The following is a 125,196-nucleotide window of genomic DNA, read 5'->3' on the forward strand; positions in this document are numbered from 1 at the left end:
GATCACGTGGAACTCATCCCGTGATTGCGGCAGTAATAACCAATGCCCTCTATAGTAAGAAATGAATAGACACTGCGTTCCAAGCGGTGGAACGCAATGCAGTAAACGAAGGGGAAAGAGCGCACCACATGATGCGCTCCATGTGTTGGACCGCGTCACGTGCGGTAAAGTGGAATGTGGCGCTTCCAGGTCCTGAACAGCGATGACATGATATAGTGAGCGCTTCAGGATCAGGAGATACAGAGACAGCGCCGTATGATTATAAGTAAATGTATTTCATTTGGATTCAATGAAAAAGCTCCGCCCAGTTTGCTATATATATTAGGTCACATCACTCTGTTACCATATACCTTGATAAAGACCTCCAGAGAGGTGGCAGCGCATTGGTTTTGTGTTGACTATACTTGAAGTACCCAGACTGGGAAGGTAAAGCTCTGTAGGGGGAGCAGATTAATACCCCTATATGCAGAACAGTTTGCCTTGCTTTAAAGGTCTACTGTGGTACGCATTCATTTTTATAATTTCACACTATTGCTGCACCCTCTTTTTGTTTTGCATATTTGCACATCTGGAATACTGACACAGAGGAGTGTGAGTGCTGAAGAAGGACATATATCAGATTAAGAAGTGATGACCTAATATTTCGGGAGCTATGGTGAACTATTGAAAAACGATTTTCATTCTATTCTTGGACGGATTCATATATATAGAAGTATCGGACTATGTGCATCTAGTGGTGCTATAACACCACGAATTGACTATATATTTCATCCACAGAGAACTGTTTATAGTTACTTCCCATTAGGTGCGCTAGAGAGAGTTCTTTATCTTTTCACATTTTTCAAACACAGCCTGTGACATGGCAATTAGGAGCTGATTGGCTGGTACCTTATCACCGTTCACTTTATCTCCTAACATAGCTTAGTAAATAGACCCCTTATTCTTTAAATTATCTACTTTTCAGTAAATGAAGATAGGTTTATCAGGAAGGACATCTTTGAGCACAGCGTCTTTTTTCGATACATGCCAGTGATAGTTAAAGACCCATTCTACTTTTTGGTGATGACTGCCACACCTTGTAATAAAAGACCATTCATTGTTCTTAATGGAATCTTTGTTTTTTGGCATCAGCAATATGTATCTATCCATACTGTTCACTTCAGTTAATCTGCTTCTATTATAACCATGTGCTAGAAAATTTTCTGCCATAGAATAAATTTGTTCTGTGCAAATAATTGGCTCACTAGAGTTCCTTTTGACATGCAATAATTGACCTTTAGGGACTCCATTGAGCCATTTATCAAGATGCTCACTATCTTAAATAATATAACTGTTTGTATCTGTAGGCTTACGACAACATTTAGTTTGTAAGTTATTATCCTTGATGTACAAATTGAGGTCTAAGAAATTGCATGTGGTCTTACTAATATGAAACGTAAATGTTAAATTCAACAAATTTGCATTAAGTGAGGAGCAGAAACTTCTAAGAATCTCCTCTGGGGCTTTCCGAAAAAAGAGGACATCGTCTATGTAGAGGTATCATTGCACCAAGTTCGTTCCCCAGTATATATCATGGCAAATATTGTTCTCCTCCCATTTGGAAAGAAACAAATTGGCATAACTGGGAGTGAACCTGGTGCTCATAGCTGTACCAGTCCGCTAAACATAGTACTCCCCATTAAAGAAAAAATGGTTATTATCCAAGATGAATTTGATGCTGTTCTCTAAAAAGGATATGTTTTGGTCAATTTCTGCTTCCTGTAAATGCCAGACTTTAGTCTCAATCCCTTTCTTATGTTCAATGATCATATATAGCAAGGTTATATCTGCTGATATCATGAACATTTCCTCGTCCCATTTAATATATCTTTAATTCTTACTATAGTGTTCATAGTATCTCTTAGATAGGACCTATGTTTCTTAACCAACAGCAGTAGTTGATAATTGATATATTCAGAGATTGCTGGTGAGGCTTCCTGTCCCAGCAATAATGGAATGTCCAGGTGGGTACATCTTGTTCTTATGAACGTTGGTTAAGACATATATGGTGGGATTATTGACACAGAGAAACTTCTTTTAATCACAAGTTTTTCAAAACTCTCGATGAATTTGGTGAAAAGATTTTGATGTTCAAGTCATGAGATCTGTCTTTAGTTTAGAGCAAGTGGGAGTATTAAGTTGGCTGTAGATCTCATAATCACTCCTATTCAATGATTACAAAACTTGCACCGTTATCAGATGGTTTAATGATGATATTTTTATCATTCTACAGATCTTTAATCACCATCCTTTCTTTCCTAGTCAGAAACATTTATTTTTATTAATATCATCAATATCATCCAGGACTAGCATGGTAAAGCTATCAATAAAATTTCCGTGGGAGGGATAAAATTATGATTTCTTCTTAAATAGAGCTGATGTTTGCTGAGGGGCAGGATCTTGGTTTAAAAATAATTTATTCAAGGTCACTTTCCTTATGAACATCTGCACATCGATAAAGGATTTGAAAGAGTCCATTCTGCAAGTTGGAGCAAACTTCATGCCCTTCTGTAGCACTTTTTCTTCATCAATAGTAAGGGACTGTTAACTTAACTTGAAAATTCTACATTGTTGTTTTTTCACACCTGTATGGTCTTTATTATTCAAAACTTATAGCGCACTGGTAGATGCGTTAGGTCTATTTCTTTTCCTCTTACATATCTTTCTCTTTTCTGGTGCCCTTTTCTGGTTCCTCTCTTTGTTTTACTCAACTTCTCCAAGGTCACCTTCCTCTCCCTAAAACTAAGCATTGTTTGGTTCTCCAAAGGGGCATATCGACTGCTGGTTTAAAATCTTGGAAGAATCTGAAAAACTGTCCTTATGTTAAATCTACTTAGTCGTCCATTCTTCTTGAAAATTCCTCTGATCAATTTTAAGTGGATGGAATTGGTTGGGTCACTGGAAAGATCTGTAATCTCTGATCTCTCAGTTCATCTCTTTAACATTATTCTTAGAATAAAAAATGGTGGGAGATAGCCGCTTTAGAAAAGTATCAAGCTGAACAAGTCATTCTGATAGGGCTACACATTACTAAATCACAGTCTTTTAATTAATCTTCTGACAATTCCTGAAAAAAATGGGAGATCATTCTCAATCAATGCTCCTTTTCACTAATGGTTTTGATCTTAACAGAAAGCAGGAGTTAAAAATCCTTAATGAGAGGATAGAAATTTTACAAGCTCTCATCCACCCACTCGAGGATTTAGAGGAATTTATTGAAATAGAAAATGAAATTGAGGAGAAAATAGAAAGAATACACATAAGCTTATCAATAAGGGAAGAAATTCCAAAGATTTAAAAAATTTTAAGCAAGAGAAAAAATATAAAAAGAAATAGAAGAATTTGTTCATTATCGTTAATGACTCTATACCAGCTAAGAAAAAATTCACTAATTATATAGAATATCATTAAAGAGATGAACTGAGAGGAGATCAGAGAGATTATAAGTCCTTCCAGGGACCCAACCAATTCCGTCCACTTAAAATTGATCAGAGGAGTTGTCAAGAAGAATGGATGACTCCAAGAAGATTTAATAGGAGGACAGATTTTCAGGTCCATCCAAGAATTGAAACCAGCAATCAATATACAATTTATCATTGCTCCTGTACACATTAGAACAACCACCGTTAAGATCACTGGCTGGGAGTGGCAAGAGGTGATGTCTTCAGAAGCCAAATCGGAACAATATAATACCTGGTCGTCCGGTTGGCCGTACAAACTAGGCGATATGCACCATTTTGCTAGTGTTATCACTATGTTTATTGTGCAGTACAGACAGCAAATCGGCCCAACACCTCTCCAGTGTGTACCCAGCTTTAGGATGATGGGCCAAATATAATAGCCTGCAAGTAGCCACAAGTGCATTGATTTAAGCAATTTAGATGTGAGATTTAAAGTGCCACTTTTTTCTAAGATAAACCAGGTTTAAAAATTTAAAACATAAATTGCTACTTTAAATCTCACAACAAAATTGCCAAAATCTCTGCACTTGCTGCAACTTGCAGGCTATTGCAGTTGGCCCAGTAAGAGGTAGGAGAATGAGGGTCCTGCCAATATTTAGGAAGGACTTTAAGTCCTCCTGGTGGGCTAACAGTCTGATTCACGGGATGTACTAAGAATGGGAGGTTGGAAGATATGCGATATAACCTGGCAATATACATTGGAGACAAAGGCATACTTTGGGCTATATATTGAACCCTTTAAAACAAGGACACAAATCGACTTCTCCTAATTGGGTCTACAGTATGTAATGTGGACTTTTTTCTCCTATTTTTGCACTATTACGTACTGAGATTGAAAACAGATTGAAATGCATCTGTGGTGTTATATATATATATATATATATATATAAAAATGTGAAATGTTTTTAATGTATTTCGTGTGTATGTATGTACATTTTTAATTAAATACTGGACTATATGAATATCTGTGCTCCTTGTTGTTAAAAACCCCCAGTAATTTTAGACATTCTGTAATAAATACCAGTCTACTGTATCTTTTTCCTCCGATAACAAATAATATTGTGAAATAGAAGATTCCTCCATTTAACTAAAAACCTAAGAGACATCTCATTTTATTATGATGGCTGTGTCAAAAAAGATTATAGTAAGTATAGACTATCTCACCTTCACACAAAGTGGACGTTTAAAGGTTTCAATACTAATCCCAGATGACATTTTTTGCACTAACTGGGCTGGGTGAGCATGACATGGACACATTTCCTCTCTTCTCATATTACCAGCACCTATGTGAAAAATACAAACTTCATATTTTTTCTTTCTTTTGGGTTCTGACAACCAATAACATGTTTGAAGGATTAATGCAGTGACATATCTGTAATGGGTACATGGTGTGGGGTGCACACTGCACACTCTGCACCAGGGGCGCCAAGAGGTGGGTGGGGGGTGGGTACTTATTACCAGGGCCCAAGCATACCAGGAGGCCTGGGCTGGAGCTCCCCAGTAGCTGTTTTTTTTTTCTTTTCAAACATTTTTTCCAAAGTCACCTTCATTATTCCTCTGTGGACGGGCAGCCGAGTGGGCCAGGTGTGGGGGGAGGGGGAGAGGGGTAGGAAGCGGGTCATAGTACTGTATAACTTGCTGAATCTTAGTTTGCTGCTGCCTCCCTTGCTGTGCAGCGGCTGCAGCCATCTCGCAGCTGTGGAGCTACTGCTGGTCTCGCGAGATGATGACGTCATCATCACACGAGTCCCTCTTTATTCACCAGGCTATGGGTGGCCGGCGGGGACCAGGAGGGATGCAGACAGACTGGGTGGGTGGGTTGTGGTGCAGTGAGTTGGGATCACGGGCAGGACTCATCGGAGCAGTGCATGCAAGGGAAGAGCGCACTGACTGTGAGTAACTGACTTTAACACTGTGGTGCTGCTGCCTGCTGAAAACTGATAATTTATAAATTATATATATATATAAATATAATACTTGCACCCATCCACATTACTATTAGTGTATTAGATATATCATGTTAGTTAAATATATATATAGTATATTAGACTATATAGCTATATATCTGTGTAGCCATATAGATATGTGTGTGTGTGTGTGTGTGTGTATATATATATATATATATATATATATATATATATTATACTTTCTCAAAATGATTGGGTCCTGGTGGATGTGCTCTGCAACCAATGACAGCTGAGATGCACTGCAGGCAATAGGATCCTGCCCTGCCTCCCCCTCCAATAGCTGGTGGAAATGTCATCCACTGCGTATGGCTGTCAGAGACCTGGCTCACAGGCAGGAGTAGCCACTGTAAAGCAGGAGCCAAAGGACTATGGACCCGAGAAAGAGGGGGAACAAAGAGCAAGCCCCCCCAATTCCAAACTGCATGCTCCCAGCCTCCTCCTATTTCTCCCTGTGTCTGGATCAGTAGCTGCCTCTATGTGTAGTGTGCAGCAGCTTCCATCTGTGTACATGTGTCTGTATGACCAGACATGGATGACTACAGCTGCCCAGCCCAGTTCTCACAGCACACACAGTAAAAGGGGGCTTGGGATCCTCCAGCAGAGCACAGATCATGAGATGTAACTGAGCGCAGTCACGCTTCCAACATGCTGTGGCCATACCCCTCCAGAGGGGGCCCCAGAAAATTGCTGTACCGGGCCCAAGATTTCTCTTGGCAGCCCTTCCCTGCACCAATGTTCTGTAACTTCTTTAATATCTACCTATCCATAGTCCCACATTGGTAGGTGTTTCCAGTGGAAACGGAAGGTTCAGGAAGACAGCAACAGAGTGATATAAATGACACAATACATACACAGTTTAAGTTAAATAATTAATTAAAATGATGTGTTGGTACTTAGCTTAGATTTCTAATTAATTCCGATAATGGTCCAATACAGCACAATTCACACCCGGGGGCTTCGCCCTATCACAATAGGCCGGATGGGTACTCAGCACTTTTTGCAGTCAGCCTGCGAGACAGGATTTAAGGCTACAGACTTCCGCATTTCACATCTAATTATAGGGCTCCTAACATAGACCGGATGCTATATACCTTATATGGTCATAATATTAAAACAAATATTAACAATAGGGGGCAGCATTGCCTCAAATATAATTAATAGTGCAATATTATTATAACAAATGACATTGACATTTATAGGTTCAAGGCTCATTGCCATAAGCAGATCCACTAGACTTAACATAACTAGAAGATATTGCTTTGAGAATCATATCAAAAAGCACCTTCAAATAAAACAATAATTGAATATTAGTATCAAACTGCATAGCTATATTAGTAGAAAAATATTCAATATACATTAATACAATCACATATATATATACACATTAAAAGTACTCTAAACAGTTTAACAACAAAATAGCGCAACAGACATTTTGTTTGTATCACCTGTCACAGTAGGGCTGCACAAATCATTTGAAAAATGGCACTATGGACATTTTCCCGGTGATCTGCGCATGCACAGTAGGAAAATGTCTGCTGCACCATTTTCCGTAGACCTGCACATGCACAGTAGACTCTGGCACAGCACCAGAGTCTACTACTAGCTTGTGCTGCTAACTACTAGCGCTAGAGAGGAGGAGACCCGGACGGAGACTGAATATGGGTCCACTCCTCATTTAATAACCCCTAGATGAAAGCACAAAAAGTTGAGTGTTATTGAAATGATAAAGTTATCCCGTTTCCAACTTACAGCAAAATGAAGCTCTGGAGAGTTACAGACATATGAAGAAAACTTTTTATATTACATAGGATTTATTACACCCCAACCAACATAGCTAACCTATATACAGTGGCGTTTTAAGAGAGGAGGGGGTCCGTGTGCATTCTCCATCCGGGGCTCCCTCCTCTCTCTCCGGCGGCCGCCAGTGCACTGACAGCAGCAGTAGATTCTGGGCACTACTCTGTGCCAGGAGTCTACTGCGCATGCGCAGGTCACGGGAAAATGGCACGCATTTTCCCAGCGATTTCCCTACTGCGCATGCGCAAAACACAGGGAAAATGGCCTCAGTGGCCATTTTCCAGGCATTTTGTGTAGCGCTGCTCCAGCCGACGTGGGACTTCGGAGAGGTAAGTATTAAACAGTATGGGTGCAGCGTGTGCCTAACCCAAACTCCTAACCCCACTACTTACCGTTGCGATGCCAGCGGTCGGGATGCCGGCGCCGGGATTGTGACTACATCCCATCCACACAAACCAGCATTACATCTATTCCACCATTATGGTATTGTTCTCCTGCAGACTATAGCATTACCACTCTCCCATGCCCTCTTCTCACACCCCACTCCTCTCCCATGCCCCCTTCCCACACCCCACTCCTCTCGAATGCCCTCTTCCCACACCCCACTCCTCTCAAATGCCCTCTTCCCACACCCCACTCCTCTCAAAAGCCCTATTCCCACACCCCACTCCTCTCCCATGCCCTCTTCCCACACCCCACTCCTCTCCCATGCCCCCTTCCCACACCCCACTCCTCTCCCATGCCCCCTTCCCACACCCCACTCCTCTCCCATGCCCTCTTCCCACACCCCACTCCTCTCCCATGCCCCCTTCCCACACCCCACTCCTCTCGAATGCCCTCTTCCCACACCCCACTCCTCTCAAATGCCCTCTTCCCACACCCCACTCCTCTCAAAAGCCTTATTCCCACACCCCACTCCTCTCCCATGCCCTCTTCCCACACCCCACTCCTCTCCCATGCCCCCTTCCCACACCCCACTCCTCTCCCATGCCCCCTTCCCACACCCCACTCCTCTCCCATGCCCTCTTCCCACACCCCACTCCTCTCCCATGCCCCCTTCCCACACCCCACTCCTCTCGAATGCCCTCTTCCCACACCCCACTCCTCTCAAATGCCCTATTCCCACACCCCACTCCTCTCGAATGCCCTCTTCCCACACCCCACTCCTCTCAAATGCCCTATTCCCACACCCCACTCCTCTCACATGCCCTCTTCCCACACCCCACTCCTCTCCCATGCCCTCTTCCCACACCCCACTCCTGTCCCATGCCCTCTTCCCACACCCCACTCCTCTTGAATGCCCTATTCCCACACCCCACTCCTCTCGAATGCCGTCTTCCAACACCCCACTCCTCTCGAATGTCCTCTTCCCACACCCCACTCCTCTCGAATGCCCTCTTCCCACAACCCACTCCTCTCAAATGCCCTCTTCCCACACCCCACTCCTCTCACATGCCCTCTTCCCACACCCCACTCCTCTCCCATGCCCTCTTCCCACACCCCACTTCTTTCACATACCCCCTTCCCACACCCCACTCCTCTCCCATGCCCCCTTTCCACACCCCACTCCTCTCACATGCCTTCTTCCCACACCCCACTCCTCTCACATGCCTTCTTCCCACACCCCACTCCTCTCCCATGCCCTCTTCCCACACCCCTCTGCATCCCTACTCCTCTCCAATGCCCGTTTCACTGACCGAGCTCCTCTCCGGTACTTTTTTCCATCAACATTCTTCTTTTGATTTCACAAAAAAGCATTAATAATTATGTATTTTCCGTTCATGGCACAAGGCTTGTTTAAATTAAGCTGACACCTACAATACATACACAAATGTGATTAAACACAGACATCTACAACATCATAACCAAATACAACAGATGTTTACACCCCAATAAAACTTTCCTAAAAATAAAATACATATCAACGTTCAATGCAAAGGGCAGCCTGTTATAGTGATAATTAGTTGTTTATACTTGAATGAGACAGCTGTGCCACTGCAGACTCTTGTTGCCATGAGGATAATGCCTAATGTACTGACATCAAAGCAAACAGAAATGTTTTGTTGATTGTATTTTTATTAAACTTAAATTTACCATAAAAAAGTTGTTAAATGCATAAATCACTGCTTGAATATGTCAAAATAAATACATTACATAATTTATGTAATGTATTTATTGTGACATATTCAGTGATTTAAAATTAAAAAACAACAAAGGAAAAAGAAATGTATATTTATATGTAGAATAATATATGTGTGATATTAAAGCAGGTAATGAAGATAATATGACTCATCTGCTGCTAGCCGTGCAGATAATTGTCTCCGGTGGCACTTTTGAATGGTTGGCTGTCACTATTTCCTCTATCTCTATTTGCTGTGTGCCAGCATTATGAAAAGATGGAGCCCTGCTGTAACTGATTGCTGTGCCCTGCTTCTGTCAGGATATACCAGGCCCCAGGTATGGATAGCATTTCACCCTGGGTTTCAAAATAGCTGCAGTCTGCATTGGAGGTGAAGATTAGCTTCAGGATGCTGTTTCAGGTGGCACATTTGTAAGAATACTTATTATGATTACATGGCTACTATGAGACATTCACAGAAAAACATTTCTGTTACCTTATTATTTTCTCTGCTCTTGGTACATGCAGCATAATTGGCAGATCTGACCACTGTGGAAACCAGAGGTGAAAGCTTGCAGAGAATACCCAGTTGCCTTTCCCACTGAGGCCCACATTACTCCCTGTGGCCCCCACTCTGCTTCAAAAGAGATAGACAGAGGCAATGGCGGAACTAGCCAGTGATGGGCTCAGGTGCAAAAATATGCTTCCCCCCTGTCCCCACAAAAGAAAAAACAAAATGCAGGTAGTAACCACACCCACTGTAATTCCCCTCACCACAAATCCCTGAGCCCATAACTGACCAACTGAAATACTCCTCACTCATCATCACTGTCTGACCCCATACCTCACCCAGTGAAATAACGCTCACTCACCATCACTACCTGACCCCAGACCTCACCCACTGAAATACCCTTCACTCACCATCACTGCATGACCCCATACCTCACCCACTGAAATACCCCTAACTCACCATCACTGCCTCACCCACTGAAATACCCCTCACTCACCATCATACCTCACCCACTGAAATACCCCTCACTCACCATCACTGCCTGACCCCATACCTCACCCACTCACCATCACTGCCTCACCCATACCTCACCCACTGAAATACCCCTCACTCACCATCATGCCATGACCCTATAACTGACACAAATACCCTTACCAAAATCTGAGAAAAGAAAATACTGAAAGAAAATAGTAAAGTTAAATTGTCCTTCCTCTCTTTGGACCCATTATGATTCATTCCTTCTCCCACCGGCTGTATTACTCAGAAGCTTTTTATCAGTCTGAGGGGCCTATTCATCAACACTAAAATAAAGTTTTTAAGGACATTTTCCTTAATTACCGTTATTTTAGTATTCATGAAGAGACTTAACACAGGAGATATCACTGATATCTCCTGGTTAAGTCCCCCTGCGTTAATTTCCACACTCCCCATGCGTTAGTACATTAGTATGGGGATATGGAAATTATGCTATTCCTCAAATTCTGAAAATTATGTATTTTTGTAATTTGATGGCGTTACTATCCGCCAATGTGAGGTGACGAATAGCAGGTGACACTTACCTGCTGTCAGCATTGGCAGGTCCCCCGGCGTCTCCCTCCGGCGCTCTGGTCCCTCCTCTGGCTTCGGTGGCTGCTCTGACACGTGTTCTTCCAGCAGAACATATTAAAGTTTAGAAAAAAAATAATAGTTTTTTAATTTTTTTTCTAAACTGTACTGTGGTCAGCTGGGAGAACACATGTCAGACCAGCCACCGAAGCCAGGGGGGGGCACACAGAATTACCGCAGCTGTAGGCAGTGCTGCGCATGCGCTGATTTTACAGATGTAACAGCACATGCGCAGCACTGATTACAGCTGCGGTAAGTTAGTGTAGAGAGGGAAAAGTATCTATTTCCCAAAAAGCTATCATCCCAAAAATGACAACTTTTCAAAATAGATAATCATGGAGAGGAGGAATGATGAATTCTTCCAGTAATTAGGTAGAACTCCATGCGAGTTCTAAACCTAATTACCTCCATCGATTTTTTTAGGTATGATGAATAGCCCCCTGAGGCTATTCCAACACTGGCCTGGCATACTGGGGTGGAAAATTCTAGTGGGGTTCACAAAAAGGTGTGTGTATTTACCCTATTTCTCAGTTGTTTTGAGGTTTAGATACTGTATATAGCCTTTATACTAACATTCTGGGCCGCCATCAGGGGGGTACAGCCGGTACTAATGCATACTTGCCAACTCTCCCTGATTGTCACAGAGACTCCCTGAAATAGTAGCAATCTCCCTGTCTCCCTGATTGTACCTTACCCCCATTATGTTGCTACTATATAAAGAACCCAGAGAGATACTGTATATACATTCAAATGGGATAATTAGTATAATTTCTCTACATTGGTTATATAAAGCACAATGATTCCTATGGCTACAAGCATTTTCTGAAAAGTATCAGTGTTTTTTCAGCAAAATGTAGATCTTACTGACCTAATTGGGGCTAATTTACATTTGGATGTAAGTCAATTTTATGACACGCCTAGCAGTACACTTTTACTTTATCGTACGCTCATAGGTGCTGCTTTCACAATCACCCTGAAATGCTTTTTCAAAAGTAGGCAAGTATGTACTTATCAGTTGCGGAACTGTGGGAGACAATGGAGAAATTTGCCGCCGGGCACCAGACCCAACATGTCCTCCTGCTGCAGTGCTATAACAGAGTTGAGTGACGATCATGAATCTGCCAGGACAGTGGACACTGCCCAGGGAGATTCATATGTCTGCAGTACAAGGGCCGCCTGCTGTGCTTCCAGAATTTGCATTCCACTGGGGAACGCAAGCTGGAAACTACCTGCTCCTGTCTCCCCTCCCACAGCCTCCGCTGCCTGCCCATGTCACCACACCCCTTGCCTCTATGGATGTTATAGTGGGCGCCCCCTAGGGGCAGAGCAACAGGGCACATCTCCTCTCCTTCCCGATATGTCCGCCGCCTGTGCACCAGCGGCAGCATGAAAACGTGACGCCAGCCCCTTACAGAGCAGCACTAGGTGTTGTCAGTGGCCAGTCCCCCACATGGGCGCAGTCTCCCTGCTGCTGCCCTGGACTCCATACATTACATTAACCCCTCACCTACTTCCATTCTGCCCCTGCTTCCCACTATTACTCCCAACCTGTCCCTTGCTTCCCACTACAACTCCTATCCTTCCCCCTGCTTCCCATTACTCCTATCCTGCCCCCTGCTTCCCACTACTCCTCCCATCCTGCCCCCTGCTTCCCACTACTCCTCTATCCTGCCCCCTGCTTCCCACTACTACTCCCATCCTGCCCCTTGCTTTCCACTACTCCTCCTATCCTGACCCCCTGCTTTCCACTACTTCTCCTATCCTGACCCCTGCTTCCCACTACTTCTCCTATCCTGCCCCCCTGCTTTTCACTATTACTCCCATCCTGCCCCCTTTTCCCCATGTCTATTACTCCCATCCTGCCCCCTGCTTCCCACTACTTCTCCCATTCTCCCCCCTGCTTCACTACTTATCCTATCCTGACCCCTGCTTCCCACTACTTCTCCTATACTCTCCCCTGCTTCCCACTACTTCTCCTATCCTGACCCCTGCTTCTCACTACTACTTCCATCCTGCCCCCTTTTCCCATGTCTATTACTCCCATCCTACACCCTGCTTCCCACTACTACTCCCATTCTCCCCCCTGCTTCCCACTACTCCTACTATCCTGACCCTTGTTTCCCACGGCTATTACTCCTATCCTGTCCCGTTTCCCGATTCTACTACTCCCATTCTGCCCCCTTTTTCCCATGTCTATTACTCCCATCCTACACCCTGCTTCCCCTACTACTCCCATTCTCCCCCCTGCTTCCCACTACTACTCCCATCCTGCCCCTTGTTTCCCACATCTATTACTCCCATCCTGTCCCGTTTCCCGATTCTACTACCCCCATTCTGCCCACAGTGGCCTCGGAGTGAATGGAGATTGTGCTCCAAGTGCTAGCCATGTTGGGGTAATAGGTTAATGGATCCTACCCCCTGGCCCACCCTAACCACTACCCCTGCCTACAAAACATACATGTAACCCATCCTACCACCCCCCGGCCCCCTATATATACAGTACCCCCCAGCTCAGTGACATACACTACCCGGCCCCCCTTGCCCCAGAGACGTACACTGACCACCAAACACCCCAGCCCCGGTTTCATACACTATCCATCCTACGACACCCCCACCCCCATAGCTAGAGACATACACTTTCTACCCTACCTCCCCGACCCCCTAGACACAGCGCCCCCAACCCAGGGACATACATTATTCACACTATCCAGGCCAATTTGCTTGTTTTATTTTTTCTCCTGTGGGGACCAATGTTTTTTATATTTTCCTGTGGGCGCCAAAGTATTTAATATTTTCTGTGGGGGCTAAAGTGCTTTTTTATTTCCTGTTGGGGTCAATGTGTTTTATTTGTTTTTTTCTTTTCTGTTTGGAGCCAATGTGTTTTTTTTTGTCCTGTGGAGGCCAACATGTTTTATTTTCTCTTGTGGGGGCTAGTGTGTTTGTTTTCTGTGGGGGACAATGTGTTTGTTTCTTTTCCTATGGAGGGCAATGTGTTTATTTTTTCTGTGGGGGCTAATGTATGTGTTTTTTTCCTATGGAGGCCAATGTGTTTCATTGTTTTATGTGGGGGCTAAGGTGTACTTTTGTCTGAGTGGGCCCATGTATTTATGTTTTCTCGTGGGGACCATTGTGTTTATTTTGCAACATAGTATGGGTGTGTTGATGACGTTGCTTGTGTACAGTATAGAGACGCTAAATTGCTCACATTAGAGGCCATACTCAGACGGGTGATAATGCACCTAGCATAGGGCTGGTGAGTTTTAATGGTCCGAGCAATGGATGCGTCTAAAGACTACACAGCATGATTGCAGCGTCTCTAGACACTGGAAGTAGGCATCGCAGTCTATGCATATTTGGATGTACTGCACACCAGGGAAGAGCATTATAGTGGCATTGGCCTAAAGTCGCAGATGCAACTGCAGGATGCAGGGAAAGCCGAAACTGCTTCTAACTCAAAATCAGGCCCTATGAGGACAGACCCCACCACTTCTACAGTCCCTGCACCCATTAGGGCTGCTTCCATAAAATTCCTGGGCTATTTTTATACCCCAATCCGCCCCTGTTGATCAGCATCAGTGGTGCTCCTGTTCCATGACCTAGATTCTGTGCTCTGGTCGCAGACGTCACATAACATATGACCGCGACCCTGAGCTTGCTCAGCTGGGTGTACACACAGAGTACTGCGCAGCGGCTGTCACTGTGGGCAGTGGACGGGAGTCGGGAGAGCACTCAGTCATGATAAAGTCATGGTAAATTTAAAGAGCAAGATAGTGTAGAAATAGTGTAATAATAAGATAGATCAGATACACCTCCAGTGCTATACACACATATATGTATATAAAAAAAATTTCCGGTAGCACTTTTTAATTTTGGGGAAGGCTGGGGGCACTAACATTTATCTTGCCTCCAGGTAGCTGGGATGAAGTTAAGCCACTGGTACTTAAGGATACTGGATTTCAACCTCTATACGCACCTACCTATACCTTCTAAACCCTGCCTATAAACCTCTAAAATTTACGCTATTTGCGTACGCAGTCATACAGTAAAATAAAGACTTTAGACCATGAACATGTGTTTCCAAAGCACAAAGTATTATTCAAGTAAAGTACAGTCAGTTACACGCTGTGATCCAAGTACAATTTAGCGCAAAGAATTATACAGACCCAAGATACAGTTATACATTACGCACGTGCTCTGGGCCACATACCGGCATCAGCAAGAAACCTCCGTCAATCAGCAATCAGCAAGAAGACTCCAGACTGGGGTCACAACACACACATTTATACCCTCACTGAAACAGACAACACAAAATAGGGGTTTGTTGCTAATCCCATTGGTTCCCAGTGCGGGTGCATCTGTTACAGGGCATTTAACAGGTTGGTTCAAATGGGCACAGAACAGCCTCTAACAGCTTGTTGCCTCCTCTATTTCCCCTGCATGCAAATCTTGGCTGTTGGTTTTACAAGGTACATTCTGGTGCTTAGAATCCATAAGTTGCGAATGCATGTTGCGATCTTCTCACCGATGGCACCGGAAAGCTGTTGAGGAAATGCAGATCAGTACAATACCAAACACGGCTTACTTATCACATATTAAACCTTAGATACCAAAATAGTCTTTATTTCACAGCATTTGTAATAAATGTATAAAACTTGGACCTTATACTTTAAAGCTATGGAACCTTTTATGTGAGTGTGCATTATGTAAGTATTAGGGGTTTGGGAAAAGACGCTAGTTAGGTTTATCTGATTTGGGGCAGATGTGCACGCATGCAGCTAATAAACAGCGTTCGCATGCAGGATATTGTGCATTCGCTAATGTGCATCATGTTAGCAGTGCAACTGTGCGTAATGTGCGGTGTTTATGTATGAGATTCTATTTATGATGGATTTTATATATATATATATATATATATATATATATATATATAAAATCTCATTTCTTACTAACATATTTTTAAATCTATAATGCAAGGTGTTACAAACAGCTAGGTTCACTTTCAAGCAGGGTGGGAACCCCCAGCTGATTGTCGTTGCCACTGTGTCTGGTAAGCAAAACCTCTGACCATTGTTGACTCAGACAAATTCAATTGTGCATATCAATGTCTGGGTTATATTTCAATTGCCACAGCCATACTTGTCTATATACAGGGATTCCCAATTTATATGTAAAACACTCACAGTATTCTGGTGTATTGTTAGTTGTTTTCCTAGTATACTGTGTTTGTTTTGGTATCAAGGTTGTCCCCAGAATGGGCTTTGTGTACATCAGGGCATGATTTCTGGAAGGATTACTAAAAAGCGTTCTAATGCTAAACAAGTAATTTTTTATGTATGTTAAACACTGTCGGTATGTGTCTGGGGAAGATTGTTACTTTGTGGTTTTGACAAAATGGCGTTGTATGATCTATTTCTAAGATGGAGTCTTGTTGCCATTCGTGAGATGGCGTCGCGCAGATTTCAATTGTAAACAGATTCTGTCTCAGCTGATTATCCGGCTTTGACATACTAATGTACAGGGCTCTGGATCACAGGGGGCCGGCAGAGTGCACATGATCCTGCCTGTGTACTGCTTCTTAGTCACTGGCAAAAGTAGCAGCTTGCAGCAGTAATCACCGGCGCGCTGCGGGCCCCCGATACTGACTGACAGAGGCCCTCATTCAGAGCCGTACGCTCTGAGCAGAGCGCACGCTCTGAATGAGGGGCGGGCTCCATTTTCATGGAGCGTCCTCCTGGACGCTCGTATAGCTGTGGGTCACCACCCACAGGCTATACGAGCGTGCATTGTGATGGCCGCGATGGTCGAGACCATCGCGACCATCGAAATTGCGAGCCGGAGCCTGTGGTTGAGGTTTTCAACCGCAAGCTCCGGAGTGATTTTGGCTCTATCAGAGCCAAAATCACTCCCACTGACATCACTAGTGATGTCAGTGGGCCGGCTTCTGATGGGAGGCGTTCCCGTGGGAACGCCCCCGTCAGGGAGGCACGCCCCCGGCACGCCCACCAAAGGGGGCGTGCTGTCAATCAACATTGACAGCACGCCCCCTTTGATCGGACACAACGAGCTAAGGACTTTCCTTCGCTCGTCGCGTCTGGCGCATGCGCACGACGGAGCTCCCTCCGTCGTGCGCATGCTCAGTCCATAGCATCGACTCACTTGCGAGCGGACAGCCGCTCGCGAGTGGGTCTGAATCAGGCCCAGTGTCAGAGATGATCAGATCAGCTGCAGATTGCACCGGCAGAATAAGATTTAATGGGGGCAAGGAATGGGAGTTTTATGCCCATTTCTTATTGGAGGACAGAGGATTCACTCTGCAGCCCTCCTGCATCTCCTTACTGTTAGCTTTTTCTATTCCCCGATTCCAAATCTCCATATCCTCTTTTCTCCTCCTCTCCGTTTCTGCTCGTACGTGTCTGCCTGTCATACACACAGTAAATAGAGGCACACAGAAGTTTCTTATGTGTGCCTCTGCCCCCACCCATACAAGTGTGACTCTGCACCAAACCCTGTGTCTAACTGTGCCATCTGACCCCCATGCCTCCTCATGTTTGCCTCTGCTACCTCCTCCCAATTGTACCTCTGACCCCCATCCCTCATGTGTGCCTCTGCTACCTCCTCCAAAGTGTACCTCTGACCCCATCCCTCCTCATGTGTGCCTCTGTACCAACCCTATGTCCAACTGTGCCATCTGATCCTCATCCCTCCTCATGTGTGCCTCTGCTACCTCCCAAGTGTGCCTCTGACTCCCATTCCTGCCTCTGCTACACCCTCCCAAGTTTGCCTCTGCACCAAACCCTGTGTCCAAGTGTGCCATCTGACCCCCCATCCCTCTTCATGTGTGCCTCTGCTACCTCCTCCCAAGTGTGCGTCTGCCCCCCATTCCTCATGTGTGCCTCTGCTGCCTCCTCCCAAGTGTGCGTCTGCCCCCCATTCCTCATGTGTGCCTCTGCTGCCTCCTCCCAAGTGTGCGTCTGCCCCTCATTCCTCCTCATGTGTGCCTCTGCTACCTCCTCCCAAGTGTGCGTCTGCGGGCCCCCCATTCCTCCTTATGTGTGCCTCTGCTACTTCCTTCCAAGTGTGCCTCTGCCCCCCATTCCTCATGTGTGCCTCTGCTACCTCCTCTCAAGTGTGCGTCTGCCCCATTCCTCCTCATGTGTGCCTCTGCTACCTCCTCCCAAGTGTGCCTCTGCCCGCCATTCCCCCTCATGTGTGCCTCAGCTACCTCCTCCCAAGTGTGCATCTGCAGGCCATCCCATTCCTCCTCATGTGTGCCTCTGCTACCTCCTCCCAAGTGTGAGTCTTCCCCATTCCTCCTCATGTGTGCCTCTGCTACCTCCTCCTAAGTTTCCCTCTGCCCACCCCCCCACACTTTTGGCCTGATTCTGAGTCGGATGTAATGGTGCAGTCAGCCAATGGCCATGGCAGTGCATAAATATACTGCCAGATGAGGTCGATCAGTGATCGGATCAGTTTTGCATGTTGGTGATTTCCTCACTGCGCATGCGCAAAACACCGGAAAAATGGCCGCGACGGCCATTTTCCTGCATTTTGTGCAGGGCTGAGACACCCAACGCGGAACGTTGGAGAGGTAAGCATCAGAGGATATGGTTGCAGGGTGTGCGGTGCGGACTCCCCCTGGACCCAGGGGCCCATGTGCACACCCTGCATCCATTATAGATATGCCCCTGCTATCCTATTCATGTGAAAGTGGCACCAAAGCACCTCTCCCGCCACGCATAGTGCCACACCTATCTCTTGCATTAATGATGTCAAAACATTTTGTTTTTGTTATTGCTTAGCTTCAGATCGAGATGAAACAAAGTGCAGGTTATTTCAAGGAGTTTCCACTACAAATTGATGTAGTTTTCTTGAAAATCAATTCAGTAGTTTTTTGCCAACTTGGAACAAACAGTCAAACACAACATTCTTGTTATATAAGTCTATAAATAATGTGCCCCTCCCTCTGTATTCCCAGTAATGTGCCCCCTCTGTATTCCCAGTAATGTGCCCCCCTCTGTATTCCCAGTAATGTGCCCCCCTCTGTATTCCCAGTAATGTGCCCCCCTCTGTATTCCCAGTAATGTGCCCCCCTCTGTATTCCCAGTAATGTGCCCCCTCTGTATTTTCAGTAATGTGCCCCCCCTCTGTATTCCCAGTAATGTGCCCCCTCTGTATTCCCAGTGATGTCCCCCCCTATATTCGCTGTAATGTCCCCACCACTATATTCCCAGTAATGTGCCCCCTCTGTATTCCCAGTAATGTGCCCCCTCTGTATTCCCAGTAATGTGCCCCCTCTGTATTCCCAGTAATGTGCCCCCCCTATATTCCCAATAATGTACCCCCCCCTATATTCCCAGTAATGTGCCCCCCTCTGTATTCCCAGTAATGTGCCCCCCTATATTCCCAGTAATGTGCCCCCCTCTGTATTCCCAGTAATGTGCCCCCCTCTGTATTCCCAGTAATGTGTCCCCCCCCTCTGTATTCCCATTAATGTGCCCTCTGTATTCCCAGTAATGTCCCCCCCTGTTTTCCCAGTAATGTCCCCCCCTCTATTCCCAATAATGTGCCCCCCTCTGTATTCCCAGTAATGTGCCCCCCGTATTTTCAGTAATGTGCCCCCCTCTGTATTCCCAGTAATGTGCCCTCCTGTATTTTCAGTAATGTGCCCTCTCTGTATTCCCAGTAATGTGCCCCCCTCTGTATTCCCAGTAATGTGCCCCCTCTGTATTCCCATTAATGTGCCCCCCTCTATATTCCCAGTAATGTGCCCCCTCTATATTCCCAGTAATGTGCCCCCTCTGTATTCCCAGTAATGTGCCCCCTCTGTATTCCCAGTAATGTGCCCCCCCCTATATTCCCAGTAATGTGCCCCCCTCTGTATTCCCAGTAATGTGCCCCCCCCTATATTCCCAGTAATGTGCCCCCCTCTGTATTCCCAGTAATGTGCCCCCTCTGTATTTCCAGTAATGTGCCCCCTCTGTATTCCCAGTAATGTGCCCCCCTCTGTATTCCCAGTAATGTGCCCCCCTCTGTATTCCCAGTAATGTGCCCCCCCCTATATTCCCAGTAATGTGCTCCCCTCTGTATTCCCAGTAATATGCCCCCCTCTGTATTCCCAGTAATGTGCCCCCTCTGTATTCCCAGTAATGTGCCCCCACCCCCGTGTTCCCACCCAGTAGTGTGCTCCCCCCACAGTCCAAAATGTCCTCTATTTATCTATCATTATTCTTCTCCCACCACCCCTCTGTATTGCAAGTGATGTGCCCCCCTCTATATTCCCAGTAATGTGCCCCCTCTGTATTCCCAGTAATGTGCCCCCCCTGTATTCCCAGTAATGTGCCCCCTCTGTATTTCCAGTAATGTGCCCCCCCTATATTCCCAGTAATGTGCCCCCCTATATTCCCAGTAATATGCCCCCCTTCGTATTCCCAGTAATGTGCCCCCCCCTATATTCCCAGTAATGTGCCCCCCCTATATTCCCAGTAATGTGCCCCCCTCTGTATTCCCAGTAATGTGCCCCCTCTGTATTCCCAGTAATGTGCCCCCCTATATTCACAGTAATGTGCCCCCTCTGTATTCCCAGTAATGTGCCCCCCTCTGTATTCCCAGTAATGTGCCCCCCTCTGTATTCCCAGTAATGTGTCCCCCTCTGTATTCCCAGTAATGTGCCCCCTATATTCCCAGTAATGTGCCCCCCTCTGTATTCCCAGTAATGTGCCCCCCTCTGTATTCCCAGTAATGTGCCCCCTCTGTATTCCCAGTAATGTGCCCCCTCTGTATTCCCAGTAATGTGCCCCCACCCCTGTATTCCCACCCAGTAGTGTGCTCCCCCCACAGTCCAAAATGTCCTCTATTTATCTATCATTATTCTTCTCCCACCAGCCCTCTGTATTGCAAGTGATGTGCCCCCCTCTATATTCCCAGTAATGTGCCCCCTCTGTATTCCCAGTAATGTGCCCCCCTTCGTATTCCCAGTAATGTGCCCCCCCCTATATTCCCAGTAATGTGCCCCCCCTATATTCCCAGTAATGTGCCCCCCTCTGTATTCCCAGTAATGTGCCCCCCCTATATTCCCAGTAATGTGCCCCCTCTGTATTCCCAGTAATGTGCCCCCTCTGTATTCCCAGTAATGTGTCCCCCCTGTATTCCCAGTAATGTGCCCCCCTCTGTATTCCCAGTAATGTGCCCCCTCTGTATTCCCAGTAATGTGCCCCCCTCTGTATTCCCAGTAATGTGCCCCCTCTGTATTCCCAGTAATGTGCCCCCCCTATATTCCCAGTAATGTGCCCCCCTCTGTATTCCCAGTAATGTGCCCCCTCTGTATTCCCAGTAATGTGCCCCCTCTGTATTCCCAGTAATGTGTCCCCCCTGTATTCCCAGTAATGTGCCCCCTCTGTATTCCCAGTAATGTACCCCCTCTGTATTCCCAGTAATGTGCCCCCTCTGTATTCCCAGTAATGTGCCCCCTCTGTATTCCCAGTAACGTGCCCCCTCTGTATTCCCAGTAATGTGCCTCCCTCTGTATTCCCAGTAATGTGCCCCCCCCTATATTCCCAGTAATGTGCCCCCCTCTGTATTCCCAGTAATGTGCCCCCTCTGTATTCCCAGTAATGTGCCCCCCTATATTCACAGTAATGTGCCCCCTCTGTATTCCCAGTAATGTGCCCCCCTCTGTATTCCCAGTAATGTGCCCCCTCTGTATTCCCAGTAATGTGCCCCCCCTATATTCCCAGTAATGTGCCCCCCTCTGTATTCCCAGTAATGTGCCCCCCTCTGTATTCCCAGTAATGTGCCCCCTCTGTATTCCCAGTAATGTGCCCCCCTCTGTATTCCCAGTAATGTGCCCCCTCTGTATTCCCAGTAATGTGCCCCCCTATATTCACAGTAATGTGCCCCCTCTGTATTCCCAGTAATGTGCCCCCCTCTGTATTCCCAGTAATGTGCCCCCTCTGTATTCCCAGTAATGTGCCCCCCTATATTCACAGTAATGTGCCCCCTCTGTATTCCCAGTAATGTGCCCCCCCTATATTCCCAGTAATGTGCCCCCCTCTGTATTCCCAGTAATGTGCCCCCCTCTGTATTCCCAGTAATGTGCCCCCTCTGTATTCCCAGTAATGTGCCCCCGTCTGTATTCCCAGTAATGTGCCCCCACCCCCGTATTCCCACCCAGTAGTGTGCTCCCCCCACAGTCCAAAATGTCCTCTATTTATCTATCATTATTCTTCTCCCACCACCCCTCTGTATTGCAAGTGATGTGCCCCCCTCTATATTCCCAGTAATGTGCCCCCTCTGTATTCCCAGTAATGTGCCCCCCCCCTGTATTCCCAGTAATGTGCCCCCTCTGTATTTCCAGTAATGTGCCCCCCCTATATTCCCAGTAATGTGCCCCCCTATATTCCCAGTAATGTGCCCCCCTTCGTATTCCCAGTAATGTGCCCCCCCCTATATTCCCAGTAATGTGCCCCCCCTATATTCCCAGTAATGTGCCCCCCTCTGTATTCCCAGTAATGTGCCCCCCCTATATTCCCAGTAATGTGCCCCCTCTGTATTCCCAGTAATGTGTCCCCCATGTATTCCCAGTAATGTGCCCCCCTCTGTATTCCCAGTAATGTGCCCCCTCTGTATTCCCAGTAATATGCCCCCCTCTGTATTCCCAGTAATGTGCCCCCTCTGTATTCCCAGTAATGTGCCTCCCTCTGTATTCCCAGTAATGTGCCCCCTCTGTATTCCCAGTAATGTGCCCCCCTTCGTATTCCCAGTAATGTGCCCCCCCTATATTCCCAGTAATGTGCCCCCTCTGTATTCCCAGTAATGTGCCCCCCCTATATTCCCAGTAATGTGCCCCCCTCTGTATTCCCAGTAATGTGCCCCCTCTGTATTCCCAGTAATGTGTCCCCCTTGTATTCCCAGTAATGTGCCCCCCTCTGTATTCCCAGTAATGTGCCCCCTCTGTATTCCCAGTAATGTGCCCCCTCTGTATTCCCAGTAATGGGCCCCCTCTGTATTCCCAGTAATGTGCCTCCCTCTGTATTCCCAGTAATGTGCCCCCCCCTATATTCCCAGTAATGTGCCCCCCTCTGTATTCCCAGTAATGTGCCCCCTCTGTATTCCCAGTAATGTGCCCCCCTATATTCACAGTAATGTGCCCCCCTCTGTATTCCCAGTAATGTGCCCCCTCTGTATTCCCAGTAATGTGCCCCCCTCTGTATTCCCAGTAATGTGCCCCCCTCTGTATTCCCAGTAATGTGCCCCCCTCTGTATTTCCAGTAATGTGCCCCCCCCTATATTCCCAGTAATGTGCCCCCCTCTGTATTCCCAGTAATGTGCCCCCCTCTGTATTCCCAGTAATGTGCCCCCTCTGTATTCCCAGTAATGTGCCCCCACTGTATTCCCAGTAATGTGCCCCCCTCTGTATTCCCAGTAATGTGCCCCCTCTGTATTCCCAGTAATGTGCCCCCCTATATTCACAGTAATGTGCCCCCTCTGTATTCCCAGTAATGTGCCCCCCTCTGTATTCCCAGTAATGTGCCCCCTCTGTATTCCCAGTAATGTGCCCCCCTCTGTATTCCCAGTAATGTGCCCCCCCCTATATTCCCAGTAATTTTCCCCCCCTCTGTATTCCCAGTAATGTGCCCCCTCTGTATTCCCAGTAATGTGCCCCCGTCTGTATTCCCAGTAATGTGCCCCCACCCCCGTATTCCTACCCAGTAGTGTGCTCCCCCCACAGTCCAAAATGTCCTCTATTTATCTAACATTATTCTTCTCCCACCACCCCTCTGTATTGCAGGTGATGTGCTCTTACAATACAGAGCAGGTGCGGGGAGAAGCACAATAATAGACAAATTAAATGATAGACAAATTAAACTTATCTCTCATGTTCCTTCCTCTCTGTCTTGGTAGTTTGGCTCCTCTCTCCACTGACAGTCAAACCTGACAGGGCAGCATTAGGCTGCATCCCGAGTCGACGTGATGACATCACGTCAGCGACATTGCTAGGATCCTGTAACTGAGTGACAGGTAGGAATGGCGATCGGTGCGGTTGCCAACGATGGTGATGGTGGCATGAACCATCGATGGTAACAAACTATTTTGTTCTGTACCATTGATGGTTTAGACCATAGAAGATTTGAGCATGAGCAGAAGAGATGTTCTTGCAGCTGAGCTGTTTCCTTTGCGCATGCACGGCGGCCGGGCAACTTCTGACATGGGGCGGGGCCTGAGGGAGGAGCCTCGATTGGCATCATGATTCAGCTCACTGTATGTAAGTGCCGGAGCTTGGGGCGGTGCATGGCTGACAGCTGAGCCTATCATGTCATCTATAGAATATTTTGAATATTTGCAACAGGATGCAGTAAATTGTTTCACCAAACTCCCCTCATTCTATTACTTAGAGTATTTTGAGCTATTCACTAGCAAAACCCGTTACATGTGAGGGAGGGTTGGGTACGCGATCTCGGCGGTCAGAATCCCGGCAGCATAATACCAAAGGTGGAAATCCCGCAGTTAAGTATTCTAACCCTTCCCCTAACCATATCATTAACCCACCTTTCCCGCAGCCTAACCCTAACCCCCCCCAGCCTAAACCTAACCCTCCCCCTAGTGCCTATCCCTAACCCCTAACCTTAACCCATACTTGCCAACCCTCCCTGATTGTCAGCAATCTCCCTGATTGCCCCTTATCCCCATTATGAAGCTGTTATATACAAAAAACAACAACAGATATATACATTCAAATGGGATCATTAGTATAATTTCCCTTCATTGGTTATAAGGCACAATGAGCCCTATGGCTACATGTATTTCCTGAAAAGTATCAGTGTGTTTTCATCAACAAGTAATTCTTACTAACTGCTTTGGGGCTCACTTACATTTGGATGTAAGTCAGTTTTATGACACTTCTCTCAGATGTAGCAGTACACGTCCACTTTACCGCTATGCTCATAGGTGCTGCTTTCACAATCTCCCTGAAATGCTTTTTCAAAAGTAGGCAAGTATGTATTAACACTAACCCTAATACTCACCGTCAGGATAGCAGCTGTCGAGATTCTGGAGCTGGGATTCTGTCCGCCGGCATTGTCTGCGCAGAGATGGTGACTACATCCTGTGAGGGAGAATGTACTTAGGAGAAGACACAAAGACTATTAGCAATTTATGCAATGAAGTGCTACTGAATATCTCATATATGGGTGGGAAAATAAATATAACACCCCTTCCGAGGGGATCGGTATGAATGACCGCCGGGCATAGGTTCATATCCCGACGCTGTAACACCGACATGAGTGAAAATCCCGATCGATAAATTTTGTAACTAAACCTAACCCTCCCCCCCCTAACCCTTCCTTAGGGGTGACTAACCCTAACCTCCCACCCTAGTGCCTAACCCTAACCCCCCCTGTAAGCGCCTAAACCTAACTCCTCCTTCCCCACAACCTAAGTCTGCCAGGGGGGTGCCTATCCCTAACCTCCCCCCGGGGGTGCCTAACCTTAACCCCCCTTTCCCTAGCCTAACCCTCCCAGGGGGATGCCTAACCCTAAGTCCCCCCCAGGAGCCCTGAAACCTAACCCTCCCCCTCGCAGCTGTCCGCACCCGCAGCCCGGCTTACCTTCATTCAGTATCCTTGGCGTCGGGCTCCCGGCGTAGGGATAATGATAGGCATCGGGATTTTGACGCCTATCATTAGACCCCTGCCGAGATTAGACAGTTGGAAAGCCGGTGGTCGACATTTAGACCTGACTGCATCCCCTTCCGAGGGAAAACTATAAATCTTTTGCTTTCAGTGAGATCTACAGGACTGTGATTCCAGTTACAATCTGTAAAGCAAACTTTTATTAACATGAGCCCTGACCATGTGTTTCCAAGGAACCTGTAAAGTGCTGATCTTAAATAAACTGCAATATAAAACTTCAAAAGTAAGAACCAGCAACACCACATGAATAATGCAAATTATGCAATTGTAGATTTGCACCAGAAGATGCACTAAACACACTTTATTTAATAAGTCTGACTTGGAAATGTACTAAGGGCTCTATTTACTGCAATCCGCATTGGTAATGCAGATTTTAGTGTGATATTACTGACTGAGGGCCTGATTCAGAGCCGAACGCTCTGACCAGAGCGCTCGCTCTGAATCAGGGCCCTCCTCCATGAAAATGGAGCGTCCTCCTGGACGCTCGCATAGCTGTGGGCGACCACCCACAGCTTATGCGAGCGTCCATGATGATGGTCGCGATGGTCTTGACCATCGCGACCATCGGGCTTGCGACGGAGACCCTGCGGTAGGGTCTCGCTGCCGCAAGCCCTGGAGTGATTTTGGCTCTATCAGAGCCAAAATCACTCCCACTGACATCACTAGTGATGTCAGTGGGGCCGGCTTCAGACGGTAGGCGTTCCCATGGGAACGCCTCCGTCTGGCAGCCACGCCCCAGCACGCCCACCAAAGGGGGCATGCTGTCAATCAATATCGACAGCACGCCCCCTTTGGTGCGAGACCCAGAGCGACGGAGAGCTATCCGGGTCTCGCGCATGCGCACGACAGAGCTCCCTCCGTCGTGCGCATGCGCAGTGGGGCAACATCGACTCGCTTGCAAGTGTCCTGCGCTCGCGAGTGGGTCTGAATGACCCCCTGAATTCGCATTGCAAATTCAGGCAATATCACAGGGATTTACTACAAATCCCTTGCAGGGACAGAGCTTGCGATAAAGCTCTGTCCCTGCGAATCCCCTCCACACTCTAGTCACGGTATTTTCGCAAAAAATACCGTGACGAAGTGCCCGCGCATGCGCCGACCGGCCGCCGCTGCTACCCCCCAGTGCTAAGCTTGCGATAAAGCTCTGTCCCTGCGAATCCCCTCCGCACACTTATCACAGTATTTTCTGAAAAAATACCGTGACAAAGAGCCCGCACATGCGCCGACCGACCGCATGCGCTGCTACCTCCCCGGCGCTAAGCCTCGCCCCCGGTGCTAAACCCTGCCCCCCGTGATCGCGGATCCCCCCGTGACCCCCCCTCTCCTAGTTACACTTACCTGCATGATCCGGGCTTCCGGTGATGTCTTCCATGTTTTAAGGTGCGTACACACTACACGATATGCTCCCTGAGCGATATCGTTCAGCGCCGGGCTCTCTCCCCCATTCCCCAACATGCAGCAACCTGACAAAGTCGTCAGATTGTGCTGCATGTTCAGGTGATGGACAACGACCGTTTCCGACATAAAAGTGCACGATTTGTGCACGATTACGATGTCGTAATCGTGCAGTCGCTCAGTAATATCGCCCAGTGTGTACCCACCATTATGGTCAGGTGATATCCCATACTGCACTGGGATCCGATCACCTGATGACCGGGCCGCAGTGCAGCATGGGAGACCAGCTGACCATAGGGGAGACATCACCGGAGCCCCGACCACCAGTCCATGGAGTCAGGTAAGTTAAAAAAAAAATTTTACTATTTTTTTTTTTGCAGTGATCACCTTGTGGTCTGCTTAGACCACACAGCTGATCACTGGGGCCGGCTCTCAGCTCTGCCTTTTAGAGCAGAGCAGGTGTCCGGTAACCGGGGGAGACCCTGGATAACGCCACCTCCAGGTGGCTATTATCACAGGGCCTCCCTAGGTATTTTTTCACAATTTAGTTTTAGTAACTACCAGGCAGATCATATTTCCCATTACAATTATGGGAAATGTGATCTGCTTACTAAAAATAAGTGATACTTAAGGGTAGGAGTAGAATTTTGTGAATTCTACTCCAATTGCCATATAGTAACTGTAGGTGAAACTAAAATAATGTGAAAAGGGAGTGAAAACACCCATTTTCACTTTATTTTAGTAAAAATAATGTTAATAAATAGAGCCCTAAGTCTTGGAGAGTGATAAGTGGTGAGAGATAAAGTACTAGCCAATCAGCTCCTAACTGTCATTTTAGGCAGTGGCAGTACTGGTACTATTTAAATAGGTTGCTGGTATGGGTTCCTGAAGTGAGGGGGGTCCAATATGCACAGTGAAGCCCCATACATGGTTCTTCTATAAACAGTTTGAGGCAGAGGAGACTGGAGGGCTATTGTCAGGCCCTCCCCCAAGTAATGTTTTGGGGCCCAATGAGCGGTGATACACGGTTCTGCTCTGTTTACTTACATGTTTAACAGGAACTTCATATATTTTACTAACTATACTACATAACAAAGCACATCCAGTTTAGCTGTGATATTTATTATGGAAATCTGACTGTATTACTTATGACATGCTGCCCTCTGCTGGGCTATTTAGAAATATAATAGTGCTCCCAAAACACTGAACATGGCAATTAAAACGTTAGTACAGTGGACCTCATTTATTAAACACACTGTTTTGCACAGGTGTCGCTAGATTTTGTTTTGCAATTACGCTTGTACAGAGGATCCATTCGCAACGTAACAGGTAGTCAGCGGTTGTGTGCAGGTAACGTGCGGTGGCTAGGAAAATGCATGCGAGTCCAACCCTATAAACGCCATTTCTCTGCATGTCATCAGAGCGGCAGTGTTTGCGGCTGGTCAGACTTGCTGCATGGCTGCCTGATATGCATCGAAGTTACCAAAGTTTATGCTGTTGCACGTTGGTAGACCGATATGAGAAGGCAATATGAGAAGGCAGCAGTGGACGTCCCTATGCTCGGCTGTGCTTTGAAAGGCATTAGCTTATTTTAGCAACTGCAATTCGTGAGAGAATGCAGTTGCGATTGCATTAGCGTACATCTCTGAATCAGGCCCTCAGTGTGATTATTGCACCTATATTCTGCATAGAACACCATGCTTGCAATTGTGTGTGGATTTAATGTACGTGACTGTCTCTCTTGCATAGATTTTTTTTTATTTTTTTTTTCCTGTATAGTCTGTATTGGTCAGTGAAGCATAGTTTATGGTATATAGCTGGCCTGGTTTATGCTCCAACTCAGAGCAAGTTATCTCCTTTGATCAGCAAACCAATTGAGTCAGCTGTAGCCTGTCCTAATCAAGGGATACCACTCCTTATATTCAGTCTAGGGGCAGCTGGGGTTAAAAGCACCAAGTGTTAAATGCACAGTGCACTAACAGTTAATCCAACAGTTGAACAAACATTGACCAACATCTAAGGTAATTTCAGATTAAGAAACTGATTGCTTTAAAATTTGTCTAAAAATAACAAACCTAAAACTCACCATGTACTACACATTTCTTTTTATCAACTCCCTCCTTTGTATTTTCGCTAAGGATATAACATCCCTAACTCTCCCTGCTTCTCCCCTCTCTGGGCACACTGCCGCCCTATTGAGTCACTCACCTCCTCTAAAAACTAATGAGCTTTCTTTTCATCAAAAATTGACAATTACAGCCTCATTGTGTCACTATAAAAAACTTTTACATACCTACAACTATATCTACTTCTCCATCCTCCTGCTTTTATTATCTGGTGACATGTCACCAAATCCAGGCCCCACACACGGACAGCGGATATACTATGGAATAAATATCCTGCAAACCTCACATCTCTCCCATCACCCTCCAAATCAATAAATGTGCCTTATAGAATTCACAATTGATCACAACTTATTATTTTACATCTGAACATCTCTTTACAGTAACTACTTTCACCAAGTTCTACATTTACTTGAGACTGCTGGTTCACACATTAACCAAACTCTCTAAATAGCCCTTCATGAAGTCGCTTCAGCCACCCGTCAGACTTCACGTAACCTGATATAACAGCCATGGCTTTCCACAGACACCTACAAATACTGCCTCTTAAAGTAGAATGTCAGTGGCATAAATCTTAATTCAAATGACTTCCTCACATACTGTAAAATAGGAATCCAGCCATCTGTCATCCTAACCCTCTGTCCCATGCTCACTGTCTACCCCATCCGTGTCACCCCTGTCTGTTTGCCCATCCCTTTAGAATGTAAGCTCTCACGAGCAGGGCCCTCTATCCTCTTGTGCTTATCCTTTCTTTACTTATACTATCTGCTCTATACTCAAAAGCACCTAACCCGTGACTTTTGCCATCCTGCTACTGTTGCAGCAGTGTTTATATACCATGTACTTGTCTTGTAGTGTCTTAAACTGTATGACACTGTTTTTCTTGTTCTGCTCAACTGTTTATGTACTATGTTTATGCACTATGTAAGGCGCTGCAGAACCCTTGTGGCGCCATATAAAAGCATAATAATAATAATAATAATTAAGGAGATCTTGTTATGAAGTCCTGTTCTGGTCTGCTGCTTCTAAGGACCTAGCCCATCAGACTGACATCAGTAATGCAAACAGGTATTTATTTATATTGGGCTATTTGATTAATGATATTTGTGCTGTGTGTATGCATGTATTTGCACTGCATGGGACAGGAAACGGATTGGAGTGTCTAGAACTAAACACACTCTCTGCGTGACTTAGCCGTGCACTTCTCGCGGCACACACTGGGTCACTTAGGATACAAAAAAAAAAATACTAGCATTTAGAAACACATATAATACAACAGCGGACATGTGGCTTTAAAGACATATTTTAAATGTCCAAATAGGGAAGCCTACTTCTGCCACATTCATTTACAGTATGCAAGCTAAGCAGCTACATGCATATAATTAGGCTGTGACCAAAGTAGACCATAGGCTGCTGAATGGACAAGCGACTGACAAGCACCTCCATGCACTGCAGATGTATGGAGGCAATCTTCTTTCACAGTGTAAAATCGTCTCAACAACAGTCAGGAGAATCAGACAGGTTTGATAATCAAAACAAATGATGTAGTCCATTTTTTAAATCTGTTTTCAGACAGTAAACAATTATTATTAATTTCCATACACTGAATAATAATCGTTCAGTACGGTCATTTCATAGGCTGATCTGAACAATTATGGTAAGCAGAGACATCGGGACAGGATTTTGGGCATAATTTTTTTGACTAGTACTTAAAAAAAAAAAAAAATCAAAAATTGTTTGTTAGTAAATATATGATTTAGCTCCAAAAACTCAACATCAATGTTGATCGATCTTGATAAATCGCTTAAAATCAGCCTTTAGTAAATATACAGACAGTATCGACAAAACATGTTAAATATCGATAGAACCAGCCCGACCCCCCCGTTTAATTAACTCCTCAAAAATTTGATATCGATAAAACATTAATTGTTTTGGAGTTATCCCTTTGCTGGAGAAGTCTCTATTTCACTATGGACACAAAGTCCTACCATACAAGGGCTCGTTACACTTATATACTTATATCCTTTAGGACGAATATTAGAACCATACTTACTGACTTTTAGGCTGCCAGGTCAGCTCTCTCCTCACAGAAGGTGGGTGGTGCGGGGAGCGTGGTGGCTCAATCACAGAGACATAACCAGACATTTTGGTGCTCTGTGCCAGAAAGAGAATTGCCCCCCCCCTATTTTTCAGATAGTGTACCTAAAAAAGGGCCAAAGCCTCATGGGGAAGGGCCAAGGAAGAGATAGGGGAGGTCAGGTGATGCTGGGGATAAAAGAAGAGGAATCTACAATTTAGAATTGTAATAAATAGAAAATTGACAGGCCCAAACAGCGCGGTGGCACAGATCGCACTATCCTAGTTACGGCGCTGCTCAATCGCATCATTGTGGCCCCACGCTGTGCATGGCCATAATACAGGCACTGTAAAGCAGGGGGCGGGGCTACGATGATGCGATTCAGTGCTAATCATGTCATCGGTCCCTGGACTGCCCACTTTTGCACAGTAAGTGGGTGGTCACAGGTGGAGAGCGAACGGCAATGGGGGGGATGCGGGTCAGTTCCTGGAGACTTGCCTAGACTGGCGGGATTTTTGTTAGGATCCCGACCATTTTATGAGAGTAGGTAAAGTATGATTTGATCACTACGGGGAAAATTTATGAACAATCGTGTTGGTCCGAGATTGACAACACAGGAATTTCCCAAAAACCGTGATTAGAATCATGGGTGTAATAAAACCAAACACAGTGTAGAAATAGAAATGACAAATAGACCCCCTCCTGAGCAGCGTGTCTACTAGAAACACACAGATCAGTGTGATCCGTGTATGTTTCTTCCTTTTATTGTTAAATAAAATGGTTAATAAAAAAAAAAAATTAAGTTATCCCCCCCAAAGCATAATCAGCCCCCTGACCCAGTCCTGGTTTTATAAATATATGAGATAAAAAATTGTATAGAATTCCCCCGTATTTTAGGAACCAGCAGTCCTGGTTTTAAAAATAGGAGAAAAATATGGTGTGGGGTTACCCCTATTTTTAAAACCAGCACCAGACTCAAATCTAGCCGGGGTGTAATGCCACAGAGAGGGGACCCTTTAACCGGGTCTCCCCAGCCAAATAATTAACACACAGAGCTAGTCAGCACAAGCTGGGGATATCAGGGGAGTTGGGCACCCCCTAATAAAGGAACCAGCCCTCTCCCGAGCACCCCAGACTTACGCTGAAGCTCTGGGCTCTTCACTGCACCCCTGACCAGGGGGGTGCAGAGGTAATAGTAACAAAAATAGAATTACTGTATACTATTGTTTTTTACATTGGAACTACAGGAGCCAGCGTGCCTGCCCTTTGGCATTTGTGGAAGTACAAGTGCCAACAGGTGGCCATACCCCCATTGTAAAAAAAACTGTGAGAAAAAGACAGTACACACACCATAGAAATTAAAAGTTTATTACATACGGAACACTCACACATACTTACCTTCTGCCAGATGTTCCCGTCCCCTTCTCCAGTAGGATTCCAATGATTTACCTGTGAAAAAAAAATCCACGGGACTTGGCAAAACAAAAAATCGAGGTACCCAATCCATTTCGGACTGTAGAGATGTATGTGATAACACATACTGTACATCTCTCCCGCGGTGAATGACAGAGACCAGCAAGCTTTTGTTATTTACTGGGTCCGCCAGCCAATCGTAGGCCGCTCTACAGTTAGCTTTGACCCATGTGCTGTTGACTGTCAGCCACGTGGGTCACAGCCACTCAGCAGCCACTAACTGTAGAGCGGGCTCTGATAGACTGGTGGGCCCGGAGAATGACAAACCACGCGGGTACCTCGTTTTTTGTTTTGCCAAGTCCAGTGGAGCCTACAGGAGAAGGCAACCAAAGTTATGCCAGCAGGTAGGTGAGTATTGAATTTTTTTTTTTCACAAGAAAATCGTTGGATTCTACTGGAGAAGGGGATGTCAACATTTGGTAGAGGGTAAGTATGTGTGAGTGTGTTAGGTATGCAATAAACTATTAATTTCTACGGTGTGTGTACTTTCTTTTTTTTTTACTATTTTTTTACAGTGGGGGTACGGGTGCCGGCAGCCTGCTGGCACTTGTAGTTCCACAAGTTCCAAAGGGCAGGCACGCTAGCACCTGTAGTTTCACTGTAAAAACTATAGTATAATTCTATTTATCACACTATTAACCCTGCACCCACCGGCCAGGGGAGCAGGGAACAGACCTGGGCGTCAGCGTAAGCCTGGGGTGCTCGGGAGAGGGAGATCCCTTTATTAGGGAGTTCTCCACCTCCCCTGAGATCTCCGGCTTGTGCTGAATAGCTTTGGGTGTTAATGCTTTGACCAGGGAGACCCGGTTAAAGGGTCCCCTGGCTGTGGCGTTACACCCCGGCTAGATTTGAGTCTGGTGCTGCTATTAAAAATAGGGGAACCCCACGCCATTTTTTTCCCCTATTTTTAAAACCAGGACTGGCAATGGGAGCCCAGTTCTGGTTCCTAAAATACAGGGGAACCCTACACGTTTTTTTCCCCTGTATTTTTTAGAACCAGGACTGGGTCAGGAGCTCGGGGCTGGTTATGCTTTTGGGGGGGGGGGGGTCTTGTCAATTTTTTATTTTATTAACTATTTATTTACTTACACACACACACATACACACAAGCAACTTGCAAACCTCTTGATTCTGATCGTTCCTACCAGTGTTTAAAAACGGACAGATACAGGCAGGACACGAATCAGTAAATTTACCCCTACTAGTGAACCTGTACCCTGAATTTTCTACATGCCCTAAGGGGATCCTGGTTTTCCCTTCATCTCTGAGAGGCAGCAAAACTCACTAGGAAACCTCTAAGGGAGTGGCGCGGACATCGCACTCAACTACGTGTTCTGTTGTATGTAGAGTGGTGGGCGGAACACGAATTGCTTGTTAGGGAGGTAAAAATGTCATGCATAGCATACTTATCTACTTTTTGCTTGCTACTTCAAGGGGCAGGGCCAGGTTCTGATGTTGTTAGGTCCCACCCCCGCTGTGACAAAATGCTGCAATTCACGTGTCCGTGGAGAGCGGGCGGGGCTAAATGACGCGTCTTGTTAGCCCCATGCATACAGAGCGGCAATTCCCATTCTGACAACTTTACTAGGAAATTGGCCGGGATGTGGGAGGTCCGGCCACTCTTGCAAGGGTGCGGGGGGGCTAACCGAAAAATAGGGAGCCTCCCCCAACTTCCAGGAGAATAGGCAAGTATGGTGCACAGTGATGATGCTGTGACAAACTCATTTTTCAGTGAGGAGCTTCAGTGATCCTTTCACACATGGGTGGATGGTCTCTTGATTTGGTTATGTGCTCTGGACCACCTAGGAACGCTATGCTGTTAATGTTTATTCTATATGCTTTTAAATGAGGGCTATTGCATTATAATTAATTATCCAACATACACACACACGCATGCACACAAACACAAACAAACTGAACTAGATGACCATATTACCGGCACCAACCTGTATAGGCGCAATATGCACAAGTCACTAAAGTGATTCTGATATTTTGATCTTTTATTTATGATTGTGGGCTCAGTAATTCATTTTACAAACTCCATATGGTGGTGTAATTGTAATAGTACTTACTGTACATAGGGCCAGGGCCGGCAACAGAAATCTTGGGGCCTGGTACACTCATGTTTTTGGGGCACCCTATCCCCTCCCGGTAGGTACATGCAGGTCAGCATTTGGCTCATCCTGTGTCTCTCAGCCTCATCCTCACCTGTGCTGCTCCAGACTCAACCCTCATCTCTCCAGCCTCTTCCTGTGTCACTCTAGTACCCTCCCTGTCACCAGCCTCATCCCCTGTGCCTCTCCATCTGCAGCCATTCACTCATATTTCCTGTATCTCTTATCATCATTATCCCCCCACCCATGTATCTCAGCTTCATCTGCGTCTCTCAGATTCATTTCCAAGCCCCCGTGTCTCTCATCTTTATTCCCGGGACCCGGAACGGGATGTACTAAACGGAAAACGCGGTAAAAATCCAGTTTCCGGGGTTTTACCGTATTTTTCGTATGTATCATCAGCTGGCCGCTGGGTGTCTGATCGGATCCCTCCCAGCATGCCCCGCGGCCGCCGCGTCACTCTGCACATGAACAGATGGACTTCAGGGGCATAAACCCAGAAGTCCACGGCACAGAGCACATCGGAAAGGACAGGTCTTATCAGAAGAGCTGTCTTTTGCGCTACTGATCGCATATATTAGTAAATATGCGATCAGTAGGAATGCGAAGCATGGCAGGATGTACTTCGCAAGGTTAGTACATCCCGCCCCGTGTCTCTCAGCTTCATTTTCCTCAGCTCCGTGTCCATCAGCTTCCCAGCTCCTGTGTCTCTCAGCTTCATTTTCTGCAGCTGTATCTCTCATATTTTCCCTAGCCCCTGTGTCTCTAAGCTTGATATTCTGCAGCCCGTGTCTCTCAGCTACATTTCCCCCAGTCCTTTGTGTCCCCCCTCTTCCTCAGCCCCTGTGTCTGTCACACCATCCCTTTTCCCCAGCCCGTGTCTCTGACACATACCCCTCTTTCCCTGCCCGTGTCTGTCACATACCCCTTTCCCAGTACCTGTGTCTGTCACACCGTCTCTTCCCCAGCCCGTGTCTGTCACTTTCCCCCTCTTCCCCAGTCCCTGTCACATCCCCCTCTTCCCCAGCCCGTGTCTGTCACATCCCCCCCTCTTCCCCTGCCCCTGTGTCGGTCACTTCCCCCCCTCTTCCCCAGTCCCTGTCACATCCCCCTCTTCCACAGCCCCTGTGTCTGTCACATCCTCCCCTCTTTCCCAGCCCATGAATGTCACATCCCCCCTTCCCCTATGTCTGTCATATTTCACCCTCTTCCCCTGCCCCTGTCTGTCACATCCCCCTCTTCTCCTGCCCATGTTAGTCACATCGCCCCCCCCTCACCTGCCCCTGTGTCTGTCACATCCCCCCTCTTCCCCAGCCCGTGTCTGTCACATCTCCCCCCTCTTCCACAGCCCGTGTCTGTCACGTCCCCCTTCCCCTGTGTCTGTCACATCCCCCTCTTCCCCTGCCCATGTTAGTCACATCGCCCCCTCTTCGAAGCCCGTCTGTCACATCCCCCTCCTCTTCGCCTGCCCGTGTCTGACACATCCCCCCCTCTTCCCCAGTTCCTGCCTATGTCACATCCCCCCTCTTCCCCAGCCCATGTCTGTCACATCTCCCCCCTCTTCCACAGCCCCTGTGTCTGTCACATGCTCCCCTCCTCCCAAGCCCCTGTGTCTGTCACTTCCCCCCTTCCACTGCATCTGTCACATCCCCCTTCTTCCCCTGCCCCTGTGTTAGTCACATCACCCCCTACCTCTTCCCCAGCCCGTCTGTCACATCCCCCTCTTCCCCTGCTCATGTTAGTAACATCGCCCCCTCTTCCCTAACCCGTCTGTCACATCCCCCTTCCCGACTGTCATATCTAGATGTAGACGCCTGACATTTCCCCGACGCTGGGAGACCGGCGCCCGGCATCACGATCGAAGGGATGCCGGGTGCCGCGAGCGGACAGCCGCGGGGGGGGAGGGTTAGGTTTAGGGCACCCGGGGGGACTTAGGGTTAGGCACCCCCCGGAAGGGTTAGGCTAGGGGGTGGGAGGGTTAAGCACCCCCCCGGAGGACTTAGGTTTAGGCAGCGGGGTGGGGGGGTTAGGGTTAGGCATTTATAGGGGGTTAGGGTTAGGCACTTGGGGGGGAGGTTAGGGTTAGGCACCCCTAAGGAGGGTTAGGGTTAGGGGGATAGGTTAGTCAATACTTACCTATCGACGATCGGGATTTCCAGCGCTGTGAGGCTTTCATACCGATTCCGTCACATCCCCCCTTCCACTGCATCTGTCACATCCCCCTTCTTCCCCTGCCCCTGTGTCTATCACATCCCCCCTTCCACTGCATCTGTCACATCCCCCTCTTCCCCAGCCCGTCTGTCACATCACCCCTTCTTCACCTGCCCATGTCTGTCACCCCCCCCTCTTCCCCAGCCCCTGTGACTATCACTCCCTCCCCTCTCCCCCAGCATCTGACATAAAAAAAAACCCTGTGCCTGTCACCCCCCCCGCCCCCCCTTCCTTCATCTGCAGCTCCTCACTTCCTGCCCCGTGATTCTCTAGCCCAGCCCGGCCCGGATAACACTTACCTGCTGTGCTGCCTGTTGTACTGCTCAGTCTGCTCTTCCCTGGCGGCTCAGAGAGACGGGTGCCCTGCTTACTGCTGTTGCCTCTGCCAACTGCTGTGTAAGCAGCTTATACAGCAGGTGGCAGAGCCAAGGGGGACACATGAACTGGACTCCTGAAATTCCTGAGGGGCCGGGGCCCCTCGGAATCTCTGGGCCCAGTACAAGTGTATAGTTTGCACCCCCCTGTCGCCGGACCTGGAGCTGACCTGATAGCTAGAAAATAGAAATGATTAACCAGAGCTAAAATAAAATAACAGTGGCTGGCAACACTTGGCTTTGTTTATTTGAACATGGATGTCACTAGTACAACAGAAATATATATATATGCAGTATATACACATTTAATAGTGAAGAACTCACAAGAAAGCTAGAAGGGTTCCTTTTATAGAAAAGGGGAACCCTGCTATTTGACCAATATGTGGAGTCTGGATTTTGCATAAGAATAGGAGGGAGACTGGAGTTTCTTAATTTTATACATTTATTGATGGTATAGATCCGCAGTACCAAACTTTTTTAGGGAGCTACCCTGTCATGTCCAGTACTCCCGCAGTGATGAAAATACAAACACAAATCAGCAATGATCAATTTAATATTATTCAAAATCCAATCAGTCCCCTCCTAAGTAAACCCACTCAGTACCATCCCCTTTTGGAAACCGTTGGTCTAGATGATAGTGTCCTTTTAAATGATGCGGATTTTAGGTTCTTCACAAATGATGGACAAGTACTCTGTAGCTCACTGGAGTATGACACTATAATAGGCCGCCGTACAATGGAACATAATAAAGAATTGTGTTCCTTTTGTTTGCAGACATAAATATTACATCCTTCAATAGATCATGTTTATTGCAATATACAGACATATTATGAAACAGCTAATCAATGTGCATATTATAAGATGGAGGGTACCAAACCTATAAATTCAAAGGATAAACATTTGATATTCAGTGATAGAAAAAAAAGTTAGTTTACATGCATGCACTAAAAGAGCAGTCAGTTACTCCATCATTCTGACAGGTCCTGATACTTCATTGCTCTTATTCCTATTGAATCACAGTGCTGATAAGCATAAGATAGTATACAGGAACCCTCTGCATCTGAAAGATAAACGTAGCAATGCTCATTTTGTGCCAGCACTGTAATGTCACTCTTTATATAAAAATAAAAGTCCAGTGTTACAAAACTTTCACAGCTCATCCTGTTTGAAAAATTAAGACATTAGCTAAGACATTGTACAGCAAGAGATACATGACAAAATGGTCTCAGATCACGCAGAGTTACTATTGCTGGTGCACAACAAAATGACAGATGCAACATGTAACGGGTACTGTAGGACAATAGTTCCCCTCTCATCTCACACTGCAGAGGTTACATAAAACATCTGGAAAGTGGAAGCTTTGCATGTTCTGATAATCTGTTTGAGACAAACATGAGAGGTTCTTATAGTTAGATTGGAACAACGCTCTACTCCTGAAATGCCATTTAAATAGTAAAAGTAGTACAAACACCAAAGAAAATAAATATATAAAGGTAATGTGCCTTTAATCATTCCGTAACGTTAGACAATATCTTTATAAATTCTGTCGCCCTAAATAAAGTCAAAAAGTCGCTCTTCCTGCTTTGTGTAATCAGCCAAACATATGAACAACACACATTTGTACAAATAGTGTCAAAATGAATTTACTAAAAAGAACAAACAAACAAAAACAGTTTCAGATATCACATTTGCAATATTAGTTGCATGCCTGCAAAATCAAACAATTGCCCAATGGACATGCAAGTCTAGTTATGCATTCACAAAAAGAACAAGTTAACTATAATATGAAAGGTTATATGTTATGAGGGCAAAGGGACATTTTAAGAGCACATGACTCGCATTAAGATTTTACTCTTTTAAGGTAGAGATAGGCAACTTGTGGCTATACCCCTATTGATGAATGACAGTTTCTAGTGCACTTGGACCACCAGCCCAGTAAATTAGTGGTTCTTTAAAAAGAAAGTGCTCAGTAACCCTCCATATGTAGATTAACTTTTAAAACAAACCAACCGATCAATTCCCCTTGAACTCATGCCATTACTGGAGGTATGAGGCACAGCATTCTTCAGTGATGTCACAATTCCTTATTAAACTGAGAAGCAGCATTTTCATGAACATTGGTCCAGGATACAAAATGGCTGCCTCCATTCTGAATAAGTGATGATGGATAGAACTTAACAGACAGTTAATTTGGCAAATTATTATGGCATGTTTTATGTGGGGATAAGTGGTTCACTTTAAGAACTGAATTATTTAACATTACTGGTTGTTTTACTAAATAAGGGGGAGTTTATCAACGCTTGGAGAGAGACAACATTGAAAGAGATAAAACCCCAACCAATTTGCTCCTAACTAGCATTTCTCACACACAGCATGTATCTGACAGAAACTGATTGGTTGGTACTTTATCTCTCTCCAAGCTTTGATAAATCTTCCCCCATATTGTGGTCATGTACAGATTATCTTGAAATAAATTGGTTATTTGTACTGTTCTAGTAAAAATTGACTGTGGGAGTAAAGTAGCAGATAAACATAGTGACAGCACCATATAAGTAGGAAGTGATTTTCTGTAGCTTTTCACAGAATGTCACAGTTGCACAGAGAGCACACAAGAGGAAATCTCCACTGCATGCACTCTGTCCATGTTAATAAGGAACACTTTGATTGTGCATCTCCTTCCTGTTGTGTACACTTTTTGGCATGTGGAACAAGACTGGAGCTCAGATCCACAGGATCTTTTGGGGATGGGAAATTAGGCTGTGCTAGGAATCTACTTTAGGAAAAATACAAACTTTATTGTTCCTGCTTATTTTGCGTTCAGCTTTACATTTAGGCTGCGTGGTCTGGATAAGCTCTTCAGGTGTATTTCCAAGAGGAGGTAAAAGTCGTTTCTTGCTGTTCCGTTTATCAGACAACCACTGTGGTGGCAATTCAAAGGGCCCAAATCCAAACTGCATAGAGTACTTGTCATTGAGCATTTCGGCTTCACCAGGCGTCGCAGGGGCAACTTGTGCTGCAGATTCAGCACTATGTGAAATTAACTTATGTACCAAAGTGTTTTCTACCTCTAGGCTTGTACTTGGCATGGTTTCCTTCAGTTTATAGCTCCGGGAAGCCACTGACTTCATCTCGTTCTCTTCCTCATCCTCAACAGACTTGAAGATCTGTTGTTGTCCTATATGGAACATCTCCAGAAGCTGGCTTCCTGAGCGAACACTGGGTTCCAAATTCACCTCTGCCACTGATCCCAGGTTGACAACGTTCCTTCGGCTATACCGCCGATGGAGTTGCACTATGGTGCCCACCACACACTTGCGTACAGACTTGTTGACAGTCAAGAATAGTAAGGGATTGGTGACGAGGGAAACCTTGGGCAACCAGATGGCTGTGAGCATTAGAAAGTCTGAGATGTGAGAAACATTGAGCACAGTGCGATAAACCACCAGTGTTACATAGGGAACACTGCAGAGAATAAATATCAGGACCATGGACAGCAGCATGGCATGTAGTTCAGCCTCCTTTTGGGAAACATATGGGATAGATATAGAGTTCTGTGGTGTCCTCAAAGCTGCTATGATCACCTTCTTTTTCTGGCTGGCACTCAGTGCTCTGCGGATGAGTAGCATGAATAGGAAAACCACAGCTACTGGCACTAAAACGGTGGTGATATTGTACACCAAGACATACACTAAGTGACCCAGAGAGTAGCCCCAAGACTCAGAGCAGGTTGACATGGCATAAATGTCAGTCACATTAGTCACAGCAAAAACAGGAACACTGGCAACTACTGCATGAGTCCAGATGTAGATCAGCAAGTCCCTGGCCTTGGAATCTGATATCTTCCTTTCAAGCGGGTACAAGACAGAGTAATACCTGCAGTGAAACAACACAGGCTTATGTTAGCAAAAAAACAAATTTATGCTATTTTCTTATATGCTGTGCGCATATAATGTCATATGCAATTGTATCATTTTCTAAAACTGAAAGCAGCACATTTTACTAAGACCATGAAAGACCCAGGTACATAAATTGCAACTTGTGTTACATTGTGGCACATTGCCAGCTCATACTTTTATACTAAAACTCTCATCTTTATTTCAGTTTAATTAAAATCCAATTATATTACACTACAAAGTCAAAATAAACCAACAACATATAGTTACCAATATGGGATGCAACGTTATAAGCAGAATAAGCAGTGTTAGGAGAAAAGAAGACAAAAAAAGGCGCAAATTTGCACTTTGGTAAAACCATGTGACACCGGAGGGGGTACATGTAAAACAAGAAGTCATATTTACAGTTGGGAAGAGGCGTGTCCTAGGTCAATTCTAGGTTACACCATAAAATCATAACTGGCCGGAATTTGTGTGCTACATGCAGAAGTAGTCAGTATGTTCCCTGCAAGTTAACAAAAAAACAAACAATGCAATTACAGCCTTTGGTTTTATTTTATTTTGTTCCTAACTCTGCATTAGCCTCACAGTGCATAGTAAAGACAAGTATAATATATATACATATATACAGTACTGTGCAAAAGTTGCAGGCAGGTATGGAAACCCTGCAAGGTAAAAATGCTTTAAGAAAAAATCGAAGTGTTACTGATTTATTTTTATCAATTACCAAAATGTGAAGTGAATGAACAGAAGAGAAATCTAAATCAAATCAATATTTGGTGTGACAACCCTTTGCCTTCAAAACAGCAATCATGCCACCACACCCCCTCCAATTGAAGGAATTGGGAGTAATTTTTCATGAAAACTACTCCAATTGCCCTTTAATAAAATTAATTTGATACTAAAATAATGTTTATATACATTAGCTGTATGACAGTCATACATTTTGATATTATTTATTGCTTAACATACTTACATTAATAGTGTTGTAAACATCAAACAGTGTGTAACTATTCTGTTTCCATATATCTTTATCATTAGATTATTGTATTTAGTTTTCATATTCTGTGCACAATATTGTCTGTAAAATGCTATCTGCATCTACATGCGAAATTCTACGTTACAGTGTCAGAGGCTGTGACACTGTAACGTAGCGATTCGGATGCAGATAAACCAGCAGTTGCACAGAGAATATTGGTATGCCGCATATAATTTTAATCAGCATAAGCTGCTTGTGCGTCCTATTCACTTCCATGTGCGAATAAGTAGTTGCATTTAAAGGGGAAAGTCATACGAAAAGACGCTCTGAGCTTTAGAGTCACACCATGTACAGGAAGATAAAGGGGAAAATCGGCATGGGGTTCCCCCTAACTATTTTCCTATAACTAGGACTGGGCTGAACCAGCTGGGGTGGTAATGCCATAGTAAGGGGACACACAGCGTTGTGTTCCCTTCCAAAAGCATTATCCAGCCCCAAACTGGTCAGTCCAGGGCTGAAAATCCTTGGAAAGTCGGGGGTCCCCCATCCCAAGGATCTACCAGTCCTGGGCTGATAGCCCAGAGCTCCTCCCTGGAGGTGGTGGGTGCGGGGGAAGAGCATACATATGTCCAGCAGCAACTTGTACATGGAAATGAATACAAATGAATGTAGTGCTGTTCAAAATCAAGAGCACTATTCTAGCCACCAGGTGGTGCTGTAGCAACTCTTTCATTGTGATTTCTTTGTGGTTCTAAGTTATTGCAAGGCGGGTGAAGTGAATGCTGTATGCATCTCTGTACATTTGTTTGAACAAACATTATGCTAGTATTCAAATTTTTTTCTTGTTTAATTAAGGATGAAGTTAGTTAATGCTACCTAGTGTTTGGTAATGTTTAGACAGACATGTCCTTTTAGTGTGGACAATATGAAATTTGCCACATTAGTTTTACTGGCAGAGAGGTAGATTGTCTATTTATTGTGCATGTTAGTAAATGACAGCGGCTATCAGCCTGTGCATACAGCCATCTCCCATGTGCACTAACAGGCTGCAGCCATGCTGCTAGACACCCAGCTATGCCAAACCGTTTGGATCTCCTCCAATCTGGCCAAGTTAGGGGATGGCAATGGCATTTTGTGGAGACCACTGCCTGGTATGGTGGGCGATACAGGTAAAGTTTCCTTGTACAGGTGCTCAGGAGGTGCCGGTAATCATGCGTTGTTCTATACTTTTAATGGGAAAGCTTATGTGTCTACCAGGAACAATTGGTGTAGGTAAGTGTAATGTAGGTAAGTGTGATCATATACACACAAATGTCCACTCAATTAAATATTCAAACATACATATGTGAGAGATATAATACTTTTGCAAGGCAGGATACAGGGCCACATGGGCCTGGGGATGAAATTATTCAAAGGCCTATACTGAGGAAAAAGGAGCTGTGTCCAGAGCTGTGTGGGTGTAACCAGAGCTGCTATGTGGGTGTGGCCAGCGCTGTGTGGGTATGACCAGTGCTGTGTGGGTTTGGTCAATGCTGTGTGGGTGTGACCAGTGATGTGAGTGTGGCCAGCGCTGTATGGGTGTGACCAGAGCTGTGTTAGTATGACCAGTGCAGTGTGGGTGTGGCCAGTGATGTGTGGGTGTGACCATTGATGTGTGGGTTTGGTCAATGCTGTGTGCATGTAGCCAGTGCTATGTGGGGGTGGCCAGAGCCACATGGGTGTGTACACCCCCCGGTGTATCACAGCACGGCACATTTTGATACAGTGTATGAGCCAGAAGCAACGTGCAGAAGACCTTGCAAATTATGGACATCTGTATTTACCTGTCCAAGGCGATGGCAGCAAAGCTGAGGATGGTCACAGAGCAGAAGACTTTGTGTAAGAATTTGATGGTCTTACAGAAGAGGAGAGTGTAAATCCACCAACAACAGTGTGGGCTGGCACTGAGCACAATGTCAAAAGGCACGCACACTAGGCTGGCACAGATACCAGAGCAAGCCAGGTTCTTCATGAATCTGTTGGTCACAGATTTGAGGACAGTTGTTCTGCAGGTTGACCAAAGGACAATGATGTTTCCTGGAAAAAGAAAATAAGTGATTTATAGAAAATAGAACTACATGAAGAAACTTCTGGAGCTTTACCATTTATGTTTCAGAAATTGAAGAATGAACAGGTTTTAAAGTTGTAATATCTGCTGTTTATCCATACTTCCTAATTTGCTCTTTTCTGGGACTCTACTTAAGTTATGAAGGGAGAACAGCCCTAGCCTGGAGAAGATGGTGTGTTTTTGCCAGAAATAGGGCTTCTCCCTATTAAGGTTCTCGCAGGTGAAAGCTTCTCCATTGGAAGCTTGGGCAAGCCTATTTAACAAGGATGGTGATAGCCCAACAAATTAAATAAATAAATATTATTTAAATAAAGCATTCTTTACTACAGAATTCTTTTCAATAAAATGTTTTATAACTTGTTTTTATTAAACAAATGTATTATAGGGATCAGTGGCGGGCTGGGCCGGGGGACAGGGTGCCTGGGGGCACTACTGGAGGCCTGCATGAGGGGGTACTCTCCTGGGGAACAGGGGGCACTGCATACGGGCACCTCTACAGGGGGCTGCCCCATATCTTTATTTTTACTTTACATTAATTCCATATGGACCTGCCTCCTCCCTGGAACACTGGGGGGGGGGGGGGGCACCGTAGCACGCACTTGCTCCGGGCACCCTGGCTACACGCTACTCCTCTGCCAGGGCCACCTGCATGCATTTGCCCACCCCCGGTTGAAAGTTGCCAGCCAGCCCCTGATAGGGATACAATACTAGACATAATGTGAAAAAGTCAGTATGTAAAGACAAGTTAACCAAGTATACATGTAGGGCCTTATTCAGATCCACACGTAAATGCTGATGTTTATGCAGATTGAGCGATTATTAGCCATTGCGCATGCATGAAAGCCGTACTGCGCAAGCACAACAATTTATCACGCTCACACAGAGTGACAGGTAGTCAACTTTTGGGGGAGGTAACGGGGGTGGATAGGCAAATACATTAGTGTCGGGACTGTTTATACTCTGTTTCATGGGCGTGCATAAATTAGAGCTGTCAGCGTGTCAGGAGAGACGCAGTATTTGAGTCAAGTCAGACTTACTCAGAAGCTGCGTGGCTGCCCGATCTGCGTCCATGTCCCAGATGTTCACGCTGTTTACATATTAATATATTTTTCACTTATTCAAGTCAATAGCAGCATTCCATCACCTGTACTATAATCATATAGAACACACATAATGAGATGCAACAAGGGAGGGATAAAAAGGGTGGGGTAGAGTGAGGGGTGGGGGCAGGGGCAGAACTATGGGAGACAATGGAGGCGCATGCCGCCGGGCTCCAGCTCTGAAGGGGCACCTCCTCCATTGTCCACAACATATTCACCCCACTTAGGGCTGTAACTATGTACCCGGATACATGGCACCCCTTCCCGGCACCTAGGAGGGGCCATACACTAGTGGAGATCTCCATGTCAGACTATCAGCTGACGCCTTGTCTATCTATAGCCTATCTGCATGCGGCTTGCTACATTATAGTGCCAGCTGCTGTGATGCACCAAATTACAACTTGCCTCCAGGCGTCTGGGATGAAGTCACACCACTGGGTGGAGGGTTGGTACTCTAGGAGAGTAACCAGGTAAGAGTGTGAACCGGAAGGCTGCATCACCATTAGAAGGTTTATAACGCACCTTATAATGCAATTAAAAAAATCAAAGTGCTGTGGTTTTGTCCCTGCCTGTATGTTCAGATTAGTAACTTGGAGGAATAGGTCAAAGTGTTAATTAAACTTCCCGATATTTCAAAGAAAGATTACACCCTTGTCACCTTATGAAGAGAATTTTTTTTTATGCCAATCATCATTAAATATATTAAATAGATTTTCTATTGGTGTTGTTATCATGATTAGTAGTTTGTACTTGTGAAACTAGTAGTTGAGGTTGGACAAAGGGGCTGATTCAGCAATGCCCGTAAGATCAATGCTGAGCGCAGATTCCAGATTATCGGGAATCTGCGCATGCACAGGACCCGTTCTACACACTTGCGTGCAGCTTTGCAATTCCGTTCTCTGATTAATTAGCCCCATAGTTCAGAAAATATTAAGTATTTTTTTTAATTGGCAAACAATCCCACAAACAATGATAAACAGATTATTTATGGAACATTTTTAGCAAGAAGGTGTGGTATTGCCTTTTGTGAAACCTGTGGGCCTGATTCAGATATTTTATGGAGAAGTTCAGACGCCGCAAAAGCCGCAGGAGGCGACTTAAGTGACCAGGTGACCAGCAAAATAGCCCATATGAAGCCAGGTGTCTCAGGGCTGGTGCCCTGTGGACCCTATGGACATAGGCAAACGCAAGCCCACACCATTACCACAATAGAAATAGTAATATAATAGAATTTTACTAGTGCTGCATGTTCTTGGAATGGTGCCCACATTTAAAATAAAAACATTCAGCTCAGGCAGGATGGAACTACTGCTGCACCTAATGGCTTACTGTGATTGCTGGTCCTGTATATGTTGGAATTATGACACACAATACACTTTGTATGACGCATATTAAAGCTGGTTAACTGCTAATTATGCCCTCCATACTCACTCTAAAATCGAGCATTTGGAAACCCCCCTCTAAAAATCCTGCATTTGCCACTGATGGACTTCGAAGAAGGAGAGTTAACAAAAGGTAAGTTCTTACCATAACTTTAATTTTCTGCTTCAGGGTCCATAGGCTCCAAAGGGAGACCATGGGGATGTCCCAAAGCAGTCCTTTTAAGGGTGGAGATGCTCCTGTCCTGAGAGGAGAATCCGGCGCCCACAGGAAGCATCCTGAGAGGTGAAGGTATCAAATGCATAGAACCTTAGAAAGGTCTGGACAGAAGACTACATGGCCGCCTTACAGAGCTGAATAGCCGAAGCGCCACGGCACTATGCCCACGAGGGACACACAGACTGAGTAGAATGAGCTTTAACGGAAGACGGAACAGGCAGGCCTGCCTGCGTGTAAACTTCTAAGATAGTCATATGAAGCCATCTAGCCAATGTTTGCTTATTGACTGGCCATCCCTTCTTGTGGAATCCATAGAGCACAAACAAGGAGTCTGATTTCCGAAGAGAACTGGTACAGTCCACATAGATCCTGAGGGCGCAGACCACATCCAATGAGGCCTCTCCTGCCGAGAGGTCTGGAGACAGAAAGGCCGGTACTATAATTTCCTGATTAATATGGAAACTAGAAACAATCTCAGGAGGAAAATCAGGGCGAGTACGAAGCACCGCCCTATCCTGGTGAAATTTCAGAAAAGGAGGACGACAGGAGAGCACTCCCAATTCTGACACCCTTCTGGCAAATGCAATAGCCAGAAGAAAAAGAGTCTTAGCTGTTAACCACTTAAGATCCACTGAATCTAGTGGTTCAAATGGAGGACCATGGAGAGCCCGAAGAACTACTTCCAAATCCCAAGGAGCCACTGGTGGGACAAAGGGAGGTTGAATTTGGAGGACACCCTGGAGGAAGGTGTGGATATCCGGAAGCGGAGCAATTCTACGTTGGAGCCACACTGACCGTGCAGAGACATGCACTTTCAATGAGGCCAGGCGTAGGCCGAGATCCAATCCAGTTTGAAGGAATGCCAGTATTCTGGAAATCCAAAACACCTGAGAGTCGTAATGTCTCGTATGACACCACTGGAAATAAGTATGCCATACTCTGTGGTAGATCCTGGCGGAGGCAGGCTTGAGCGGTCTAAGCATCATTTTGATGACTGAGCTAGAGAATCCCTTGGACCTTAAGAGGGATGTCTCAAGAGCCACACTGTCAAAAACAGACGATCCAGGTCCGGTAGAGGCAAGGACCCTGAGACAACAGGTCCAGACGTTGAGGCAGCAGAAACGGAGTGTCGATGGGGAGACTCCGAAGATCTGAGTACCAATGACGTCTGGGCCAAGCTGGAGCCACCATCTGGATAGTGCCACCATCTTGCTTGAACTTCTGGAAGCAGGGAGACTGGAGGAAATAGGTACGCAAACCGGAAGGTCCATTTTACTGACAGAGCATCGGCATCTCTTGTTCTGGACCTGTACACTGGTAACTTGTGATTGTGTCAGGAGGCCATGAGGTCTACCTCTGGGAGACCCCATTTATCCACTAGGAATTGAAACACCTCTTGGTGAAGAGACCATTCCCCTGGATGCACGTCTTGACGGCTGATGAAGCCCGCTTCCCAATTGAGAATTCCCAGAATGAAAACTACCGAAATGGTTGGGAGATGAGATTCTGCCCATGTCAGAATGTGTGACACTTCTGTCATTGCTGCCGGACTTCAAGTGCCTCCCTGATGGTTGATGTAAGCCACTGTGGAGGAGTTATCGGACTGAACTTGCACGGGCTTTCCGTGAAGAATGTGCTTTGCCATCCTGAGGGCCCTGTACACAGCCCGAAGTTCCAATATGTTGATGGGCAGGGATGCCTCCACCGTTGTCCACCGGCCCTGAAAGGAGCGTGGACCAGTCACTGCGCCCCATCCACGAAGACTGGCATCCTTTGTTAGGAGTATCCACTCCGGAATCCAAAGGGATGACCCTTGGTTAGATGAGATGTCTGTAGCCACCAAGAGAGGGACAGACGCACCTCCGGAAAGAGTACCATCGTCTAAGCTCTGATCCGGAGGGGTAATCCGTTCCACCTGGAGAGGATCAGCCTGGAATGGAAGTGAGCATATTCCACCATGTTGAATGTGGACACCATTGATCCCAAAACCTGCATCGCCAAGTGGACTGACACCCGGCGACGGCGGAGACATCTGCATACACGCAGCTGCAGCGTGGAGATCTTTTTCTGGAGTTAGAAAAATTCTCTGCTGGTGAGAGTCCAAAAGGGTTCCCAAATGAACCATCCTCTGTGACAGAATTAGGTGAATTTTTTCAATTGATTAACCACCCGTGTGTTTGTAGACAAGCAGCTGTCAGTTGCAGGTGGAGAACTCGCCAACAAGAGGAGGTCATCCAGATATGCCAGGAGCTGGATACCCTGACTCTGCAGGTGGGCTGCCATGACAGCCATAATTTTGGTAAATACCCTTGGAGCCGTGGATAGGCCAAAGGGCAGCTCCTGAAACTGGAAGTGTTGTTGCAGTATAGCAAACCGCAGATAACACTGGTGAGAAGGTGTTATGGGAACATGAAGGTATGCATCCTAAATGTCCAGCGATACCATGTAATCCCCAGGTTCCATAGCCAGTATGATGGATCGTAAGGTTTCCATCCTGAACCTGGGCACCCTAAGGAACTTGTTCAGAGCTTTGAGTTTGAGGAGGATAGGCCGATGAGACCAATTCGGTTTCTGGACCAGAAAGAGAGTAGAATAGTAAACAGTCGCTCGTTGAGCTAGTGGAACTGTACAATTAGCCCTGCATGCAGCAAGGACTGTGTGGCTTTCTGGATCTGCAAGGGCTTGGTTTTGTCCGAAGGAGGGCCTGTGCAGAAAAACTGGTGGGGAGGCCTTCAGAGAAATGAGAGGACGTACCCCTGAGAGACCACTTCTCTTACCCAAGCATCCTTGGTGGTTTGACACCAGCACTGGGTGAACTGAAGAAGTCGGCCTCCCACTCTGGAGTCCCCCAGAGAGAGGCCCACCCCGTCAGGCTGCGGGTTTCTCCTCCTGCTTGGAGGCCGGGCGTCTTGTGCTCCAGGCCTGCTTCTTAGGCTTGGCAGTTTTTTTGGCACCTGACTGCCTAGGAAAGGACTGCCCTTTGAATTTCCCAACAATCTTGTCCACGTTTGGACCAAACAAAATATCCCCATTATAGGGTAAGGCCTCCAGGCCTTTCTTAGAATTGGCATCTGCACTCCAATAGAATAACCACAGGGAACGGTGAGCAGACATGGTTGCGGCCGAGACCCTGGATGTCAGTAGCCTAGCATCCAGAGCGGCCTCACCAATATATGCAGCCGCATCCCTAATATGGCCGATCAGTGACACCTGATCCTCTGGAACTTCCGAGGAGTCCTCAAGTGTATCAGCCCAACTCTCTATAACCTTAGCTACCCAGGAGATAGCCATGGACGGGCAGGCAACAGCTCCTGAAAGAGAGTAAATAGACTTCAGGCAAGTCTCCACCTTCCTATCCATGGGATCCTTTAAGGAAGAGATGGAAGGCATATGTAACATTGCACTCTTTATTAGCCATGTAACGTTTGAATCCACCGCGGGGGGGGGAATCCCACTATTTACAATGAGCCTCCGGAAACGGGTAACAGGAGGAAAAACATTTCTGAGGTTGATACCTCTTACCAGGCAATTGCCAGGCATCTGCCATGTGATCCACCAGCTAATCTGACAGAGGGAATACAGCCGAAGTCACCTTCACCTGTTTAAACAGTGCGTGTTTGGATTTAGGGACTGGCTCGTCATCCTCAATAACCAATGCGGATCTGACCGCACGCACCAAGGCAGGAATATTAATCCTTGACTTAGGCTCCGCCTCTTGCAGATGGGAGTCAGGGTATTGAGGCATCAGCCACCTCTCCGTCATCAGAAGACATCTCAGACTCTGATAGCTGTGTGGATAAGACAACAACATAGGGCGCTTAGCTGGTCTAACGGGCTTCTCACTCTGTAACATGGTCTGAAGCGCAGTAGAGGTTGCTGCTAGACTCTGTACTGAGTTAGAGAAGACATCCACCCATGGTGGAGGGCCCTGTAGCAATCCCACTGTGGGAATGACCGCCTGCTGAGGTACAGGAGGGGTCTGCATATTCAGTGGTAGCAGTGGCGGGCTGGGCCGGGGGGCAGGGTGCCATGTGCCCCCCAGGCCGCAGTGTCATGCGGGCCGCGGGCAGTCTGTGTCACTGTGACACAGACTGCACCGCGTGTGTAGCGCTGACCGGACGGAGTTCGGTCAGCGCTACACAGCACAAACACACAGCCGCCGGCTCCGGCAGCTGTGTGTTGGCTTTAGCAGCTGATGAGAGTCAGACAGACTCTCATCGGCTGCTGCTCCCACTGCCAGAGCCGGACATCTTCCGGCTCCCGCAGTGGGTAATGGGAGTGACGCGTCACTCCCATGACGCGTCACTCCCATAATGCAAAGCGGCGGACAGAGGAGCTGGACCAGGAGCAGGAGTGGGTGTCAGGTAAGTGTTTTAAAAAAATTTTTTTTTTTATTATGTCTCTACTGCGGGGGGGGGGGGACTACTGGGAGCACTACAAGGGGGGGACTACTACTGGGGGCACTACAAGGGGGGACTCCTGGGAGCACTACAAGGGGGGGACTACTGGGAGCACTACAGGGGGGGAATACTACTGGGGGCACTACAAAGGGGGACTCCTGGGAGCACTACAAGGGGGGGACTACTGGGAGCACTACAGGGGGGGAATACTACTGGGGGCGCTACAAGGGGGGGACTCCTGGGAGCACTACAGGGGGGAATACTACTGGGGGCACTACAAGGGGGAGAATACTACTGGGGGCACTACAAGGGGGGGGATTACTACTACTGGGGGCACTACAAGGGGGGGGAATACTACTACTGGGGGCACTACAAGGGGGGGACTACTACTACTGGGCGCACTATAAAAGGGGGAGTACTACTACTGGGGGCACTACAAGGGGGGTACTACTACTACTGAGGGGCACTACAAGGGCAGGACTACTACTACTGGGGGCACTACAAGGGGGGGACTACTACTGGGGGCACTACAAGGGGGGTACTACTACTGGGGGAGACTACTACTAGGGGCACTACAAGAGGACGGGACTACTACTAGGGGCATTGCATAGGGGGGAGGGGACTACTACTTGGGGCACTACATAGGGGGGAGGGGACTACCACTGGGGGCACTGCATTGAGGGACCACTGCTGGGGGCTCTATATAAAGGGCAATAGTGGGGGTACTACATAGGGGGAAGACTACAACTGGGGCCACTATTTAAGGGGCACTGCATAAGGGTTACCACTACTGGGGGCACTATATAAGGGGCTTACTACTGGGGGCACAAGGGGCACTGCATAGGGGGGATCACTACATGGGGGACTACTCGAGGCCTGCATAAGGGTGTCCTCCTGTGGCACAGGGTGGCACTGCATATGGGCACTACAACAGGGAGCTGCCCCATATCTTTATTTTTACCTTAATCCCGTATGGACCTGCCTCCTCCCTAGAACACTTGAGGGGGGGGCACCGTAGCACGCACGTTCTTTCGGGCACCCTGGCTACACGCTACTCCTCTGCCAGGGCTGCCTGCATGCATTTGCCCCGCAGTCTAAAAGTTGCCAGCCAGCCCATGAGTGGTAGTCCCTGCGAGCGAGGGACGTGCTGGTGTAGTACCCCCGTAGGAGGAACAACAGCCGGGACCGCCAGGCGGTCTACAATGGAGGCCAGCATCTGAGAGAATATTGCCCAAGGGGGCTCCTGTGCTGATGTCATGTGGTTCGAGGAACCTGGCGGGTTATAACACCTCATACATAGCCCATCCTGAACCACATCCTCCTCACTGAAAACTGCAGTACATAATCTGCAAGATTGCGACAAAAGTACAGGAATGTGTCCATTAACCTTGTCAGACATGTCTGCCGGGTGAATGACGCACAATAGCACACTGTGGAGCTCATTCAGACCTGCTCGCAAGATGCGGCCGCTCGCTGGCAAAAAGGGGCCGGATATTTAATTCCACGCTCACACTGCGTTGCGTAAGGAGGCCCACTTTGTCTTAGTGAGCTACGACACTGAGCGCTCGCTAGTGTTTAAAGATGCCCCCTTTCCCCTCGCAACACGTCATCTCCTGGAATTGTTGAATTAATCGGTAACATCGAGAGCCATCGGAGCTGCTCGCAGCCCTTGAGGTAGCCTTACCCCGCTGCAAGCACAGCGATCAGTGCTGGCTGAAATACATGCAGGTGACGTGTACAATGATCCTACTTTGCTAATTATGCACATCCTTTAAACAGCGTTTTGTTGGCCTGACACGCCTGTGTCCACAACACCACTCCCCTGTTTACAAGCACCTTCCCCTGTTACCACCCACGAACGGCACTATCTGTCACACAAATTAGCGGGCAATCTGTGTACTACGAGCGCACGATTCCCCATCGCAGAGACTGCGACTTAAACGCATGCGCACTGAGCAACAACTGCCCGGCAGCGAGCGATCGCGCCTTAGCGAACAGCTCTGATTCAGGTCCTGTGTACAAAGCAACCACGAGTATATTATATTATATATAAATACTAACAGGAAGCAATATACTGGTCCTGTCTTATGCTTATGGAAGCTGCACAAACCCGTTGCCAATATATGGCACAGTGCAGCACACAACAGTATGTGACAGTCCTCAGATATGTTGAATTAGTATATATATGAAGTCAGGTATGAGCTTCGCTAACAACATCTGTATTAGGGCAGAACAGAGAGAAAAGGTAGAGTCATAAGTTGACAAAAAAAAGACACAGATAGCGCTAGCACAAGTCATATACAATGCAAAAGACGCTGCAAAGTGACACTATACTCAATTACACAGACGCAATGTCTGGTAGGAAATAGCCCTACATACGCTGACTATGTGGAGAGGTATACAGGGGGACCGGACCACGTGCTGACCTGGGAGAATTGCGACTGCACACATAGAAAATGGCTGCCAGAGACCTCAGAGGGGGCGTGTTCGCAACTCAGGGAAGCCAGACCACAGTGGAAAGGCGCACTGAGCTAAGGATAGGACCCGCTTAAACAGGGAAGCTGCCTCCCCTGGCCGGTTATTAACCCCTTGGACGCTGGTTCCCGCACCAAATGTCCCGGGTGGAAGAAATATGCAGTCACCGGAGGATATATCGCAAGTTGGTATGATCAATATTCACATCAAATCTAATTAGATTTTGATTGGATGAGGAAATTGGTTTGGGCCCCACCTTGCAATTATCTAGTATCTACTATGCCTAACTTGGAGGGATGTGTGCCGTTTTGGGGGCAAGGCACACAGGGCTTGCCCAGTGCTCTGGGATTTCCTGGGCAGCCCTGGGCCTCTCCGGGCATGGGGTTGTGCATCAGCGATGCCCGGTGACACCATCTGAGGGAGTGACACCAAAATAGCAGAGCTGAGCTGCTATTTTGGTGTCACCAGCTCTGATGGTGTCACCTGGTGCAGCCTGCACCCCCACTCCCTCCCCCCTTAGTGACAACACTGAGAGTGGGGATACAAAAGTGGCCCCTAAAACTGAACAAAGTGATTTAGACAAATGCCTCTCCTGTAGATCTGAACCCACACAAATTTTGGGAATCAGGGGTGATCCGAGCGCAGCTCGGATCTACCTGCCTGCCCCGGATCCCTCACCGAGGCAAAACCTTGCGACCCCGCTGTCGGGTCGCGAAGTTTTGTTTTGAGCAGGCTTAAAGTTGATTGGCTGAGAGAGCCATCTGTCAAGGCTCTCAGCCAATCAGCATTGTCCATTGAAAATGCAATAGGAGAGAGAAAAAGATGGCGCCCGCCATTCCCCGCCACCTGATAACGCCGGTGCCCCCTGCTGCCGACACCACCGGCACCCCCACTGGCAGCATCCCCCGCTGCCGACACCACAGCTGCCGACACTCCTGCACTGCTGCCCCCTCGTACTGAGGACACCGTCAGCGACCCCCACACTGCCGACACTCCCACACTGAGGTCACCACCAGCACCCCTGCACTGCCGACACTGTCAGCATACATGCACTTAGGACACCGCCGGCACCCTGCATTGAGGACACCCCTGCACTGCCGACACAGTCAGCAAACCTGCACTGAGGACACCGCTAGCACCTCCGCACTGACATTCCATGTACTGAGGACACCACCAGCAACCCCGCACTGCCGACACAGCCAGCAAACCTGCACTAAAGACACCACTGGCACCCGCGCACTGCCGACACAGCCAGCAAACCTGCACTAAGGACACCGCTGGCACCAGCGCACTGCCGACACAGCCAGCAAACACGCACTAAAGACACCGCTGGCACCCCTGCACTGCCGACACAGCCAGCAAACCTGCACTAAAGACACCGCTGACACCACCACACTGCCGACACAGCCAGCAAACCTGCACTAAAGACACCGCTGACACCCCTGCACTGCCGACACAGCCAGCAAACCTGCACTAAAGACATCGATGGCACCCCCGCACTGCCGACATAACCGGTACCCTTCACTGAGGACACTGCCAGCAACGCAGCACTGCCATTCCATGTACTGAGGACACCATCAGCAACCCCGCTTTGCCGACACTGCTGTCACAGTAAGTGCACTATTGGTGTATCCAACCCAAACTGTATAACACACTGTATCCGTGTTGGAAATTAGAAGCTGAACTGCCACATGTTAGTGCTACCCACTGTGTCACTTAGCTTGGTCAGCCAGCTAGCTGGATGCAACCTTTTGGCCTTAACTAGATGAAGCAAATAATATTGTGAGGTGATCAAAATTGATTGGAAATTACTGGAAATAAATGTTATTGAGATTAATTATACTGTAGGAACAAAAACAGGCCCATTTTATGTGATTTTAGCTGTTTTTATGTTTTTTTAAGAAACAAATCCAGATCCAAAACCAAAACATGAAAACAAAACACCAAGGAAAAAAAAATCCAAAACCAGATTCAGATCCAAAACCAGGGGAGATCCAGATCCAAAACAAAAACCAAAACACGAGGGTCGGCGTACATGATCTATTTGTAACCAAGAGTAACAAATCATTGTTATGGTGATGCTAAAGTGCTCAAAGCATATATTTCATTGGTTGCTATTGGTTACAAGTCTGAGCTATTTGGTCTAGGCATGCACTTGAACGTTTGGACTGTAAAAGCACATAACCAGCGTAAATCCTTGTTAACTGCTTCATATTCTATTCTGTATAGAAACTCAGCTAATACCAGCCTTCACAATGTCTTAGCCTATAACTAGCCCACTACTTATATGCCCTCTTTGTACCCTTGATTAGTAACACACTCTATGAACCCTTGATTGCCATTGCTGAAGTGGATATAATAGAGAATGGAAAAAATCCCACCGCTGCAACACACAGTCTGTACCTGAGCTAATAACGACATAACATGATGTTCTGTTTCTGATCACAGCCTTTAATTCAATGATACTTTAACTGCCAATTGCAGGAATAAATTCAGAACATGCAGCGGTGCTCTCCGGACATGTGGCACAATCTACCCTACAATATCATCAGTCTATTTCTTCATGCATAATCTGGATTTATTCCTTGCCCTAACATATAGTCAATACTAAACACAAAATAGAAGTGTTAAGTATATATTACTCAAATGCATGTTTGCGAATTCAAACAACTGTAAGGACTGAGATACATAGTCTTAACTCACTAGCCTGTGAGTGATTTGCTCTCTAAATATTGATTGCCCCATTTTTACCAGATTATACCGTAAGAGATGAGCTAATCAGCCGATTTTTAACGACTGTGCAGCACAACCATTCTGTTCGATCGTGGAGTTCTGCAACTAATCTCATCAATAAAAGAAAATCATTTGCTAGCAATTAATCGCTGCATAATGCACAGTTAATCCCCAATTAAACATTTATGGGGTATTCCACAACGGAAATCCCAATAGAACTTCACTGCAGATATGCCAGTCTTAGCACATGGACTAGCTCCTGGGCATACATATAAGAGAAGATCTGAGACCTTAAATGTTCATAGGGATCTCGGTAACTATAGTGTTATACACCAGGTTTCATGTACATGACACTGATGTTACACATATGTCATGACCTTTTGAGTCATCAGATCTAAACCCAAATAAGCATTTATGGGATATTGTCAAACAATACATGAAACAGTTGTTTCCATTGCCACCAACCAAGCATCAACTGAGTGACTTTATAGTGGAAGAATAGCACAGCACCCACCCTGCACAATTACAGGTATTATTAGCAGATCTGCAACTGGAGATGTATCTTCGGCAACATCGCCGATGCTGTACATCCTCCCCGACTTCGCGCACATACCGCGGTTAATTACCGCGGTATGTACCAAGAATATCGCAAAGAACAGCTCTCTCGATGAGAGCTGTCCTTTCCGATGCTTTGCGATGCTGCCGGGCAGCGGGACTTCCGGGTTTAACACATGCGCAGAAGGAGGCGGGCTGCGGGGGCTCATGGGAGGGATCCCAGCCCCGAGCGTCGCACTAAGAAGCCCATAAGCTTCTATTGGGTAACGCCACCTGAAGGTGGCATTACCTAGCAACGCAAAGCAGCAGAATGCAGAGCATTCTGCAGCTTAATAGATACGGGGAATGCGGTAAAATTCCAGAAAACTGAATTTTCGGGGGTTTTACCGCATTTTCGCCGATGATACATCTCCCCCCTAGACTTTTTGGTGCCCTGTGCCAGAAAGAGCATTGGCGTCCCCCTCATTTTTCAAAGGTTTATAATGCACCCAAAAAAGGGCCATGTCTTCATGGAGAAGGGCCAGGGAAGAGATAGGGGAGGCCAGGAGATGCTGGGGATGAAATAAGAGGAAGCTACAAGCAAGAATGATAATAAACAGAAATTTGACAGGCCCAAACAGCGCCCACTGACCTGTGGTGCCCTGTGCGATGGCACCGGCCGCACTACCCTAGCTACGGCCCTGATTGTTAGACTTGATGCATTGTTGGATAAAGTAGCAATCGCTGCACTGGGAACTCCAACACCTTAGTAAGTGACTTTATATTTTTTTTCCATTTTTTTGTTCACTACTGATATATATGAGTCATTTCTATATATTTGGATATATAAAGGGCCATAATGGATCTGAAAGGTTGATGAATACATTTCAGTATTTGTTCAATTTTTGAAAACCCTTTAAGAACCTATTTTTTGCTCTTTTTACTTTTACTATCTTTGAATAATGTGCACCAGCAAAACCTCTACAGCGTTATAAACTACAATTAACGTACAGTATGGAAGTTTGAGGTCTGTTTTTTTAGCACATGTGGCCATGAGATGGCTTATAAGGACATTTGTGTATAACGTATGAACCTCTGCTGCGGGGTATTGAATAGGTAAGATATTGGTTCCTTATTGTGTAGCACTTTCTAAGGTCAATATCGGGTTTAACACAATTGTGTTCCGAATCACAATAAACTACCCCTTGGCTCAATCTTCCATCTTTTCTATTTTAGATCATCTTAGTTACATTTTAATTCATATAATCATTCAATTTACTACACAGTCTGTAAAGCCCAGCCCTTGCTTCCTGCCTATGGTAGCAGGCATCCATGTGGTAATGATTTGTGATTTGTTAGGTTTGCCAAGTCTGACATAGATCATTTCCATACTCCATTTAGTCAGGTCAGACAGTGTTTTGAGGGTCTACTTACTAAGCTTTGGATGGAGATAAAATGAATGGAGATAAAGTACCAATCGGCTCCTAACAGCCATGTGACAGGCTGTGTTTGAAAAATGACAGGAGCTGGTTGGCTTGTACTTTATCTCCGTCTACTTTATCTCCATCCAAGGCATAGTACTGTACATAGACCCCTTGGTCTAAGGTGGTTTGGCAATGGTCACAGATGTAATTGAGACAGAGAGGACAATTGAGATAGAGAGAACATGAAGGTGACTTAATGTCCTAGTACTGTATACCATTAATACCCCTTATACACCAGAGCAAAAACCTCGGTTTTTGCTGGGTCTACCTGGGTCACAGTACAGTGTAAAAGGGTCCCTGAAAAATATCATAATGGTGCAGTGTAAACAGTGCAACCCGGGTTATCCAACCTGGGCCATGCCTAAAATTAGCCGATTGGTGTTTGTGGAGCAATCACCTCCCACTTTTTATGACCTCACAAGTTTAGCAGGGCAGACCCAGGTTCAGTGTGAACGGGGCTGACCTGAGAATAACCCAGATCAATGGTGCTGTGTAAATGGTGTCTGGCCTGGGTTGGAACCATGTCTGAAAACCCAGGTTGGACCTGGGTTTTTGGTGGAAAAGAGGTATAAGTAATGTGGTGATCAGGGGTAAATTTACCAAGTGTTGGGTTGTAAAACCCGACACGTATGTTCGTGTTTCTGCCCTATATTTAAAAGTGCAGTGCTTTTTACTAGCAAGACACTGCTACAGTAGTAAAAGCACTGCCCATTTAACTATCGGGCAGAAACACGAACAGAAGTGTCTGGTTTACAACTTTTCCTCTACCGATGATGCAGCAGCTTATTTTCAAAAAGAAGCCACTTTCCAAGCTAAGGAACCACCCTCTCTATTGTGTATCCTTACTTGATGTTTGACTATTGCTCTCTGAAGTTTCTGCTGAGCGCTACATGAATCACGTTTCTCCATGCCCTGGTGTGGGTATCTATCACTCCATTGGTTGATTGTGGTTCCTACAGACCATGGTAGTTCCCTATCCACTTAGCTAACTCTGTTAAATTGTATAATATGTTGAAGGCAGTAATGTTTATGTCACTAAACATAGGAAAGATTGTTCAGGACTGTACCAACAGGTGCAGGCTGACTTGACTGTTGCTTTTCAGGTGCTAAAATCTAGTCCCTCTCTCTCAAGTAAAAAAGCATATCAGCATTAGAATAAACTTCCAGTTCTACAAATTTGGGACGTCTCCTTTCCAACCTGCTAAGTAGTGATAGCACCCCTGCATCAATCCCTATCCTATGTACTCCTGACTGTATGCGTAAAGGCCAGGATATTATGACTTTACTGTGCTCCTTCTACGAGGAGCTTTATTCCCAACCCTCTCTGGATCCCTCACAGAAAGAAGCTTTCTGGAACCATACTTCTCTCCCCCTAATTTCTTCCTCACACGCTGCTTACAGCACCCATTACACTAGATGAGGTACTTAATGGTAATAAGAAACTGGAGGTGTGTACTACTTTGCTTTTGATTTTTAATACTGTTATTTCGGTTTGTATTTTCCTCCCATATTTTAATTATGTCATCATAAAAGTTTTACCCAAGCCTGGTAGAGACCCCGACCTCCCTAGTTCCTACAGGTCAATTTCCCTATTAGATTTGGATTATAAATTGTTAATGATGATATTGCCATCTATCTTAGATCCAGAGCAAATGGGATTCATCTGGGAACGACCATGGGTGCAGAGAGGGGGGGCGGGTACTAATTACCGGGGCCCAGGTCCGGCGCCGGTTCGCCCACTCTTACCTCACAACAGCCCAGCACACAGCAGATCCCTGTTCCAGATATATCCCCCTATGGGGAAACCCTGTTTCCCTCCCTGGCTAGAGAACTCCCTCTTTCTCCAATGGAAAGTGAAGGACAAGTGAAGAATGTATTTGATCCTTGGGGCACCGTCCTCACTTTCAAACATTTACACAACACTTTTGATATTCCTCACATGCAATGTTATATGTACCTTCAAGGTGTAGACTTGCACGTTCAGTAATGAATCAGCAGGCTTTGATGGATTCTCCTGACCCCATCCACACATTGTCTTCTCCCTGACTCCATCCATAAACAAAGTATCTATATTCAGCTTTACTAGGCCCTACAGCAAATGGGTCATGGGGCAGGACAACACTTGCCTGGAATTGTGATTTTCCTGGAGTTACTTGATATTTTAAAACATTATAATTTCTAAAATGCTCCTGGTTGCAAGAGGTACATACTAAGACTATTAATAGAGTATATATATATAAATTACGTTGATGTTATATGGTACAAGAGGAGTCGGGATGTTGCCCAAATGTAGACGCCCTGGTACAAACTTTTTTGATACCTTCTGGTTATGCCTTAACATTAGAAAGTTTTGGGAGAAAGTTATGACTTTTATTAATTCTATGTAATCGGACATCTCCTACACCTCCACTTTTGGAATCGGTTAAATGCCTTTTGCTTCGCATTCTGTACTTTGATAGACAAGTAGTACTCCCGGAACTTAAAGCTGGGTCCTTTTAACCAAAAATGGGGAGTATACATCACTTGACTCCTCCAAACAATCCAAAATTATTATGAGTTTTGAAGCTTCCTTATGGTACCTAGACAGGCAATTACCATGAGTATCCTGATGTGTTGAGAATACCATTGTGATGTCTTCTTCAACTACTCTTGTTTTCTATGTTCACATGACAGATTGCGCAACCTAAGGGGACTGTGAACAGATAGATACTCATATCCTATTGAAGCGCTGTATTTTACTTTTGCTCTGATTTGTTTTGTGTTGTTTATTTTCTTGTTTTTCTTAGTCTACCGATTATCCCCCTTTTTATTTTTTTGTTTCTAATATAACCTCAGTTCCTTTTTATTAAATTTTCTCTTATTATGCCCTTATTAAGTTGAATTCCTTATGTTGGCAGTACCTCTTGTGTGACTTTTTGTTTGTAATTTTACTGCTTACTGTATTTGAAATGTCAATTATGAACTGCTTACCATTTCAATGCTCCTTTATTGTTAAAATAATACAGCAGCTTTATAAAAATTTTTAATAAAATAAGTAAAACATAGATAAAAAATGGGAAAAAAACACTGTTAAATATTTTTTATTTAAAAATAGATATCAATAACAGGAGGAAGTAGTGGAATTGTAGATGTACTGCTACAATGCTTGTTAAATAAGCCTCGCTCTCCCTACGGGGACATGGTGAAGCTATCGCTGGCAATCTTACCACCGTCCATAACCCTTTGACTAATGCGATGGTAGAAAAAGATACATCCGTCGGCATTAGAGACTTTAGACCCGTTAGTCCTGGTCGCCTTCTCCATTCTTACCCCAGCACATTACCACTACTGAGTCATATAACATAAGAGGTTATTTTTTTTCTACTGATAGCACAGGGGCGAAGGCAGAACAACATTCCCGGGCCCCTGAGCAAAATGTGTGGGAGGATACTCCAGATTTCTGTGCGCTGGGGCTGAAGGGCAGCGTGAAACAATGTTGTAAATTATGTCTCTATTTCCTCCACAGTGTGATCCCTGTGATTATACATTAATAATGCTAAGATTCTAAATATAAACTGCTATTTACTGAGGCTTCAGGCAGCTAAATATATATTTTTGCTTCCTTGCTCGCCTCACACTCTCCCCTGAGTCTGTCACTATCCCTGGCTCGGTTGCCCTGGTAACCATGTCTTTTTACACATCCCCCTGCCTTTGTGTGTGATTTGGAAGTGTTTTTCCTTTAGTGTATCTTGTTAAATTACTCTCCTGTACTCTCATTCAGCAACATATTCTAGCTATGAGCTCTCAGAACTGTACCACATACACAATGTTCTGTTGCTTGAACATGTAGAACATGGCCTCCTACACAGTGGTGTCTTTTCACACAGCAACAGTCTGTGCTTTGTGTCAGACAATAATACATAGAGTGGAAGTTTCTCAAATCTATTTATTAGCCCACCACATGTGTATGTTAGGGAGGGGCTAATCTGGACAAGAAAATCCCCCCCCCCATCCCACACACTGCAAATAGGCCAGCAAAGAGAGACTTGCATACTACATGATCAAAGCAATGAATGGCGCTCTGATACATACATTTGCAAATATATGGCAAGCCACCAGCCACTTGGAGTCTCTGTTCTGGTGGTACCTACACCAGACTTGCCTACCCTCCCGAATTGGCCGGGAGCCTCCCGATTTTCGGGTGCCTCTCCCGGCTCCCCGGAAAGGCAGGCAAGTCTCCCGGCAGTCAGCTACCCTCCTGACCTCCCCCCCAGAATAAACTAAAAACCTCAGCTGAATCGCGTCATCGTGGGCCCTCCCCCTGCTTCACAATGCTGAAAATAACGCATTGTGAAGAGGGGGCGGGGCCACGATGGCACGATCACGCGGCCCTGACCGCGGCTCCACCCCCAAATGTGACGTCATGGCCGGGCACGCCCCCCGCTGTTAGCCGACAATCAGCTCCCTCCCGGAAGGAGGGAACTGACTGTCGGCAAGTATGACCTACACTACATGATAATAGCACCATTATTGGGTCATCATATACTCATTTATTTCTAAATTGAGAGCTAACTTACCTGGAGCACCCCAGGATTCCCCAATATGGCACTACAAGGATCTGCACACCCACCAGCTACTAATCCCATACATGCCTCAAAGAACATTAATACACAGAGAGAAACTTGCTCAAACCAATTTATTAGCCCACCACAGGTGTATGCAAGGGAAGGGTTGGAAGGGTTAATCTAGACAAGAAAAAAACAGACACATTCCCCAGCACACTGCAAATAGACCAGCAACGAGTTTTACATAGTACATGCTATATGATAATAGTAATGCAGAGTTCTGAGTTAAATCATACTTGAAAACTCTCCCTGATTGTCAGGGAGACTCCTTTAAATATTAGCAATCTCCCTGTCTCCCTGAAGAGTCCATCAATTTCCCTGATTGCACCTTACCCCCATGCTGAAGCTCTTATGTTAAAAAAAAACAGAGATATATACATTTAAATGGGAGCATTAGTATCATTTCCCTGCATTGGATATAAGGCACAGTGAGCCCTATGGCTACATGCATTTTCTGAAAAGTATCAGTGTGTTTTCATAAACAAGTAGATCCACACGGTCAGATTTGTCAGACTTGTCAGATTTGTCAGATGAACGACTGAACAATTAAACGATTTGAACGATTTGGACGATTTGACCAAAGTTTTGAACGATTTGAACGATTTGAACGATTGAACGATTTTTGACTGCATTAAAATGAATGGAATCGTCCAAGTCTGACTGCAAACCCATCAGATGTCAGATATCGTTATCTGACAAACGGGAACGCGCATCGTTGATCGTCCATCGTTCAGGCATGTCAGATATGAACGATTTTCCTTCAGATATGAACGACTGAACGATTTTTAAATCGTTATCGTCCATATCTGAAGAAAAAATCTGATCGTGTGTATGCACCATAACTGCTTTGGGGCTCAATTACATGTGGATGTAAATCAGATTTATGGCACACCTCTCAGATGTAGCAGTACATGCCCACTTTACCGCTGCGCTCATAGGTGGTGCTGTCACAATCTCCCTGAAGTAGACAAGTATGAGTTAAATACATTTGCCATTCTCTGTATTACTGTTCTGTGAGGCATGTATAAGATCAGTGGCTGGAGGGTATGCTGATCCTTGTAGTGCCTCAGTCAATTTACCAAGTAACAACGGGGACAAGCAAAGCTTGATCTCAGCTGGGTAAAATCTTGAGTGGATGTTATTACTTCCTCCTTATGCCGATAGTGTTCGGCTGAGAAAAAACACACAGAGGAATGGGGCTTAGGAGCTACTGCATTCGCTGCTACATGATATATATGCAACAATACATGATGACAGTTACTGTTAGCTTACTGCCACCAATGGTTAATAAATCCCAATGTCACATATATACTGATAAATCTGTAGACCTACAGACAACTAGCACTCAATGCTTTCACGTTCCATATAACCATAAACATAGACTAGGGGTGAGCGGGTTCGGATTTCTGAAATCCGAACCCCCCCGAGCCCCCCCGATCCGAGGCCGATCCGAGTCAGGCTCGACTTTTCCCGCCTGACTCGGATCTGAAATCGAGGCAAAACGTCATCATCCCGCTTTCCGGGTCTCGCAGGTTTTGGATCCTATATAATGGCGCCGTGTCGGCGCCATTTTCTCACTCGGCTGTGGACAGTGAGGAGGGAGGGTGGGAGTTAGGGCTGGCTGGGCTGTGTAGTGTAGTGTAGTGCAGTGTAGTATTGTGCTGTGCTGTGCTGCACTGTGCTGCGCTGTTGTTGTCCATAGGGGCTGTGTCCACTCCTCCAAAGTCCATAGGGGCTGGCTGTGTTGTGCTGTGCTGCTGTTGTCCATAGGGGCTGTGTCCACTCCTCCAAAGTCCATAGGGGCTGGCTGGACTGTGTTGTGCAGTCAGTTGTCCATAGGGGCTGTGTCCACTCCAAAGTCCTGTGCAGTGTCCCAGTCCTAAAGGGGTGCTGTAGTGTTGTCCAGGGGGTGCTCTGTCCATCAGGGGTGCTCCCCCCAAGTGCAAAAAAATTAAATATTTTTTCTGTGTTTGTGAATTGTGTGCGCAGTAGCCGCACGTGCATCAACAAAGTAGTGCCAAGCGTGCGCCTGTGTCACAAGTAAAGGGCTGGCTGGCTCGTCCGTTAAAGGGTGCTGTAACTGTAACCCCCAAAGTGCACTCCAAATAATTATAATATATTTTTTTTTCTGTGTTTGTGAATTGTGTATGCAGTAGCCGCACGTGCATCAACAAAGTAGCGCCAAGCGTGCGCCTGTGTCATAAGTAAAGGGCCGACTGGCTTGACCGTTAAAAGGTGCTGTAACCCCCAAAGTGCACTCCAAACAAAATAAAAAAATATTTTCTGTGTTTGTGAGTTGTGTGCACTGTGGCCGCACGGTTATCAACAAAGTAGCGCCAAGAGTGCCCCTGTGTCATACGTAAAGGGCCAGCTGGCTTGACCGTTAAAGGGTGCTGTAACCCCCAAAGTGCACTCCAAACAAAATAAAAAATTATTTTCTGTGTTTGTGAATTGTGTGTACTGTGGCCGCACGTGCATCAACAAAGTAGCGCCAAGCGTGCGCCTGTGTCATAAATAAAGGGCCAGCTGGCTCGTCTGTTAAAGGGGGGTATAACCCCCAAAGTTCATTCCAAACAAAATAAAAAATTATTTTCTGTGTTTGTGAATTGTGTGCACTGTGGCTGCATGTGCATCAACAAAGGAGCAGCGCCAAGCGTGCGCCTGTGTCCCATAAGTCTGTTAGGGTGCTGTAACCCCCAAATTGCACTCCAAAAAAAATAAAAAAATATATTTTTTTGTGTTTGTGACTTGTGTGCGCAGTAGCCACACGTGCATCAACAAAGTAGCGCCAAGTGTGCGCCTGTGTCATAAGTGAAGGGCCGGCTGACTTGACCATTAAAGGGTGCTGTAACCCCCAAAGTGCACTCCAAACAAAATAAAAAATTATTTTTTGTGTTTGTGAATTGTGTGCGCAGTAGCCGCACGTGCATCAACAAAGTAGCGCCAAGCGTGCGCCTGCGTCATAAGTAAAGGGTCGGCTGGCTCGTCTGTTGAAGGGTGGTGTAACCAACAAAGTGCACTCCAACAAAAATAAAATATTTTCTTGTGTTTGTGAAATGTGTGCACTGTACGGGCATCCTCAAAGCAGCAGCGCCAAGCGTGCGTCTGTCTGTTAAAGGGTGGTGTAACCCCCAAAGTGCACTCCAACAAAAATAAAACATTTTCTTCTGTGTTTGTGAATTGTGTGCACTGTACGTGCATCCTCAAAGCAGCACCAAGCGTGCGTCTGTCTGTTAAAGGGTGGTGTAACCCCCAAAGTACACTCCAACAAAAATAAAACATTTTCTTCTGTGTTTGTGAATTGTGTGCACTGTACGTGCATCCTCAAAGCAGCAGCGACAAGCATGCATCTGTCTGTTAAAGGTTGGTGTAACCCTCAAAGTGCGCTCCACAAAAAATAAAAAAATCCTTTTTTTTCTGTCTTTGTGAATTGTGTGGGCTGTAGCCGCACCTGCATCCTCAAAGCAGCAGCGACAAGCATGTGTCTGACTGTTAAAGGGTGGTGTAACCCTCAAAGTGCGCTCCACAAAAAATATAAAAATCCTTTTTTTCTGTCTTTGTGAATTGTGTGGGCTGTAGCCGCACCTGCATCCTCAAAGCAGCAGCGCCAAGCGTGCGTCTGTCTGTTAAAGGATTACATTGGTGACAGCATCCAAGTAGGGATGTCAGACAGTCCGTACCTGTACTGGCAGGAAAAAGAGGCAATTTGGAGGCCCCTTTACAAACTGGCTCTATTTTACCTGAGTTGCCCCCCCTCCAGTGTGTACTCCGAAAGAGTGTTTAGTGCAGCCGGGAACCTTGTCAGCGAAAGGCATAGGAGGTTGCTTCCACAAAATGTGGAGAAGATGATGTTCATAAAAATGAATTATCAACTCTTCCAGGGAGACCAGCCTCCAGAACGTACAGAGGGACCTGTTGTGGTGGAATCCAGTGGGGACAAATTAATACTCTGTGAGGATGAGGATATACACAACACTGAAGAGGGTGAAGAATCGGTGGATGAGGAGGATGAGGACGACATCTTGCCTCCGTAGAGCCAGTTTGTGCAGGGACAGATTAATTCCCAGCTTGTTTTGTCGGGGCCCAAACGAACCAATCATTTCAGCCACAGTCGTGTGGCAGACCGTGGCATTGAAATGATTGGTTTGTTAAAGTGTGCTTGTCCTGTTTATACAACATAAGGGTGGGTGGGAGGGCCCAAGGACAATTCCATCTTGCACCTCTTTTTTTATTTGAATTATGTACTGTTTGGGGCCTAGTTATTCAAACCACCATCCTGTCTGCCACTGCAGTGTCACTCCTAGATGGGCCACGTGTTTGTGCCGCCCATTCGTGTCGCTTAGCATAGTCATCCAGCTACCTCGGTGCAACCTTTTGGACAAAAAAACACTATTATGAGGTGTTCAGAATAGACTGGAAATGAGTGGAAATTAAGGTTATTGAGGTTAATAATAGCATAGGAGCAGAAAAACCAACACATTCTGTGATTTTAGCTGTTTTTATGCTTTTTTAAAAAAAAATACAGAATCAAAACACAAAACCCAGAACCCAAAACACGGAAGGGTGGTTTTGGCAAAACCAATCCAGATCCAAAACACGAACAATGGTGGTGGATTACATTACACCAATGTAATCCTCCACCATTCTGTCAAGGGTGACAGTATCATATGCAGTGACAGTAGATATGTCAGAAATTGTTGGCACGTCCTTCAGTCCGCACCAGATGTCCAAACCGGCACTTGACTTATGACACAGGCGCACACTGCTGCTGTGTGGATGCTGTGTGGATGCTACTGCACATACATTTTGCACACAAACACAGAAAAAAAAGAATTGTTTATTTTTTGTGGAGCGCTCTTTGGGGGTTACACCACCCTTTAACAGACTTATGGGACACAGGCGCACGCTTGGCGCTGCTCCTTTGTTGATGCACGTATAGTGCACACAATTCACAAACACAGAAGAAATTTTTTTATTTTTGTTGGAGTGCACTTTGGGGGTTACACCACCCTTTAACAGACAGACGCACGCTTGGTGCTGCTGCTTTGAGGATGCAGGTGCAGCTACAGCCCACACAATTCACAAAGACAGAAAAAAAACAAGAATTTTTTCTTTTTGTTGGAGCGCACTTTGGGGGTTACACCACCCTTTAACAGACAGACGCACGCTTGGCGCTGTTGCTTTGCGGATGCACGTACAGTGCACACAATTCACAAACACAGAAGAAAATGTTTTATTTTTGTTGGAGTGCACTTTGGGGTTACACCACCCTTTAACAGACAGACGCACGCTTGGCGCTGCTGTTTTGAGGATGCAGCGCGACTACAGCCAACACAATTCACAAAGACATAAAAAAAAGATTTTTTATTTTTTGTGGAGAGCACTTTGGGGGTTACAACACCCTTTAACAGACAGACGCATGCTTGGCGCTGCTGCTTTGAGGATGCAGGTGCGGCTACTGTGCATACATTTCACACACAAACACAGAAAAAAAGAAGATTATTATATTTTTGTTGGAGAGCACTTTGGGGGTTACACCATCCTTTAACAGACAGGCGCACGCTTGGCGCTGCTGCTTTGAGGATGCAGGTGCGGCTACTGCGCATACATTTCACACACAAACACAGGAAAAAAGAAGATTTTTTTATTTTTTGTGGAGAGCACTTTGGGGGTTACACCACCCTTTAACAGACAGATGCACGCTTGGTGCTGCTGCTTTGAGGATGCAGGTGCGGCTACTGCGCATACATTTCACACACAAACACAGAAAAAAATATTATTTTATTTTTGTGGAGCGCACTTTGGGGGTTACACCACCCTTTAACAGACAGACACACGCTTGGCGCTGTTGCTTTGTGGATGCACGTACAGTGCACACAATTCACAAACATAGAAGAAAATGTTTTATTTTTGTTGGAGTGCACTTTGGGGTTACACCACCCTTTAACAGACAGAAGCACGCTTGGCGCTGCTGCTGTGTTGATGCCCGTGCGGCTACTGTGCATACATTTCGCACACAAACAGAAAAAAAAGAAATGTTTATTTTTTGTGGAGCGCACTTTGGGGGTTACACCACCTTTTAACAGACTTATGGGACACTGGCGCACGCTTGGCGCTGCTCCTTTGTTTATGCACATACAGTGCACACAATTCACAAACACAGAAGAAAATGTTTTATTTTTGTTGGAGTGCACTTTGGGGGTTACACCATCCTGTAACAGACAGATGCACGCTTGGCGCTGCTGCTTTGAGGATGCAGGTGCGGCTACTGCTCATACATTTCACACACAACACAGAAAAAAAGAAGATTATTTTATTTTGTTGGAGCGCACTTTGGGGGTTACACCACCCTTTAACAGACAGACGCATGCTTGGCACTGCTGCTTTGAGGATGCAGATGCGGCTACTGCACATACATTTCACACACAACACAGAAAAAAAGATTATTTTATTTTATTGGAGCGCACTTTGGTGGTTACACCACCCTTTAACAGACAGACGCACGGTTGGCGCTGCTGCTTTGAAGATGCACGTACAGTGCACACAATTCACAAACACAGAAAATAATTTTTTATTTTGTTTGGAGTGCACTTTGGGGGTTACACCACCCGTCAACAGATGAGCCAGCCGGCCCTTTACTTATGACACAGGTGCACGCTTGGCGTTACTTTGTTGATGCACGTGCAGCTACTGCGCACACAGGCCCTGATTCAGAGCCGGACGCTCTGACAGAGCGCTCGTTCTGAATCAGGGCCATCCTTCTTGATTTTTAGAGCGGCCTCCTGGCCACTCGTATAGCTGTGGGTGACCCACAGCTTAAGCGAGCGGCCAGGTGATGGTCGCGATGATCAAGACCATCACGACCATCGGGCTTGCGACGAGACCCTTGTGGTAGGGTCTCGTTGCCGCAAGCCCTAGAGTGCTTTCGGCTCAAACAGAGCCGAAAGCACTCCCACTGACATCACTTGTGATGTCAGTGGGGCCGGCCCCAGACGGTAGGCGTTCCCATGGGAATGCCTCCGTCTGGGCAGCCACGCTCCCGGCACGCCCACCAAAGGGGACGTGCTCTCACTCAACATCAACAGCATGCCCCCTTTGGTACGAGACCCGGAGCGACGGTTTGCCCGTCGCTATCCAGGTCTCGCGCATGTGCACGACGGAGCCGGCTCACTGGGCCATTGACCCCCTATCACTATCACACTGCTTCCAGCTCTTCCCCAGGGCAGGCTCTTATCGGAGCCAGTCTCCTGTCAAAAGGATTTTAGTAAATTTGCATGAAAATAATAATTTACACATTGAGAATTGGGCTTAAAATATTTGGGGCCTATTCATCATACCTAAAAATTGTCTGGAGGTAATTATGTTTAGAACTCGCATGGAGTTCTACCTAATTACCAGAGGAATTCATCATTCCTCCTCTCCATAACTATCTACTTTGGGAAATAGATAGTTTTCCCTCTGTACACTAACTTACTTCAGCCGTAGTCAGTGCTGCGCATACACTGTTACATCTGTAAAACAAGTGCATGTGCAGCACTACCTACAGCTGCGGTAATTTTGTGTACCCCTCACCCCCCCTCCTCCCTCCGCTCACCTCCCCCCGTCCCTGCACTTACCTGCCTACTGCAGCACCTCCGGCTCTGGTGCCTGCTCTGACACGTGGTCTCCCAGCAGCACACTGTACAGTTTAGAAAGAAAAAAAAAAGTTGTTTTTTTTTCTAAACTTTATTGTGTTCTCCTGGGAGAACACATCTCAGAACAGCCTCCGGAGCCAGAGGAGGGACCAGAGTGCCAGAGGGAGATGCCGGGGGATCTGCCCACGCTGACACAGGTAAGTTTTACCTGCTATTCGCCACCTCACAAATAGTGAATAGTAACACCATCAAATTCCGAAAATACATAATTTTCGGAATTTGATGAATACCATAATTTCCACATCACCAAACTAATGTATGGGGAGTATGGAAATTAACTCAGGGGGACTTAACAAGGAGATATCAGTGATATCTCCTGTGCTAAGTGTGTTCATGAATACTAAAATAACGTTAATTAAGGAAAATGTCCTTAAAAACTTTATTTTAGTGTTGATGGATAGGCCCCTTGGTAACAGACATTTGTGCTTACCTGTCAGCCTTAGGTTCAGTTTTGTGGCGCTGAACGCAATTGGACCTCTGTCCATACACGTCAATTCTGACTGCAGCCACCAGTCATGTGGTAAGGCGGCAGAGGCAAACATCCTGGGAGGAGGCAGAGGTGCAGATAGGAAGGGAGTACAGGCTAATATGGAGAGGGGGATGAAACAAATTTTTCAGACAGTGAAAAAGACTGCAGGGGAAAGGTGACAGTAGAGGAGACTGCAGGAGAAAAGGAAATAGAGGGAGAGACTGCAGGGGCAAATGAAATAGTGGGAGAGACTGCAGGAGATAAGAATAGTGGGAGAGACTGCAGGGGAAAAGGAGATAGTAAAGGAAACTACAGTGCAGGGGATAAGGGGACCATGGGAGACACTGTAGAGATAAGGGGACATTGGGAGAGACTGCAAGGAAAAGGGGACAGTGGGAGAGACTGCATGGGATAATAGGACAGTGAGAGGGAATGCAGAGAAAAGAGGACCATGGGAAAGACTGCAGGGGAGAAGGGGACAGTGGGAGAGACTGCAGGGGATAAGAGGCCAGTTGGAGGGACTGCAGGGGATAAGGGGCCAGGGGGAGAGACTGCAGAGGTTATGGGGACAGTAGGAGACACTGCAGGGGAAAAGGGGACAGTGGGAGAGAATGCAAGGGATAAGGGGACTGTGGGAGAAAATGCAAGGGATAAGGGGACAGTGGGAGACACTGCAAATGGATAGCCTGCAGGGGAAAGGGAGTACCCCTATGGTGTGCACTGCATCTACAGTAGGGTCAGTCTTCTTATGTGTGGTGCCAATAAGGAGGGAGTAGGGAGGTGCAGGGAGTAAGGAGAAGAGAGGAAGAGAAGGGAGCTGGGGGTGGGGCTACTGCAGAGCTGAGGAAAGGAAGCTGTTCTGGTGGGGGAGTTGAGGGTAAATCTGTGTATGCTGGCCCCCTCTCATGCTAGCTGCACTGTGCCGCACACTAACACTGTCAGGCAGAGGAACCTTCCCAGCTGTCACTGGTATGTATTCAGAAGGCAGTGGCAGCCCTAGTGCTGCACAACTGTAACAGCCCGGGGGGCAGGTGGCACCCTGCCCCCGGTCCAGCCCGCCCCTGTGTCACACCCCCATTCTCATCGTGCTGGGGCCATGCTCAGCGCTCTGGGAGTTTTTGGCAGCCCCAGCCTCTCCAGGTATAGGGGTGTGTGGAATTTGTATGCATGCGTCATCCATCACCACTGCTCTGCTGTTCGGTGACACCATCCAAAGGGATGACACCAAAATAGCAGATCAGCAATTCAGAAAATGGGGGCGTGTCAGACCTGTTTTATAGGCGTGCTAAAGCCAGTGGCTGCGTCCTCAGACGCAGGCTCACAAGCCCTGGCAGCAAAGTTTTGCCAGATATCCCGAGTAACCTGAGGGTTACTCAGATGTCCGATGGACCAGCAATGTTCGCACAGAGTTGATCTGATGCTGCATCTTCGGGGACAGCAGTGGATCAGATAAGCTAGCAGTAGGATTCTTTTTACATAAGACCCCTCCTGTGGCTTTTGCATATTTTAACACAGCTGCTACGTACAAAAACATAGCTGGTGTGCCTATACTGTCCACAGTCATTAGCATAGTGTCATATTCAATTCAATCCTCTGCATGCACGTGTCTTGTTGATTTTATCCTTTGTTTACTAATTTCCAATAATGCAAAATCTTTAAAAATATTAATTATGAATAATTAGCCTAACCCCTTTTCCAAGTGGGTATTACTGAATAGGAGTGATCCTCGGACCCAGACAAAATGGCGCCATCTTGAGCGGCTACACCAACATGGCGTTATGACCTTTCAGACTCAGAGAGAAAATGCCCAGCCAACAGGAGGAACAGACTAAAGTGCACATCGACGGCTCTGCAATCGATGATCAATGGCTTTTCATCATTAGTAAGAAACTATCAATGGTGAGCCATCAATGGTTTACCTATGCGCATGCACATAGGGGGTCAGCACTTGCCATTAGTGATCAGCCACCAATCTTTACCTTCAGTGGCCTCCCATCAATGATAGACTAACAATGATTGCTAAATAAATAATATAGTGCTGTCAAGAGTGGTTTGACCAAGCAGCTGCTAAAATGAGATAGTAGGTCTCCTATACAATAAATGGATAGAATACAAGAGAGCAGCGCTTCAATTAAAATTTACAACCATTTAATAAAACTGATTAAACACATAAATAAATCATAAACACAAAAACACATAAACGAAAAACTGGATGTTAAAAATCTTTGAGTGCGATGAAAAACACAAATGAAAATTTCAGACATGCATGTCAAAGTTCGAGCTCCTGATAATCGAAACCCTTTTATAGCACCGTACAAATGTACTAGATGAAGTCCAAAATTGGATTAAAGTGGCAATTGCAAATATATAGATTTACCAGTTCCAATGCTCTCCAATGGAAATGTGGGTCTAATGACTGGCAATGACCCGTGTAGTGTGGTCTTCTTTAGATCCGTGAAGAAGGCTGGTATCCTGCAGAGACGTGTAAAACTCCTACACCAATTCTGCTGTCATCCCCAATAAACGGGGAAAGCATTAGCAAATAAAATCCCGGGCAGATAGATGATTGTCCAAATCAGGACCAGTGACTGGTGTCACATGTAGTTCTGTCCCTGCCAAAAATGATAACTCCACAGAGCTTCATTCAAAGAACATGTGTGCCAGTTAAGGGTATACACCAACGCGTTTCCCTGCCGGATTGGCAGGTTTTTCAAGGGGTGTTTTTCATCGCACTCAAAGATTTTTAACATCCAGTCTTTAGTTTATGTGTTTTTGTGTTTAATCAGTTTTATTAAATGGTTGTAGATTTTAATTGAAGCGCTGCTCTCTTGTATTCTATCCATTTAAAAATTATTGCAACCCAACAGTTCAATGAGCAAAACTAATATCCTGTTAGCACGAAGAGCAGGATAGGAGCATCCAGATAGGTGTAAAAGACAGGAGAAAATGTGGAAAAACTCCTGTGGGCACCAAGTACAAAGGATGCCATAGTGTAGAGGTAGCACATGAGAGTGGGAGGCTGCCTGTGAGCTGCCTGCAGCAGTACCGTGTAGCAAGACAGAAAGAGGGGAGTTGTGTCCAAGATATTGTGTCAGATTGCGGCCTAGGATCGACCGTTACTCACCTCAGCGCCGACTTCCCCTAGCCTCCCAAGTGGTCAGATGCCATGTGCGGCAGCGAGTGACGCCCTGAGGATTATACCTGGGATCTGCTAGGACATCCATGTGCTCGCTCCGTGATGTGGTTCCTGCGGTTACGGTCATGGACACAGCCATGACAGTCTGTATCCTGATTAGCCCTTTACCCAATAGTAGCATTAGTTGCTGTCAGCTGACACTGGGCCTGATTCAGAGCCGGACGCTCTGACCAGAGCGCTCGCTCGGGAATCAGGGCCCTCCTACCTAAACTTGGAGCGGCCTCCTGGCCACATGCATAGCTGTGGGTGACCACCCACAGCATATGCGAGCGGCCAAAAAGATGGTCGCGATGGTTAAGACCATCGCGACCATCGGGCTTGCGACGAGACCCTGCGGTAGGGTCTCGGTGACCGCAAGCCCTGGAGTGATTTTGGCTCTATCAGTGCCAAAATCAGTCCCACTGACATCACTAGTGATGTCAGTGGGGCCGGACCCAGACGCTAGGCGTTCCCATGGGAATGCCTCCATCTGGCAGCCACGTCCCTGGCACGCCCACCAAAGGGGGTGTGCTGTCAATCAACATCGCCAGCACGCCCCCTTTGGTGCGAGACCCGGAGCGACGGCTTCCCCGTCGCTAGCCGGATCTCATGCATGCGCACGACGGAGCAGCCTCCGTCGTGCGCATGCGCACTAGGGCACCATCGACCCGCTTGTGAGCGCTCAGAGCTCGCGAGTAAGTCTGAATCACGCCCACTATCCTCAAATGGACTGCTACCTTAGGGTACTTAACCGGGTTCTAGACAACAGGAAGTTGCCTGTACAACATCGTTGCTTCCAGTGGACACTTGCTGTTGCTGCGTTACAGGACCCAAGCTCCGTTGCTTCTAGTGACTTGTTCCTAGTGTTTATCCACGGTGTGTGTACTCAGTATGTCTTCTGAGTACAATTTCCTAGAGTCACCTCCTGTGCCAGTTCTGTATCTAAAGCCACAGTGTGTGTACTTTGTACGTCATCCAAGTACCATCTCTTCATACCATTATCCTATGCCAGTTCTGCGCCTGAAGCCAGAGTGTGTACTTAGTACGTCATACAAGTATTATCTCATCATACCATTCTCCTGTGCCAGTTCTGCATCTGAAGCCACAGTGTGTGCTTAGTACTTCATCCAAGTACCATCTCATCATACCATTCTCCTGTGCCAGTTCTGCGTCAAGCCACGGTGTGTGTACTTAGTACGTCATCCAAGTACCATCTCATCATATCATTCTACTGTGCCAGTTCTGCATCTGAAGCCACAGCATATGTACTTAGTATGTCATACAAGTACAATCTCCTAGTGCCATTCTCCTGTGTCAGCCTTGCGTCTGGATCAACAGAGTGTGTACTCGATACATTACCCCAGTACAAACTTCCAGTATCTTTTTCCTTTGTATTCCTTGTGATAGTGTTCTTCCATTTCCCACTTGTGCTGGATACCTGACCAAAGGGCCGCAACCTGCTTGCTGGGTGCAGCTTAAGCCCAAATCCCGCTTGGAGCGGTCAATGGTGAACACCTCCCAGTAAGTTAGACTCCAAAATGAAAATGATTTTCAAGGGTGTTTTGAAGTGTTTTTCTTTAAAATTTTGACGCAGTTTACCTTTGGGGGACTGTCTGAAGTCTGCACGGGGGTTCCCGCAACGTTGCACCCCAAAACCCCAATTCTGCACTTTTTTCCGAATGCTATTCATAGGCGAAACTTTTCCGCCTAGGCGGAAAGTCTTTTCAAATTGAATACGGCGATACTTTTCCGCCTGGCAAAATGACTTTTTCGCCGATTCCGGCTTTTCACTCCAAATTGAATATGGGCCATAGTGTAACAACGTTAAAAAAAAATTCCTTAACACTTAATTCCTTAACACTTCTGAAGTTGATAGGTATCACACACACTTCTGTAGAGTCATCAGCTGATATTTTTCAAATATTGTGTTTCCACTTAATAAACGACTAGTATTTCTCATTGATTGGATATGAAATACCGGGAGTCGGGATGCCTGCTGTCAAAATGCCGACAGCGGCATTTTAATACTCGGTATCCCAACAGGAGTCTGGTAAGTATACTAACCCTTCCCCCTTCTCCCCCTAACCTTCCCCTTCTTGCACCCTAACTCTCTCCACCCTGCCCACTAACCCTCCCCGTTAGTGCCTAAATCTAAAACCCCTCCCTTGGTCCCTAAACCTAACCATCCCCCCTTGGTGCCTAGCCCTAAAGACCCCCCAGTGGTGCCTATCCCCTCCCCCATGGTGCCTAAGCCTAACCCCCCCTCCCCACCGGTTAACACCTAAAACGCCCCGGTGTACTTACGATTGGGATGGCGGCTCTTGGGATTCTGCCATTGGGATCTAAACTGACATCAGGATTTTGACTCCTATGTTTAGTCCCAGGTCGCGTTTCTGAAGCCGGGATTTCAACAGCCGGCATCCCGACCACTGGCAAACTGACCACATCCTTTCTCTGAACTACATAGATCAGTGTTTCCCAACCTCGGTCCTCAAGGCACACTAACAGTCCAGGTTTTAGTAATATTCATGCTTGAGCACAGATGGTTAAATCAAAATAACTAAGGTACTAATTAAGAGACCTGTGCTCAAGTATGGCTATCCTTAAAACCTGGACTGTTAGTGTGCCTTGAAGACTGTAGTTGGGAACCCCTGAGATAGATATTGTGCCTTCATTGTTGAAGATCTCTAGTCCCGGGTTCACTTGGAGACAGACAGAAACCAAAGTCCTATGTAGCAAAGTTGAAGCTTGTGACTTCTCAAGATCTTATCAAAGCATTTCAGAAATCATCTTTCTCAAAGTGGTCTTCCCTCATGCATGGACTCCATGATGTAATGGTACTGATAAGCAGGCAATTTCTTCTATGGGGCACCCTCTTTCAAGCAATGGTGTCTCCATCTTAAGATGACAAGATGGGGGACCTTGAAGTTCCCATAACCATACCATTATTTATTATTTTTTTCCTCTAAGTAAGTTGCACACAGGTGTGACAAAGTAACTTTACCAGTATAACAGTACTGGTGGGGAAGTACGTTTTGTTTATTAATTTATTTTAAGGAGGACTCAAGGCAGACAACAGTTTTAATGTATATAAAAATGTTGAGTCCTGCACTTCACCTGCAGCAAAGGATTTATGTATATTTAATAAAGGATACTGTTCATAAACAATTACATTAATATATTTTTAATGTTTCCATGGCGTAGAATTATATGTTTTACTACTATTGTCACTAGTTTTCAGTTTCCTTTATTTGCCACTTATATAGTAATTGTTCAGTCCACCCTACTAGACAGCTAGCCACTCACGAGACCATGTCACTTAAGGCTGAATGCCAGGGTTCAGAGGAGCGAGTATTGTATTCCTTCAATTAGGGTACGGCACTAGCTCCTCTAAGCCCTGGTGTTCAGCCTCATGTGATCAAAGCTGAGGCTACTGTTCTGTAGGTGTTGCTGGCAGGCCTGCACCCTTCCAATTAACCCTTCAGGAAACAGTCATGCACTGCGATCTTTGTGCCACACTCTACACCGACAACCTGCTCCCTCTCTGGGTGGATCTGCAAAAAAAGGGAAAGGATTTAAACTGCAGCAGGTGGGAGATGGACCCCCTAAACTGTCCAGCCCTAGGTGACTGTCTGCATTGCAACTTTAGACCATGTTTTTGAGAACAGGCATTAGTATGGTGGACAGCGATGTATAATTGACATCCTCATCATCATGGAAGAGCCATCATCGTCGAAGAGTCATCAAGTATGTCACCAAACAACTGTCTTTCTGGTAAATTATGCCCAATTATGAATCATAGTTTATGATCCTATTCTAATCATCCATATTTTTATTGGGACCACTACTCATGTGGATTGGAAGAAATCTACCAATTAAGGTTGAGCTGCAAACTTTAGGAAATGATTGGGGGTACTCAATACCTTCACTATTTATTTACCCACATTTGTTTACTATGGGTAAACACATGTTATAAGATGCTTTATAGGACATGATATTGTTATCCCTTACTATAGGCATTTAATGGAATTTTTTTTAAAGCACAGCCATGGGGGTTATTATAAGGATAAAGGGAATAGAGTCTAGTGACCAGAGTATACTACAGACAGTATATTTGTGACTTCAGGTCAGTCCAGAGAGCATTCTAGTAGCCCCTGTCCAATCAAGAGAGTCTTCTAGTGACCCAAGTACAGCACAGAGAGCATTCTAGTGACCCGAGTACAGTACAGAGAGCAATCTAGTGAACCAAGTGCAGAAAGAATTGTAATGACCAGAGCATAGCACAAAGAGCATTCTAGTGACTTGAGAACAGTACAGAGAGCATTCCAGTGATCATAGTACAGTAGAGTCGATTCCAGTAACCTGAATTCAGTACAAAGTGTTCAAGTGACATTCCAGTGGCCCCAGTGCAATGCACAGAACATTTAGTGATTAACTATATATCAGTAGGGGGTGGGCACCATGAAAGAACCATGAAATATCCCACTTTACCATAATCATTCCACCATTAGTTCACCTGCACCAATAAATTAAGGGGCTATTAATTTATTAGCAGTCTTTTTTCACCAAAGTATGAACTTTTGAAAACATTTTTGGGGAAAGTATCATTAGAGGGGGTGTCCAAAGGGTTCTGAAAGAAATCCCCACATTTTTACCCAAAAATAGGGATTTTTTTCTCCTTGACTGAGATGGAGAAAGGTTTTCTCAAGTTTTTCACAAAAACACTGGGTGCGATAATATCGCTGAAAAATCGGGCGATAATATCGTCATTAATTAAATACTGCCCTAAGCACCTTCAGTCACTTTCTGCTTAATTTAACAGATTTCAAAATACTGTCATACCCAGGGCCGGATTAGGGGCCAAATGGACCTTGAGCTGAAACTGTTCAAAGGTCTACACTGAGAAGGGGAGGAGCTGTGACGAGTGCTGTGTGGGTGTGGCCAAGGACAAATGACCTTGTACATCTCCTACACTATCAGCCCCAATGTCTCCTTAAATACATTAAAAATGTAAAACTTGCATAATTTGTGAGAAAATTAAATACAATTGTAATACTAATGATTTATGGCTTACTGTGTGCCAGCTAGGCAGCATGTCATCATCATACTGTCATGAAGATGGAATTACAGTATTTTCATGTGGTAACCTGGAGCTTCAGCTCCATCCACCCACACTGTTAATTTGGCCCTGGTCATACCGGGGCTCAAACGCATCGTCTCAGACTTCGCAGTCAGACACCTTACACATGGAGCTATTTGCTCCTGCAAAGGAAGCCTGTGAATTCTAACTATATGAAACTACTTGTAATTGTCAGTATAAAACATTGCAGATCAGTAGTTCTATGTAGTGTGTAGCTGCAGGGCATTAGATATGTGGTTGCACACTACATACATCTGCCTAGTTACAAGTAGCTTCATATAGTTAGGATTCAAAGATTTTTTAATGCAGGAGAAAATAGCTCACTGTATGTCAATATTGAGAAATGTGTGCTAAATAAAAGATGGTTGTAACCAGTTGTGGATTATACCTAGGGGCTACGGCCCCCCCAGTAAAATCCGCTACTTCAGTGAGCCCGTTGCAGTCCTTGACTTCACTGGCTACACTGTGACTGGAGGTGGCTTCATATTGGGAGAGTCAGCTGCCAGTCATGCAAAGGACGGGCAGTCATGGGGGAGGTGTCTCCTCCCCCTGGGACTGCCAGCCCGGGTTGAGATTAGCAGAGAGCGGTTTGCAGTGGAAGCTGCTGCTCTGCCTTTCGGGCAGCCGTACATGGCTTCTCGGGCTGCAACTAATACAAAGTCCCTAGAAGCCAGTGTTATCCGCAGGGCCACTGCTACCCATGCACTGGTCCCAGCCACTGCCAGTGTAGCAGCAGTGGCAGTCCCCCTCAGTTAAGAGGGTAGGAGCCACTGCTGGTTGTAACTGAACGTGCATATATTCTCCTGTACATAAGAGACTTCATACCTGTAAGATGGATTGAAGTCCTAAGAAATGTGTGATTTAAAATAAAGGAAAATGCAACTGCCAAAGAGCTCTCAAGTTAAGTGCATCAATGTGGTATGCTCCTGAGTCCCTGATACATCAGTTTTATGTCAGGTCTACTTCCACCTAGATCAGTGTTTCCCAAACTGTGGGTCTGATTCAGAGCCGGACGCTCTTTCAGAGCGCTCGCTCTGAATCAGTGCCTGCCTATTGTATTTTTAGACCACCCACAGCTAGTGCGAGCTCGTTGCCGCAAGTCCTAGTGGACTTCTTGCTCTTACAGAGCAAGAAGTCCATCCACTGACATCACTTGTGATGTCAGTGGGGCAGGCCCCAGATGGTAGGTGTTCCCATGAGAATGCCTCCATCTGGGCAGCCACGCCCCCGGCCCGCCCACCAAAGGGGGCGTGCCGTCGCTCAACATCAACAGCACGCCCCCTTTGTAGCGAGACCCAGAGCAACGGCTTGCCCGTCGCTATCCGGGTCTCACACATGCACACGACATAGCCGCCTCCGTCGTGCGCATGCACTGGGCCAACATTGACCCGCTTGCGAGTGCTCAGCGCTCGCGAGCGGGTCTGAATCAGGCCCTGTGTGTGGTGGCACCCTGGAGTGACAGAGCACACTTACAGGGGTGCAGCGCGTGCCCGCCTACCGCCGGGCGGTTTTTTAATATTATTTTTTTTAGGCAGCCAGTCTCTGTAGCAATGCGGATGGGGGTTGGGATATAGAGCAGCAGGCAGCTCCATGCAGATCTTCCTTCCTGCTGCTGCTCTATGTGCTAGTGACACTCAGGGTCAGAGGAGCGTGTGCTGAGCCCTGATTGGTGGACCTCAGCACATGCTCCTCTGACGGTAGGGATGGCCATCGGTATGGTAACCATTGATGGTTACCATTGATGGCAAAACAACAAGTGGCCATCGATGGTAACCAACTATGCAATGGATGACCAATGATGATTTCACATTCCGATGGTCATCCCTGTTCTATAACTGACTGGCCCATGGGCCAATCAGAACCAGGGGGCATGGCTTCACAGGTGTTGGAGGCGGAGCTATGCTCCGTGTCCCGGCACCATGTAAAAAAACAATAAACTATTTGGTTATGCTTTTCCATTGATGGAGGGAAACAATCTGGTTCTCCCCCATTGATGGGAAAAACATTCGACGTCGGCCATAAACCTTCGATGATTATGAATCATCAATGGTCGATGGCCATCCCTAGAGGACGGGACTACAGCAGCATAGAGGAAGAAGGAGCTGCTGGCTTTGAGTCCACATCAAGCAAGGTGATAGAGGTACCGCACTTGCCTGCATGTGTATATGTAAGTGTGACCCTGCTGTATGCATGTATGTGTCTATGTGTGACTCTGCTTGTTTGCATGTATGTCATGTGACCATGCCTGTGTGTATGTATGTGTGACCCTGCCTGTTTGTATGTACAGGGCCGGGACTAGGATTTTTGTCAGCAACATAGAGGACGGAAAGGGTGTGTGGTTTTGTTACACAGTAATGCCCCTTACAACACATTATGCCACACAGCAGTGTCCCTTATAACACATTATGCCACAGTAATGTTCCTTACAACACATTATGCAACACAGTAATGCCCCTTAGAGCACATTCTGCCACAGTAATGCCCCTTACGACACATTATCCCACAGTAATGCCCCTTACAACACATTATGCCACAGTAATGCCCCTTACACATTACGTCACAGTAAGGCCCCCTTTACATTATGCCACAGTAAGGCCCCCTTTACATTATGCCACAGTAAGTCCCATTACACATTATGCCACAGTAAGGCCCCCTTTACATTATGCCACAGTAAGGCCCCCTTTACATTATGCCACAGTAAGTCCCATTACACATTATGCCACAGTAAGGCCCCCTTTACATTATGCCACAGTAAGTCCCATTACACATTTTGCCACAGTAAGGCCCCCTTTACATTATGTCACAGTAAGTCCCATTACACATTATGCCACAGTAAGGCTCCTTACACATTATGCAACAGTTAGGCCTCTTTTACATTAAGCCACAGTAAGGCCCCATCTCCATTCTCTTACTTGCCAGGGCGGTGCGATGGGTGAGCTCGGGATGGCATGTGATGGGGCTGCCACACGCTGGGGAACTGTCAGTACTGGCGTCATTGTAAAGTGGCGAGCACTGATTGGCTTGCGACCGGAACCACATTAGACTGACGGTATCTCTGTGCGTCTCAAGGCTGGGATGCGGCTCCAAACCCACAAGAGCAGCAACTTAGCGCCCGGCAGCCTCTCCCCGGCACCCGGGTCATGTGCCCCCTTAGCCCCCCCCAGTTGCAGCCCTGGTATGTATGCATGTATGTCTGTGTGACCTTGCTTGTGTGAGTGTATGTATGTATGTATGTATGACCCTGCCTGTGTGTGTCTGTATGTATTTATGTGTGTGTGTGTGTATAGGTGTGACCCTGCCTGTATGTGTGTATGTATTTGTCTATGTTGGACCCTGCCGGTGTGTGTGTATGTATGAATATGTGTGACCCTGCCTGTACATATGTATGTGTATGTCTTATGCACACTTAAGAGGTTATTATTGTAAGAGATTCTCACTTTTGCCAGTGTTACATTAGCGTGAGTTCCAATGGAACCTCAACACTAATTGAATCTACCTTGGCTAAGGGACGCTGTGAATAAATTCTGAGAAAATAAGGGTGCCACACACAGAGAAAGTTTGGGAATCACTGACCTAGCTACAGCAGATTTATGTCAGGCCTACTTACACCTAGAGGGGGGGGGGGGGGGGCGGCGCAAATGGAAACTTTTGCCATGAGCTCCACAATGTCTAGAACCAGCCCTGCTTACAACTTTATACAACAGGTTTCTGTCAGGTATACTTACACCCAGTGGTCGAAGTGGGGCGGTATACGGCGGTATGACATACCGCCACTTCCCGACCCCACTTCATTTTAGCCGCAGAAAAGAATGCACCAGCGCTGGGATGCTGTATGGCAGTATGGCATCCCAGCGCTGGAACAGCGGCGGAAATGTGTAGAGATGTGTCCCGCAGGGGACACATCCCGATCGGCGGCAGCGGACATGCTGGCATGTAGCCGGGACAAAGCATCCGGTCCCGGCTACAGTCAGCAAACACTGGCCGCCAGCCAATCGCAAGGCTCGCGGCCGCAATCCAATCACAGGGCTCACGGCCGCCAGCCAATCACAGGGCTCGCGGCCGCCAGCCAATGAGAAGCTGCCAAGTGGCAGCTTCTCATTGGCTCGCACAACTGCACCAGCAAGTCCTGGCAGCTCCGTTCCAGCAGCGCACTGAGCGTAGGACAGAGGTAAGTAGTGAGAGGGAATAGAGAGAGGGGAGGATGTGAGAGGGAATAGAGAGAGGGGCAGACAGAGGGAGGCAGGCAATTAGCATTGTAGGAGGTGACAGAGAGGGCATTAGTGAGAATGGCAGGGTGTGAGAGAGGGGGGGAGGGGGGGGAGACGTACAATGGAGTGATATGGAAGCAGGGGCCCAAGGGGAAGGGGGGGAAGAGATTAATTCGCCATACCCCCACCTCTAAATTCCCACTTCGAGCACTGCTTACACCTAGATACAACAGGTTTATGTCAGGTATACTTACACCTAGATACAGCAGGTATTTTGTATGTCAGGCTTACTTACACCCAGGGACGGTTCTAGGGGCAGGCTTACAGGGCCATCGCCTAGAGCGCTGCTGTGCCCCCCTGTCATTTTCAGGATTTTTTTTTTTTTCATTATAATTGCTGGCTGCCGGGCAGCTGCTGCTACTGGCAGCCTGATTTGTATAGCAGCTGCAGTAGCAGCATACTTGGAGTCTCGGAGGTTTAGCTTGAGAAGCTCTTCCTCCTTCAGCTCTGCTCTCAGGGCTTGATTCAGACCTGCTCGCTAGATGCGTATGCAAATTTGGCTAACTAACAACAAGGTAGGCGATCGCACGGCATTAGCATGCTCACTATGTCTTGCCGGGCGATCGCTCTGTGTATGCAGACGTCCACCAGTCTGTCTTAAGATGCCCACTTATAAAAGTCATCTCCAGAAAGTGTATGCAACCATCGGTAACATCGAGTACCATCGGAAGTGAACGCAGCGCTTGAGGTTGACAATACCCTACCGCAAGCACTGTGGGCACTTCAGTGTAAAATCCAGCCAGGTGATGTGTACTATGACATTGCATCTTAATTATGCATGCCCCTGAAATGGCATTTACAAAATCGGGCACGCCTGAATTGCACCTCCACTCCCGTTTCAAAAACCAACCCGTCACCACCCACAAACCACTATTCCTGTCACAAACTCAGCTGGGCAGTCTATGCGCAGCAAGCGAATACTTCCCGATAGCTCGGACTGGTTCGTGCACGCACATTGCGGTACGTACGCACGCGCACAATGCAAACATCGGCAGTCTGTGTGCGAACGCTTCCTAGGGTCTGAATCGGGCCCTCAGTGCTCTGGGTGCATCCCATCCGGGCATGGGTGCTTGCAACAAGGAAGTGTGTGGGAGGATAACAGCAGTATAGACTACACAGCTTACTCGGACCGGAAGGGTAAGACCAGAATCAGGTAAGGATTTTTCTTAACTAGTGTACTGTTGTGAGTGATGCTGGTGCTGGGGTATTGGTAAGAGGGGGGGAGTGTGGCGCTGGGGTGTTGGTAAGGGGGGGAGTGTGCTGCTGGTGCTGGGGAGTTGGTAAGGGGGGTGCTGCTGAGGTGTTGGTAAGGGGATGGAGTGTGCTGCTGGGGTATTGGTAAGGGGGGTGTGCTGCTCGGGAGTTAGTATGGGGGGGTGCTGCTGGGGTGTTGGTAAGGGGGTGGAGTGTGCTGCTGGGGTGTTGGAAATGGGGGGAGTGTGCTGCTGGAGTGTTGGAAAGGGGGGGAGTGTGCTGCTGGGGAGTTGGTAAGGGGGGGTGCTGCTGGGGTGTTGGTAAGGGGGTGGAGTGTTCTGCTGGGGTGTTGGTAAGGGGGGGAGTGTGCTGCTGGGGTGTTGGTAAGGGGGGGAGTGTGCTGCTGGGGTGTTGGTAAGGGGGGGTGTGCTGCTGGGGTGTTGGTAAGGGAGTGGAGTGTGCTGCAGATGCTGGAGTGTTGGTAAAGCGGGGACTGTGTAACTGCTCCTGATGTAAAGGAGGGGGTGTTGCTACTGGTGTAAGGGGGGTGTAACTGCTGCTGGTATTAACATATGCGATCAGTACAGCAAAGGACAGCCTTCCGATAAGAGCTGTCCTTTGTGAGCTCTGCTGCGCGCTGGACTTCCGGGTTTATGACCCGGGAGTCCATCTGCGCATGCGCAGAGTAATGTGGCGTCCCTGGGGCATGCTGGGAGGGATCCAATCAGATCCCTCATAGCAGCGCAATGTGGTAGAAGCCCATAGGCTTCTATATGGTAACACCAGCAAAAGCTGGCATTACCCACAGCATCAGAGCCCGGCGGCCAGGACAATAGTGCATACGGAAAATGCGGTAAAACCCCGGAAACTGGGTTTTTACCACATTTTCCGTTTAGTTCATCTCGCCCATAATGTGTTATAAAGGGCATTACTGCATGTGATATAATATGTCATAAAGGGCATTACTGTGTAAGGCGCATTACTGCGCACGGCAATTATTCATCATTAGGGGAGAGCTTGGGGGAAGCCCAGCACCTCCGTAAGTGCTGGGCACACCCCAAAGTGTGATGAATTGGGGGTGTGATACAAGGACATGCCCCCTTTCAGGAAGCTGTAATAACTTTTTTTTGGGGGGGGGCGCAAATGGAAACTTTTGCCTTGAGCTCCACAATGTCTAGAACCAGCCCTGCTTACAACTATATACAACAGGTTTATGTCATGTATACTTACACCTAGATACAACGTATTTATGTGAGGTATACTTAGGTATACTTACACCTAGATACAACAGCTTTATGTCAGGTGTACTTACACCTAGATACAACAGGTTTATGTCAAGTGTACTTACACCTAGATACAATAGGTCTATGTCTGGTATGCTTACACCTAGATACAACAGGTTTATGTCAGATGTACTTACACTTAGATACAACAGGTTTATGTCAGATATACTTATACCTGAATACAACAGGTTTACATCAGGTGTACTTACACCTAGATGCAACAGGTTTATGTTAGGTATACTTACACCTAGGTACAACAGGTTTATGTCAGGCCTGCTTACACCTAGATACAGCAGGTTTATGTCAGGTATACTTACACCTAGATACAACAGGTTTATGTCAGGCCTGCTTACACCTAGATACAGCAGGTTTATGTCAGGTATACTTACACCTAGATACAACAGGTTTATGTCAGGCCTGCTTACACCTAGATACAGCAGGTTTATGTCAGGTATACTTACACCTACATACAGCAGGTTTATATCAGGCCTACTTACACCTAGATACAGCAGGTGTATGTCAGGTCTACTTAAACCTAGATACAGCAGGTGTATGTCAGGTCTACTTAAACCTAGATACAGCACGTTTATGTCAGTTATACTTACGCCTAGATACAGCAGGTTTACATACCTCCCAACATTTGGAGTCTCAGAGTCGGAATCTCTGTGTGCGCCCGAAAAGGGGTGTGTCCTGCAAGTAAAAGGGGCGTGGTCTGATGACACACCCCCATCTCCCATTTACATCACTAATGGGGCGTGCCCAGCATCTCCGAGATACTGGGCACACCCCCCGTACTGTGAATAGATTCTGTGCGTATACGCACCTCATCTATTCTCGCTCTGCATACCCGCTGCTATGCAGAGCAGCGGTGTATGCTTCCCCCAACTCCCCCCCCACCGCGGGACACTGCGGCCCGCTGGTGGGACAGCAGGAAAGTCCCAGAAAAATGGGACTGTCCCGCTGAATGCGGAACAGTTGGGAGGTATGGGTTTATGTCAAGCCTACTTACACCTAGATACAGCAGGTTTACGTCAGGCCTACTTACACCTAGATACAGCAGGTCTATGTCAGGTATACTTACATCTAGATACAGCACGTTTATGTCAGGTATACTAAGTCACCCATAGTTTTATTATTTTCACCATACTTAACTTAAACTTAACATCTAAAATAACGACACTGACAACTGAATAGATTTGCAATAAAGAGGTCGCAGCCAAATTTATTTAATTGAATTGTAATTGATCTGTAATAGCATCGAGCATGGTGGCGAAAAAGCAGTGCTAACTCGGCTACAGCCCATAAGCGGAATGTATTACTAAGATGGGGGTGGAGATTCCACCCCCAAGTGCGAGCTCTCTCGAGTAGTACCATCTCCCCTTAATCTAGCAAAGTGCTGATCCCTCCATAAGATGGAGACCTGGTCCTCCCCTAAGGCAGCGACCGACTCACCTCCTCAAAGGGGGGATGCTAGCCAAGTTCAGCTGCACTAAATTGAGCCACCGAGGAGCACTGCTTTCCGCCAAATACGGGGTCCACTGACGACGTACCGCCACCAGCTAACTAGGACCGCTAACTGCTGCCCATACCAGCCAAAAGAACTGATACAAACCAGATCAAACCTTCCCCAACCAAATGCACTCCATCTAATCTATAGAAGTCAACCTCTTCATAGCGGAGACGGGGGTGTTTGATAGCATGCCCCAAGACTCTCCACGGAACAAGACACCGCAGCATTCAGTTGTCTCCTCACTCTCTCTCAAGCTGCACCTCCTTGTTCTCCTCTCCAAAATCTACGGGGAATGACTTCAGACCAAACCAACTGAACCTGTGACCAATGCTGAGCAATTATTTGCAAGTCTCTCTTTATAGCAATGATGAAATCTACACCTTTACACGTGCCCAAATCATTGCCTCCCAGATGGATGACCAAGCAGTCTGGGGCACCCCATTTTTTCTCTGAATCCCAGAGAAGAGTCAAAAAGCCATTCCATCTGACACCGCGCACCCCAATCCAGCGGACATTACAGGGGGTCTCTCGAGCAAGGGGAGTGCCTGCCAGTCCAATACACATATGAATGACCCACAATCCACACCCTATCAAGTACCCTACCACGACCTGTAAGGAAAAAGTTTTTAAAGGAACGGTATTGCTCAAACACCATAGCATTTTAACCACCAACCAGGGAGGGAAAACTGAGTTGTTTGAGTGACCCAGATGGAGGTGAACAACACCAAAACCTCATTGAGGGCAAAAGGTGAAAAGAGCTCCAATCCCCCCTAGCGGCGGGTAGCTTAAGGCACTGGGTTTCCCAAAAAACAAACTCGCATTGAAGCGCTATCTACTTAGGCAGCTTGTCACCTCTAGCATAACCTTTATAAGCGGAAGACTTCCACCGACCCAATCGCTTGATTGCCTCGCTGGAAGAACCCGCTGCTGCTGCACAAGTGGCCGCACCAAATCTGAATGAGTGTGCGCCATAATGTCCACCGGCAAATCAAGGGCTATCAAATAATGCTTAAAAATCGATGTGAACTGAAAAAACGCGAGAGCGGTGAAAGATCCCCATGCACTAGCCATTGCAACCCCCTTCGCGGACGCCGCTGGTTGTAAAGCTTAGCTATGGCCACGGGGCATATGCTCGGGTCCGGATGCTCAGTAATTGACTACCAATGTCCCCCACCTAATTGGTCGGTCTTTGATCTCAGAATTTTCAGCAAAAATCGAGTCCGATATCATAATCACATTCTCCAACAAAGTTCCTGGGCGCACTGACTTCTTACTAGCAGTTGCCAGTTCACCTACACGCAGCGCCCTGAAAAATTCCAAAACAAATGCCAAACTGACAACATCGCCTCATAATCTCTAAAGGCCGCACCTGCCGCTGCCAGGCCGCTATTCCTTAACAAACTGGTACCTACTGGCCTACGAGAATCGTCTGAATGCGCCTGTTCTTACGCCCAACCCTTCAGAGCTTTGGAAAGAATAAATGACTTAGTTGGGTCTACCAAGACACGCAATTGTGAAAAATATGAAGTGCCTGCCAAAGCACCGGACATTGCTGCTTTTGACCGTCCTTGTTCATGCCAAAACCACTGAACTGCAACCTGTTACCTTCAACACTCTTACCCTGATCTATTTTGTTAATGAAAGCCAGCAAAGAGTTCCACGCTTCCGTATAGGACCTTAGGGTACCCGTCGCCAGCGCTTCCAGAGTGAGTCTGCCGTCACACCAGAAAAATTATGCTCCGATTACTAAGCTGCGCCATCTAGATCTCTATGGCCACTACAATTGGGAACAACTCGAGGAGGAGCATATTGCTTGTAAAACTGGCAGCTCGCCAATCCTGTGGCCAAGCCTCCGCGCAATACTGACCCTCAAAAAAGGCCCCAAAATCCAAAGCCCACTGGCTTGGGCAACCAAAAACCGAACCCTGTTAAAATCCTGCAAAAAGTGCACCATAAGTGCATGTCGACCTTGAGTTCACTATTCAAACTAGTTCACTATTTTTTATTTTTATTTTTTATTATTGTTTACGCCTGCTGTGGCCCTCTCTACCAATAAGAATTCATCTAAATAATGGGCTATACTTGACTGCCCTGAACCTGGCTGAATGCACCACTGTAGGAAAGAGCTGAAATACTCGAAAAAGGAGCAGGAAATGGAGAATACCATTGGCAAACACTTATCCACACAATATGACGCATCAATTTTGAAACCCATGTATCTGAAAGAATCAGCCTGAAAACGGACTCTGTCACTCTTCGCCAATGGGGCTCCCTCACCGAATTCGTGCACCCACCGTAGATCATCCTCAACAGATTGATAAATGACGCTGCACTCGCCTGGATCTAGAGCGTCGTGAACGGACTCTCCCTCCGGATAGAACAGGTGTTGGATCAACCGGAATTTACCGGCCTCCTTTTAGGAACAACACCCGAAGGGGAAAAGATTTTTTCCTCACAACCACTGGTTAATCCCTAGCTGACTTAATGTTCCTTTGGCCGAAACAAAAAATTGGACGAACAACGGGCAAACGAAACCCTCAATAAAAACCTCTTAACAAACCTATCTAACCGCCGCAAAAACGCAGTATTAGAGCAATGAACTGCATCGCCTGATGCATCCGGAACCGAGCTGTCTGCATAACTACGGAATCTATTTGTGCTCTTATGCCTCCCCTTTTTTTTTTTGAACAAAATAACGCATGAGCCTGTGCGGTTTTTCGCTTGAGCCAGATGAATCGTATGAGACTTCAGAGTGTGATGACGTGGCAGTGTTATGTGGCGAAGTGATCTCACCTGCTCCAGACTTCGATGAGGTAGCGGCCCCGACCGTGGAAACCGATTCCTGTCCCGTGCTGTGAGATGTGCTCACCACGACTTGAATCCACAAAGCCGGAACGTCCTCCGTGACATTGGCAGCAGGAGCCAAAGACGCTGGTGACACTATGCTCTGCGAACTGGGGACATCAACATTAGTAATGGACAAAGTTGAAGTTGAAAAGCAACAGGGATGGGAGTTCCGGCTCGGGCAGACAGAGGGGGCTGTGGATGAATTTGGGTGGGGTGCGGAGGGGTGGAAGGCCTGCCAGGTGGCGGGACCAGAGGCAAGGGGGGTTGTAGGGTGGGATTCGGCTGTAAAAATGTCCCTGGGCACCTGCTAGATAAATTATGGGTAAGGGTTATGTACGGCCGAAGTGGAAAGAAACTACTGATCACACGAAGGGTGTAGCACCTGCGGTACATAAAGACCCAGAGCATGGGGTAATTGAGGGTTAATAAATCGCTGAGAAAAGACAGGAAGGGCAGGCGGAAGTGTCCGCTGGCTAAAACCCTGACCAAAATATGGGGACCACTGTGCAGCGGGCGGGGCAATACCTATTGAAAATTTATGGTGGGCCAAACCGCTGATGGGAACGCTGGTGACAGGTGGTAAAAGGGGTTAAACCTGGGTATGAGAACTGCTGGATTAACGGGGAATTGCGGTTTGAATCACTATGATGGCTGTCCACGGCAATGTGGCTCATTGGTGAATAGTTCAACCCAGCTGTGCTGGCAAGTAGCTGACCCCTGGAAAAGGGGGTGCCCAATGGCAGGGGTCAGCAGCAAAAAACCTTCCCCGCTCCTGGAGCAGTGGAGGGTGACATTTGAGTGCTATGGGGGCTCAGGCCATCTAAAATGGCGCCCACTACTTGTGGGGGCGGGGCTTAGCACAGTGTCTGAGGCCACCGTGCTGCCTGGCCTCATGGAAGCGGGTGGTGAGCGGGGGGGGCCCGATGCAGCACCCGCTCGCACCTGCCATGCCTGCAGGCTGGATGGGGAAGGAGCGGGTGCACTAACCAGCGCTCCGGGCACGGCAGGTGTCGCCGGCCCAGAGGGCACACGTGCGGGTGCAGTGTGCACGCCGCGCGGCGCCATTTGTGGCTATGGGGGCTCAGGCACCTAAAATGGCGCCCGCTACTTGTGGGGGTGGGGCTTAGCGCAGTGTCTGAGGACACCGCGCTGCCCGGCCTCGTGGAAGCGGCTGGTGAGCGGGGGGGCCTGATGCAGCACCCGCTCGCACCAGCCATGCCTGCCGGCTGGATGGGGACAGAGCGGGTGCACTAACAAATGCTCCGGGCGCAGCGGGTGCCGCCGGCCCGGAGGACACACGCGCGGGTGCAGTGCACGTGCCCCGCGTGTATGAGGAGAGGCGGCTGCCAAGGCTAGAGGCCCTAAAGGCCCTGCACATATAAAATGGCCACCGCTGTTTGCTGGGCGGGGCCAACGGCGGGAGCCGTTATGACACTGAGTTACTGAGGTACTTATCCCAGAGGAGATCACAACTGGAAAAGAGGAAGCTGACTCCTCCCAGTGCACTGATAACCCTAAACAGAGCCCGCCTAAACAGGTCCCTGATAGGCTGTCAAACTCTGATTGACTCAATACAAATACCAATAACATGACTGCGACCACAAACCCAGTTCTAACCAGTACTGCTACAATAAAAAACAGGGTGCTTATCTCCTCTCATGCTTATGCTAGCATTCGCGTGCTTTTACTCCTAGAAACAGCAGGTTTATGTCAGGTATACTTACACCTAGATACAGCAGGTCTATGTCAGGTATACTTACACCTAGATACAGCAGGTCTATGTCAGGTATACTTACACCTAGATACAGCAGGTCTATGTCAGGTATACTTACACCTAGATACAGCAGGTCTATGTCAGGTATACTTACACCTAGATACAGCAGGTCTATGGGCCTGATTCAGACCCACTCGCGAGCGGCTGTCCGCTCGCAAGTGGGTCGATGTTAGGCACTGAGCATGCGCACGACGGAGGGAGCTCCGTCGTGCGCATGCGCCAGACGCGACGAGCGAAGGAAAGTCCTTCGCTCGTTGTGTCCGATCAAAGGGGGCGTGCTGTCAATGTTGATTGACAGCACGCCCCCTTTGGTGGGCGTGCCGGGGGCGTGCCTCCCTGACGGGGGCGTTCCCACGGGAACACCTCCCGTCAGAAGCCGGCCCACTGACATCACTAGTGATGTCAGTGGGAGTGATTTTGGCTCTGTTAGAGCCAAAATCACTCCGGAGCTTGCGGTTGAAAACCTCAACCGCAGGCTCCGGCTCGCAATTTCGATGGTCGCGATGGTCACGACCATCGCGGCCATCAAAATGCACGCTCGTATAGCCTGTGGGTGGTGACCCACAGCTATACGAGCGTCCAGGAGGACGCTCCATGAAAATGGAGCCCGGCCCTCATTCAGAGCGTGCGCTCTGCTCAGAGCGTACGGCTCTGAATGAGGGCCTATGTCAGGTATACTTACTCCTAGAAACAGCAGGTTTATGTCAGGCCTACTTACACCTAGATACAGCACGTTTATGTCAGGTATACTTACACCTAGATACAGCACGTTTATGTCAGGTATACTTACACCTAGATACAGCACGTTTATGTCAGGTATACTTACACCTAGATACAGCACGTTTATGTCAGGTATACTTACACCTAGATACAGCACGTTTATGTCAGGTATACTTACACCTAGATACAGCACGTTTATGTCAGGTATACTTACACCTAGATACAGCACGTTTATGTCAGGTATACTTACACCTAGATACAGCAGGTTTATGTCAAAGGTACTTACACCAGGTGATAAGCAAAACAAAAGTATTTTAACATTTGTTTGAAGAAAACATATTTTGCTTTAAATAAATAATAAAAAAACACCCTCCATAATAGAGCAAGTATAATCACCTACATTGATTATGAATAACATTAGCAAAAAAAAAAAATCATTATAAAATACACCCAAAAAACCTTATAATACTTGTACAATCAAAGAAGAAAGCAGCTTCAGAGGCTTATGTGTAATCAGCTGATCAGAAGATGGCTAGTGCAAGCGAACATGCCTCTCTCTGGGTTTGTCTCAATTCACTACTGTATTCGAACTTCATTTGCATACGCTTTTCCTCCCCATACTGCCTCTCTAATCATAAGGCGACATATGTATATATAATTTTTTTTGTGGGCACGCGTAGTATAAGATTTCATATTTTCCTCTAAGCAAACAGGCATATGGCCAAACCAACATAAGCCCCACTGTGTCTAAGTCATGACCACGGTTGGACTGGCCCACAGTTGTACAGTGAAAATCTCCAGTGGTCCCTACTACCTGAAGGCCCCACCCCTCCGCCAGGGGTCAAAAACTTGGTGTAGCAGGATCATAGATGAACTTTGGTGCTTGGTTTGTTTCTATTAAAACTACACCAAGATTAGCTCTCCTACCATTTAAAGTGGGTGGTCCTGATACACCCCTGTCCCTTTCTTTATAAAGGGCTCTGTTCTTTGCAGGTTCTCTCTAATGGATGACCAAGTCCCTCTGTGGTGGCTGGTCACACTTCTTAAGCATGGACCCTCTCCATTGCATTCCCTAGTGGGCCCTCATGCCCCAGAACGACACTGGTCATGACCACCTAGTAATAGACTTGTCATACGCGCACGTAGGGGGGTTTCCGAGTACCTAGAAACCCCCCCTGGCCGGTGCTCCATCGCTGCCTGGCTGAAATATTTTTCTTCCTAAAGAGAAGGAGCAGCCCGGGCCCGGAGTTCAGCTTAAAACCAACTGGGGCTTGGCTGCTGGCTGAACGTAGGGGAGCCGCAGCGGGAGTGCAGCTCCTCCCAGGCAGTTCCGATGGGGCACTGTGAGAGGCGGCTGAGAAGCTGAGCTATTCCCAGCGCTCTCTCCTGGAGCCGCAAGTGAAGGGGGTGGGGGTTGCTGGCGGGGGGGTCCTCAGGGCCAGCTGCTTCCATGAGGCAGCTTTAGGCCTAAGAGCGCCAGCCAGTAGACAGCGGCGCGCCGCCCGCGACCACCGAGCTATCATGTAGTTGGGGCTGAGACAGACAGACTGCAGTGTCACAGAACTGTCTGTCTCCTCACTCCCCGGCCAGCCCCGCCTCCAGGCTCCAGTCACAGTGCTGCCTTTTCTAATGGTCACCCGCTTCCACCCCCCTGTAGAATACACAGATTAACTGCGGCAGCTGGGTCCGGCGCAAGTGACGTCACTGTGACACCCGCTGGCCCAATCTGCCACTCTGCCTACAGACTACCCATTTGGCATTCCCGCGACAGGGGGGTACAAACTGGTACCCCCGTCCCGGGCCCTGAGGTTTAGAGGGCTCAAAGCTGGGGTTCAGTCCCGGCGCCAGCCCTGGTAATCCTCCTGGTGACTCCTTCCCTCCCCCGTGAATGGTCCCTCTCCTGGCTACTCTTGTCATACTAATGACACTGCAGCGCCATTACGTACAACGCTGTGCTGGCCCTACTTCCTTCCCTGCAGCGGCGGGCCGCGGCCACCTAAGAGGAGCAGAAATAGGCAAGGGAAGTGCTGCAGTACCACCAAGTCCGCTCCTCGGACTGCAACAGGCTATTCTGTAAGACAGTTTTGTGGTAAGTGGATATTTAATTTAATTGGTATATATATATATATAGATGTTCTGAAACGTAGTTAATATCAAGCTGTAAGGGTCTGTGTATTTATAAATCACCCAGAGTGCCGCCGCAACACTGCATATAATATATATATATATATGTCCCACCTGGCGGCACTCCGTAGTAGAGAAAAAAATCACATCAGCCGTGCTTCACAGATCATAAGCAACGTTTCAGCGCTTTATTGCACTTTTATCAAGCTTATAATTATATAATTATGTGTCTTTACTGTGTGTGTGTATATATATATATATATATATATATATATACACACTCACAATGTGTATATACTCTGAATATATGTGTCTATACTGCATATATATATTGTGTATATATAAATATATATATATATATATATATATATATATGGAAAACAAAAAGGTGAGAACAAGCGCCTATATAGTGTAGTATTATGTGAAATATGCAGCACACTCTATTTAAAAATTGGCATGCGTACCGTAATGACCCAGAACAACAGGCATTAATATATGAGTCCTTATTCGGGCTTCACCAAGGTAGTCCTCTTATACACCCAAAACTTAGCTTGTTAAATACTCCAAATATAGGATTTAAGGAGAGAGAAAACACTTCTCATAGTGTAGTACGTTTAAAAGAGGTTTTAATCCAAAATACACACAACACACATAAAAATTAAGAATTACATTAATAAAGATTCCTCCTGAAGAAGTCCAGCTATACTTGCACTAAGGACGAAACGCGTTGACTGTGGGTGTATCCCTAAACCAGCTACTATCAGATAAGCCTGTTTGAATCTTTATTAATGTAATTCTTCATATTTATGTGTGTTGTGTGTATTTTGGATTAAAACGTCTTTTAAACGTACTACACTATGAGAAGTGTTTTCTCTCTCCTTAAATCCTATATTTGGAGCATTTAACAAGCTACGTTTTTGGTGTATAAGAGGACTACCTTGGTGAAGCCTGAATAAGGACTCATATATTAATACCTGTTGTTCTGGGTCATTACGGTACGCATGCCAATTTTTAAATAGAGTGTGCTGCATATTTCACATAATACTACACTATATAGACGCTTGTTCTCACCTTTTGTTTTCCATAAACCTTCCGGGATCACACAACAATTGTTTCTTCTGGAGAACATACAGCTGCCACCGCAAAAACGGGACTATAGTGGACTATAATATCCGTATCTATATATATAGAGTAACTGCATATACACAGAAACATACGGGATTGAGCGCTGTTTCAGTACCTCACTGTATTATATATATATATATATATATATATATATATGTGTGTGTGCATACTGTGTGTGTATGTATGTATGTGTGTATATATATATATATATATATATGGGTGTGTATATACTGTGTATGTGGCTATATGTGTATATATATGTGTGTGTGTATATAGGTGTCTATACTGTGTGTGTATATATATATATATATATATATATGTGTGTGTTTGAGTATACTGTGAATATATGTGTCTATACTGCATGTGTGTGTGTATATATATATATATATATATATATATATATATGTCTGTGGATTTCTTTAATTGGCTCTGTATTCACAAATTGGAAACCCCCCTTTCCAAATCCTGCGTTTGCCACTGCTTGTGCTATCATAAATATTGGTTCAGTCCACAAGATGGCCTGGACCATATACATCCATGGGCAAAAGTTTTGAGAATGACACAAGTATTGGTTTTCACAAAGTTTGTTGCTTCAGTGTTTTTAGACCTTTTTGTCAGATGTTACTATGGTATACTGAAGTAACATTACATGCATTTCATAAGTGTCAAAGGCTTTTATTGACAATTACATTAAGTTTATGCAAAGAGTCAATATTTGCAGTGTTGACCCTTCTTTTTCAAGAACTCTGCAATTCTCCCTGGCATGCTATCAATCAACTTCTGGGCCTCATACTGACTGATGGCCGCCCATTCTTGCCTAATTAATGCTTGGAGTTTGTCAGACTTTGTGGGGTTTTGTTTGTCCACCCGCCTCTTGAGGATTGACCACAAGTTCTCAATGGGATTAAGGTCTGGGGAGTTTCCTGGCCATGGACCCAAATTTCAATGTTTTGTTCCCAGAGTCACTTATATCCCTTTTACACCAAAATCCCGGGTCCGACCCTGGAATTTGAACACTGGTCAATCCCGGGTCGAACTCGGCTTCAGACCCCGTTTACACTGCAACTTGACCCGGGTTATTCCCGGGTTTGCCCCGTTCACACTGAACCCAGGTAATCCCTGCTTTTCTCTATAGAAGTAATTAAAAATGGTCTGTTTTAAGGTCTGACAAAGATGGTCACAAAAGGCAACAAAAAAGAGGGGTGGGGACTGATTACAGCATTACTACAGGTTGCTGTTCTGGCTGTGGCAGGCTGCGTATCAGCCTGCGTTTGTGGCTGCTGGTCAGGCTGTTATGCAGGCTGCAGTTCTGGCAATGGCAGGCTGTGTGCCTGCCTGCTTTTGTGGCTGCTGGTCAGGCTGCTGTGGTGCAGGAGGTTAGGCAGGCAAGCGATGGCTTCATGTGCATCTCTCTGCAGGGCACTGACAAATTACATCATCTGCCAGTGCCCCAGAAGCTCCAATCAGCATCTTTCAGAGCTAGCCGGGTCAAATAAGCAGGGTAGCACCCGTTCACACTGCCGCATGACACGGGAACAATCGGTGTTCAACCCTGCTCTCAACCTGAGTAAGATTCCCGGGTAAATCAACCCGGGAAATTTTTCTTGGGCCGTTCACACAGAGCATCGACCCGGTTCGACCCGGCAATATCCCGGGTTATTCGGTTGGTGTAAAAGGGGTATAAGTTATCACTTTTGCCTTATGGCAAGGTGGTCCATCATGCTGGAAAAGGCATTGTTCGTCACCAAATTGTTCTTGGATGGTTGGGAGAAGTTGCTCTTGGAGGATGTTTTGGTACCATTATTTATTCATGGCTGTGTTCTTAGGCAAAATTGTGAGTGATCCCACTCCCTTGGCTGGGAAGCAACCCCACACATGAATGGTCTCAGGATGCTTTACTGTTGGCATGACACTCTTTGACACCTATGAAATGCTTGTAATATTACTTCAGTATATCATAGTAACATCTGACAAAAAGGTCTAAAAACACTGAAGCAACAAACTTTGTGAAAACCAATACTTGTGTCATTCTCAAAACTTTTGGCCATGGCTGTATGTAGTGATAGATTTATTTCAGTAAAGGTTTGTGTCAATTTTTTTTAGACGGTGACAAACTATATTTCCATTTACATATTTTGAACTGATTGAAGCTTGAAAGAAAATCCCAGAAATTAAAAAAATATTATCCAACAAAGAGAACAGAAAATCAAAATGTAATTTATTAAACGTGCTGAAAATGTGGAAAGTGAAGGAAAATGACACACAAATCTGTAAGCGGAACTCCTAACACTCCAGTGTAATAATGCACTGTAAGATTAATACTATTATAATGTATCTGAAATATCGGACCCCTACCCTTCATTCTGAAGTGGCAGAATTCCCTTTTTTAGATTTCTATCACCTACCGGAGTACAATCAAAAGCCAATACTAAACATGCAAAATACATTAATTGTATATCTAAATGAATATATATATATATATATATATATATATCTATATATCTATACACACATACATACACACATATATACACATATTTAGAAATAGTGTAGATGAATGAAATCATCTTTGTCAGTGTAATATAGAAGCATGACAGCACACTGAGGTGATAGACCACAAGATCAAGACAAAAGGCTGCCAAATCAAGGCTAAGCTGACAAAATGAATTCTGTTGAAGTGATGTGATGTGTCTTTGTAGTACAGCATGAGGTAACTTACACTGAACTTGTAGCGACTTTGTAACAGCCCTTTATAGTGACTTGAGGTTGGTTGTAAAAATATGGCTGCAGATGTCTTGCAGCAAAGTGACACTAGTATGTACATGTTGCCATAGATTGTGACAGTGAAATACAATATACATAGGAAATGAGATACACAATAACAGAGATATGTGTAATGTTGCAATCCAGCAACATACACCAGCAGTAAGCGATGTATACAGTTACTGAATATAATATCATGCAATAAATAAGCTGTTTATCAACTATAGATGCAATGAATGGATCAGGAATGTTAAACTTACCCAACAGAGACCCAATGAAGATGATAACTTGGACGCTGGTGGTAAAATGTCTGTAGCTGAGCCCATCACTGCTGCTGATGCTGTGATTGCTCCACAGCACCTGGGAATGAGACACGTTCCTGATCTCTAAGGCTCCAGCTTGCAAGAAGCTAATCTCACTCCTGTTCCTGAAGATCAAGCTGCCATTATAATAACCCATTGCGATGCTGCTTCCACCTACTGCATCTGCTGCTGCACTCACTCTCTAGCTGCTGCTGCTCCAGGAATCAAGGCTCTGAAGCCCGCAGCTCTGCAAGTCCCCTGGCTTTGTGCGGCCATCTCAGAGTAATGACCTGCTATGTCCGGGTAGCACACATCTTTCCCTCAGCCTGTCTGGCTCTTTGCATGACAAGGAGAACACAAGCATCTATCTCTGCTGCTTACCCCCAGCAAGCAGCATCCCAGGCACAGGATCATGACAGGAGGAGGGGGAGAGAAAGAGCTGACCCTGAATCTCATTGCTGAATCTTTGCCCCTGTGAGTCTCTAACAAGCTCACTCCACCTCTATCAGGAAATCCTTGGGATATAAGGTCTCCTTCACCTAGACAAGGAAAGATAGTAATGATAGTATGTGCACACACAGCACAGCAGCTGAGATACTCTGTAGGCAGGCACGCTAGATCTAATCCCTATACACTAGGATACAGTCATCCATTCCTGATTTTTTATTTTCCTTCTAGAATAAGGAGGATCCAGAAATGCTCTGAGGAACACAAGAAATGAAACGTGTCAGACAACTGCCATAACAAGGGAAATCGGGTGATGATAATACATAACAGTTTTTAGTATTCTCATATCCAACCCTATCACCTTTCAGATCAGTTTTATCAATTGTTTGCAGTATCTATATATTATGAAATGAATAAAGCATTACCCTGTTTTGCCTGGGCCATAAGCAACTGCTCATGTTTGCTTATCTTGTTTTTTTTTTTTTCTTACAATAAACAAAACAAACATTTGTGCAGTGGAATCGTGATGCCCAGATTATGCCAACTGCCAATCCAATTATTTACTCCTTTCAGTTCTCTCTTCCATGCGTGTCTGCACCACATGAGAGATGGGACATTGAATGCCAACATCAATGTTACCAATATTTAGTTTTTTTTACCATTGGTTACAAAACATTAATAATTTTAATATTTAGATTCTCATCCCTAACATGGACTGTCATACGCTCCAGGTAATAAACAGAAATAGTGCAGTGCACAAGGGCACCGCATAAAGGTGCCCACACACATACCGACTTGCTCCCAATCAGCCAATGTACACGATTTCCCCTGAACTCTCCCCAGGCAGTCGTGGTCACGATTTGGAGTTAAAAATGTCCACTAGATCTTGCAGCTAGTGCATTGTATCCCAGATTGGCTAATCTGCCCTACAGCACGGCAGATCTGAAGATGCGAGGTACGACGAGCGGGGACGAGCATCGGCATCGTGATCCAGAGTAGAAACTCATGATTTGGCCATTTTTTACATGATCTGTCGTCACGATTCGTCGAAATTGGCAAAATTGGATGAAAAGTCGTATGTGTGTGGGCACCTTAAGTATCTAACAGCGCTTCCCAAGTAGTAAGCCAACTGGTAAGGGAACAAAAGAAATTTGCTAGTAAATAAAATAAATAAATAAATTTGCCAATACCAGCAGTGTTTCCTTAAACATCATAGTGATGACAGACAAGAATTACCACAAAGCCCTTCATACTGCACTCACATGGGGGTCTATTTACTAACGGGTGGCTGATCATCGTCGGCTTTGAATGATAGCTTTAAAACAGCAACAGGAACCCATGCTAAACAAGTCTAATTTAGGAGGCCATTTATCAATAATCACATACTCAATGCGATCTGGGCGCATTAATACTGGCCAAATGTATTAAATAGCACATGCAGGGACAGTGGCTCTGAAAGGAGCCCGTCCCTGTGAGGCGCTTGGAGTGAAGTGGCCAATTCAGGGATCTCTTCACTCCTCTATCAGGACTCCTGCACATCCCACAATCTACTGACCACGCATGTTCCGGAGGAACCTTCTCCCAGTAAATTCTGAGAAGCTACAGCGGGTAACGCCATCTTCAGGTGGCGTTAGCTGCAGGGGCCAAACTGGTAAATTAGACAGCTTTGCAACCCACATAGAAACCTATTACGATTGCGGCTGCTGATGGTAATGAAGGGACCGCAGCAATTATCGGAGATATCTACTGCAATCCCTCCATAGTACATCTGGGGGATAAGTAATATTTGCAGGTATCCCCTGAAAACAGGTGTTTTTGGGGAATATGCAGAAAATATATAATGATAAATAGTCCCCTTAGCGTTGATTCCTGTTGCTTTTTTTAAAACTACCAGTCAAAGCCTTTGACAAACTGTCTGTAAGTAAATATACTGTACCCCCTGGTTTAACTATGCAATACTCTACACTCCTGTACTTTAGTATATGTACTGCACTGGAGCACTGAGTCACTCTATAAGATGTCTTCTCCAGGAGCAGGTCACACTCTACACACATGTATACCGCTGCATGATCACACATTGTTCCTGATCCAGAGGTGGACGTAGCTGCAGCCATGATTGCGTCTTTATGCCAATGCTCTTCTTACTGAGGTGCCAATCCAGAGGCGTCACGGATCTGGTGACACCCGGTGCGCACTTCATATCCCCCCTCGCGGCAGAGCCACACTCACACAAAAAGGGTAATGGCGTCACATAAAGAGGGCATGGCCTCACATAAAGGGGGCATGGCCTCACATAAAGAGGGCATGGCCTCACATAAAGGGGGCATAGCCTCACATAAAGGGGGCATGGCCTCACATAAAGGGGGCATGGCCTCACATAAAAATGCTGTGAGATAGGAGCTGAGTGCTGCAGGATAATGCCACACTACAGCACCCGGCTCCTGTCACTGAGGAGGAGCCGGCATTTTGGACACCCGAGTGCGGCCTGCACCCCCTAACCCCATAGTGACACCACTGTGCCTATCGGCCGCGACGCTAATCTGTCACTGTGCGTATTAAGATGCACCATCAGTAGAACCATTATAGATTGCATCAGCCATATGGAGGGGCAGATTCTCGGTGTGAACATGGTCGCCTGTGTCAGAGCAGCCCCTCACCGCGACATATGAAGATGGGCGGTAGAACTGCGCTCTCGTTGACCAGGGGGTGGTGTGTTGTGGTTTCGGGGTGCTGCACCTTTGTGTGGGAGTACCTTTCCCGCGCTGAAACCGTATGGAGGTAGGGAGGGTAAGGTGCGCTCTTCCTGCTAGTACTGGTGATGACTTGTGTGTGTTTGTGAGTGGTGTTAATTAGAATGTTTCTTCTGGTGGTGGTGATGTATTGGGAGTGAGGAGGGTGTGATTGGGTATGGAGTGTAGTTTGGAGTAATGTGAAAAGGGGAATGGAATAGGATCAAAATGAGGCCAGCGAGACACAATAATTTTGGGCAAAATCTTTTATTGAGTAGTCACAATGCTGCTCTGTTAAGATCCCGGGCAGGTGGGTGGGGTTCAGTGATGAGTGGTGATGAGACTGGGGAGGTAGGTGGACCCTTTTAGGGGGCTCCTTCCTGTGCGGTTCAGTGACCTTGCACGTCACCCCTGCTGGACCTATGGTCGACAGTCTAGGAAGTCTCGGGGGGTGGGGGGATTTGCAGAGTGGGTTGGAACACCTGTCGGGCATCCCGCGTGTTGGTGTGAGTCTTGACAGTACTTACCTACCGGTAGGTTTTTTGTTGTGATGTAGGTCGACGTTGCGGCCGTTGCAGATTGGTTGGAAGCTGCAGGTTTGTTGGTGAGCTGGATCAGCGTGTTGCTGGTGTGCTGCAAGTGCACGGCTGTTCTGATTGGTCTGCGGAGGTCAGCGACCGTAGTATGCAGCTGAAATTGGCTCTTGGTCATGCCGCTGGTGGTGCGGAGCCAGAGGTGTGGATGGGTGAGCTGCTGGGAGGCTGGGTTGCAGCGTGTGTGCTGGGACCACCCCTGGGGGGTGGTCTGCCCGGGATACTGATTCAAAAAAAGCCAGGGACGAGGGGGGATGTGGAAAGTGTGACCGGGATGGAGCTGGTCACTGGCGATGTTGGCTGGGCGGACTTGCGGCCGGACGTGCGGGATGCTCTTATCACTGACGGTCCCTCGTGGAAATGGGGATCGACGGTGGAGACACCCCTGGCCAGGAGTGAGTTGCTGAGCACGCCTGGGAGCAGGGGGGGAGAGGGGCTGGTCCGGGGTGGAGCCGGTCACTGGAGGTGTGAGCGGTGCGGACCAGCAGGCGGGTGGGCTGAGAGCTTTCTGCACTGGTGGTCCCTGGTGGGGATGGGGATCTTTAGTGGAGGTCAGCCTGGATCGGTGTCGGGTTTGATGTGAGGGTCTCCAACGCGTTTCGGCACAGGTGCCTTCTTCAAGGAGGTGTGAGACAAACATGACAGACAAACATTAAAAATTACATATGTAAAGAAATAAGTGTATTCCCAGTTTGTTTCAGATAGTAGGCTATGGGCAGTAGTGTAAGGTCTGAGAAATGGTTGACTACAACATTATTTCAAGACTTAAGGAATGGTGCCAGCTCGAAATCAATATTAATGCCATGTGGTTGTAGTGTTCTTAACTCAAAAATCATTCTTGTTTCTTCCTTGAGTAAGCTATCATTTAAATTCCCACCTCTCCATGGAGTTGATATTTGTTTCAGGCCCACAAACATTAGTTCTGAAGGATCGCTATTGTGTTTCTCCTGAAAATGTTTACAGACACTGTGGCTTTCCTTGTTGTTTTTTATATTATTTAAATGTTCATTTATGCGTACAAATAATTTTCTTATTGTTTTCCCTATATACTGATATCCGCAGGGACAGATCAGCATATATATCACTCCTTTTGAGTGACATGTCAATTTTTTGTTTTATTTTATAATTTTTCTTCGTAGTGTATGAGACAATGTCAGCAATGGGTTTAGTGGTATGACTATTGGTTTTCTTACATGCACTGCATCCTCCACATTTATAGAATCCCGAGGTGTTTCCCTGCGGCCATGTGTTTCTTTGTTCTTTCTTCTTATGAAGATGGCTTCTTACTAGAGTATTCTTTATGGTGGGGGCTCTTCTATATACAATTTTTGGCATTTTTGGTAGGAAATTGTTGAGTTCTTCATCGGCCTTCAATATGTGCCAGTGTTTTTTTAGAGACTTCTCCAAGAGTTCACTTTGTCCTGAATAGTCCGTGATGAATAGTACATTATTTTCTTGTTTAGTTTCCTTTTTATCTTTATATTGTAGAAGGGTGCTTCTTTCCAATGATTCTACCTCTTCTCGATCCTTCTCTAATTTGTCCGAATTATATTCTTTATCTTTGAATTGTTCAATTAGGATTTTTGATTGTTCGTCCCAATCTTCTTTTCTTGAGCAGTTTCTCCTTACACGTTTTAATTGTCCTTTTGGGATATTTGTTATCCACTTATGATAGTGATTGCTATTTACATTTAGGTAACTATTACAGTCAACTTGTTTGGAGAATGTTTTAGTTTCTATTTTGTTATTATCAATAAAAATGGTAAGGTCAAGAAAGTTGATCGAGAAGAGGTAGAAGAGGTCCATCCCATGACCAGAAGTTACAGGAAGTGACGCGGACACTATGGAGTCGCCGGCCGGAAGTCACAGGAAGTGACGCGGACACTGTGGAGCCGCTGACCGGAAGTGAGCTCATTGCGGCAGAGCGGGAACTACAGAGCGAGGAGGTATAAATAGGTTGGTAAAAAGAACATCCACATACCATTCTGAGGAAGCCTAGTAGTAGGCGAAACGCGTTGATGACAGTGGAGGGGGACCCGGTTTACGTCTGCAGTATGTAGGGCACCCCTAGTTTGCCGGCAAACTACTTTACTGACCTACCTCCTGAGAAAGTCACCATTTGGAGGAACATCATCTAGTGCGGTAAGCACACGTGTATACACATTTGGGACTGTCACTTGAGACTGAGACTACTTAGGAGGATATATACCTATATCTCACCTCCTCATATTTGGATTTCCTATACAAGGACTTTAGGAGCAGAGTAAAACACACACTCAGCGTGTCTGCTGCCCTATTCACCATTGTATTTGTTTTATGTTTTACGTTGTATGTTGTTAGTGAGTTTGTACTATTTTACTGGCTATAGCCTATCTTATACCGTGTACATTTCACCAAACATATATGTTTATGGTGTCTTAAATAAATGATTTGTTTTTATCATCTATCTTACAATTATTACTTCTTTGCCATATACGGAACCTATAGGAGGCGCCAGAGGATCTCTCGTTTTCTTACATTTGTGTATTAGGGAAGGTGATCCCCGACCCTTTCCTCTATAGGCAGCCACCTATTAGGACTAGCACTAGCGCTACCTTCATCCTCCTTTTTTTCCATTATGTACCATTTTGGAGGACCTTGGATTGCCTCCAGGTAAGTTAGCTGTCAATTGGAAATACATAAATATATGACCCAATAATGATCTCTGCATTACTTATCATGTAGGATGTAAATAACTTTTGCTGGCCTATTTGTAGTGTGCTGGGGAATCTGTTTGTTTATTTTTTCTCACCGTCTGCAGTGCAGCTTTTCCCTGGCTGCACTTTTACTGACTCGGGCAGATGGCGGTCAGCTTGAGGACTCCGGCTGGCTGCTCAGGGTCTTGACAGGAGCCTGACAGGAACCTGAGCAGCCAGCCAGATTCCATAAGATGGCCGACGCCCACCCGATTCAGCAGTACCGCAGTGAGCAAAAGCATGTTGTGTTACATACATTAATCAGATGGCGTATAGGCAAACGGAGTGGGGGTTCCCGGTCATCTGGAAACCCCACTTCCCAGCCCACACCATGACCAAAATAACAGTATACAATTCAATTTTACTAGAGCTGCATGTTTTAAAGATCTCAGTATCACAACTGAAATAATTACCACAACCAGTAAATATTACACCTGTGCACCAGCTTGGAGATTTGGAAAACATGCACTGTTAGGGGTGTACTACTATAGACCATCTATAGGGATAATTATTAATACTGTTTAACATACACTGTCCAGTGCACAAGCTAACCAATGTGTGCATGATATGTCCAGGGCAGTACTAGGTTCCCCTGCTGCTACGCTATTGTGCCGACACTTGAAATAAAAACATTCAGCTCAGACAGGATGGCTCTACCGCTGCATCTAAAGTCCCTTATGTAAACATTATACGTTAGTGCTAATTGTGCCATCATCATGGACTGGCCACACTCACTCTAAAATCAAGCATTTTGAAACCCCCCTCTAGAAATCCCGTATTTGCCCCTGTGGCGGGTCATTTAAGAGCCGAGGAATGTTGGGGAAACTCGCTGGGTGCTCTGGGTCTTGACGGGACATGCCTGTCAGGACCTTGAGCAGCCAGCCAGATTCCTCAAGACACATTGTCACTCCTCTTGGGCGGATTCTCTGCCCTCCACACGACCCGTCCACTTTGTGCCCACAGAGACTAAAGATAGGTACACACTATAAGATTATCTGTACAATCTGGCTGGTTGGAACGAAAATCTGGTAATGTATAGGAGCAAATGACAATCGATTATTTACGCCCAAACTTTGGAAAACGAACACAAAAGGTCGTTCGGACAAACTGGTTAAATCAAACGGATTCAACCAATTTGTCTGAACAACCATTTTTGTCTGTTTTGAAGTGTTTGGGAACGAATGTTCTATGATCATTGGCTCCCATACATTACCAGATTATCATTCTAATCAGCCAGATTGTACAGATAGTCTTATAGTGTGTACCAAGTTTGAGCGATGAGGAGAGGGAGATCAGATCTTGGTTGCTTGCATATTATGAGATTATCCATGTGTGCCACTAAACCCACCTATCCATATGTGCCTCTGACCCTTCCTACCAATATGTGCCTCTGACCCTTCCTACCCATATGTGCCTCTGACCCTTCCTACCCATATGTGCCTCTGACCCTTCCTACCCATATGTGCCTCTGACCCTTCCTACCCATATGTGCATCTGACCCTTCCTACCCATATGTGCCTCTGACCCTTCCTACCCATATGTGCTTCTGACCCTTCCTACTCATATGTGCATCTGACCCTTCCTACCCATGTGCCTCTGACCCTTCCTACCCATATGTTCATCTGACCCTTCCTACCCATATGTGCCTCTGACCCTTCCTACCCATATGTGCATCTGACCCTTCCTACCTACCCATATGTGCATCTGACCCTTCCTACCCATATGTGCCTCTGACCCTTCCTACCCATATGTACATCTGACCCTTCCTACCCATATGTGCATCTGACCCTTCCTACCCATATGTGCCTCTGACCCTTCCTACCCATATGTGCATCTGACCTCTCCTACCCATGTGTCCATCTGAAACACACTCCCCATGAGTGCCTCTGACCCCCTGCCCATCTCTTACTGTGACCCCACTGCCGTTCCCAACTGTGCATTTGCCTTTTACCCAAGGCTATTGGCTGACGATCAATAGCAGCGTTGGTGAACATAGACAAGACCATGGCCCTGATTCCGACCCACTCGCAAGCGGCTGTCCGCTCGCAAGTGGGTCGATGGTCTGCACTGAGCATGCGCCAGACGGAGGGAGCTCCGTCGTGCGCATGCACCAGACGCGACGAGCGAAGGAAAGTCCTTCGCTCGTTGTGTCTGATCAAAGGGGGCGTGCTGTCGATGTTGATTGACAGCACGCCCCCTTTGGTGGGCGTGCCTCCCTGACGGGGCGTTCCCACGGGAACGCCTCCTGTCAGAAGCCGGCCCACTGACATCACTAGTGATGTCAGTGGGAGTGATTTTGGCTCTGATAGAGCCAAAATCACTCCGGGGCTTGCGGTTGAAAACCTCAACCGCAGGCTCCGGCTCGCAGTTTCGATGGTCGCGATGGTCACGACCATCGCGGCCATCAAACTGCACGCTCATATAGGCTGTGGGTGGTGACCCACAGCTATACGAGCGTCCAGGAGGACGCTCCATAATTATGGAGGGCAGCCCTCATTCAGAGCATGCGCTCTGCTCAGAGCGTACGGCTCTGAATGAGGGCCCATGTTCGAAGGCACATAATCCTTCTTTCTAAAACCATTGGAGGTCTCTTTAAAATGTATTTTATGTGGATCTGGCTTTTCAATATAGTTTATATGGATATGGCCTTTTAAATATTAATATGGATCTTGCTTTTCTTATAGATATAGAATCAATGTGGCTTTTCCTATATATTTAGTATAGATTCTTGTTCTTTGTTGGTGTGCCTGTGTGAATTTACAGCAGTTATATCCCTTATATTTCTGTATTTGTATAATTTTATATATTATATGATAGCTTGACATGTTATTATAACAACCACTTCACAGTCCAAACTTTGCCAATTTTTTCTTTAAAAATTGCTGTACACACCAATTGGTGCTCCACGCACAACCCCACAGCTCCGCCCACCTCTGCCTCCCCAAGGGTGTTCCTGTACCTATTTTACTAGTAAATCACACTGTATATAAGTAAAATAAAATATGCTACACAAACTGGCATATTACTTTCCTAAATACGGTGGCTGTGAGAAGCATTTAACTGTTTAGATCACACACAGGGCTAATTTAGCTTTTATACAATTTACTGCATGATCAGTAACACTTACAGTAGAATAATCAGCATTTAAGTAATAGCAGAGCGCATACTCCCCAGATATTGTAACATCTACAGGGACAACCGAAATGTGCATATTAGTTTCCCTGATTTGTTATTTCCCTTATGAATTGGACCGGGATCGGTACGGTTTACAGCCGGCCACATGGACAGCGGAAGCCCGGCAGTGAAGATCCCGACAGGTAAGTATATTTTCTATTTACTAACCTAACCTCCCCTCCCTAACCCTAACTCTAACCCTCACTTAGGGGTGCCTAACCCTAACCCCCCTCTGTGCCTAAACCTAACCTCCCCTTCCCCGCAGCCAAACCCTAAGTCTCCCGGGGGGCGGTTCCTAACCCTAACCTCCCCCCAGGGGTGCCTAACCCTAACCCCCCCCTTCCCCTAGCCTAACCCTAACCTCCCGGGGGGTGCCTAACTCTAAGTCCCCCCCAGGAGCCCCTAACCTAACCCTCCCCCCCGCACGGCCTGTCAGCGAGCGGCTTACCTTCGATCGGTAAGCCTGGTGTCAGGTTCCTGGCGTAGGTCTAATGATGCCTGTCATTAGACACTTGCTGGGATTAGACAGTCGGGAAGCCGGCGGTCGGGATTTCGTCCGCGGGCTTCCCGACTGCTTCCCAATTGGGCCCTAGGGACTTCATTTACCCAGCAACAGGTTTTGGATGTAAAAAAGTAATTAATAGGTTTGACATTAAACTAGACACCCCTTGGGGGATTTTTATAAGCTGCCTTAAATTCTACTGTACCATTTTATCATTTCAATGTTTGTCCTGCACGTCTATTTAATATTAATGAGTGGCTTTTAGGCCAATGACACATAGTTCCACCAATTGCCTGGTGGAAATTCTGGGCTGGGGTCCCTTTGTCAGCACCCCATCTATAAAAAGGAGTGGAGGACCAATTAAAAATTACAGACAGAAGAAAGTATCAGGGAAAATCAAGGGTGAAGAAGACAATTTAAAAAGAAGGTTAAAAGAAAATAATAGCAAGACAGTATGACAACAGAAATAAGGATGGCCATGGCAAAATAACAATTCAGTGATTTATCCATTGATAGGTATTTGGTGCACATATACAGTGCATAGCAGTAAATTAGCACATGCATAAACAAACTGTGCTATGGACTCCACTTTTGGGTGTCCCAGCCGAATGGACTTACTGACATCTGAGGGCCTGATCCAGCGAGGAACGCAGTTGCTAATATGCACACAATTGGGCGATTGTTGCGTACTGCACTTGCATATGCATCGCAGTGCGTGAACTAGCCATTGCGATCTGGACGACGCAGGCCCATCGTAGAGTGATCAACAGAAAGTTCCATATGTGGATGGTACCGGGGGGGATGGTCGGCAGAACACAGACGTGCCAGTGCGTTTGAATGCTGCTGCAGGGGCGTGCATAAATTAGCCACTGCGATGCCCTACGCAGCCTGAGGCCTAATAGCGTGCGTGGAAGTTAGCAATTTCTGAGCACGGTCAGAGCTTGTGCAGGCGTGCGTGAGGCTGCGATGGTACTCGATTGTACCAATGTTTTCACAGTCCTGCTAAACATTATGAATTTGTGTAGGTAAAATGGGCGTCTCCATGTAATGCTGCGGCAGCATTGCGATCGCAATGGATTAGCATACTATCGCAGTTGAACTGCATGTGTAATTCCTATTGCATTTGCAGTTGCGTTTTGCAAGTGAATGAAGCCCTGAGTATTGGAAAACAGCCTGCAACAGCGGCAGCACATGACAATGCTGCCATCGAATGTGAAAACCATTTCCATCTAATCGGGAACAACGATGGTTTCTATCCATTGATTTCATTGTCCATCCCTAGTAAAAAGGGGAAAGATATAAGGATTACCACAAAATATCATAAAAGCATAAAATTAAGGGGTACATATACACCATATGGACAAAAGTATTTGGCCACACCTGTTAATGATTGAATTGAGGTGTTTTAATCAGACCTGTTGCAAAAGGTGTATAAAATCAAGCACATAGCCATGCAGTCTCCATTTGCAAACATTTGTGATACAAAATGGGTAGTTCGGAAGAGCTCAGTGACTTCAAGCGTGGTACTGTGATAGGATGCCACCTTTGCTATAAGGCGGTTTGTGAAATGTAATCCCTGCTGGATATTCCACGGTCAACTATAAGTGATATTATTAGAAAGTGGAAGCATTTAGGAAGAACAGCAACTCAGCCACGAAACGGAAAACCACTTAAAATTGCAGAGCGGGGTCAATGATTGCTAAGGCACATGGTGCGTAAAAGTCCTCAACGCTCTGCTGATTCCATAGCTGAAGAGTCTCACATTTCCACTGGTATTAATGTAAGCACACAAACTGTGCGTCAGGAGCTTAATGGAATGGGTTTCCATGGCCGAGCAGCTGCATGCAAGCCTCACATCACCAAGTCCAATGCCAAGCGTCGGATAGAGTGGTGTAAAGCACACCGACACTGGACTGTGGAGCATTGGAAACGGGTGGAGTGATGAATCATGCTTCTCTGTTTGGCAATCAGATAGGCGAGTCTGGGTTTGGCGGATGCCGGGAGACCATTACCTGCCTGACTGCATTGTGCCAACTGTGAAGTTTGGTGGAGGAGGGATAATGATATGGGGCTGTTTTTCATGGTTTGGGCTAGGACCCTTATCTCCAGTGAAGGGCAATCTTAAAGCTTCAGCATACTAAGATATTTTGGACAATGCCATGCTTCCAGTTTGGGGAAGGTCCTTTTCTATTCCAACATGACTGTTCCCCGATTCACAAAGCAAGGACTATAAACAGCTGGTTTGACTGGCCCGCACAGAGCCCTGACCTCAACTCCATCGAGCACCTTTGGGATGAACTGGAACGGAGATTGCGAGCCAGGCCTTCTCGTCCAACATCAGTGCCTGACCTCATAAATGCTCTACAGAATGAATGGGCACAAATTCCCACAGAAACACTCCAAAATCCTGTGGAAAGCCTTCCAAGAAGAGTGGTTAACTGTTAAAGGGGAACCAACTCCATATTAAACTATATATATTTGAATACAGCGTCATTACAGTCCCTATTAGTATAATGGTCAGGCGCAGTGGCGTCACAATGGGGGGGTCACTTGCCAAGGGGTGACACCAAGGTGCAGACTCCCCCTCACTCACAGGAGCCAGGTGTTGCACTGTAGCATTAAGTGCAGCACTTGGCTCCTGTCACTGAGGGAGCCGGCCAGCACTCCACACAGGGACCTCCTGCACCCCTCACTTACCCCCCAAGTAATAGGCATGGGGGTTGGGGCCACGTGACCACGCCCCTTCCAGTGTGGCCATGCCCACTTTCAGCAGCGTCCCTCCCCGCACCGGTTGTGCCAAGGCAGGGTGGGATGCCACTGGTCAGGCGTCTGAATACTTTTGTCCATATAGTGTATATCTTGGGTAGCAGAGCCAAGAATAGAGTTAAAAGAAGGACAACTTAAAGAAACCGTTGTTAAATAAAAAGTTAAAATAGAGCAAAGCTCAAAGAGAATAAAGTCAAGGGAAACCAGTTTAGGAGCTATTTTGAGGTTAGTGTAAAATAGTTGGAGGAGAAAACGTACAGAAACAATATACAGTCAGGTCCATAAATATTGGAACATTGACAGAATTTTCAGATTTTGGCCTCTATTCACCACAACAATGGTTTTGAAATGAAACAAACAAGATGTGCTTTAACTGCAGACTTTCAGATTTAATTTGAGGGTAATTACATCCAAATTGGGTGAACGGTGTAGGAATTACAACGGTTTCTATATGTGCCTCACACTTTTTAAGGGGCCAAAAGTAATGGGACAAACTAAACAATCCTAAATCTAACTTTCACTTTTTAATACTTTGTTGCAAATCCTTTGCAGGCAATTACAGCCTGAAGTCTGGAACACATAGACATCAGCAGACGCTGGGTTTCATCCCTGGTGATGCTCTGCCAGGCCTCTACTGCAAATGTCTTCAGTTCTTGCTTGTTCTTGGGGCATTTTCCCTTGAGTTTTGTCTTCATCAAGTGAAATGCATGCTCAATCGGATTCAGGTCAGGAGATTGACTTGGCCATTGCATAACATTCCACTTTTCAGCCTTAAAAAACTCTTTGGTTGCTTTTGCAGTATGCTTCGGGTCATTGTCCATCTGCACTGTGAAGCGCTGTCCAATGAGTTCTGAAGCATTTGACTGAATATGAGCATATAATATTGCCCGAAACACTTCAGAATTCATTCTGCTGCTTTTGTCAGCAGTCACATCATCAATAAATACAAGGGAACCAGTTCCATTGGCAGCCATACATGCCCACGCCATGACACTACCACCACCATGCTTCACTTATGAGGTGGTATGTTTTGGATCATGAGCAGTTCCTTTCCTTCTCTTCTCTTCCCATCACTCTGGTTCAAGTTGATCTTTGTCTCATCTGTCAATAGGATGTTGTTCCAGATCTGTAATGGCTTTTTTAGATGTTGTTTGGCAAACTCTAATCTGGTCTTCCTGTTTTTGTGGCTCACCAATGGTTTGCATCTTGTGGTGAACCCTCTATATGCACTCTTGTGAAGTCTTCTCTTGATTGTTGACTTTGACACATATACATCTACCCCCTGGAGAGTGTTCTTGATTTGGCCAACTGTTGTGAAGGGGTTTTTCTTCACCAGGGAAATAATTCTTTTGTCATCCACCACAGTTGTTTTCCTTGGTCTTCTGGGTCTTTTGGTGTTGCTGAGCTCTCCGGTGCGTTCTTTCTTTTTAAGAATGTTCCAAACAGTTGATTTGTCCACACCTAATGTTTTTGCAATCTCTCTGATGGGTTTGTTTTCATTTTTCAGCCTAATGATGGCTTGCTTCACTGAAAGTGACAGCTCTTTGGATCTCATATTGAGAGTTGACAGAAACTGATTCCAAATGCAAATGTCACACCTAGAATCAACTCCAGACCTTTTACCTGCTTAATTGATAATGAAATAACGAGGGAATAGCCCACACCTGTCCATGAAATAGCTTTTGAGTTGATAGTCCCATTACTTTTGGCCCCTTAAAAAGTGAGAGGCACATATTGAAACTGTTGTAATTCCTACACCGTTCACCCAATTTGGATGTAATTACCCTCAAATTAAATCTGAAAGTCTGCAGTTAAAGCACATCTTGTTTGTTTCATTTCAAAACCATTGTGGTGGTGAATAGAGGCCAAAATCTGAAAATTCTGTCAATGTCCCAATATTTATGGACCTGACTGTATATATGTGCTGAAATGGTAATAGAAATACATCCTGACAGGAAGAGAACAAAAAGAGGATAAAAGTGACTGGAAAGACTTTGGGCCTATGCCGATGTTTTTGCCACAGCGCATGTGTCAAGTAACCATATTGTACTCGCACGCTGCGAGCCTGTAATCGCAGTGTGAATGACAGGCAGGGAGCGTTTGGGGGAGGCAATGGGGAGCGTCGGATAAGAGAACAGGTGTGTCTTGAACATTTCAGGGGCGTATCAAAACCTGCATCTGCGACCCCGTAAGCACAAAACAGGACACTAGCGTCTCAATTACATCGGACATTTGGCCATAGAATCACTCAAGGAGCCGATGTTTGTTGGATCTGCTTCCGATGCTGCGTATATGTACGTTGTTGCATACAGTTGCAATGGCTCTGGTGGGTGTCTCAATACAAGTCCCAGCGGCTGTTTCATTGGAATGTTATCGTACCTCCTCAGCTGAAAAAAAAAATCACAGCTGCGGCAGCAACAGCGTACAACCCTGAATCAGCCCTCTGTCAGAGTTAATCAGAAAGTGTAATACAAGGAGCATTGGTGACATAAAAGAGGAGATGAAGCATGTCAGTCAGGAGGTCTAGAGGGCACACAAGGTAGCACAGGTAAAAATCCACTGCAGCTCAGTCAGGTGACACCAGGGAATCTGCACTGTCATGTTGCCGGCATTTACAAGAAAATCCTCTGCAAGTAATTACTCCACCAAGTACAGAAAGTGAGAGCGGCAGTTGTACAGGCAAGTTGCTGCAGCTGATCTCCCCTCCAGTGGTGTATTCATTACTGGCTGACACAGATCCACAGGTGGAGCTAATTATTTTAATTGTTACACTGAGTAGATCTATAAAACATGCACTGGTAAGGGTCCCTGACGACTGGAGTTAAGAAACACTGCTCTAGCTTCACTGAGCAACTTTATAAAATGATTAGAGATGAGCAGTTCTGTTTTACACGGTTATGTTCGGATCTCAAAAACTGCATCATATTAGCTATTCAGCTCTCACATGTTTTGTATAGTAAATGGGATAAATACGAACTAATCCACACTTGCTCTAATTTGGCGAAAAAATAACCAAAAAAACCCCGAACCGCTCACCTATAAAACTTATAATGCAAATTTCGTACTATTTCTTGGTGGAACTTTCTCTGGATTGCAATAGTGAAATTAGATAGATATGTAAATAAATGTCTTTTGCTACTTGACGTTTACTGTATTAACTTTTTTTTAAAGTATTTTATAAGGGAATTATCTATGAACATGTGATAAAGTGAGAAACGTATGCAATTTATGCAAAATCCACTAGGTGTCGCTCTTGGTCTTGTTCCTGGTAAATGTTTAAATACTTTATTGGACGTAAGTTTGAGTTAGAATACAGACTACATGTATATAAGTCACTTTATTTTCACACTTTTTTTTTTAGCAGGAAACAATAAATTATCACCATCATGATATTTTGTATTATATAATGTTATTATTAGTAGTTTTTTTATGAAGATATAAATGTAGCATATTCAGCAAAGCTACAATCTTAGGAAATAAACCAAATACTGAAGGGTACATCATAAATTGAGACAAAGGGGGTAAAGGGCTTACTAGGGCTTAAGCTGGGTACACACTATGATGACTGATCAGCATAGACTGCTTCAGATAGTTTCAAAGTGTGTTGCAAACCTGTAGGGTTAACCAATATGGATTCAAGCAGCCCGACTCTCAACTTGGGGGATATTTAACCCCTTTGCTGCTGTGGGTTTTCTCATCCTTGGCTGAGGCTATTTTCCGATGTTATCGCTCGTCACATTGCAACATCAATATCACTGATTTTTTTTTTAATGCGGTACCGGCACAAGTTATACCTTGTTTTTGCTTTTCAGAAGACCTTGTATTTTCAGAAAATATTAGTCTTTTTACTCATTCTTAAGCTGGGTGCACAATTATACAATCGTCTGGCCGTTGTTTTGACTTTGACCCATTCATGTGACCAGTATCGGATGAAAACTGGTCAAATCGAAGGATCGCATCTTATGTGCAGTTTAATATTCATCTGATTTGTCCGGGCGAGATTGGACCAAAATGCAGTATGTACACATCTTCCAACGTTCTTGCGTTCTGCAGCAGTAGCTTTCCCTACCCCCCCCCCCAAGTCCAGCCAGCATTCTAGTCCAGCCAGCCTGTCTTCCCTGCACCCCCCCCAGTCCAGCCAGCCAGCCTGTCTTCCCTGCTCTTCCCCAGTCCAGCCCGCCTTCCTTGTGCTCCCCCTACAGTCTAGCCAGCGTTCCCTGCACCCCCTATTCCAGCCAATGAGCCTGCCTTTCCTGTCCGCCGCCCCCAGTCCAGCCAGCCCCTTCTGTCCCATACCCTGGGGTGGGGCCCCACATTTTTTGATGACAGCCCTGGTCACAAGTATGATTGTAAAGGTGTGTACGCACATATCGTCACTGTGGTTGGGACTTCCGATTGGGAGTAAAGTCGATCGAACCATTGCATCGAAACAGTGATTACAAAGGCGTGTATCCAGTTTAACACGTTGAAAAATTGCCCAAAAAGAGTTTTCTTCAATTTAAACAAAAAGAAAGGGAATCAAAATCAAACAATTTTTTTTTTGTCTTAGGTACACCAAAAATAAATACTTTGGGCCAAATGTAATAGGGTGAGAGTTTAGAAAATGTGAGAGTTTAGCAGTAAAACTCTCACATTAATACATTGATCGAGTTATATTTTGAAAACAGGAAACACCTGGATGATAGTTTAAATTTTGATAGTTTTTTGAGTGTGAAGAGCATGCATGTTCTGTGACTTTATTACATTGGCTGAGATTAAAAATGTGAGTTTTCTCTCACATTTTCTAAACTCCCACCCTATTACATTTGGCCCCTTGTGTGGTTTGTTTTTTTTTCCCGCCAAAAATCCACCTTTTCAAAATAGCAAAAAGCCGGTTCTTAAGCGCATGTTTTCTATACTTGAAATGAAAATGCATTTTTTTTTTAATTTTCTCTGTCTCGATTTTAAACGTTTCCTATCTGTAGGAAGAATACTGCAGCCCAACAAAACCTACCAGTTTATAAACTAGACAACTACCACATTAAATGAGGGACCACTTATTTTTATTTGACACAAGATGGGAGAGGTGCAGGCTTTAGATACTCCCATCTGTGGAATATTAGATTGTGTACTGTTTCAGTGATTGTCTAGTGATCACCAGACAATAATTACTAATGGGGCACATAGTTTGAAAGAGGAGACTTCCCTCTTTCAAGACAGGGTGTCCCCATGTGTGTGTGGGCCAGTATGGGGGAGATGGTGCACAATGTGCTCTTCCCCAATCGATGGATAAAAAATTTTTTTTACGTAGCGCTGGGGTGATACGGTCTGGTGATCATCAAGCTATAGCTGTTATGGGGGGCACATCATTTGAAAAAAATGAGACTCCTCTCATCTCTCCCTAATGGAGGTGTGAATGGAAAAATGCAAATTCAGTCTGACAGATTCAGTGAGAGTTGCTAATTGGATTGCAAAATGGTTTCGCCATGCGAATTCGAAGAAAAAGTAGCAACTCGCAATTTGCACCTAATTGGATTGACCCCATAGTGCCTTCCCCTATATACAGTATGGAAAACATGTGTTCCAAATCACAGGGAAACATTGTATGGTGACCATAGGTGATCACTATTCAATAAGTACGAAGTGGGAACATCATTTGAAAGAGCACCCCCTCCCTCACTTTCTAAAATGGGCACCTCTGATTTTATGCATGCCAGATTGGGGGGAGCTTTCCCCCCATCTCTGGACTCCATGATTTTCTGTTGTGCAGGTAGTTTTGCCTTGTGAGGACACTGATCACCAGCCAATGATCTCTAAGGGGGGCAAATAGTTCAAAATAGGGGCCTCCCCACTTTCAAATGAAGGTGCCTCCATCTTTGTAGGTGCTGGAGTTGGGTTGATAGAGGGGCTGCACTTCATGATCCGGCCCGGCAGCTGCCAGGAGTCGCCACTGTTCCTTACAACGGGGTGCGGGGCTGCAGGAGTAAAACCTTTTTTGTTTGTAATGCAACCCCTTGCTGTGCAGGACGAGTCTAGCTGTATATACGGAGGACGAGCCCCACTCAACCTCCGCACCGAAGGGCGTTAAATAACTCCACTAAAGTTACAATTGTCCTTTACATTTTTGAAGGTTAAGGGCCGTCTCATAAAACAAGGATGCGTATCCTAAAGTATAAGTGCAGCACAGGCGGTAGTGATAAGGGGTGTTGTATAAAGAGTCAACAGGTTTCCAACATTGACAGTCAGAATGTCAACAAGGGCATTAGTTTGACAAGCAATATGTCAACATTAACAAATGTCCCCATGGTTAACCCTAACACAATAATGTACTGTTGACATGTCAATATGTTAAATATGGACATTATGAAAATGTCAAAATTTTAACCATGTCGACATTTGCAAATGTCAACATTTTTTATTGTTGGCCTTATGTCTATCTCGACATTCCTACCAGATACCATGATAAGGTAGAAAGAGACATTTAAAGCTGCCCTGACGCAGGCCGGACTTGGCCCAACTACTGACTGCCAGGACCAATGTCACTGTGAAATGCTGAATCATAAGTGGCTCCCAGACTACAGGCCTGGGAGGTGGAAATAATATGCGTATTTATATATAGTCGGTGGGGAAATGCTGGCAGATGATGGAACCAGACCAGATTGTGCGTGTGCTAGAGGCGGCATATCCAGGAGGAGACAGCAGAAGGACAGTGTCAGAGTGTCATCATTAGCAAAGCATTGGCTGTAACATCCATAACTGTGGATTATTTTGCCAGTGGAAGAAACAAACAGTGAAATAACAGGAAGGAAACCAGCCCTGATGACCGTAGTATCCAAACCATAGAGGGAGAGAAGTAAAACCTGCAAAGTAAAAGCCAAAAGACTATCCAGCAAAACACGATGGAGCAATGAGAGTACTTTATGGAAGTGGAGAGATGTGGATATAATACATTTGTGTGTCAATATGACTATTTATCCAAAAGTATATGCATTCTGATTATAGCCGTGTGCACATAGGCTGAGATGACAGTCAGTGACTCACAATATGTAACAGTGTAGCTGGGCTGACACCTTCACTTTGTGCCATAATTGTCCCCACTACTGGAGCAGCTGTGGATGTAGCAGTGCAATGAGTTGTACATGTATTATATAAAATACACTGTACAGTTCTATTTAGTATAATATGGATTGGGGGCATTACTGTGTGATATATTGTAATATGGTCATAGGTAAGGAAGATGAGGGAATTAGGGGCATTTTTGGAGATATGATTTTATGGAGGTAATTGTGGGGACATAATTATGTGATAGTAAGAGAGGGGATTGAAGACATGAAGAGTGCTAGGTACACCCCTGGATGGTTAGAGGCATGCTCCCGGATGGTGAGAGTCTTTTTCCTGGATGGTGAGAAGCACGTCCCTAGATGGTGAAAGGCATGCTCCTGGACGGAGAGAGGCACACCTCTGGATGGTGAGAGGCCTGCCCCTGAATGGTTAGAGGCACGTCCCTGGATGGAGAGCGGCACGCCTCTGTATGGTGAGAGGCACTTCCCTGGATGGAGAGAGGCACACCCATGTATTGTTAGAGGCATACTCCTGGACAGAGAGAGGCACGCCCCTGGATGGTGAGAGGCCTGCTTCTGGATGGCGAAAAGCACATCCCTGGTTGGTTAGAGTCATGCTCCTGGACAGAGAGAAGCACTCTCTTGGATGGTGAGAGGCCTGCTCCTGGATGATGAAATAGACTATAAAACCTGGACTGTTAGGGTACCTTGAGGACCAAGTTTGGGAACCTCGAGTTCTGCAGGTGTGACACTGCACATACAATATACAAATCAGATAACACACAGCTATTTTAATCAGCACTATTTCTGCCTTTTTTTATATTTTAAATAATTTATCTTAATATTTAGCTTATTATTAATATGAAGGTACAATTATTTAATGTGATCATAAAAGTTAAATAAAAATTAAATAATCTATACTTCATACTTGTCATAAGTGCACTCAAACATATTGATCAACTGTCTTTCTTTTGTGTGGTACATGGAATATAATAGAAAATTTTACAGATGCAGTTTCAGCATCAGGAGAATTATCCTTTTGATCAGTAGTTCTCAACCTCAACCCTCAGGTATCCCCAACAGGTCATCTTTACAGGATTTCTGTCTGTGGAACAAGGTGGGACAATTACTGACCCAGCAAAACAGAGTAAAGCCACACACTAAATAATTTTTACGAACGATAACTACATCATTCAGTGTGCATGCAGTGAATGACCAACGATGTTCTCTCCCGCGGGTCGTTAATGATGTCTTTGATCGTCTGTACATGCAGGCCAATCTGACGATATGACAAGAATTGCCTGTACAGAGATGTGGCAGGATGACTTCACTGAAGATATCTGTCAGTGTGTACACTTAATATCGTTTGTCCTGCACTACAGAAAGTTCAAGGAAATCTTTCACCAATATCGTTCATACAGCACATCGTCACATCGTCTAGGGTGTATGAGCCTAACTTACTTCTGCATGATTAAAGAAATCCAAAAAACATGACCTGCTGGTGGAATGTGAGGACTGGAGCGGAGAACTGCTGATTTTATTAAATTGTGTGCTAGGGGCAAAAACCTAGGTAAGTTTTTAATAAATTGTAGAAATGTGCAAAGCACACAGATCTCTGCACTTCTTTGTTATTTGGGAATTGGCCATTCATCTGGGGAAATGATTTATCAGACATTGGATGTATTGCTTTTCTAAGTCACACCTTTCTAGTATAGTACATCACACTTAAGAAATGGATGTATAGGAAAAAGATGGCTCTACACGGCAAAGAGCTGCAGCCTACGTCTTACTGCAAAACCTTCCCTTTTTGGTCTCCTAGAAAAATTGGCCAGACTATAAAAATGAGTAGAACGTGATGGCGCTGCCTTTGGTTCCACAAAGGGAGTGAGGAGGTCATTTCGAGGAAATACTTATCTGTTAGTACAGGTTGAGTCTCCCATATCCAAATATTCCGAAATACGGAATATTCCGAATTACGGAATATTTTTAGTATGACTGAGAATGTGAAACCTTTGCTTTCTAATGGTTCAATGTACACAAACTTTTTTTAAAGCACAAAATCATTAAAATACAGTATACAATAACCTTCAGGCTGTGTGTATAAAGTGTATATGAAACATAAATGAATTTCATGTATGTACACAACTTTTTTTTGATGCTCAAAATTATTAAAAATATTGTATAAAATGACCTGCAGGCTGTGTGTATAAGGTGTATATAGAACATAAATGCATTCTGTGTTTAGATTTGGGTCCTATACCCAAGATATTTCATTATAGTATGCAAATATTCCAAAATACGGAATATTCCGATATCCAAAATACCCCTGGTCCCAAGCATTTTGGATATGGGAGACTCAACCTGTACTAAAATATTATTCCTTTGTTATAAATGGTCCTCACACATGGATGGATCCTCGTGTGATGTGAAGAATGAAATATAAACACGACATGTGTAGTATTAACATAAAGTTAGGGTGTCTTTATATAAATTTCTGCCAAATTTTATATATGTATATACATATAAACACATATACACCAATCGAGACAATCAAATTCGCTTCAAGACTATAATCAACCCAGGGAAATTCTTCCAGCGCACCTGACTTACACGAATACGGTGCGTGATAAAACCTTGAAAGGTATCTTTCAATGTAGTCAGCGCCTAATAGACATGATATTTTATTGGTTGAAAATAGATAAAAACTTTACAAGCATCCGATATAAATAACAGTGAGATGTACACGACAACAATTTGGTAAATTATGTGTTGTGGGGGGTCTGTGCTGCACGCTCAGCGAGGTAAATGCACAAATAGGTCCGATTCATATTCGGATGTAACAGTAAAAAAAAAAAAAAAAAAAAAAAGCACTTACCTCTGTATAAGAGTACAGCACAGATCACCCCAGTGTGGGCTCCCAGACCAACGCGTTTCGACGTATAAACGTCTTTTCATCAAGGTCCTGGGAGATGTTTCTGTAGCAGGATTTTATAGTCATTTGCGATGTGTCCAAAATGGCGGTACTTCCGGTTCCGGGCGGCGCTTCTCATTCTCCGTTTGGATATCAAGTAACTGTTTCTACTGTCTCTTGTTGTGTTGTCCATACAGCCAGGGTCCTTCTCCTTAACATAACAGGTCTGGCAGAGATGCTCTTACACACATTTTATTTACATTTTGAATATTGTCGTAGTGTATCAGAATGTCCTAAACAAGATAACCTCAAATTGGTCCAAAATATCCTGTAGGATATTGTTAATGAAAATATAAATGAGTTGTTGGAATATTGCAGGAACATAACAGAGACCACAAGAGTGTAATCAGGTTCTGAATGTCGACAGTCAGAATGCTGACATGAACATCAGGTCGACATAGAATTCGGTCAACATGGTTAAAATGTCAACACACCCGAAATGGCGACATTTAACATGTTAACACCAGAATGTCAACATACAAATAAGCAAAAAACCATGTCGACATTCTGGTAGACCTAATTGTTGTTGACCTATTGTCATTCTGCATGCTGACTAGTCATACCACATGATTCATAGTATATTGTGGATCCAGCGTACAGAAGATATTTGAGGACTGCAATGTTTCCACTAACTCACAGGTCATAGGGAGAGGATATTGGTGTGTAACAATTACAGTACCAAGGGGAGATGTATCAAAACTTTCTAAAGAGGATAAGTGGAGTTGTCCATAGCAACCAGTTTCTACCTATCATTTATCAAGTATATACTATAAAAAAAGATTGTTAGCATCTGTTTGAAATATATGATCTGAAAGATATGGCAGATTCTGGGAAATCTGGACAGTGGAACAAACAATGATGATGATGCAGTTTTTTGCAACTGTGAGACCCTATACACCCACAGGACAGCAGTGTGTATATAAGGGTAACAAAAGGGGGCAATATTCAGAGTAAATAGTCAAAGCACTTGTCCTGCAATCAACGGTTGTAGGAGTCGTAAACAACTGGGGAGAGATCAGAGGAAATCAGATGGTTTCACATTGACAATACCAGCGGCTCTGTCTCATTAGTAACAGGTCCCACTTCAGTGGTAAACCATATAGTTTCCATCAGTTTCAGCAATGATTTGGTCCTGGACAGGATGTAGATGTCTATTGAAACCTGGCTAAAGCACAGCATCAAACTATGTGTACTGTCATAATCATGGGGGGAAGCAGCTTCTCCCTCTTCCTAAGGTGCAGTACACAGATTATTGAGAGAGAGAAAGCTTGCAGCACTCAAAACGTGTACTATTTCTATGTTGTGCCAAGATCCATAAAAAATATAATACACTTACTCAGACTGTGAAATACAGAAAGAAATGAAAGACCAGCACTCACTGATTAAGGCAGAAACGGACGCTGACGGACGGACATTATACATTTCAATGCTGTATTCAAAGTTTCTCCTATTGTCTTCATCACAACAGTGATAGACGGTCCTTCCTTCCTTTCTGTATTTCAGGGATTGGGTGAGTTACATACAGTTATTATCTATCGGAGAGCATGCTTACTGCTGTTCTTCAGTAGTGCAAGGTCCTTGAATTGAATCCAGTTGCATTAGTTGCAGCTTGTGATAGTGTATACTGTGAGTAGTATTATACCTCTTTTCCACCAAAAACCCAGGCCCGACCTGGGTTTTTGGACATGGTTCCAACCCTGGTCAGACCCATTTACATTGCACCTTTGATCTGGGTTACTCCCAGGTCAGCCCTGTTCACACTGAACTCAGGTCTGCCCTGCTAAACCTGTGATGTCATAAAAAGTGGGAGGTGAATGCCCCACAACCACCAAAGCTCATTTTAGGCATGATCCAGGTCAGATAACCCGGGTTGCACCGTTTACACTGCACCATTACCTGGGTCCAACCCTGGTAGCTACCTGGGTTGGAGTGCAGGGTCACTTGACCCAGGTTATTTTTCAGGGACCCTTTTACACTGAGCTGCGACCCGGGTAGACCCAGCAAAAACCCAGGTTTTTGCTCTGGTGTAAAAGGGGTATTAGTGACTGTTGAGTGGTTGGATATGAATGACTTTTATACTGGTGCATATACTCCTGGTCTCCCCATTAGTTTCTTTGATTAATACAAATAGATTGGATGCCAAAGTCATTAAATGATTAGTGAACAATAAAATTATCCTTCCCACGTTATCTCTTTTGGGATGGAAATGGGAAGTTTGTCATTGAAAACGTAACCTGCCCTGGTATCTAGAATCCCCAGCAGAGTAAATGATCTTACAGAGGAGTTAGAGAAAGACAGACACGAAAGTCTTCAAACTTCTGTAAGGCACTGATTACATCTGTACAGTTGTGAACTAGTCAGTAAGATGGTGAGCCTGATTGCTAAGAAGTTATATAACTTCTTTTTTTTTTTCAGTCAAGGTAATCACTTGCTGGCAGTGTGAAAGGACTCAGGAACAAGCCAAGGTGAGTGCAGCATAGATAAACAAAGA

At 46.0% G+C, this 125,196-nt stretch overlaps 1 protein-coding gene across 1 annotated transcript; it reads right to left on the reverse strand.

The window, feature by feature from the left end:
- Positions 1-37,706: 37,706 nt before the first annotated feature.
- GPR176 (G protein-coupled receptor 176) lies at positions 37,707-100,149 on the reverse strand. Its single transcript, XM_088456520.1, has 3 exons — positions 99,707-100,149; positions 44,148-44,400; positions 37,707-41,325 (listed from the first exon to the last, which is right to left on the reverse strand). Exons 1-3 carry the CDS (start codon positions 99,903-99,905, stop codon positions 40,215-40,217), a joined length of 1,563 nt encoding a protein of 520 aa, XP_088312646.1. The 5' UTR covers positions 99,906-100,149; the 3' UTR covers positions 37,707-40,214.
- Positions 100,150-125,196: the final 25,047 nt, after the last annotated feature.

Source organism: Taudactylus pleione, unplaced genomic scaffold (genome assembly GCF_031769625.1).
Source record: "Taudactylus pleione unplaced genomic scaffold, aTauple2 ptg000707l, whole genome shotgun sequence".
In the NCBI taxonomy this organism is placed as follows: Eukaryota; Metazoa; Chordata; class Amphibia; order Anura; family Myobatrachidae; genus Taudactylus; species Taudactylus pleione.

Excerpts from the sequence above, each read along its gene's own strand:
- GPR176 (XM_088456520.1), bottom strand. The coding sequence starts at position 99,905 with ATGGGTTATTATAATGGCAGCTTGATCTTCAGGAACAGGAGTGAGATT. Across the intron at positions 44,401-99,706 it reads CTTCATTGGGTCTCTGTTGG|GAAACATCATTGTCCTTTGG; the intron begins GTAAGTTTAACA and ends TTCTTTTTCCAG. Across the intron at positions 41,326-44,147 it reads GCTGCCATCGCCTTGGACAG|GTATTACTCTGTCTTGTACC; the intron begins GTAAATACAGAT and ends GTTTCACTGCAG.